At 33.5% G+C, this 144179-nt stretch overlaps 1 protein-coding gene across 2 annotated transcripts; it reads right to left on the bottom strand.

The window, feature by feature from the left end:
• Window positions 1–38379: 38379 nt before the first annotated feature.
• HGF (hepatocyte growth factor) lies at window positions 38380–113728 on the bottom strand. Of its 2 annotated transcripts, XM_081286481.1 has the most exons (19): window positions 113608–113728; window positions 113226–113387; window positions 106357–106522; window positions 102374–102486; window positions 100373–100487; window positions 95114–95256; window positions 88681–88801; window positions 87057–87175; window positions 70534–70708; window positions 67247–67374; window positions 59569–59671; window positions 54377–54510; window positions 49600–49638; window positions 48313–48409; window positions 44813–44887; window positions 43736–43882; window positions 43268–43374; window positions 43000–43145; window positions 38380–40307 (listed from the first exon to the last, which is right to left on the bottom strand). In XM_081286481.1, the coding sequence occupies exons 2-19, from the start codon at window positions 113311–113313 to the stop codon at window positions 40131–40133; spliced, it is 2193 nt and encodes a 730-aa protein (XP_081142607.1). In that variant the 5' UTR covers window positions 113314–113387; window positions 113608–113728; the 3' UTR covers window positions 38380–40130. The 2 variants fall into 2 exon arrangements, with proteins under 2 accessions (XP_081142607.1, XP_081142608.1); XM_081286482.1 differs by lacking the exon at window positions 113608–113728 and having other exon boundaries at window positions 95114–95241; window positions 113226–113441.
• Between the last annotated feature and the right edge of the window lie 30451 nt (window positions 113729–144179).

Genomic DNA, 144179 nt, shown 5'->3' with positions numbered 1-144179 from the left:
TAAAATCATAAAACCTCACTAGAAGGACACTGAGAAGGACATTGTTCATCTTTTTAAACTATTCCTCTTTTATTGGAACACAGAAATTTTGTTTCCAGAACTGGGAATCAAGAAAAGCTGTGTAATTTGTGGCACTGTAAACTGTGTAGCTACCTGTATTTTCTTCTTCAATTTGTTTATTAGAAGCTTTTAAAAAAAATAGCTGCCTCCATTTATCAAGCTAGTGTGATCTAAGGTACAGTTTTGGATGCTGGGCTCACCTTTGTTCACTTTTCTTTTCCTATTGTTGCTTTCCTTTGGTCATTTCTCTGCTATCCGTTTCTAATTGACATTCTTGTGTTGTTTCCGGGCCTCTCACACAAAACCTTTATCATCTTTACCTGCTCTGGGCTTCACAGGCTGTAGGTCCCCTCCAGGCTCATTTTCCAGCTCTAATCCACTGATTGTTTACAGGATTCAGCAGATAACAAACACTTTGAGGAGGCTAGAGTCCAGAGGATGGGAGAAACCAGAACACTTCTTCTCATGTCTACTCCTCTGCAGAGATGTCATCAGCAACTATACCTTTCTTCAGGTACTGATTCCTATCATATGGGCCTGTAGTAGTTCTGGCTTCTCCAGGGAGATGCCAGTCCTTCACTCCATTCTCACAGTTTTAGTGCCTTTTCTCTTAACCCAAAGGATGGCAGCTGCCTCCTGCTGTTGCTAATTTGTTCTATCTCAGTGTTTCTTATGTGCATTCTCCTCCAATCTATTGCCTATGTAAACAAAACAAAACAAAAAAGTTTTTTCCTAGAAAAGTCACTTTATTAAACATGGTTAATGCAGTTTCTGTTTTCCTGGATAGACCCTGAGAGTCACCTTGCTAAATATCATCTTATTTTCATAAAAAAATTCTTGAATCCTTTTAGAACACTGCAGGGAATCTGGATGGACAGGAAGAGAAGGAAGAGGAAGACAAAAAGAGAGAGACAAAGAACACAAAGGTTCTGTAACTATAACTTTATAAGGGTTATAAATAGATTTCTAAGGAATAATTGCCTTCAAAATTGCATTTCTCATACCATCCCTTTGCACTTCATTCAGGTTTTTAAACTCACTTTTGCTCTCTTCATGTTTTCATAAGATTGTTATGAAAGGATGTTAAGGAATCCAGTTTATGAAAAGAAACAATTTACTGGTTTTTGTATGTCAGTGAAAGTAGCAATAATCTTTTAATACTTTTCATGTCTCATTTGGATTTATTTCAAGCATTCTTCAGGCTTGCCTAAAATAACATTTCTTAGTTGCATATTCTTGTGCTTTAGTCAAATCAAAAATTATGTACAAAATCTGATATTTTTCAAAGAAAGACACACTTGTTTTCTTTCTAATGTTATTAATATTAATCACCCCTAGAAGGCCCTGATATTAACATGTGGGAAATATGATGGTGATATTATAAATCTGTTTAACCTGAGAGCAATGTAACAGCTGTCTTATTCCATATATGTCCAGATATTTTTCCAGAATCATTAAATGGTACAATTTTAATGTGTTTATTAGGAGTTTGTAGCTTTTAAATTAAAAAAAAAAAAACATTCCTTCCTGACATGCATATGTCAAGGAAAAGACCTGTGATATGTGAGCTATAGCTCTTTAGTAGCAGATGTATGTTCATGGGAGACTTTGTGGTTCCCTTTATTGAATATTAATGTCAAATTCATACCACAAATGAAATGTTCAGTAGGCAGTACTGATTTTTTCCTTTATACAAATCATTACTTAATAAAAATTTGGCAAAGGTATTTACTCTCCATTTTTCCAAATATTAATTAATAACATAAAAATCAGTAATTATTACTAACTATAAATTTAAACTTTCAAGGTAAAGATTCTCTTTTCCCTTAAAAGAAGGGCTAAAATTTCAAAGATTTGTAATTATTGTTACTGCTAATAATTATGGTTAATTGTGGTATGTATTACATTACAAACTTTCTTTTTCACAATTCATTAATTTTTTTTCATCTTATTTTCTCATTATTTATGATGTATACTCTAGTGTCTCCTCATAAGATTTTAGGTGAGGGCTGGAAATGTAGCTCAGTGGTAGAGTGTATACCAAGCACTGTAAGAAAAAAATAATTATAGATTTGGGGTGAAAGAAAATTAAATGAAATAAAAGGGGGAATTTTATGAAATCAAAAAATATATTTAGAATCAGCTATATGAAGTTTCCAAGCCCTAGATTAACTAATTATGTGTATTGAAGGATAAATATGCTTATACATTTCCTGAAAATTAAGACCAAATATAGAAAACAAATATTGCATCACTTGCAGAAAATACTAGGCTAATTCGAGTGTTGAGATCATTTTTTTCCTAAAGAAATTAACTGTGAATTTATTTTTCATGGCATTTCTAAATTATTATTTCATTGGTGAGTTATAATTATATACATAATAACAGGATACACGGTGGCATATTCATACATGCATATAACATAACTTGGTCAATTTTATTTCCCAGTAGCTCCCCTTTCCCTCCTCTTTTTCCTTCCCCTGGTCCTCTTTCTCTCTTCTGTTATCTTTTCTAATTTCATGAGATCATCCCTCATTTAATTTTTTTCTCTCAAGTTTCTGCATATGAGAGAAAAGTATGACCCTTGATTGTCTGAGTCTGAGTTATATTGTTTAACATAGTGCTCTCAAGTTCCATCCAGTTTTCTGCTGGCTACATTATTTTATTCTTTTGTGTAACTGAATAAAACTCCATAAAGGATGTGTGTGTATGTGTGTGTGTGTGTGTGTGTGTGTGTGTGTGTGTGTGTGTATGTGTCACATTTCCTTTATCATCTGTTGATGAACACTTAGGTTGATTCCATATCTTGTTTATTGTGAAACATGGATATGCATGTATCATTATAGTATGGTGACATTAATTCTTTTGAATAAACCCTGAGGAATGGAATAGCTGAGTCATGTGATTCTATTCTTTTGAGGAACCTCTATACTTATTTCCATTATGGTTATTCTGATTTACAATTCCACCAACATTGTATAAGTGTTCCTTTTTCTTCACATTCTTGCCAGCATTTATTATTATTTGTATTTTTCGTTATTGCCATTCTAGCTGGATGGAAATGAATCTCAGCATTTCCTTGATTGTGAGGCATGTTGAACATTTTTTTATAGATTTGTTGTCCATTTATGTTTTTGTTTTCATAAATATCTGTTTAGTTCATTTAACTATTTACTGATGGGGTTTATTTTGGTATTAAGCTTTTTGAGTTTTTTTGTATATTCTGAATGGTTAATCCTCTGTCAGAAGAGTAGCTGGCCGTTATGGTTTAGATGTGGTGTCCCCCAAAAACTCATGAATGAGACAATGCAAGAAGGTTTGGAGGAGAAATGATTGGGCCTTAGCCTAATCAGCAAAGTAATCCCTGATAGGATTAACTGGGTGGGAACTGACAGGCAGGTGGATGTGGCTGGAGGCAGTGGTTCATTGCAGGGCCAGGCTATAGGCTATATATTTGTATCTGGCAAGTGGAGATCTCTTTGTTTCCTAATCAATATGGGACCCCCTTTCCTCCAGCATACTCTTCTACCATGATTTTCAGCCTCACCTAAAGCCCTGAGGAATGGACCCTACTGTCTATGGATTGAGATGTCTGAAACCATGAGCCCATAAATAAACTTTTCCTTCTCTACAGTTGTTCTGGTTGGGTCTTTTAGTCAGAGCAGCAAAACAGCTGAATAAGCACTGGCAAAGATTTTCTCCCATTTTCTGGGCTCTCTGGGTTCTAGTTTCCTTTGCTATGCAGAAACTCTTGAATGTGATGTTTTTATTTCCTGAACTTTAGGAGTCATTGAGGAAGCCAAAGCCTGTGCGTGTATGTTAGACTGATGACTGTTTTCCTTCTAGCAGTCGAAGAACTTCTGGTCTAATTCTGAAGTCTTCAATCCACTTTGAGTTGACTTTCATGCAAGATGAGAGATGAAAATCTACTTTAATTCTTCTACATATGAATATCCAGTTTTCCCAGCACCATATGTAAAAAAAAAAAAAAAAAAAAAAAAAAAAAAAACCTGTCATTTTTCCAATGTATATTTGTTGATGTTTGGTTGGTTTTTGTTTTATTTTAAAACAACTTATGTAACATATGATTTAATACCTTTGTCAAGGATCAGATGGCTATATCTGTATGGGATTATGTCTGTGTCTTCTATTTGTACTATCTATGTGTCTGTTTTTATGCCAATACCATGCTCTTTTTGTTACTATAGCTGTGTAGTATAATTTGAAGTCAAGTATTTTGATGCCTCCAGAGTTGCTTTTTGGCTTAGAATTTATTTGGCTATTTGGGGTCTTCTAATTATTACAAATGTATTTTAGGGCACTTTTTTCTAGTTCTGTGAAGAATGTCATTGACCTATTAATAGGGATTGCATTGGATCTGTAAATTAGTTTTGGTAATACAGCCATTTTAACAATTATATTCTGTTTTCCCATGAACATGGGAGGACTTTTCATCTTCTAGTGATTTCTTCAATTTCTTTATTCAATATTGTATAATTTTTATTGTAGAGGTCTTTCACCTCTACACCTTGCATAGATTTATTTCTAGATCCTTTTTGTAGCCTGTTGTGAATGGAATTTTTTAATTTCTTAGTGTATTCACTTTCCATGACATTTAATAATAGAATTGTCATTATCCTTAACTATAAAAAAGGTATCTTAGGATGAATTTTAATTATTCTAATATGTTTAACTAAAATTTTTCAAAAGATATAATCACTATTTATGTGGTTAATTCTTAAAGAATCTTTCTATCAAGTAGACAATATGATATTAAATCAATATAGAAGACTAAGAAAAAGTACAGACATTTTTTTTATATTATTACTTAATATTTGAGTAGGACTTAGAAAAGTGGGTAGTAAAAATGACCATTAGAGTATCCTGAACTGTCTATGTCTTAAAAAAGTCTGGCAGATGCTGATTGATTGAATCCTCTGATAACTACATTTTACTCAGTCACAGTGCCCAAAAAGTAAAATACATGTACTCTGTATATCACAAGTAGGAAAGAGCAAATCTTTTTCATACTTTAAACTGTTAACTATTAGCCTTTCAGAGACAATTCAGATTTGATATAGGCATTAGACATTTGCAGTTAGATCTAGGTTTTTATTTAGAGAAGATTGTATCTTCTTAAAGTACTTTCGAAAAAATGTCAAGTATGAATTTTAAATAACAGGTATTATAACTGTGTTAAAAAATAGGTAATTATAGCTCTGTATAACTAAGAATATCTAAATTGAATAAAGTATGGTACCAGGCCATGGTGAATTAATCAATGCTGGAAGAAAGATTTGACATTCTTATTTAAATCTACTGATTTAAATGTTGAAGAGCACATGTGGAATGTTGTCATTTTTATTAATCAGAACTGATACTGAGATGCCTTTCAAGACACCAATCAGTCACCAAGACCATTCTCAACATAAACTTCACTACCCAAGTGTTCCAGGTATGAATGGCTATGCTTTGTTTTTACATCTTTATCCAATTCACCAGGATATTAAAAAGTGATTATAGAATAAATAGAAAAAAGATGTGAGGGAGTAGTCATTTGAAAATACTTAAGGTTGGAGTTACATTATGTAAAACTGAAACAGGAATGTACAGAATAAAGGATAGCTAGTAAGGATTAAAAATCAATGAAAATTTGTGCATAAAGAGAGAACAAGAAAATTAGAAACAATGTTGAAAGAATTGTCTTGATAAATTCTTTGTTGGTTAAGTAGAAGTCTAGTTCAAGTGATTTCAGGGTATTATAAGAAAGCAGAAAATAAAAACTAGTTTGTGATACTTCCACATAAAATTTTGGTTAAAACCAAGGCTTTACATGTTAACTACCAAAGGCACCTTACTTTATTAAACCCCCTTATTACTGGTTAAGAGATGAAAAAAGCAGATCAATCCATTTAGTTGAAAAAAAACTTCCTCTGAAAATGTATTTTCTTACTTACAATTTTACAAAATCTCTATATTGTGATGAAGTAATCTTTTTATTCTTAATACCTGTGGAAAATATAATGATTCAAAGAATGGAGAAGGAATCTTAAGAAGGTTTAGTCCTTTTTATTGGCACCATTTGAAAAGAAGAATTCCTTAAACAACTTCAGTTGTGGTGATAGTAAATCCTAAAGATTTTTGTTGGAGGAATGATTCTTGCTTTCTTTTTCTCACATAAATTTAATTCCCTTGCAGTCAACTTTCAGTTACTTCCACCCAATCCTATGAATCAGAAACACCCTACCCCCACACTGTTATCTGTTCTCATTAATTATTTTACTTAGAAAAATCACAAATATGAAATGTATGGTAATGCCAAGAAAAAATATTTTGAAATTTTTAAACTAGTAGTATTACTTAAATTTGTGGATTATGTATTTTTATTCTATACAAACTAGGACTGCAAATAAAAATCAATACAAAACACAAACTCTTCTTTAAATCTTTTAGTACCCCAAAGGAAAAGATTGGCAAAGAGATAGTATTAATCATGACATTAATGATTAAACTTAATAAATAAGAGACATTAAATTTACTCAAGAAAAACGTCACATTAAAATTAATTATTTACATGCACAGTTCAGAATCTTCACATTTCAAATACTTAATACAGTGTAGCTTTAGTTCTAAAGTAAACTTTGAAGGTAATTAAAGATAAAATGTGTGTCCTCAAGCCAATGTTGAAAGAGTTATAAAGTGCAACAGGAACTTGGAAGTCAAACTTGATGACTTCCTTTCTCTAAAGGGAATAAAAAATGATTCCTCAGTACTTAGATTCACAGAAGTGTATGTTCTAGTTTAAGGCAATTTAGGTTAAGTAAATATTTGATCTTATCATATGATTTGGTTAAAAAAATTTAAATTAGCTTCTATGTGAAGAAAAATAATTTTATTCAACTGGACAATCATGTTTCCTGCCTCACCAAACAAGAAAAAAGGAAGAAATTTTGAAAATTTAATCAAACAATTTAAAAATAAAATACATTTTATTGTATGTCAGCCTGATATTTTTAGAAGGAAAAAAGTTATTAAAACTTCCAAATGAAAAGTATTTAAAAAGAAAATTAGAGTCAATTTGTGTGTGTATTTCAACTAGGTAATTCAGGCAGTACACTAAGTGGAGCAAGGAGGGTTACATTGAGGTGACAGTTCAAATTTGAGTAAACTTCTACTCCTTATAATACAGAAAGATTCTTAGCTGACTTTCTCATTGCTTGTATTTATCTTTTCCCCTTCTTTCACTGATTTTTTTTCTTTTTCAGTCCCTTCTAGAAAAGAATGGTAACTCATATTGTGTTCCTCCAACAGGAACCTAGAATCCACCCTAAGAATTTTATGGGGAACTCCCAGTTGCTGGAACATAAGTTAAAATTTAGTAAATGAACTTATCAATTGAAAAAATATAACATTGATGTTTATAGGCTTAATATCCTGTAGTACAACATTAGTGCCACTTCCTTGATCATGCTAATGGAATAGACTAGACATTATTTCAATAACCACCTTAGTTCTAGTGCCAAGAGAACTTAACTTAAAAGGGCCTCATATTTATAACAGATAAGTGTGCACAACAGTTACATTTGCACTTGATTGAAAGTTACATTGGATTGTATGTCATTCTTTTGAGAGAATTTTACTTTTAGATTTATATTTTATTAAAAAAAATCAAAACAGCTGCTTTTAGTTTAAATCGTTTATTCTTGCTAAAAACCATGGCAGTCCAGAGACATTTTTCTATCAAGGTTTATCTCCACTTGTTAAAGTTTAGATAAGAGACTGCCAGTTTTTCTGCTTCAAAAGAGATAAGAACAAATGTAACCACAGACTGCTCATTTATCATTAACATGTACGATTTTACAGAACAAAGTAAAAATGCATCTATTTCTGCTTAGAGGACACATTTGAAATAGACAAAAGAGAAGACATCAGATATTTTATTTCAACAGGTAGTGATGCAGGTTTTCTAAAAAGAAGAGACGACTTCATAACTAATACAATAATGAAACTTTAAAAGATAATGTTTATAAATCAATTTTGAACTTCATTAGACTCTGGTACATTAAGGGTTTTTGGAGAAGATTGAATGTTTTTAATTGATCACTCATTGTTACTTTAATGCTTAGGATTGAAACTGTGATTTTTCTATTCAAGATTTGAAAACGATATTTTTGTAATTCTTTAAAAAATGTTTTAACCCATGCATAAAAATTGTACATATTTATAAAGAACCTCATGATGATTCAACACATCTATACATGTAATGTCCAAATCATCTCCTCAAACACTTATCATTTCTTTTTGGTGAAAACATTTATTCCATTTTCCAGCTTTATTTAATATATATATATATATATATATATATATATATATATATATATATATATATATATATATAAATGCTGGACATATCTAAACATCCTACTGTGCATTAGGACCCCAGAACTTCTTTCCTCTCTCCATCTGCAAGTTAGCCTGTGACAATCAACCTTTCTCCATCCCCTTCCCACCCCTTCACTCTATAGCCACTGGTAACCTGCATTCTGTTTATAAGACCACTGTTTTTAGGCTCAGCATATTAGTATAAAGTGGTACTTGTCTTCCTGTGCCTGGTTTATTACACCTAACCTAATGTCTTCCAGTTCTGCCCCTGTTGCCACAGATGACAAGATTTTAACCATTGTAATAACCACGTAGTATGCTCTTGTGGATATGTTTTTTTTTTTAAAAAAACACTTTTATCTACTTATCAGATAATGGACACTTAGGTTTGTTTCCATTTCTTCTCTTGTGGATAGTGCTATGATGAATATGGCAGTGTGAATGTCATATGATTCAGTTGACATATTGATTTCATTTTCTTCAGCTGTGTCCCTCAGATACCAAATAGTGGTATGAATCATATTGTTAGTTCTATTTTTAATATGTCTTAAGAACTTCCATTCTGTTTCCCATAATGGCTGGACTGATTCACATTCCCACCAACAGTGTATAAGCATTGCCTTTTCTCTATGTTCTTACCAGTACTTGTTATAATCTATCTCTCTGATAAGTAGTCATTCTAATTGGAATGAGGTGAGATCTCATTATAGTTGTGACTTGCAGTTACCTGATGATCAGTGATGCACATTTTTTCATATAACCTTTTGGCTATTTGTACGTTTTCCTTTGAGAAATGTCTATTTAGATCTATTGCCCTATTTATAATTGGATATTTGGTTGTTTTTTGGTTTGGTTTGTTTTGCTTTTCCTCTGTGGAATTGAGTGAGATATATGTAATATTCATCAGGAGTATAGCTTGTAGCCAGGTGTGGTAGCACATGCCTGTAATCCCAGCAACTCCAGAGGCTGAGGCAGGATGATCTCAAGTTCAAAGCCAGCCTCAGCAACCTAGCTAGGCCCGAAGCAACTTAGCAAGACCATGTCTCAAAAAAAAAAAAAAAATTAACATTGCTGGGAATGTGGGTCAGTGGTTAAGCAAGTGCCCCTGGGTTCCATCCCTCGTACCAAAAAAAAAAAAAAAAAAAAAAAAAAAAAAAAAAAAAAAAAAGTATAGTTTGTAAGTATTTTCTCCTATTCTGAAGATTGACTTTCACTTTGATGACTGGTGTTTTGGGGTTTGTTATAATCCCATTTTTCTATTTTCTATCTCTTTTCTCTGCCTTTGGGATCCTTATTTTTATTTGTTCTTATTAGTTAGACATGTTAGTAAAATGTATTTTGACATATTATACATATATGGAGTATAACCTCCCATTCTTCTGATTGTACATGATGTGGAATTAAATTGGTTGTTTTCATATATGAATACAGGAAAGTAATATCTTATTCACTCTACTATCTTTTCTATTCCCATTCCCCACTTCCCTTTATTACCCTTTGTCTAATCCAAAGTACTTCTATTTCTTCCCTATATCCACCCCCCTTATTGTGAGTTAGCAACCACATATCAAAGAGAATATTTGACCTTTGGTTTTGGGGGCTTGTTTCACATAGCATGACATTCTCCAGTTCCATCCATTTACTGGCAAATGCCATAATTTCATTCTTCTTTATTGCTGAGCAATATTCCATTGTGTGTGTCTATATATAATGGAATATTATGTGATATATATATATATATATATATATATATATATATATATATATATCACATTTTCTTTATGTATTAATCTGTTGAAGGCAACTAAGCTGTTTCCATAGTTTAGCTATTATGAATTAAGTTGCTATTAACATTGGTGTGGCTGCATCACTATAATATGGTGATGTTGAGTCCCTTGGGTATAAACCAAGGAGTGGGATAACTGGGTCAAATGGTGGTTCCATTCCAAGTTTTCTGAGGAAAATCCATACATATTTCCATAGTGGTTCCACTAATTTACAGTCTCACCAGCAAAGCCACATAAATACAGTTATCTCATATTAGACAAAGGCACCAAAACCATACATTGGAGAAAAGATAGCCTTTTCAATAAATGGTGCTGGGAAAACTGGAAATATTTGTATTGCAAAATGAGATTAAATCTCTATCTCTCACTCTGCACAAAACTCAACTCAAAGTGTATCAAGAACTTAGGCACTAGCACAGAGACCTTGCACCTACTAGAAGAAAAAGTAGGCCCAAATCTACAACATGTTGTCTTAGGAACCGACTTTGATAATAAGACTCCTAAAGTGAAAAAAGTAAAATCAAGAATCAACAAATGGGATGGAATCAAACTAATAAGCTTCCACAGCAAAGGACATGAGAATGTGAAGAGAGAGCCTATAGAATGAGAGAAAATCTTTGTCACCTGAACCTTATATACAGCATTAATCTCTAGGACATATAAAGAACTAAAAAAAAAAAAAAAAAAAAAAACTAACACCAAAAAATCCCCCAATAAATGAGCAAAGGAACTGAACACATATTTCACAGAATAAGAAATAAGAATGGCTCCAAAATATATGAAAAGATGTTCAAAATCTCTAGCAATTAGAGAAATGCAAATTTAACTGCACTGAGATTCCATCTCACTTCCGTTCAAAATAGCAATTATCAAGAATACAAGTAGCAATAAATGTTGATGAGGATTTGGGGCAAAGTCTACACTGATGCATTGTCTTTGAGATCTTATTCAAAAAATCCTTGCTTATGCCAATTCCCTGAAGCATTTTCCCTTTGTATTCTTCTAGTAATTTCATATGTTTAGGTCTTTAATATATTTTTAATTTGTTTTTGTAACTAGTGACAGGGGTCTAGTTCTTTCTTCTGCATGTGCATATCCAATTTTCTCAGCACCCTTTGTTGAAAAAACTCTTCTTTCTGCAAAATGTGTTCATAATACCTCTGTCAAAAATTAGTTGGCTCCTCAGCCCATTTATTGTTTGTTTGGGGGCAGTTAAGTTGGTGGAATGAGATGGATATCATTACCCTAGGCACATGGATGACTGCACATATGGTGCGACACTACGTTGTGTACAACCATAGAAATAAAAAGTTGTGTTGCAATTGTGTACAACAAATCTAACTGCATTCTGCTGTCATATACAGCTAATTTAAATTAATTAATTAATTTTAAAAATCAGTCGGATATAGATGTGTGGTTTAGTTTTAGGCTGTCTATTCTGTTCCATTGGTCTATGCATCTGTTTGTATGCCAGTATCATGATGCTTTATTTAGTATAGTTTTGCAGTATATTTTGAAGTCAGGTAGTGTAATGCCTCCTGCTTTGTTATTTTTACTCAAGATGCCTTTGGCTATTGGAAGATTTTTATGGTTCCATGCAAATTTATTTAAGACTATTTTTTCTATCTCTGCAAAGAATGTCATTTGTATTTTGATGGGGATTGCATTGAATTGGTACATCACTTTGGATTTTATGAAAATTTTCACAGTATGGATTCTTCCAATCCATGAGCACAGTAAATGTCTATACCCCAATATAGCATCCTTTTTTTTTATTTAGCCATTATTATTTTCATGCACTTACTGAAATATTGAGCAAAATAACTTTTGCAAAGTATTTTGTAGGTTATTTAGGTATGGCATGTGCAGAGGATTAAAAGACAAAAATAAACAAGAGTGAATTCCATAGGGGGGACAAATACAAAGATACTAGTAATTAAAATGCTGTATGATAGGGACTATGAGAGAAAAATGATGAAGTAACTCATGGACTAACAAGAGTCATCAAGAGAGAAATTAGAAGCTGGAACTTGAATATTCAGGATCATTCCACATAGAGAATGATAATGGGAGAACACATTGTATATAAGGGGCATAAGCAAAGATACTGAATCACAAAAGGATATTAGTAAAAGGAGATAGTATGACTTGGTCACACATCATCAGTTGTTTGAAAGGTCTGGTATGAAACACAAGAAATAGAGATTTGGGCCAGGTTCATAGAGGAAATTTAATTGAAGCATTCACAATATTGTATGGTATATTTATGTCATGGAAAATAGGTCCAAATCGCTAAAATACATATCTTTGGACAAGAAGAAAAAACAAAGAGAAAAAGATTGGAGAGATGTATATTTACCAAATTGAGACTAAGAGTCTTGTATATTGTGCTAAAATATTTCTGGTTTTACCTTTGGTCAGTGAGGGGCCACTAAAGGCAAATGGGAAATGGTGTTGTAAGTTGCATCATTTGAGATAACTGAAGTGATCCTGGGTTGTACAAGAATATAAAAGAACTCAATTATATAAAGACCAAGGGTTGTTTAATTTGCTTCCTAATCACCTTTCTTCCCTATTTTAATGAAAGCACGCTCTTTGCTTCCCTGTTCAGGGAACAAAGGGCATCATACCCTGGCTAGATTATTGCTATGATTTGGATGTGGTTTGTTCCCACTACAACTCATATTGAATTGGTGCTAACATAGCAATGTTGGGAGGTGTGGTCTTTGAAAGGAATTAATGTGTTTCTCAGGAGACTGGATTAGTTCTTGTGGCAATGGATTAGTTGTTTAAAGAATTGGTTGTTGTGAAATGTCTGGTCACCTTTATATCTTGGTCTCTTCAACATGTGCCCACTTGCTTTTCTGTTTTGACCACCATGTATGTTCATCCCTCCCCAGAAGCAAAACAGAGGCAGCTATACAATCTATATCTTTCAATCTCCACATAAATCTCTTTTCTTTATAAATTACCCAGTCTCATGTATTATTTTATAGCAACAGAAAATGGACCAAGGCAGTTATTTATATGTGTTAAATAGTAATATCATCTATTCCTATCTACAGGAAAATGACTGGAGTGGATATGTATAACTTACAGAGAAATTAACATTTATCCCAATATAATTTTTTTCAGATGCTGCTGCTAAAGAACCTTATTTTTACATAGAACTACTTGTAACTTTCAAGACAGTCTGGTAAGAATAACTGGCCTAAAAATTATAGATAAGAATTGAATAGAGGTAGAGAGATATTGATCTCTAATAGAATTTTATCTTCATATCCAATCTTCTCTAAGACCAGCTTCATCTTTTTTGTCATAAGAATAAAATCCAGCTAGCTCACTGGGAGTTAGGGACTATGTAGAGGAAAATTAACTCAGCCTAGGCGCATAGCAACTGATCTGCCATCGTACCTCAAAATACTTACCTACCCCAGTCAAGATTATCCCAAATCAGCCCCCATCTGCAGAATTATTCACCTAACCATAGATTTACAAAGCTAAGTACATTTTTATAGTGTTACATTCCACTAAGAATTTATGATATTTCTGATGCAGCATTATTATAACTGATATAATTAGACAACAAATTTCTCCCTTTTAAATAATTTAGCAGGAGTTGAGATTCTGACACACTAAATGAATTATCCTATAGCCCGTTAAGAAGTTATTTCAATGGTCTAGGTAAGATGATATGGACATAGCCTGAAATACCATGCTAGGCACAAGACTTTACCATTAAAAATAAATTTGAAATTAACACAGTGGCATAAGCCCATAATCCCAGCTACTCCAGAGCCTAAGGCAGAAGGATCACAATTTCTAGATCAGCCTACCCAATTTAGTTAGACCCTGTCTCAAAATAAAGAATAAAAAGGGCTGAGGATGTACCCTAGTGGTAGAGTTTAATCCCAGTATTGATTTTTTTAAATTAGAAACCTAAAACTATTTTTTAAAAATTCTACATGGATAATGCATATAATTTTTTATATAATTGGATGTACTTTGAGAATAAGGGGACATAATTAAAAACGATGCTAAGATTTCAATTTGCAAAACTGGCTGGCAACTAAAATGCATAATAAAGAAGCAGAACAAAAAACTTAGCATTTAATATTTCGAATGATTATAGAAAAGTCAAATAAAATGGAGTTTAAAATGAAGACTTTGGGTTTGATAATGAGTATGGCATGGTTGAATTTCCCAAAGCAATTTCAGTGAAAACATAAGAGATATTGAAATCTACTAAAAGTATTAACAATAATTATTACATTGTAAAATTCTGTTTAAAGGTACATATGTGCATATAATTTGAAATTCAGAATGCATATGCTTTTTCTCATTCCTGTGTTCAGCATTTATCTTATTGCATGCATTTGCCTCATTTATTACTTTGAATGAGGATACAGTCTCTGATCATATTCCATTGAAGGGAATATAGTGTGAACATATGCATGAAACACATCAAAAAAATATGAAGGAAAACACTTAAGAAAATATAACACCACATTATCATAGAAAGAGAAAGATTCAGCTCTGCCTTTCACAAGGTTTCCATATATATATTGGATTTTGAAGCATTAATTTAAACTCTCCATTTGAATAAGCAAATATATGACCATCTAGACAAAAGAAATAACTTGCTGGAATGAATGCATGGAGTTGCAAATTGTATGGAATGTGATCAAGGAAATATCAACAGGTTGATGGAGCACAAAGTGTGCTGGGACAGTTGCCATCTTTGGAGCTGGGACAAGGTTAGGGGCCAGATCATGAAGAGCTTTGTGTTTTCCTAAGTTTGGGATCTGTCCTATTAAGAAGCCTAAGAGCAAAAGATACTTAAGGTCAGGGTAACGCAGGATCAAATTTTTATTTAGAAAGATAACTCAGAGGATAGTTTGGACTGTGAAAAACAAAATAAGGATTGAGAAACTAGATGTCCAGATAACTTATTTTCCTAACATCAGTCATTCCCAGAAAAAAAAGACTTTTTGCATATAGATGTATTACTTATACATTTCTTCAATTATTGCTTTACTATATATTAGATTGCTTTAAAACTCAAACTACTCATTCAGAACAAAGAGTCACAATCTTAGAATAAATAATTTTATTTTTATGGTTTATCCTCATGGGGCATTTAATATAATCTTCTGTATACTGATGCCAAAAAATGACTTGAAAAACTGTGCCTCTGTCATCAGTGGTAATGAAAAAGAGAGGACAGACTGAGAGACACTAAGAGATATTCACCAATGCCTGATAACTGATTGGGCAGTGAAATTAAAAATAGCTGACTTTTTATTATGTGCTTTATATTATGTGCTTTATATTATGTGCTTTTCAGGTGCTGAACATTATTGTAAGCAATTTTTATGTGAGAATGGGGTGAATTCTTTCCATTTTATGGAACTACCCACATTTCATAGATGAGAAAGAGACATAGTCTGATAGGATGGTTCTGGTTTTTCATCCCAATAAATTTATCTAGAACCTTAGCTGTATAGACTAAAGGAAGATTCAATATCCTTATAAATAAAGAAACATTAATTGGATGCTGGGATTTTGATGGTGTTTTGTGATATTAAATCCAGGGTCAGATAAATAACCACATTCTCCTCTGCTAATCAAAACTAATTACTTTGTACCAAGACCACAAGAATTCCACTGTGGAATTATTCTTTAACATGGCAGAAAATTGAAGTTCTAGGAACAATTAAGAGCTGATTTCATATCCTCAAACAGAACTTTTGAAAAACTTGGGTTGGAATGTACTGTGTGGGAATTTCATCTTCTGCCCTTCTATCTGAATTTTTTCAGTTATTGATAAGTACACATTGGGTGCCTACTCTGTGACAAGTACTAGGGTTACAGGATTGAAATGCCAACTCTCCACCCTCATGAAGTTGATAGTCTAGTGGACAAAAGAAAAACAATTAGAAAATAAATTAGAAATTTAGAGTATTGGATGACTTGGAGTGTTTTAGTCAGCTCTTTTGCTGCTGTAACTAAAAACCTGACAAAAACAGTTTTATAGGAGGAAAAGTTTATTTGGAGGCTCACAGTTTCAGAGGCCTCAGTCCATAGAGAGCTGGCTTTATTCCTTGGGTCTTAGGGTGAGGAAGAACATCACAGCCAAAGAGTGTGGTGGAGGGCAGCAGCTCACATGATGATTAGGAAGGAGAGAGAGAGAGAGAGAGAGAGAGAGAGAGAGAGAGAGAGAGAGAGAGAGATCTCCACTTGTCAAATACAAATACATACTCAAAGCCAAGCTCCTACTGCCCCACCTCCTTCAGTGACACCCTACTGGCCTTCAGCTACCACTCAATTAATCCCCTGATAGAATTAACTAACTGATTGGGTTAAGGCTCTCATAACCCAATCATTTCTCCTCTGAAACTTCTTGAATTGTCTCATACATAAGCTTTTGTACATCTAAACCATAACATGGGGAAATAAATAAATCTGTGAAAAGTGACAGGGAGAGTCTGAAGCTTTGGGGTATGGTTTGTGATGGGGTGTACAAGAGAAGTTCTCCTTTAGAGCTTTGCATTTTTGATAATGATCTGAATTAAATAAGTCATGAAATAGCTGGAGAAAAATATTATGCAGAGGGAATGGAGATAGAAAAGCCCCAAGGTGTGGATAAGTATGGGCAATGTGTGTTCAGAAGGGTGAAGTGGAGAAAGAGAGCTAAAAGACTTTGCCAGGATCCATAATGAGGAAGCAAAAGAGAAATAACTGGCCAATGGTGATTGCAGTTTGAGTCATAGTGACTTTATTTGCAGTTTATTGTATTTTTGTAACATCCTTGAGCTCTGATCAAGCAGATAAGCAGCTACATCCTCCTTAAGGAAAAGCTAGGATGGTTTTAACAGAATGAGATACGGGATGAGAAAGTGTTTAAAACTGTTCTCCCCAACAGTTATTTTAATCATTGAGTAAATAGCTCATGCACACATCTGTAGTATTTCAAATCATTTTAAAAATAAAGCTCATATTATGCTTATATACAAATCTATTTTTTACTATGTTATGGAATATTTGAAAGCAGGAAGTTTATTTTTTAATTTAAGTTATTTAAAAAAAAAATTCTTAAAAGACAATGTTGCCCAGACTGGCCTTGAATGCACAATCCTCCTTCTGCAACCTCCTGAGTAGCAGGAATTACAGGCATACCCCACCATGTCCCTCTAAGACAGAAAGTTTAGATGCCATAATAATTAATAATAATTTTTATTTTTGGTCCCAATGATTAAACTCAGGGGCACTTAACCACTGGGTCACATCCCCAGCCCTATTTTGTATTTTATTTAGAGACAGAGTCTCACTGAGTTGCTTAGTACCTCGATTTTGCTAAGGCTGGCTTTGAACTCAAGATCCTCCTGCCTGCTGAGCTGCTAGGATTACAGGTGTGCACCACCACACCCAGTTTAATAATCACTTTGTTAGAGTTTTCTTACTTAAATGTAATTTTATTTCTAATGAAGTATTGAGTTTCAGTTTATAGAAATCAATACCTGATTTGAAAAGAATTTCACAACAGTATAAATATGCATACAACCAGTACAGTTGCTCATAAGAGGAAAACAAGTTCCAGATAGAGAATGTTATTCAAATGAGTTTCTTTTTTCTCCCACTAGAACGATTCTTTTCCTAAAATCATAAAACAGGGTGCTTATAAAAACCAGCCAAAAACAGTTCAAATGTCATCAAAAGGCACAAAAAGGGGGGGGGGGGGACTAAAATGACTTTCCAATGTTGGTTTTACAAGAACTAGAATATAAATGGAGAAAGTGTAGAAGTTACTTTCTCCATAGCTTTCAACCATAGCTGCCCATGACAGTTACAGAAGCCTCTGTTTCCTTAAGAGGAAACTAGAGAATATTCCCTAAGTTTTCTTGTACCCAACAATGTGCATGATTCAAACCTAAGAACTGAGGCTCAAACCCAGTGCCTCACATGTGCTAGGCAAGCACTCTACCACTGAGCTACAACCAAGCCCACCCATTTTCATATCAACTCCACAGTAACAATAAGCTACTGTAGTGGATAAGACTTGGGACATAACTGGCATTATCCGTAGGTTTAAAAAACTGCAACAAAAGATGCAGATTTGTTTAGATTAAAGTTGATCAGTATTCTGTTCTAGAGTTAATAATTTCTTATTCTGCCATCAGAATAGAAATCTAACCACTAGGCAAGTTATTCTAGTGTTTACTCAGTTCTCATTTCTTAAGCACTGAATACTTGTAGGCTAAGGGTCTAGGCTGTGTAAAAGCTAAATAGAAACCTTAAACACAAATTTTACTTTCCAAAAGTGTGTATTCTAGTGTAAATAGTAGTGTACTAGGATATTGATTTGTTCTATGTTAAGGCAAGTCTAAATTGCTCTAGCAATTCATGGAGGAAAATGATTGTTCTCTCTAAGGAAGTCTAGGAGGACTTCCTAGAGGTGTAAACAATTTAATTAGATGTAAAATATGAATATAAGTTTATCATGTGTAATAAGGAGATGGAGTAATATTTGAGAAAGCATATGCAGAGTTCTAAAACAATGTCATGGTCAGAAAATGAAAATTCCTTCTGAATGATGATGGTCTTGGGCAACAGAGGATGAAATTCTGAGTGGCTTTTAAGTATTTTTAAGGATTTAAGATTAGATGCTGTAGAGAATTGGAATCTATTGGAAGTTTGTAAATAGAATAATTAAATTTTATATTTTTAACGATAATTTCAAGTTATCTTTGTTTCAATATGAAACAAATGTTTATCATTCCAAACACTTTTAAAAAAGTAACTTTAAGTAGTTTAATGGAAAAATAAAGGCTATGCATACAAATGTATTCAAGTACTATCACAATCATTTTCTCACCTTTAGTGTTTTTGCTTTATCTTGTTTGTTTGTGCTAGGGATGGAATGTAGGACATCATGCATGGAGTGCTCAACTAATGATAGATCTTCCCAGCTCTATCATTTTGCTTTTTAACCTTTTGAAGCAAAAAAAAAAAAAAAAACCTTCTTTTATAAAAAATCATGTTATATCTAACTTATGTGATAGTGGAACAAAGTTCACACAACTTCAGACACATGGTAGATGTTCAATAAATATTTTTACCACCAATGAGTTTTGTTCAGAGAGTTGTTATGAAGATACAAAATAATTTATACATTTAAAATTGCTAGTATAAATTTTGGCATATTATCAACACAATGTTTCATTTCCTTTTACTTTTAACTATTATAAGTGAGCATTTGATGTTTTTAAAATGAGAAATGGCAAAAGATACTCATTTTGAAGTGAATTATGGAAATCTTGCAATTTAATACTGCCATTAATAAAAAAGAGGAGATGATAAAATTATGTGATATCAATTTAGACAAAAAAATAGATAATAGTTTTCAAATGGAATGTTGACCTTGATGTATACAACTAACATAGAGAGTGACTTCATATACAGGGGATGGAAATGATGTATATATGTAACCATAAAAGTTGTTCATGATTTACCATTGGGAGTGAAAAGCAAATTACAGAACAGTGTCTGTAGGCTGATCACATTTTAGTGAAGAAAGCTTATGTTGTTAAATAAATACAGTACTAGTTAAATGATCTATGCCAAACATCTCTCTGATGATGTGTTGTTTTCAATTTTACCTTAGATTGTTCTGTATATTTGGCATTTTCATAATTATAAGGAAGCATTTAAGTTTTATTATATATACAGAATAGACTTGTGCGTGCACATGCACGCGTGCACGCGCGCGCACACACACACACACACACACACACCTCTCGCCAAGCTATTTATCTATTTTATACTAAGGCAATATACAAGAGATAGTATAAAAGAACAGCAGTAACTACTGTTACACAGGACCCTCGCACACTAAAATGCAAAGGGGAAGTGGCAGTTTTGCCTTAATGAAGATGAAGCTGACGTTGAGGAAGTCCAGGGAAGGGTCACCAAGGAGACGGGCTCAGCTATGCCTGCACTTTGCTCACTGACTACCAGCAGTCCTAGCTGCTGTGTAAGTACAGCAGGGGCAATCTGTGAGGCTTAAATTTGAGTAAACAAACATAAATCTCCCCCTTTGTTCCACACAGAATTAGAAGTGAAAAGGGATCAAGGACGATGATGATAAATAACATCAAATTAAACTTAGCATATCACATCTACAGCAACACAGGATATAATTTCAGACTCCAGCTAAAATTAAGAAAGTTTGTGTCATTTCAAAATGATAAAGGTATTAGATTATGAAATGTGTTAATATGGAGTCATAAAGAGTCTCATCCTGGGTTGCACAAAGTAATGCTGGGATAGCAGGATACTGCTATTAATGGCATTTTTCGTGTACATGAGAGTTCAGATTTTTTAAACACTTTATGTACATTTTTATATTTATAAGCATTATGTTTTCTGCTTAGATGAATCTCACGACTGACAGGGAACATTTGGAAAAACACAAACTAAAATATCCTACTTATCCAATATGTTATGCTTAATTATTTTTCTTCCCTCAATTACATCTTGTTTTTTAAAGAGCATCCATAGAACCCTTCCCTCTAAATCCTATAGGCCTTATTTTATTTCTCTATTAAATGTGTGCATACATATATCAAAACGTGACAAAATTTAGTAAAAAGTATAGAGAATAATTTAAAATCACTCCTTTGCCTATAATGTAGATGTTATCATTTGGTTTCATGCCATCAGCAGTTTTCTTGTTCACTTTTATTTCAACTTTCTTATAGTAGACAAAAACATTAGAATTCCAGTTGTACCTGGAAGTCAAAGCTATAGAAAGTATCTTTTATGAAGACACTGTTTTTTTTATAAAGAAACCAAAACTCAATGAGCCAGAGAACAAGCCACTGATGATGCTTCAGTGACACTTAAATTCTCCTACTTTGTTAATGAAAAATTAAATTCATGAATCCCTCTTTTGAAGGCATATTGATTTTACATATAAAGAACTTCAGAAATCATCATCTCTTTATTTTAATTCAATGATTCTTTTTTTCTGGATCCGTTAATAAATAACAGGAGATTTCATCTTCCTTAATGCACCTCTTTTTGTTTCAATGAGATAGATTTGGGGGACAAAATTGGGAAAATGTATTTTAAATTGTATGATTTAAACTCTGTTATAAAGAGTATATAAAATATGTCCAGGGAGTCTAAAGCCCCCTCAATTTTTTAGACAGTTACTCTTAGAAACTGTGCTATGCCCAAATATTTGTGGAAGATTATATTGACTCTCACTGATGCAGGCTTGGCCATGTCACTCTCAATAATGAACTAGACAGGGAAGTGATGCTGATTGCCCCCAGGCAGCTGTTTTAGGTCCCCTCTGCAATGGAGACTTGTAGTGGTCCAACATGAGGCTTTTCCATCAAACTGAGTGAGCAGTTTCCTAACTTGTCTGACCTACAAAGCTCTCTATACATAAGTAGCCCCTGTCCATTTTCAACCCAACCTCTGGATATCTTCACCACTCCCAAATTCATCCAGACATGCAGACCTGTTGCTCTCAAATTCTCCAAGCATGTATCACTCAATCTCCTTTATCCTTCCCCTCCTTCCCCAGGGAGAATGGCTTTTTCCTCTTCCTGTTTTCTGTTTCTACTCAAATATGATCCTCATAAAGAAAAAGGAACTTCCCTAATCATAGATCTAATACCTCAGGCTCTTTCTCTGATTTATCTTCCTACTTTGGGGGGATCTAATTTCTAAAATAATTGTTTTTATTATTTTTTAAAATTTGTTTACATATCTTGCCTGAGTTACTCCCTGCTATATTCTTAATGCTTACGAAGTTACCTTACACATAACATATGTTCAATAAGTACATGCAAGCTAAATTAATGAATATTATAACTTATAACTGGGCTGAATTTCACATTTGTGAATAAATGGTTTCTTATTTTGCTGCAAGGAATTTCCATAAACATTAACAAGCAGAAAATGAACTAACTACCTAAAATAAATACTTGAAACCAAGGGGGCAGAAAACTCAGAGTCAGCAACATCATTAGCATATGTGTCAAAATAAAGGTTTTAGCTAATGCATTCCAATGTTATAAAAGAATGAAAATAAGTACAGGTCATAGTGTAGAAAGATATAAAATCTGTTGTAAAGAGAACAGATTGGATGTATATCACTGAATACATATCACGATGTCTGCTCCTTTTTGTTATCTTGTTGGTAAAATGAAAATATAAAGATTAGTTTAAGGATTAAATTTGAAATTTGTATTCACTACTTTGGATAGCACTTATCACATGGGAACCACTCAATAAATATTGGCTATTTAATATTAACTAAATATGCTTTGAATTTTGGATATTTTGCATATCATTATTTGGAAACAACCTACTTATAAATATGTTCCAAATAGGAAGTCTATTGAACAACAAAAAAGTAGACATTACATTAGTTACACACTTCAAGAATTTGACAACCATAAACTAAACTCTTTCCTACTGAATATATGGATCCCATAAAAGAAATTCCTATAGAACAATAGATATTAGTGGTAATTTTTAAATATTGCCTCTTTAAATCACAGGTATATAAATATGTTTAATTTAATTTGAAGCAGTTGCTAGGAAATGCATAAAAAGTATCATTCCAACTTTCTTTCCTGTATAAACTCTAACTCTCATAATTATCCAATACATCATCAAATCACATGAGTGTTACTTGAAGTACTCAGGACCAGATGTTAAGTATAGTTTTGTCTTCCTAATTTTAACAAAATATTGTTTAGTTTTTTTCTTGTTCTTTTTTGAAACACTGATTGATTGCACATTTTCTTCCCACAAAGTATACAAAGTTGGTTACAGAAAAGTACATACAATAAAAAATAGATTTGCATTAAAAAATGAAATTTTAGGACTACCATTAGATGAAAACAGTAGAAAAGGAAAACAAAGAGAAATTTGGGGATGTGAGGGGTTTTTTTTGGCAAATATTCCCACACTCACTTTGGATCACTGGGAATATTTACTTGAGTGTTTTCCAGATACCTACTTGTCCCTTTATATAACTTGACCCTGTTAATTAAATAAAGTGCTATTGTCCCTAGGTGAGTTAAATAATTGTTTAATTCACTGCTGAAGTATTATAATAACACCACTCTTTTTACCTTCACCATCTATGCCTTGCTACAAAAGGAAGACTGTGTGCTAGGTTTTCTCCTCAAAAATACGAACAATTCTAAATTGTTGAGAAGGAGAGAAGAGACAGTTTAAAGTTTTTCTGTGAGAAAGTAAATCTCTTTTATAACAAGAGTTTGCTGTGTTTCCCTTAAGTAGAGTCTTTGGGCACTTGGAGCCTGAATTGTAGTCAGTGGAGCATGAACAGAAGAGCCAGTCTTGGGCTCAGGGATGTGGCACTTCCTGCCTTATTTCCTCTTCTGGCTGCCTGAGTCACAGACTTGAAGGCAGGAACTCTCGAAGACATTTTAGACATAAAATGGAGCTGAGTGCTGACAACAATGCAATCACAAAACAGACTCCAAGTCTCTGCTGACCCCTGAAGTTACCATGCCAACTCTGGAATCCTATCTCCAGATTGCTTTTATGTGAAAAGAAATTATTGTTTTGAATTTTTACCAGTTGTAACCCAACCTGATTCTAATTGATATATCCATATCCATGGTATTTTCTTTTATATTTATAAACCAAGTAACATCTCACAAAGGTATCGATGGATTTCCTTAACATCTTGGAAGTGATGTTAGTAACTGGAGGGGAATTTAAAGTAAGTCAACTACCGCTAGAAACCTAAGATAAAACCAGGGGCAGTTATTTTTACAGGCATTTATATATACATTGTTTTAAACTCCATTTTATGGGAGGGAAGGCCAAGATATCAGAATCCATGGTCCAATGGTAAACACCTGTTTCCCTGCAGTTAGTGAGCACACTGAGTTAGTTCTGATGTAGAAGCGGAGCTCCAAAGCCAAGGGACCAGCTGTGAGAGCAACATTTCCAGTTTTATATGCAACAGTTTTCAAGCACTAAGTAGACTAAGCCCAATAAACAACTACATAGCTGAAATCCTTTTGCCTGGGGGAAAATGGGTTCTTTAAGGATACCCATGTAAAAACAGATGAAAGAGATCTAGAGCAATGTTTTTCTCCCAGACAATGGGGGTGGTAAGAACTGAACAAGAAAGGCAGGACCCAGCCAGCCAGCTGGTCAGGATAAAGGTCAAGAAAATAGCTATATCTCAACTGAAAATGCAAGTTGGATTTAGCAACAAATGAAAGAGAGGGTAGGCGAAACTATTTCAGTAAGACAGAACACCATGAAAGTTATTGAAGCAAAAAAGAAAAAAAGGGAAGAAAAAAATCAAAATATAGCAATATTCTCTGAAGGAACTATCAAGACATCTCTTTGCCCCAAGCAGAACTGACAAGGAGAAATAAGTGAGGGTGACTTCTAAGGTCACTCAAAAGTTTCATCTCGACCCTGGCAGATGGAGACTCATAGCATATAGAATGGGCTGTCTTTTTCAAATATGCTTTTTAAATGAATCCTGCTAAGGCTAATAGCAGAGACAAGGACAGATTAAGGGACAATCTATTTGAATTTAAACTTTTAGGACACCGAGGCAGTGGAGATAAATAATGAGGGTTTCAAACAGAGTGAAGGAGGCACAAAGGAGGAAGAAGGCATAATTCAAAAAATAATCAGAAGCACCAGGGCATCTGGGCTGTGGAGGAGTGGGAGAAGAATGAGATAAGCCAGAGCTTTTAAGGATTCAGGGGTCCAGTTTTGGTGATTACTACTACAATTGAAATAGAAAAGAGCACATATGAGGAACAACCCAGCATCAGGAGGGACACAAGTTGATCTGGGTTTGGGAGGTATTATTTGAAGTACCTATTAGACGTAGAGGTGGAGAGATTATGCAGGAGTTTGTCTTTCTGAGCACACCTTTTAAAAACATATTGGACTCCAAATACACCGAACCCCAGGCGTAACAGTGTAAGAAGGGTCCAAAACATTCAGCTAACCGAATGCAGGGCACTTTATTGTGATGTTAAAAAAAAAAAAAGATTTTTCCAGTTTGTCTTTGTTGTCACAGAAAAGAACACACAAGTCAAGATAATGCAGCTGTACATTACTGATGAACAGCTGAAGTGATAAAACTTGCACTGTTCACTATACTTTATTTCTTGACAGAAAGAGACTGCCCCATTTCCAGAGGGATCATTAGACTAAGTAGAGCATTTTTTTATGTTTGTAGACATGTGAACATCTTGAGAATACTCCTGATGTTCTTTGATACCTGGAGACAAAGTTTGAAGATTTAAACTGAAGAATTAAGGTGGCCAAGGAATACATAAATCATGTTCATAACATTGGGAACTCAAAGTACTATTTAGGAAGCCTTAATCCTAACATATAACCATGTATTGGGGGAACTCCAAGCTAGAGTTTCAAACTCATCTATTCAGAACTCACCTTCTCTGAGGTGACACGACCACACTATACCCTGGCTGCATATGAGTAAGTGAAAGAAATCTGTACACAAAGCCATTTTCTAAAGCTGTTTTGACAAACAAATTGCCTCAGCAGGTCAGGAGCTCTTGCAGATTCTGCATTGGTTGGCCCAGGCAGAGTTATTTTTCCCGGGAGCTATAAGGACAGCCTTGTACTCGTTACTCTGTTTTATACTAATGCATGTTAGCTTGTGCTATTCATTGCTTATTCTTTGCTCTGCATTTCAACTCCATTTCTACCAACAAATCATCTCTCCAGGTTCCCTCTATGAGGGCTCTTTCCAAGTCAGGAAGGAAATCAGATCACAAATGGAGTTAGGGAAGGAAGCCAAATGAAGATCTACCTTGGCTTGCTGCTTGTGTAGGAGTTTGCTAGAACTGCACCTGGATTGGCTGTCTGTCCAGGACTGAGTCCAGAAATGTTTAGGTTGGTTAGTCCATTTTGTGCTCCTATAATGGAATGCCTGAAACTGGGTGATTTATAACCAACAGGAATTTATTGATTTATAATTCCAACAGTGTGGAAGTTTAAGATCGATATACCACATCTGGTGAAGGCCTTTTTGTTGTGTCATAACATGGCAGAAGGTGAGAGAGGGAGAGAGAGAAGGACATCACTCCATTAATCCATTAATCACAAAGGCAAAGCCCTTGTGACCTGATCATGTCTTAAAAGTCCCACTTCTTAACACAGTTGCATTAAGGATTAAGTTTCCAACACAACAACTTTGGGGGATACATTCAAAATATATCAAACTGTAAGGTAAGGTAGATTGGATCTCTGCCTTTTCTCAGGCAGTATGACAAATTGTTTTAGTCATTCTTTTCAAAAAATTTTTGAAGTACTGCAATTATTTCAATATTCTATTTAATAATTTAGTATTATATATTTTATTTATATGATCTCTGTTTTAAAATAAGTGAATAATAAAACCAAGGTTTTGAATTTAAAAAGTTATAGGTGATGTTTCCAAGAATCTCTCTAGCTGTGTGACCCTGGATGAGTCATTATAATTTTTGGATCTCTCTTTGTTCTTTGTAAAACAAAGAGGTGATTTTTAACAACTATCAAAGTCTATGATTCTATGTAACAATTTGAAAAGTGACCCCAAATAATTCTGATTTCCTTTGAAGGTGTGTCTCTCTTGCAAAAAACACTCTTATTATATGAGATCCCCTCTGGGATCTTCAATAAAGGCAGGAAATATTACTGCTTTTCTTTGTTTCAGAATAAATTATGAGCTTTGTTATCCATTGGAGCCCCTAATATTTTGAGCATTACAAGTTTCTTCACAGTTCTTAGTATTTCTATCTCACAAGTTTTGTGGCTTTTCTTTGTCAAAAGCCATATGCCTCATCCCCCATCAAAGATAAAGGAAACTCCCCTGCTAAACTGGCCCTAACCTGCTTTTACCTCCAAAGGAAGGGAGCAGCTTGTGTTTCTATCCTTCATATTTGATGACCAGGAAGTCAGGCTCTTGCAACTGATGTATCACAGAGCTTTGAGCTAGGCCTGCTTGAAAAGCAGTATGACCTCTGAGTAGCTTCTTGCTCATATCCTGTCTAAATGATGGCAGCGTTTTCTTGTTTAAATGGGTTTTCCCCTCTTCCTACTATTCTAGAAAAGAAACAAATCAAATTTTCAGTGGACAGGATAGAACAAAGGGGTCAAATAATTAATATTGAAAATCCACCCCTAAATGTGCTCCTATTACCAGTTATTTGAACACTTCCTTTTCTTTCATGTGGATATAGTCATAGAACCTGCCTGTGTGAGGTTGAAAGGATGATTAAAAGATATAAAACAGAACCTGGCAAATAGTAAATGCTGAATAAGTATTGCATTATCAGATCATTTTCAAATATAATTAAAAACTTAAGACTACAACAAAATATTTGTCAGTCTCATACCAGGAAAAGAAAGTTTTACTTAATTTCATATCTAAAATTGATTATGTTCTATCAGAGAAATTACCTTATTCCCTTGATAATAAATGCATAAATCTTCTGACTCTACTAAATGAGTGAGAAGATTTAGGGAACTGTAAGAAAGGAGCAGTAAGATTTAAAAGCTTAGAATCTGGAAAACTCTAAGAAAGGAGAAGATTAAAGAAAAGGAACTCTTAGCTAAATAACTAGTAACATGATGGAAATATTCATAAAATGAAAAAAGAGAATATTTGAATTTTCAGGATTTAAGATTATATTAATCTTCAAAGCTTAAGAGATAATGAGTCAAAAAAAAAACATGATAAAATGATGCTATGTGCTTCAGAAACTGTTTTCATTTTTCAGTTAACACTCTGATTCCTGTTTCATACCTTTCTTCCAGACTTGTCTGTATTTACCAAAAGGGTCAGAGTCAAGTTTTAATTCCTATTGTATTCCCAGTACCTAGCACTCTCATAGTAAGTGCTCAATAAATTCATACGTATTTAAAGCAGAAATATATGAGAGAAGCTAGTAGAGTATTACCTCCCCAGTATTACCACCAAAGGAACTTGTGGATATTGAAGAGTTAACAGAAGGCAGGAATTATAATATAGTTGTATTTTAAAACTGAAAAAAAAACCTGAAAGCATAGTTACTTATACAATCTATTTTTAAATGAGTGTAGACTGGGATCCTAATTAGAATAAGATATAATCCATGTTTGTATAAATATGTCTAAATAGACTCTACTTGTCATGTACAACTAAAAAGAACAAATTAAAAATATTCATGTGTGATAGCATTCCTAACCAGTATTGAGAAATAAATATTTGCAAATGTAGCCATAGCCCTTTTCTCATGGAGCTTACAATTTTATTTAACTAGGAGAGACAATATTATATATATAAATTATATATAATTATACATGCACATACATATACATATATGTGCAGATGACAATTCAATGAACTGAGTAAGCATGCTGAAATAGAAGGGCATCGTCTTTGGAATGTGTAACCGGGTCAGAAGGGTGGGATAAGGATAATTGGTGTCTTTTAAACTGAAAGATGAACTAGGTATTAGTCAGGCAAAACCTGTAGGTGGGGGAATAATTCTAGGCAAAAAAAAAAAAAAAATAGCAGATGTGAAGGTTTTAGGGAAAGAAAGAACTTATCCTGTTCTCAGAACTGAAAGTTTCCAAAGAAGCTGGGACATAGTGGGCAAAAGGAAGAGGTGAACAGTCAGAGGCAATTCATATGGATGTTGGGCAATGGAAAAATACTGAAGGATTTTAAATGGGAAAATCACATAGAGTTACATTTTAAAAAAGCATAATCTAAAAAATGGATAAAAGATGGAGTATATGTAGAGAAACAAAATTTGATATTATTGTAGTTAATGAAGGTGAATGAACATCATGGCTTGGGTGTAGGTGGAGCCACTAGAGGGGGAGGCACATGATTCAAGATATATTCAGGAGGTACAATTGATGCCTTGGTGATGGTTTGGATGTTGAAAGGTAAACACAAATAAATAGAAAGCGATTTTCTGAATTCTGGTTTGAGAAACCAGGGATGTTTTATTGTGAAGGTGAAGGCGGCAAGGAGTACTTGAGGTTGAGTTTGGGGTATGATAAGTTTAGAATCTGAGATTACGTCCAGCATGGATGTCAAGTGGACAGTTGAACATTTGCCTTTGTCTGTGCCAGGAGCGTCAGTTCTTTCCTACTGAGCTGCCTTTTTTCAGTTCAGCCAACTTCACCTCTAAGTGGCCATGGAAAGAGGATGTAGTCTTTCAAGTTAAGAAAGGTGGTATAATATCTTAGAGAGCAACTTTAACATAGAGAAAGCTTGGCTTTTACTATTATTGGTCAATGAGTACAAACCTTGTTATAAGATGAATAAGTACCGAAGACAGCATGAAGACTGTAATTAATAACAACGTTTTGTAGACCTGAAATTTGTGTTGAGCAGAGGTCATGTGTTCTTACTCTATTCCCATTAAAAAAAAAAATAGTGATGAGGTGAGGTGATGGATATGTTAAATACTAGGAATACGGTAATCATTTCACAATGTAAAATATAGCAAACATCATGTTTTATGCCCTAAATGTAGACAATTATCGTTATACAATTCTACCTCAAAAAAAAAAAAAAAACTGGGAAAAGAAGGTATCACTGAGGAAGATAACAGGGACAGAAGGAGCAATGGAGCCGAAAGGGTAAAAATGGATCATTTGAACATGGAAGAACTTAGCTCATTCACTGTGCTTGTTAACTTCATTATGACTCATTTTGTTTATAGGTGGATTTGGGAAGTACAGATTATTGGGATAAAGAAGGGAAGTGGCTAGTACAGGAGGATAGTGCTTTAGACCTTTCATTAATTTTACTTTTAGGAATATGGACATGCCTCTAGAAAACTTTCCTCATTCATATCCCTTCCATTTTTTTGAAAATTTTTCTTTCTTTTCCTCTACAGTTTTTACTTTTCTTTATCCTAGTTCAATACTTTCAAAGGTGGACCTTTCAAAAGATAATGGAATTTTGTGAAGACCATATGTTAATAAACTTTTTGTCACTTTGATCTCTATAGATCAGTTTGTGTAAAGCTGACCAAACTCATGGAAGTAATACTTTCTACTTTAGGAAATGTCCATGGTTAGAGGGTCTATGAGTTTTTTTTTCATTTATGTATTTCACAGCCTTCAAAATTGAGAAGTACTACCTAGTACCTAAACTCTCTGAATGAAATGTCAATCTTATTTTCCTAAAATCGAACACTCTCAACCAAAAGGACTTGAGCATTTGTTCTCAGAATGATTCTTTGGGCTACCAAAGAAAGATATATAATCATACTCTCTAACTTCCTCTTGTCCAGTCTTAGAGATCTGTAATCATTTATCATTTCATAAAGACAAATTTGTATTTTTTTAAATCACTCATTATTTTTCTTTTATAGGTTATAAATTCTTTATTTTGGAATAAATCATATATTCTAAACTATCACTGCATTTAGATTATGAATCATCTGAAAAGTCGGAGGTTAGAAAATGTTACCATATCTTTGTAAAACTTCAAGAATGCTTGGAGAAATTTATTTGAAAATCCTGCCATTTATTCACCTAATTTAATCGCTGCAGGTTACCTATGCTGATTTCTCTCAGTTAAGATGATTCATAAAATGAAAATCTTTTACTAATTAACATTGTTGATGTTGTGAAACTTTATAATGCAGAGCAGACGAAAACCTTGCATATAAGTAATGAGTAGACTATTGTTGATTCAGGAGTTTTTGAAATAATTGATGTGATCCTTTTTCCCCTCAATCCTATGACATCAACCCTTCATGGAAAAACCCAGATGGGAAAATGTTCATCAACATAATATAAACTGTATTAGTTTGACAAAGTAAACACCTTTGTCCATTAGCAAGCTAAAATCTAATTTTCCATTTTTATTATTTAAAGCCACATTTACAAATGTAAATATGTAAACTTTCTAAAAATAATAATTATTCTCATTTTGGTGGGAATTCTTCCAAATTCATTTATGAGTTTGGAAGAATTCCAAACAATGACACAAACAGAAAGAACATAGGACAGCATCCCTGATGAACATAGATGCAAAAATCTTCAATAAAATAATAGTAAACCAAATCTAGCAACACATTAAAAACATTATTCACCATAATCAAGAGGAATGAAGGACTAGTTCAACATACACAAATCATTAAATGTTAGACACCATGTCAAGAAAATGATAAACTAAAATCATATGATCATTGTTAGAAGTAGAAAAAAAATATTTAATAAACTTTTAACATCCCTTCATTATAAAAACTCTTAACAAATTAAATATAGAAAGCATGTACCTCATGATAGAAGCCATATATAACAAGCCAACGATGAACATCAGACTGATTGGGAAAACACTGAAAGCTTTCTAACTACACCAAGACAAGGAAGCCTACATCACCACTTTGACTCAACATAGAGTTAAAAGTCATAGATAGAGGAGTCAGGCAGGAAAAGCAAGAAAGGAGATCCAAATTTTAAAGGAGGAAGTCAAATGATCACTGTTTGAAGATGGTGTGATCTCATATATAAAATCAGAAAGACTTTAAAAGATTATTAGAACTGGAGCTTGGAATATAGCTTAGTCAGTAGGGTGCTTGCCTCGCATGCACAAGGTTCTGGGTTCAATCCCAAGCACCACACACACACACACACAAAAAAAGATTATTAGAACTCAAAGATATTTGCATTAGTAAAACCTTAGTCCTGTGTATTTTCCCTATTAACTTTTATATAGATGTAAAAGTGAGTTGATTTTATTAACTTCAGAAAACCCATTGTCATGCTTATTCATAAAACTATGGTGATTCTTTGAAAATATTTCTTGTGGTCTCAATTTTTTATGACAACAATAAAATGTTCCTCAGGAAAAAAAAATAACTAATAAATTTAGTAAAATTTCAGAGTACAATATCAATATACAAAAATCAGTCATACAAACTATTTAAGAAAAGAAAATTCAAAAAGCAACACCATTTATATTAACTACAAATATAGAAAACACCCAGAAATAAATTTAGAAATATGGAAAAACTCCACAATGAAAATATTGATGAGAGAAATTGAAAGGAACACACACATCCTCACACAAATGGAAAGACATCATGTATTTAAATTAATGTTAAATTGTTAATTAATTATAAATAAATGTTAAAGTGTTCTTACCACTCAAAGTGATCTATAGATCCCAAGCACTTCCTATCAAAATACCAATGTCATTCTTCACAAAACTAAAACAAATAATGCTAAAATTTATATAGAACCACACACACACACAACTTTAAATAGGCAAAACCCTCTTAAGCAAAAAGTACAAATCAGGAGGCATCACACTATCTGTTTTGAAGACATATCACAAAGCTATTGCAATTTAAACAGTATGATATTCACATAAAAAAGAAACAGATTTTTAGTATACAACAGAGATCCTGAAGTAAACCCTCAAATCTAAGGCCAACTGATCTTCACCAAAGGGACTAAGAACACGCATTGGTGAAAGGAAGATCTCTTCAATAAATGATGCCTGAAAAATTGGATATTCACATGCTAAAGAATAAAACTAGAACTATAGTTCTCTCATGTTACAAAAATAAACTAAAAGTGGATGTAAAACTTAAGCGTAAGACTAGAAACTATGAAATTGCTAGAAGAAAACTTAAAGGAAACACTTCAGGACATTGGAATGGGCATTTTTTTTTTTTTGGCTTAGACCTAAATGCATAGTAAACAAGCAAATATAGAAAAATTGGACTGTAACAAACTGAAAAGCTGGTTCACAAAGAAAGCAAAAATTGAAGGGAAAAATAATTTACAGAATTGGACAAAATATGTACAAACTATATATCTGACAAAGGGTTAATACCTAAAATACGTAAGGAATTCAAACAACTCTATAGCTAAAAAACCAAATAACTCAATTTGAAAATGGGCAATAAATAAGACATTCCAGAGAAGACATGCAAATGGCCATCATATGTATATGTGTGTGTATATGTGTATAAACATATATATATATATATTTACATATATCTAAAGATCAGCCTCACTAGTCATCAGGGAAATGTCAAAGTCTCAATGAATATCATTTTATCCCAATCAGAATGGGTATTATCCCCAACCTCACAAAAATAACAAATGTTGCTGAGGATGTTATAGGCAGGGAACCCTTATACACTGGTGATAGGAATGTGGAATTAGTTCAGTCATTATGGAAAACAGTATGGAAGTTTTTCAAATATTAAAAAAAAGAACTATCATATGATTCAGCACTCTCACTACTGAGTATGTATCCAAAGGAAATTGTATCAGTTATGCCAAAGAGATATCTGCACTCCCATTTTCATTGTAGCACTTTTCACAGTAACCAAGCAAAGAAAACAGCATAAGTCCATCAACTAATGAATGTATAAAGAAAATGTGGTAAATATACACCATAGAATACTATTTAACCAAAAAAGAAAAGAGAGAGAAAGGAAGGAAGGAAGGAAGGAAGGAAGGAAGGAAGGAAGGAAGGAAGGAAGGAAGGAAGGAAGGAAGGAAGGAAGGAGGAAATTATTTGAGACAACATGGAAGGCACTGGACATCACATCATTTCTGTTAAGTGGAGTTGTCCAGCCACAAAAAGACAAATGCCACATGATAAAAACATTGCCCTCGTAGACATTGAGAGAAGCATGGTGGTTAGCAGGGGGTAGGAATTTAGATGGAGCAGGATGCAGAAAAGTGGTCAGCAGGTACCAAACTGCAGTTAGATGGGAGTAAGAAGTCCTGGTGTGCTGCCTGCCCAATAGGGAGACTACAAATAGTGAATATGTACTGTGTATTTCATAAAATTACAGTGTTTTACCACGAAGAAATGCTAAATGTTCAAGGAAGTAGATATGCTTACCCTTATTTTAACATTACAACATATTTGTGAATCAAAACATCATATGGTTTCCATACATGGATGAATTTTATTTATTAATTTAAAATATAGAAAAATAATCTTTTGCCATATATATCCTAATATAGGAGATAAATCATTGAGCCACAGGTACTAATTCAAGTTAAAATAATGCAATTAATTATAATCCTGTAAAACTCGTAATCTTGAGAGTTGTACAATTTTTACTCAAAAATCTCCTTTAATATTAAGCCCTCAAAAATAATTATATAATATTAATTATAAAGTATATTTGTTACCATTATACCATGAAATACTGTGCAAAATAAAAGAATGTACAAATATTAATACCAAGACAATGCTGATATCTCCAAGAAGCACAAACTGAGTGGAATTCACTATACATTAAAAAGTAAAATAAGACAAAACATACCCAAAGCAATTACAGGCAGTCTAGTGTGACAAGTGTAAAGGAAGCTCAAGCAAGCTCTTCAGAGGCTAATGAAGTGGCGACCTCTGTAGGGATAGAAGGGTGCAGCCTCAGAGGAAATGAAGAGACAGGTAAGGCTTCTAACATGTTGAGGCAATGCTCATGAATACTGGCATGAATACTTAGACAGGAAGACACACTCAAAACAGTACAAACAAAGTGATGAGCATTGAAGAGTACTGCAGAGTGATAAAGGTTCAAAGTTAGTCTGCGCTTAGACTATTTTTCAGATTCATAATTTATGTTGTCTAATTTTTAAAGCATAAACACACACATAGTCCAAAACTTCTTTTGAATTATATAAAGTAAAAGTGTTTCTTTCTCTTGTCAGTTTTTTCTGTCTTGTTAGATGTTCTTTAGGCAATAATATTCTTCATAATACCACAATCTCTGCCCCAATTACTACAATATTCCTTTTATCTTAAGTTAGCTTTAAGTCTCAACTTTCATAAATAACACATGCAATTGAGACATTTATAAATGTAAAGGACAAAAGAAACTATAGGCTGTTTACAGGAAAACTTCTAATGTTTCTTTTAGATGACAGGCTGGTAACTTGGTAAAAGGGATGCAACAATGTCCTGAAGAACTGTGCCAATAAAGAATGGTTCCTACATAGGAGACTGATAAATAGCATAGGAATACAACTCCTAGACTCAAACACAAAGGGAATGCAGACCAAGGAATGCACACCAAGGTGACTCAGGACAGTCACAAAGAGTGACTAATTAGAACATCATAATCTAAAACAATAAATAAATAAACTGTATTAGAAAACTAATAGCAATATTTTCCAAGTATTTTTAATCTGACCCCATATATTTACAAAACTTGCTGTCACTCTTCATTAATAAGTGTCCAAATGTCAGTCTTAAAGAGGTTTTCCTGACCTATTTTTTTTTTTTGAGGGAGTAGGAGTAACAGAGATTGAACTCAGGGGCACTTAACATTGACCCACACCCCTGACACCCTTTTTTCTATTTTCCTTAAAGCTGCTTAGGGCCTCCTTAAGTTGCTGAGGCTGGCTTTGAATTTGGGATCCTCCTGCCTCAGCCTCTTGAGGTGCTGGGATTACAGGTGTGCCACCATCACACCTGGCCTGACTATTCTACTTAAAAGAGCAGAATATGTGTTTAGAATGTGATGAAATTCTTCTATAAAAGAATAAAATACAAATTTAGCAAAATCAACAGATATATATTTTAAATATTATTACTGATATCACAAACAAGTAAGTATCTTCTGCTTTAGTTACAATCATTTATAGGGTCAGATATTTACTATGGGCTATAGAATTAGATATATTAATCATCACTTGAGATCAGGATCTATGCCAGAATAATTAGTAGAGCTACCATTTTGGTGGAGAGAAAATATAATTTGGAATAATCAGTTATAGAGCTCTGGTTGGTTAGATCATTGATGATTAGTCAATCCAGTTTGTAGTAAATGAATCTATTTGATTCATATTTATTCTAAATTTAATAAGCATTTTGAAAGATATCCTCAAATGATTAACTAAATAATTTTAAATCACTTTTGAAATATTGAGTTATATTGGGAATGAAATTAAGTAATCATTCATTATAATATTTTGTATATAGTACCAAAGCACCACTCTAGCAAATATAAAAAATAAAGAATTATATTTTACAATTGGAGACACCAAAATGCACCAAGACTGTTTACTGAAGACTATTGATATCACTATGGATAGAGTTGGAATAAAATAGATCTCTTGTCTTAGTTCTATAAACAAGTTATGCATTTCTTCCAACAAAGTATATGTAATTATTGTCAAATAAATGTTATTGCTTTTTTCTGCATTAAAGTTTTAGGACAGACACAAATATATATGCATATAATTATAAAAGAGAAGGAAAGCATTTTGATAAAATATTTTATTATTATTAAGAATAATAATATAATCATGGTTATAAAAATAACGACTTTATTAACTACAGAAACTTTATAATACAAGTCATAACCACAGTGTTCCCTTTTTTGGGTAAGCATCCAGCTATACCACTCAATAGGCAGCTTATCAGTTTCCTATTTACACACAAGACAATCATAATATCCACAGTATTCCATTTTCAGTTTCCTAAAGATAGAAACTTTCTGTGCAAATGGAAATGAACCTACTTAAAAGTTACAATGTCAAGAGTTACAGGGTCCAAAAAATTGTAACTTTTTTTTTAATTAGTAAATTCTTGATTCTAAACTCAGTTGAATATTGAAGATAAATTTTTGGACTTAGTTATGAAAAGTTTCTATTCAAAATTTATTTTACAAAGATAAATATGTCTGTTGATACAAATAAATTTTATTTTTCAAATTTGTTTTTCTATGAGACCCAATAATTAAATGCAGTCGTTTTTGAACCTTTGTAAATCAATCTGTTTTTTATTATGAGATCTTATTAAAACTTTTTACCTGATCATTTCTATGTTGCAAAAGCTAATATTTCTTTCTAAAGAAAAATATTTGGAAAGAAGAAAATGCCTGACAGCAATTTCCTACTTCTTGACAGTGTTCTTTTCAAGAGAATGCCATGGCTATAACATTCACTTTGTACAGTACCATTGGTACCAACAAGATATATTCACAGGAATAAGTGAAATACAATTTTGCTATCACATGCCATTATTGTTGTTTTTCTTGCCTTCCAGTGTCTCACCATCCCCATAGTTTGAGACACTAAGATGGCAAGCAAGAGCCTGTTAATACTACAGATTGACTCAATATAAACCATTTTACTGAGGACCTGCCTACAGCAAAGAGGTAAAAGTCATTATATATTTTACAATAAAATTAAAGAAGTATACAAAAGGCTTATAATCCCTTCTGCACGGCAGAGGCATTATGACAAATATTTTAATTTTACATTTCTATTCCTGGTAGACATAAGAAAATGTCTACAAATATAACAGCATATAACCATTACTCAAACAGCCAAAACAAAAATAGCATTGAAAACTTTTAATTTAAAAGGCCCTTTTGTCCATGACACAAAATAAAATGGATTCTGGATAAGCTGAATTTTATCATTCTCTTTTGTATTTATTCAGAGAAAAACACACAGTAAATAGTATCTTTCACCAGAGAATAATGACATGGTTATCCCCTGTTCTACCACCTAAAATAACATAGATCTTATTCACCTAATTTTCATTGTCAATGCCATCCATTTCCTTCTAGCCAAAGGAAACTTCCAAAGAGAAAATTGCTTTGTATACCATGTTTAATGACTCATTAATGTTATTTTAACCCTTTAATCAAGTGGAAAACACTGAGTACAAAATCTCTAAAAATGTTAGCTGCATCTTGTATCTAGATAATTTCTACCTCTCTTTCCCTGGAAAATTATAGGAAAGACATTTAAAAAATAGTTTAAAATGTGAGTATTTTAAGTTATTGCAATTGTTTTAAAGTTTTACCAGTATGATTAATATTTGACAATAATTTAGCCAGTTCAGCAAGAAGAAACTATAATAAGTAACTTAATATTTTGACAATATGCCTTGAAATTTCTATGTGTCTTTATTACAGTGGTATATTATATAATGGAAAAATACACTTAAGATAGTGTGGACTGGTATCTAGTTGGATCTCTCTTTGCTTTTGCTGTTTCTTAATATCAGCACTTATCCTCTCTATATATCCTTTATATATATATATATATATATATATATATATATATATATATATATATAGTTTTCCAATTTTTATAAGCATTTTTTTATTTACTGCCCTGTATTCTGTGGACTAAGCTCTCCAGTAAATTTAAAACCATTTTCCTTCAGATTGAAGAATAAACTCGAAAATTTTGGGGGCATTGTTTCAATCCTTGGCATTAATAAAAATGATTTAAGAGAACCAAATTAGAGAAATGGGAATACTGGATTCAAACATTCAAATAATTATTTTTATTATTCTTGTTTAAATACAGGGAGACTTTGTAAAAATTCAGAGCCTATTCTATGGCATTGTTATCCCATTTCTTGGCAAATTCAAGATTGCTAGCTAGTCATGGAAATAGAATATTAAATATGATAATTTGGCTTTTATCATACAGAATACAAAATTTAAATGAGTATTTCCCATGTCATTAGGAAAAGGCCATGTAAAATGAAATAAGATAAATTGAAGATCTCTGGATACATTATCTGATTCAGCAGATTCAACTCTAATTGTTAAATATTGTTGAATATAAAAGTTTAGAAAACAAGTTCCTTTCCTTTCTTTTTATATATTGTTTTCCTTTACCTGAATAAAGATTTAGTAGGCTAAAAAGTTACCAGGTTGAGAAAAGTATTTCTCTGTTTTCCTCAAATATACACTTAATTGCATGATTTAATTAAGAGCTGTAAAGAAAACTTAGGAGACATATGGAAGTTTTTCTCTTAAATAATTTTTAAATATTTAAAGAGAGTGAGTTAGAATCCAGTTGGCAGTGGCAATTATTGGAATTAACCTATTTAAATACAATTTTAATGACCAAACCACTTTTAAATTTCTTCAATTAGATATGAACTTGAGAAACTAGGAAATGTTTTAGGAAAATAAGCCTACAAATATCTTACATAAATAAGTGAACCAAAATTTGGAGCAAAGAAATATACAAATATACCTATTACTCTCTCTCCTTTAAGAGTTAGAAACTACATGAAATTACTAGGATAATAAATATATGTAAACATCTAGATTAAGAATTTTGTAACTCTGTGGGTCCTGATCTCACTTTAAATGCCTGTCAGTAGAGGTCATCTGTAAATTATGTACAGAGGATAGTCACTTCTATCTTGTACCTTGCCTTAAAATGTCTACTGATCTTTAGAAATGTCTGCATTATTAGAAATCATGGATACATATTTCCAAAATATTTAGGGATTATACTAGATACACCACTATTTAAACTGTAGTGCATAGCACATGTTTACTCCAACATGTGTAATGGGTATGTGTTTTTATAAAAGTATGTTTTATCCTACCAATATTGTAGGATACACAGTGAGGAGAAATGAATGAACTCTGATATATGGTATATGAAAGGTAATATGATTTTACATAAAGTTACAATTTAACAACACAAGGTATAAATTGTTAGGATGAGGTTAAGATAATTTTTAACTTATGGTTTATTTATCATTAAGAAACTAACCTTGGAAAGCAGCGTAGAGAGATTAATTGATCTTTCCTATTAAATCCTTTATCATCCAGCAATTAAACCTTTGCACTTGTAATCCATTCAAGTATCTTCAGGAGGATATGTTACTGCACTTGCATGTACCTTAATTCACTTCAACATTTACAAAGTAACACTGACAAACAGAACAACAGAAAATACCCATATATATTAATGAGCATCTTAACAAACATGACACTCAAGTAGTTGTTTTAGGATTATTTTAGGGAACATTTTCATTCCACGTTCTCTGAAATCTTCTTGTAAAATCATCACATATTGATGGACTCTTCAGACATACTTCAGCTATGACTGTGTTACCTTATATGTTAAAATTATTTTGTGTATCCACTTTGCATAATATGCTACGCGGACAAATATACCAGGACGATTTGGGATGGCACATCCACGGCCAGGAACAATGACACCAAGAACCATTCTCATCTTGTGTTGTTCACAAACAAGTGGGCCACCATAATCCCCCTAGAAAGAAGACATGTAACAACAGCAAAGTATTATTTTAGAAATTAAATTAATATATATAATTCATTTATATAATCCTCTGCTCATTTGCAATTCTAGGCCACATACACACATAAAAGGAAATAACTGAAACTGGAATGGAATTACATAAAAATTGGTCTGTTATATAACTGATTGTCTTTCTGTTGAATTAACCATGTAAAACTGATTAAGTATAAAGTTCCAATTATTCTGTCACATGCTGTAATCACATAAGCATGAATTGCTCAGGCTGGGTACAGTTCAGTGACAGAGAGTTTACTTGGCATATGTGAAGTCCTGAGTACCATCCCGAGCACAGCAACACACACACACACACACACACACACACACACACAAATGAATGACTTGATTTGCTTTTTTTCCAAAATATTCATTCATTCCTTAAAGTTCTCTTTTCCTTTGTTGAATGCCGAAAAACCAAATTCCCATTTATTTAATAAGATCAATTTTATATTTATTTTGATCTTGTGATAAATCAAATCTTTCAACATAGAAAATTTGAAAAATGTATAAAAATACTAGCACAAGTGAAACCTGTTGTAATCATGTGATTTTAATGCTCAAACTATATCGATATTTTTCTTACTTCTATCATTTTCTTTCTTCTCTCAACTTGTCTCCAGACAATCATAGCAAATTCAATAAAAAGCTCAAAGTTGATGAAATAATTATATTTATTTTTTGGAAGTTGCCTTTCTAGGCAAGTAGTATTCCTCCACTTATATGGCAATACTAGTGCATCATCAGAGATAGATGAGAGATGAATATAGAAGGATAGATTGATATGGGTGTATGATATATTCATGTATAGGTATGCAATACACAGTCATATGTATATCTATGTTTATATAGCTACATATATTCTTACATATATACATTGCAACTGTGCTCCATCATTTTTCATTTACCATGCAGTCTCCCAAGAATGCACTGACTGAGCATCCTTATATAGAAAAAAGTGTTCAGTACTATCTTAATTTGAAATGTGATATGGTGAGATAAAACTAAATCAATGCAAAATGTAATTGTGTAATGAGGGTTAAAAGAAGAGAGCCATCAGTATTCTGTGATGAAGAAAATTGGAGAAATAAAACATCAAATAGTAAAGAAAAGGCTTATTCTAATAGACTTTCTATAAGTTGTGTCTTTGAGACATTAAAACTGATTTTTAAACAAATGCACCGATGAATCCTAATATGAACTCTTGAAAACAATTCACTTTGAAGACACTGTTGATGCAAAGCTATTGATAACACAACATTTTAGAGAGTCTTTGTTCAAAGTTCTTTTGGTGGTTAAATTACCTTGTTTTAAATTTCAATTATAAATATATTCATTTGTTCATATATATGCATATATACATACACCAACATTCTGGAGGATAAATATGGTTTTAAGAAGTAACGAAAAACTAAAACTAAAATCAAGTCTTAGGGATAAAGATAAAAATAGCACATATGAAATAAAGGCTCAATGTCAAAATAAGGAAATGAAGACTGTATAGATAACAAATTAAATTTAAGGCTACCTCTGAAGAGCAGATGTCAAGTCATTGTTGGAAATGGCAATAGGCTGTGATAAAATACATGCCTTTCTAGGTGTATCCAAAATTATACCTAGTTGAAAACTTTAGAGCTCATAGGACTATTAAAGCTTTTTAAAAAAACTGTATTTATTTTTCTCCTCCTAGATGTTCCCTTTTACAATTTTTCCTTGTTATTGCAAAATACTCATTTGCTGGAAAGATACAAACTTTGAAATTGTTTATAAGAACATAGTTTGTTGCTACCCATATCACTTCAAAGCAGTTCTAAAAATCTCTTTAACTTAGTAAACATTTATTTTTAGGAATAAAAATCTTAGAGGAAATCATAAAATACATGAATTTCAATACATGTTTATATGCCAAAGTTATACATTTTTAAAAATATATCCACCTGCATTTCACTACCACTGAATTCATTCTGTGCTCTAGTACACAGAGTATTCCACAGTGCCACAGCTCTGAGGTAGAAGAACATGAATCTCACATTCAAAATACATCTAAAATAACAGTTTAACAGCTTGTCTATGTAAAACTGGGATAGGAATCCTGCCAAGTTAAAAGAACAGTTGCCTAACAAATGAAAATGTCCAAGCTCTTAAACTCACAAACTTTGACCTTTAGGTTTTTTTTTTTTTAAAGAATTTGTTTACACACACACACACACACACACACACACACACCCCACAGTCTACCCAAAAACATATTTAAAAGTTTAAACCAGGAGTGTATTTCTTAATATTAATGGGGTTCATTTAGGGAGAATTTGGGAGGACCAACTAAATTGAGAAACATGACAAAAATGTAAGCCATCGTATCAAACAGATTTGGATACTTTTACTTTGCAGTTTTTCCTGAGACTTCTGGCTCTATTCATTTATTTTGAGAGGCAAATGTCATCAATTTGCTATGAATGAAGCATTGGCTGTCTTACTGTTTAATTAACAGAAATGTGTAAAAATAAGACATGGTTATCTTTTGCACTTTCCTACTTCTGAAACAGGTTGGTATATAATTATTTTCCTTTGCAAAAAGTAAATAATCATAAAACCTGCGAGAAGCTATGCTATCAACCATATATTCTCTACTAAAGAACTTTCATTTTACCTCACATGGTCCTGATCCAATCTTTTCAGCCCCAGCACATATTTCGGACTCATTCAGAGTTACCTTCCCTTGGTGATGCTGACTGCATTTCTCATTCCCCATAATATAGAGATGGGCTACCCGTAACAGACCATCAGAGTTGATCACTGGAATGGTGCAAAAATATACAGGTAATGAGCACAGGGTAAAGGAGAAATGAAGAAGTAAATACAAAATTTTATATGTAAAATAAATATGATATTGCCTCATCTTTTAAAAAGTAGCTTACATCCAGTGTAGCCCCAGCCATAAACACTGCAAGTGGTCTTTTCAGGAATCGTGCATCCATAATTCGGTAAATCAATTGTACTAACAAAATCATCCAAGGCAGCAGGCCTAAAGAAAGAAAATATAATGGTAAGTACTATCTACTGGATTCAACACATTAGCATTTAAAATGTAGTGTTCATATGATGTAATATTTAGGCGGAGGCTTAGGGAATTAAATATTGTTTATTTAAAAACAGAAAAGAAGAATATCTATAAAGAAAAAAATTGTAGTAGATAGATTCATGTTTGAAAATTCTGCAAGTAGTCACACATATATACATACACGTATCTACATATATATGATACATGGCATATAGGAAATAATAAATGTCTACTTAAGAGAGAAAGTGCAGCCACACAGCTGGAGGAAAATGTTTCAACAATTCTAGTCTCAGTTAAAAATACAGAATCTTCCAAAGGAACTAACCTAGCAAGCTTCAATAAAACCAGGTCTGATCCTTCAGGTCCATATACTAGCTGGGAAATATTTAGAACCTGTTTCCGTTTCTCATCTCCTCTTCCATGGACATCATGAATTCCAAGCCAAGCTTCATAATCCTTCAAGTCTTTATTTCTAAATAAAAACATAAAATATAATTCATATAAAATATAATTCCAAATTGTGAAATATTATATATAATATATAAATCATGTGTATGTGTACACGTGTGTGTGTGTGTGTGTGTGTGTGTGTGTTTGTGTGTGTATGTAGCTTATAAGGGCAGATAAACAACTTAAATTTAAAATGTGATTCAAAGTATAATAAAAAACAATATTTATTATGGAAGATTCTGAATATTTAAAGCATGTGTAAGTAGGACTTAAATTGCTGAAATTCTAAAAGGCTTTTTGAAAAAATATTTTATATACTTAATAGAGTAAGTAACTTTTTAAAAATTCTCAGATAAAGTTCTTTACATGAATTATAATTTTACTGAAAATATTTGCTTTATCTGAAGTGTGTATGCATTTGGTTTATTTATAAGGATTGAAGTTTTAAACAAACAAAATCAAATTGACCTTGATATGAATTGGGAAAAATTATAAATACTATTTCCTTATCTTTTTTTTTAAATTCCTTATCTTTTCTTTAGGCTAATTTTCATTGAAATTATTCCCAGGATGATTCTGAGTCTGGCTGTCTATATGAGAGGAAGTGAGAACTGAGAAAGGTTTGTTGATAATTTAGAAAAAGAATTTCCATCTAGAAATTCCAACTACAGTTGGGAGGTTAGAATAGTACTGATTTACATAATTCAGGAAAATATTTTCTCAAGTGAGAGTAACGTTAATCATAAAAGATGTAAACTGAAAGTAGCAGGGCATACAAAAATATCAGTGAAGTCAAAGTTTTTTAGGCTAAATTAAAAAAGAATGAATATATATGTTTACCCCATGTTGTAGCATCTCTGTAAAATAGACAGACTCTAAACTTAAAAGCTAAGCAGAAAGCATACATATTTTTAAATTCTCAGAACATATACTGATACAAAATAAACTTTACCTAGCAGGGAAACATTGTCGTGCAGTAAGAACCCAACTTTCCTTTATCAATGATCCTCCGCAGATATGTTTATTTCTGTGAGAAAGAGGAAAGAGAAACAAGTAATATCTATGCAGAAAGAATGCCTACCAGTTAATGTAAAACCTGTTGCTTTATTTGTTAAAAATAAATGCAAAAAAATAGACATTAACCCAACTGGATTATAATGAGTAGCAGTTCTTTTATCTAAAGGATGATATTTGGGGATTGCAGCATCAACAATTTTATTTTCATAATGTAATTACAATGTCATTAAATCATTTTTATGGTTTAAAGAACCAACACATACATCTATGTGTGTGTGTGTATATATATATATATATATATATATATATATATATATATATATATATATATCCTTGTGAGAGAAATTATGTGCTGCATATAGAATGGTTATAATGAAAAAATGTGGAGCTGTTTTAAATTCAGAATTTGATTATGAAAAATGCAAACTGGAGGTTTTCTTAAAACCCTGAAGAAAACATCCAGTGATAGTAATATTTGTGATTTTTATACTATTTCATTCCCTACCATTATTTAGTTTTGATAGGTTAAAATATTGCAGGGTTTGAATAAATTGTTTACTAAAAGACCATCAATATAATATTTAATTTGTAAGAGGAAGTTAATTTTGCAAACCAAGTCCTCTAGGAAACTGCAAAATATTTGTAAAGAAAAAGCATGAGGATGTTTGTTTGCTGATATCCAAAATCTTTAAATCCATATTTTTTTTGGCAGAAACATGGGAAAAGTACAACTTTTCACAACTCACATTTCGAAAGAGTACAGATGTTCAGTGCTTCAGAGGGTAATACTAAAAGATTCCCAGACTAAGACCACAGTAATTTATGGCCTTTACCACACAGGAGGATAAGAGTATATATTGAGTTTGAATTTCTACCTTCTCAGTATATATTTTGGAAGAATAACTTAACATCTATAGTTACTAAGAATTTGGACTGTAAGAGAAAAAAAATTTAAAAATTGATGTTTCTCTGAATTAAAACAGTTCCACTTGCAGCCCTAAGAGAAGTATACTAGAAGAGTATCCTTATATATTCTCCAGTTGATAAAAATAATTCAGAAGTATGTATATTTTTTCCTCCTGGGGTTATGAGTTAACAAAGAATCACTAATCTAATTAAGATATTTGGAATCTTATAACATTTTTTATGATACAGAAAATTAAATTTGTATTAAATGTTCTATAGAACATTTTTCTATAAAAAAGAAAATTAAACACTTCAAAAATTTCGGTGCTTATAAAATCGTCAGAATGCTCAATCACCTTTCTATTCTAGTTAGCTTCATAATTATATTTCAGTACTGCATGCATAGGACAGCTACATCATAATTACTGTCATTAACATTAAGTCTGATGAGTTAGTCCTTGAGAGGATATACTGAAAAAGGTCTTTAGGCCATCTCCCACAATGTTGTGGTGACCTAAAGTCAAAGGGTCTAAACCCCATGCTTGACAAGAATTGATTTTTTCATAGATGGACTTTAGTTTGAGGTTGTGTTTATTCTATATCCCTACTATAGTAAGAGATAGATATACTCGCTCTACTCTAGGAGGCTAGGGGTGAAGGCGAGTGTCCATGAAAGAGGAGATATTCAAGTTGGGATCTGAAAAATGAGAAGGAATTTTTAGAAGAAAAAAGGCCACAGCATGCAGTAGGAACAAGTGCATAGAAGCTTGGAGGGAGAAACATGATGGGTCTCAAGCACCGAGGAAAAGTGTAGCTGGGATTCAGGTACATTTTGGGTGAGTTGCATGATGAAGTTCTGATGGAGATAGATATCTTAGCATTCTAAGAAACACATAGACTAATGTATATAGGACATAGAAAGTTATAAGATGAGATTTTAAGTTAATTCATATTTTCAACATTTAATTCTTGTGGCATAATTCCTAAGCTTAATTTTCTATTATGATATAACTTGCAAAATGATTCTATGTAGAACATGTCATTGGTTCTTAAGAGCACTGAGAACTGAGAATATTTAAAATTCTTAGCCATTTTTGTTGGTGGGGCTGCAAAATGGTGCAGCCAATTTGGAAAGCAGTATGGAGATTTCTTGGAAAGCTGGGAATGGAACCACCATTTGACCCAGCTATTCCCCTTCTCGGTCTATTCCCTAAAGACCTAACAAGAGCATGCTACAGGGACACTGCTATATCGATGTTCATAGCAGCACAATTCACGATAGCAAGATTGTGGAACCAACCTAGAAGCCCTTCAATAGATGAATGGATTAAAAAAATGTGGCATTTATACACAATGGAGTATTACTCTGCAATAAGAAATGACAAAATCATAGAATTTGGAGGGAAATGGATGGCATTAGAGCAGATTATGCTAAGTGAAGCTAGCCAATCCTTAAAAAACAAATGTCAAATGTCTTCTTTGATATAAGGGGAGTAACCAAGGACAGGGTAGAGACGAAGAGCTGGAGAAGAAGAATAACATTAAACAGGGATGATAGGCAGGAGGGAAAGTGAGAGTTAAGGGAAATTGCATGGAATTGGAAGGTGAGCCTCAGGGTTATACACAATTACATATAAGAGGAAAGGAGGAATAGGAGAAAAATATATAAGTGGAAGAAACGATTTATAGTAGAGGGGATGGAGAGAGAGAAGGGGAGGGGAGGGGAGGGGAGGGGAGGGGGGACAGTTGAGAATGGGATAGACAGCAGAATTCATCAGTCACTAGAAAGGCAATTTGTAAATCAATGGAAATGTAACTGATGTGACACAGCAATCTGTATACAGGGTAAAAATGGGAGTTCATAACCCACTTGAATCAATCTGTGAAATATGGTATATTAAGAACTATGTAATGTTTTGAACAACCAACAATAAAATAATTAAAAAAAAAATTCTTAGCCATGCCAATTGTTAGAAAATCAAGACTATTCAACTATTTAAAAGAGTTTATCTTTCTCATAATAACATAATCTCAAATTCTAAATATATCACTTTTCATTTCAATAACTAAATAAAAAAATCAAAACAAATATTTCTGATGTTTATATGTAGACATATTAGGAAATAAAATTATAATACCCAAGAGTAGAAAATTAAAGAGATAAATAATTACTATGTTGATATTAAGGTATAAGAAGTTCTTGTGGTTGTCTCTTATTAATCAAAACTAAAGTGTTACTTGGAATCAGGAATAATGGCTGCATATATGGAAATTCTGTGAACAAATTTATGAAGACTATCTATGATTTTAAATAATTAAAATTAAAAATAAATAAATAAATAAAATGAAGTAAAATTGCAAAATCCAGTGCTTATAGTTTGGTAAGAATATGATCAGACCCCTCATTGACCTCCCTGGCTGAGTGCCCTGTGGAGGGTACAATCTTTATGACCACATGTGACCATACAGCTGGGAATCTGGCTTTGCAAATAGATTGAATATATATGATTTGTATCTATTAGTAATTACCTGTATTTCAAACTAACCATCCATCCTACATTTGTTCGTGTTGGAATCCCATTTACAACTCTCAATTGTTTTGTTTTGGCACAAGATATTACAGGATCTGAAAACAGGGCAAATATAACATTTTAAGATAATATTTTTCCAATAATCAACACCTGTTAGTTTTCATAAGTGCAATAATACCTAGAAAAAATGTAACTACTGTAATTGTATCAAGACATTTTGGGAAAAGAGTATTAAAAGACCAAAGTTCAGAATCAAGTCCCTAATATTTGCCATCCTCATCTTTTTTGTTGAGTGACTTAGAAAAACTAATGAACTCAAGGCAGACAAGACTGTCATCATAGTGACAGTGGCCCCAACACAAATGTATTCCCTATACCAACCTTAATATAAAATGAATTAAAAAATGTTATTTGCAATGGTTATTTCTAAATAGCAATCAATAGCCTAATTGAAAACAAAACAAAACCATATTTGGTAATGAATTGGTACAGTAAGAATGTAGAGCTATTTTGAACATGTTACCAACATTATAGTTATTGAAATTATATCCAAATGGTGTTCTTATATCCAAATCATTATGTACAAGTGACATAATTCAGAATTCTTTGGAGTAAACGTTTGCCTAACCCTCCTCTATGTTCCTTGTCTTATCCTTTGTATTCTGTCCATGGTCTAGAATAGATTTTCATTGGCTTCCTTTCTTGGGGCACAGCAGGGTGGTCTTTTAAAACAAAACACTTGAGTAACTTGTTTCAGTTCAAAAAATATTTGAAAATCTAAGGCAAGTAGCTTCCACAGATTCTCATTTTGAGGAGTAACTGAACTTTTTAGATGGTGTCCCCTTTTTACCTAATAGACTCTAGGGCCTGCAAAATGCTTTAAAGAGAATATAACAGAGGCACTGACTAACCATCTCGTCCCTGACTTCATATTTTCTGAATTCAGCACCCTGACTTCATTTGGAAGGTGAGGTTTATAAAAGTGACCCATTAGACACATTGTGCCCCAAAATTGAAAGTAGATATAAGTCTTCTTTTCAAAGTCAAATGGAATATCTTGGAAATTTTCTGAGTTGAATTTCATATTTAGAATGCAGTTGCCTTTGACTATCTTCCACCCACATATAGGAAAATACATATTTAAAAATAAAACAAACAGATTGACTTATTTTTATGATGGAAGTTGTTATAGTAATAAGATTTTTTTTCTATAAAGGAAATAATGACATCATTTGTTTCACACAGAGACTCAGATATATAGTTTATATTTTGAAAGAATACTTACGGTCTAAATTGACTATTGTAGGTGTGGTATCCCCTTCACCTGTAAATATAAATATTTAGAAACATATGATTCATACATATTTCTGTATGTAAAACCAAAGCTACATATTAAAATCAAGTTTTGATGAACTGGGGAATTTATCAAAATCCTTGGCATTTTATTAAAAGATAAAATGTAATATTATTTTATTGAGCAATTTTGTATCACTTTTACTGGACAATTTTGTGTGCATGTGACTACTGACACTCATTAATATGAGAAAAGTCTTATTTTATGATTGCAGATACCATCAGGTGTGTAGTTGGATGACCTTTGGCAAATTGAATTATACTGCTAACTTCAAAGAGCTGCTGTCTCATTCCATTAAGATGCTCAATGTTGTACACAATGGACTTTCATTGATAGGATTACTTCTCATTACTGTTCGTGAGCCTTTCAGATAGATAGGACATTTAGTTTTTACTGTAATTTTAAGCTATTTAATTTTTTTTCCTCAAAACTGCTTTCAGAAAAAAGTTGAAGGTTGAGAATTATTGAAACTATACATGTTATCCATGTTTCAGAAGTCTCTGCAAAAAAAAAAAAAATCTAGAAGAAATCAATGTCACTCTTAGAAAGAGAAGTAAAATCTGCTTTGTTGTTAGCATATTCCAAAGATTGTTTTTCCCAGATGTTATTTTTTAAAAAAAGTATGGAAAGAAAGAAAAACAATGGAAACTAGACATTATTAACTCTACCTAAATCTTCATAATTTTCTTCTTCATGACCTCTACCGGGTTTTAATTGCTGCAAAAAGAAAAGCTTAGAAGATGCTAGAATTTTGGAAATAGTTGTGAATAATGAATGAAACACAAGACATTTCCTAAAACTTAATGTCTAACTGTTCAGAATTGATGGCTTAGAGTTCAGTCAGGCACCATCTACATCCAGCTGGTTCTTAATTCATGCAAATGCCCTGGACTCAAATAAACCTGCAACAAAACAATAATGGAACATAAATTCCTTTGGAAGAGATGGAAATTGATTGTTATGTATTAGGATACTCAAGGGAATTAATTCATGCTAAACAGTTTTTTATTTATGTTAATTTTTCAGATCTAAGCATTTTAAATGAATAAAGGTAAAGGCAAACATAAATTTCTTTCCTTTCCTTTCCTTTTCCTTATCCTGGGGAAATGTTGTGGTAGAGTCAGCTGAGGTCAGGGTTTCAGGTCACAGTATAAAGCAGGATTGAGGCAGTGTATATTAGAGTATCAAGTATGTTGGCTTTTTCACTCAAGACAATTAGTTGAATTTTTAAATAACTAGATATTTATTCGTAATGAAAAAAATTAAACTATTCATTCTATCCTTTATTGCCTATGAAGTCTTCTACTTTTAAGGATTGAGGTTAATATGTCAGCAAAGTGATCAGTTCATGATTGTATCTTCCTAAAATATTTAAAATTTTAAACTTTTGTAGATATTACAAATTTGGCGTTTAAAAATTAATAGTTCTATAATAATAATGAATAAAACTAATAATAATAAAATTATTAATAATTCAATATTTCTCACACTTTAGAATAAATTGAAATGCCATTTAAAACCAGATTTCTGGAGATTCTGGGCTTCTGAGGTTTTAAGGAGCACCACAGTTTCTTCTGGCATACACATGGGACAAAACTTTGTGATGCTGATCTCCAGGCTTTCTTCATTTCACTTCCAAATATTATCCTCACTCCACCTTATTTACTTCCCCCACTTGTCTCTACCACATTACTCATGTAAGAAAAACACATGTGATATAAATCTTATTTTTATCAGTTCAACTAAAATTTGATTAAAAAACATATCTATGATAAGAGTTTTACCTATGGAAGAGCAGTTTTGTGTGTGTGTGTGTGTGTGTGTGTGTATGAATCTTTATGCCTCAGAACTAAATTTGCACACTTTTAGAAAACATAAAGCTTTCTTTCAGTATATTTTCAAACTTTTAACTCTCATTCAAAACTTGATGAAGATTACATATTTCTCCAGCAAACAACAAAGTTCATTCTTATTTTATATATCAATATATATTTACTACGTGATTATATGGCTTTGCAATTGTTTATATAACTGTTTCTTCTCTATGCTATAAAGCATTTGAGATTAAGAAACTGTGTGTATATGTTTTTGTATGCATAACATATTTTATAGGGCTTTGTATACAATAGTAGTTCATTTTAAATTATGAACAAATGAACAAATAAAAACAGAAATCAAGTTTTTAAGTCCTTACTATGCAATAGATGTTATATGCAATAGCCCAATAAGATAGGTGCATTTATTGCACATTTTTACAAATACAGAATGAGTCATAAGTAGGCTAAGTAATTTGCCCAAGACTGGGACTCTTACTCAGGTAATCTGAATTGAAACTCTTAACCACTACATTCTCTCCCATAAATGCTTAAGATTTTGCCAAGATATTCTAAAGTGTGTGTGTGTGTGTGTGTGTATGTGTGTGTGTGTAAACAAACATAAAGCATTTCTACATTTTATTTTGCACATTTCATAAGCTTAAAATATGTTAAACATTATTTTGTAATATTTTGTAAGTATTTTTGAAGAAAATGAATAAAAACCTTTACATGTTTTGGGAGAGAAATGTACAGTGTGAAAATGATTAATACAGTCTCTGAAGTTAAATAAATAATAAGAACTCAAATCTTCTAAAGATAAATTTCATTAGCCTTTCACCAGAGAGAAAAATGTAAATAAATCCTAGCTATAAATATTACTTGAATCACTGACAGTGCAAAAATATTTATTGAAATTAATGTTCAGTATACTTTGAAATAAAAATGAGTTATCTGCAATAGCATTTAATCAAATACAACACCCTGAAGTCTTTCAACAGCACATTAGTGCCTTTTATTTTGAAAATGCTGTTTAAAAAGTTTTTTGAACCTTCAAAATTATTAGAATGCTGTTTCCCTTAGTTAAGTTTATAAACTAGTCCCAGGGCTCTGAGATCCTACCAGAGCCTTTTACACCTGACAATAGATATGTGCTGTGATTTTTATAATTAGAAATTCAGTTAGGACAGCAATATAACCTGTTTTAGAAGGTGGATCATTTTTTTCATTCTTCCTCAATCACTCTATATTCTGTGTGACTCCATTGTTCCTAGTCATGGAGACATCACAAAAGGTACAATGAGGTAAAACTAGAATTTAGCTGAGCTGGGATGTTGCTCAGAAATAGAGTATTTGCCTATCATGCTGATAGGCATTGGATTTGATCCCTAGGACCCTAATAATAATAATAATAATAATAATAATAATAATAATAACAATAATAATCCTTTAATCATACATTATATGGTATTCTCTGGAGAGGTAGACTTGTTTCTTCATTTGTTTGTCTGTTTTAGTGTTAGAACTTGGAAGACATCTTCCCCAGAAGAATATTTTGAATATCTATGTAAGCCTTTCACATGTGAACAGAGGCAGAACATTAGGAAAACACTATAATTTGAAGGATTCTGGTTTTAGTTGATGAAATAAAATATAACAGGAAATACCATTTATTTGCAAATATATAAGGTGTTTCATTATTTATTATTGTGAAGAATACATGTTAATAAAATCAGTGTAGTTCAATGGGTAATTTTGCCTGCCCCCTGGAGGGGTGGGATGATTGGCAATGTCTAGAGATATTTTTATTGTTATGATGGGTAGTGGAGTAGAGGGAGGGGAGGATGTTGCTACTGGCATCCAATGGGCAAAAGCTAGGGCACTATTGAACTTCCTACAGTGCACAAAAGAGACTTGTAGGATAAAGAATTATCCAAACCCAGATGTTAGTAGTGCAAAAGTAGAAAATTCCTGGTTAACATCTATATTATTACTTTTAATACAACCTTCCAAATTACTTCCATACAGGATTTTCAATATTCTCAAAGTAGCATAGTATTGAGAAAGTGTGACTACCCAAGCTTCCATTAATGTTAACAATCATTTTATTATTTGACAATCTGATAAGCAGAAATCATTTCCCATGCTCTTTAAATTTTGTTTTTCCTTTACTAGTTTTAACATCTTTTCATTTGTTCATTAGCTATATTTATTCTTAAAGATTCATTTTCTGCATTATTTTCTCTCACATCTTTTTCTTGATGTTATATAAGAGCTATTTATGTGAAATATATGACTTCAAATTTTATATGATCAAACATGTATTAAATATCTTACACCTACCTTTTACTTCATGCACTAATACCCTTTTAACAAAACCATGTTGGACTAAGAGAAGTGGGTAGAAAGTGCTATACTTTTCAATTTTGGGTTAAAAAACTGATTAAGAGATGGAAGTACTACCTCAGGTCTGCTCTTGAGACTTTTAGTGGGCTAGGGATTTCCTGAGAGCTCTGCTATATTCAGAGACTGAACTGGTACTATGGCATCTCTGACTGGATGGGTCTTTCCGTACTGTCATGTTAGACTCATAACCATTTTCTGCTTCTGGATTCCAAGTGGGGATTTTCTCAAAAAAAAAAGAAAAATTTTAAATTTTAGCAAATTTCTTCTTGAATAGAAGAAAAGTGTGTGTGTGTGTGTGTGTGTGTGTGTGAGAGAGAGAGAGAGAGAGAGAGCGCGCGCATCTGTGTGGTGTGTGTGTCTATGTGTGCTTCTCTGTTGCTCTCTGATAAGCTGATTCCTATATTATTTACATCTCTGATTGGGAAATTAGTGGATGTGCAGTACGTTTAAAGTATTTCAATTGAGAAAAGAACAATAAATGTACTTACAACGGGAAATAGGGCAATAATCCCAAGGGATGAGAGGATTCCCCGTGTAACACCAGGGTCCATGGGCATCATCATCAGGATTCCTGCAGTAATTCTTATTCAGCTTACTAGCATCTGGCTCCCAGAAGATGTGACTGGGTAAACAAAAAGCTGAACATCAGTACAGGCTTATTCCATCCAAAAGAAACAAAATATATCATCCTAGTATATCACTGATTGTACATAAAATAAGCTTCTACTTGGTGTGAATTTTAGTTGTTTTGTTGGAGATTTACTTCCTTGCTGTTCTTACAGTTAGTAAGCATACATTCGAACTTAAGAATGTGGTGAAGTGCTCCATAATTTGCCTGTATAAAATGATGAGGGGTTTTGTGATTTCACTTCTATCTAATAATCGTAGTGTCAAAGTAACAAATACCTCCATGTATAGAAATAGAAAAATATCATCTAAAAGCAAACAGATCCAAAGATCAAAAGTATCAAATACCTAGGAGGTATAAGCTATTCTGAAAGTTTTTCATGTTTCAATTGTATATGAATTACCATTAGCAATATCACAACCCCAAAGAACAGGGAACTATAGTAAAAATTAATAAAGTGCCAATGAAATGAGTGAATTAGAAGATTTTACTGGCCATATGGTTATAAAATATGATTTTCTAACAGGCAATTAACATATCAACCTTTGAAATTTATGTGTGAAAATTCATTACAAAGGAAAAGAAAAAATTCTGTGTTATTTTATAAGACCATGTCCAAATATGTTAGTGTATATTTACATTCACTTCAGTAACACTAATGAGGTGAAATTCTACCTGCCATCTCTGACCAAGTCATGAAAATTATAACGTAATTCGTTTTGTGTTATTAATGACTACTATTCTTGAATATAACTAATGTGGGATTTGAAATTAAATTAGAAAGAGATTTAATATGGAAACTTGAACTATTTTTCCAGAACCAGTTTCATTTTTTGGCCAATAGCTGTAGCAAATACATATAGGCTTTCCTGTGTGCCAGATTATGCTATAAGTTATTTACAGATATAAACTTAGACCAATCTTGCAAAATGTGATTTAAGACTATATCTATTTCATTTGAGGAAATTGACAAGCAGAGAGGACAAGTAATTATTCTAAGGTTACATGGATAGTAAATAATAGAGCTAGGATTGAAACTTATGACTCTTTCCAGAGTCAATGCTCAAAATCACCATGCTCTACCTCCTCCTTGCATAATTTATTCTTAAAACAAAAATGGTACCATAAAGCTTGATCATTCATAAATTTCCTACAAACTGTTTTCAAATAACTTTTAACTACTTCAAATATTAAGCCTAAACTCAGTGATTTAATAGTTATTAGCATTAAGGTCCCAAAATTAATATGTCACATATTTCTAGCAACATGCAGTAAACATTTAACAAGTAGTCCCCTAAGATATGTGTATACTGGGAAGGGAGAGACCTTATTTATAGGCCTTGTTGATTTCTGTGGCATAAATACTTCCACCATGAAAAATTCAACCTTCCAATATAAAATCACTGAAGACAGTGTTGGGAAGAGACAGAAACTATCATCTTTCAAAAGTTCGTAAAATCTGATGTGGTGTCACGTGCCTGCAATCCCAGCAGCTCAGGAGGTTGAGGCAAGAGGATCCCAAGTTCAGAGCCAGCTTTAGCAACCAAAGGAGGCCCTAAGGAACTTGGTGAGACCCTGTCTCAAAATAAAACCTAAAAAGGGCTGGAGATGTTTCTCAGTGGTGGTTAAGCACCCCTGTGTTCAATCCTTGGTCCAAAAAAAAAAAAAAATCCATAAGTGCTAGATCTAATCCAACCACCACTGGCCATTACCATTACTAAAAATACTTTAAAATATCTATGAATAAATCTAACCAAGGAGGTAAAACATATTTGTAATGAAATTTATATAGCAATGAAGAAAGATTATATGAATGTATCTTGTTAAAATGGACATAGTATCAAAAGCAGTCTACAGATCCAATACAATCCCCATCAAAATACCAATAACATGCTTCACAGAATTAGAAAAAAAATATGAAAGAAAAAAGACCCAGAATAATCATAGCAATTCTTAGTAAAAAGAGCAATGTTGGAGGCATCATAATACCTAATTTTAAATTATACTACAGAGCTATTGTAACAAAAAAAAGCATGGTGCTGGCATAAAACCAGACACATAGAAAAACAGAATACAAGATACAAGACAAATCCACACAGATGCAATCATTTGATCCTTACAAAGGTGCCAAAAACATACATTGGAGAAAAGATAGACTTTTAAACAAAGTGGATATCCATATGTAGAAGAATGAAACTAGATTCCTATCTCTCACCTTGCATAAAAGTCAACTTAAAGTAGATCAAAGACCTCAGAATTAGATCAGAAGCTCTGCTACTGCTGAAGAAAACATAGGGTCAATACTCCAACATATATGCACAGGCACTGACATCCTCAATAAGACTCCTAAAGCTCAGGAAATCAATCAAGGATAAACAAATGGGATAGCATCCAATTTAAAAGCTTCTATACAGCAAAGGAAGCAGACCAGAGTATGAAGTGATATGTCATAGAATGGGAGAAACTATTTGCTAGCTATTCTTTGGACAGAAGATTTATATCCAGAATACATAAAGAACTCAAAAGACTTAACACTAGGAAAAATAATAATAATAATACAATCAATAAATAGAAAGATGAACTAAACAGATATTGCTAAACAGAAGACCTACAAATGTCCAAAATGTTCAACATCTTTAACAATCAGGGAATGCAAATCAAAACTACATTGACATTTCATCTCACCTCAGTTAGAATATCAATAATCAAGAATATAATAATAATAAATGTTGATGAGGATACAGAGAGTTCTTTATACATTGTTGAGACTTCAAATTAGTATAATAACTATGGAAATTAATATGAAGATTTCTCAAAAAACTAGGAATGGAATGACCATATGACCCAGCTATACTATTGCTTAGTATTTATTCAAAAGAACTAAAGCGGGCATACTATAGTGATACATGTTTATAGCAGTACAATTTGCAATAGCCCAGGCATGAAACCAGTCTAGGTGTCCATCAACAGATGAATAGATGAAGAAAATGTGTGTGTTTTTTCAATCATAATGGACAATATAGTTTTTTGCAGTTTAAAAGAATAAAATTATGCCATTTACTTAAAAATGAATGGAACTAGAGAACATCATGCTTAAGTGGAGGTAATAGGAAAATAAATCAACCAAATTATGTTCTGCGCATATGCAAATGTATCAAAATAAATCCCATTTTTATGTATAATTATAATGAATCGATAAAAATAGCATTGTCAAAATCAGCATTTAATTTAAATCATGTTAATTTTGCTTAAACATCTTTAATGAACTCTTTTAATGCGTAGGATAAAGATCAAACTTCTTCACTCATCTTACGTGTTTCTTCATATGGTATTGCTGCTGGAGAATTATTTCCCTGTGGACATTGACCAAATTACACTCTCAGTCCTACCAACATTATTTCCTGTTTTCAAATGCTTTCACCTTTGAGACTTTGCACAAGCTATTCTTGCTGTGTGATGAGTTCTTCCTACTGCATTTCCCTTGGCCAACTCTTACTCATGATGGATACTCCAGTTAATGTCTTTCTCTTTGGAATGCTTCCTGACAGTTTTCAGTCTGGATCAGCATTTCCCCCAAATTCCCACAGCATAAAATGTGCTCATTCATTATTTTTTATAATACGGTACCAACAGTTCCTGTTTTCTTACATCCTCTATTAGAGCATGAAATCTATGGGGATAGAACGCTGATCATCTTTAAAGTCCTAGAACTACAGTGTCCAATATGGTAGCTATTAGTCACATATCACTGAGAAACTGATATATGCTAGCTTAAATATAGAGGTGCTATATGTGTAAAATATATATCAAATTTTGAACATATAGTATGAAAATGAATCTCAAGATCTCATTAATAATTTTCATATAGGAAACATTGAAATGAACTTCATATATAAATAAAATACATTAATATTATTTTTTGATGATTTTTGCTTCTTTAAAAGTGGCTATCAGGAAATTTACATGTTATGTATGTGACATATTTGTGAGTTGCATTATATTAATATTCACAATGCTTTAGAACTGTCGATATTTATTTGTGAAGTAAATTAACTAAAATAATGTCACCCACTACTCAATACATTCTGGAAGAGAATAAAATTCTTTAAAATTAAAGTAAAACTGAATCAAAGGTTCTCTGATGCTTTGAGTTCTTATTCACATTTAGAAAAATCTTCTGTATAGTAATATGGTGGCCAAATGACATAACAGTTCACATAAAGCAGCAGTGATCTGGGTACTTGATTAAATGACCCTAACTTAATTTTTTTATTTTTCTTCTATTCTAGTGCACATATTCTAGAATGTTTACTAAAAAAATTTATTTAGGTTTCAACTATGTATCATACTTCTTTTACAATTTAATAAACATTAGCACTATTTCTAGGCATGAGTGAATACTACCCTCTTTGTGAATAATGCCCACAAAAAGTATATGATTCTCTCAAATATAGAGATCTTTAAAAATTACATACACATTTCTGTAACTATGCAAACTTTTATATGTTAAAGCAAGAAATTTTGTTTCTATAAATTTTTAGTACTTAAGTAGTTATTTGAGGTAAATATGTATATGACAATGATCACATGACTTTTGAAAAACTGCTATTGATTTGCACTATTTGAAACACCAAATATGCCTCTTAATTATACACTATCTTTTAAGCTGGTTTTTACATGTGACCATATCCTCCTTGAAGCTTAGAACCAAATGTTTTATTCACTTTTTGTTGGTGTTCCCATAGTATCAATTATATGGCATAAAATATAGTGAATGCTCAATGAATATATCCAGGATTAAACTGCCTATTTAAAAGTTTGCTTCATGCAGAGACAATGTAATGAGTTGTACAGAAAAATCAATCTAATATTTTTATTAACTTACTGTGATAAAAGAATAAAAAGAAATAATACTGTGTATTTCTGAAAATATATGTGTGTGTGTATACACATGCGCGCGCGTGCGCGCGCGCGCACACACACACACACACACACACACACATATGCTGTTATCTCTGCATGAGGTATACTGAAAGAAAGAAATTTACACACCGATGTAAGTCTTCCATGTTCTTCTCCCACATTGAACACGTGAGTCCAAATCTTGTTTTGGATAAATTGCCCATGTAGTTTTTTCCATTGCCACGATAACAATCTAGACATAAAACATACAAAATGAAAGTTAATGACTATTATGGAGAATAAAACAACGACATTTTACCACCACATAAAATCGTGAAAATCAAAATATTAAGACTATGCAACTTGAAGTCTGCACAAATTAAAGAGACTTAACTACCTTAGATTAAAATGTTTCTATTTTCAGCCCAATTTCTACTTCCTTCAAATGAGTGCGTCTGTAATTTCAAATTTTCCAAATAATAATAAGCCAAAAATAGATTAAGTTATCCTTTTAGAACACCAAATAAATTAGAATTTCTAGATTGAAATATTTCTTCCCAGAATTTTCTTCTGAAAAAATTAGATTTCATAGAAAATTTACAAGAATAATGAGGTGAGAATCTTACCAATCACTTCACTTATGTTTTGATTTTTGCTTTTCATGACATGACATCCTCAATCACCCAAGACACCTGTTCCATAAATGCTTTGCAATTTCAATCTTTCTGCTCATTTTTGTAAGAGTGAAAACAAGTGAATGATATTTGACAGGAAGATTACATAGGCGACGGTTGGTCCTTCTCAGAACATTACAGGCGTGTGTGACACAGGATGCTTGTTTGGTCCATCACTGGATGCAGTGCTCATTTTGATTATTTTGTTATAAAGGAAAATCTTTCTCTTCATATTAAAAACAACAAAAACTCTGTTGGGGCTTTTGCAACTGAATGACATCCTATTACCAAACAGATATTCACAAAAAGGCCGAGGCATATTTGAACACATTTTTTTGTGAATCAGTTACTACTTTGCTCTTTGTAAAAATGATTTTTTTCTACTTCTATTTCTTTACATTTATTATATTGTCATTTTTTTGAAAATAAGATTATCTCTTCCCCTTTCCTTTAGAGATTAGTAATATAACTTTAACTATTTTAATGGAAATAGTAATATAAATGTGGATTTGTGGATTCTCTTTTTATTCAATGTTATAAATAACCCATTCCTGTTATCAGTTTTTGATTCTTGAAATGTTCATTTGGCCAGTGGAAGCCACTGAACTAACTTCTGTGTCTCTTACCATGTCATAAGAGGTTTTCTTTTTCTTTTTTTTTTTTCATTGAGCAATTTGTATCCTATAAAACATTGATGGAAGTGTCCATATTCTTAACAACAACAACAAAAAATCAAGTTCCTCTGAAAACGTTTTTCTATTTTTAAAAATAACACTATTCCATGTATTATTTTATTTCAATGTTAGGGTTAATTCTCTCTGATTCATCTTCATTTTCAAAGTATTCCTTATTATACTTACATAATAGTTTGTTGAGAAAGCTAGAATAAATTAATTTAATTATCAGAAAAATTACTCGTATTACATTAAATGTATACTTCAGTTGATGTAGGAATTATATATTTAAGATGTTGAACTTATATCAAGAACAAGGTTTATTTTTCCACATGTTGAACCTTTTAATGGTTTTTTTTCAGAAATGACTTAAAATTTTTATCACATATATTTTGTATATTTTTTTCTAAACTTATTATTAAATTTTCATTATTTTTGTTCCTAGCATAGTTATCTCCTTAAATCTGCAAGCTCATATATATAAGTGATAGTGATATTTACATGTTAACTATATATCTTTTTACCTTAGTGAATTTTTTACTGTTTGAATTCCATTTACCAGTTACAGCAGTATAACATAATTCACAGAGATATTTTACTTTGTCCTTTCTAATCAATATGTTTCTTGTCTAATTGCTCAGAATAACATCTGCAATGCAGTGTTAAAGAGAGAAACAATGTCAAATTATATTTGCAATGTTAAATAGTAATAGATTTTAGAAATACTTCTTTTCTTTTTAATATTGGTAGGAAAGCTAATTCCTTATTAAGTGATGACATATGGAAGTATATATGTGGTATGTATATCTGTATATGTGTATAATAAAACATGAATATGTATTTTAAGGAAGTCTCTAGGTATAAATAAATACATTCATGGTTATACATATATATTTGTACATACACACACATATACACACATATATACATCTTATAAAACCCAAAAATTCGGACTTAATTGTATACTTGTATGAGAAATAGGATAACTTTATCATTGGAATTTTAGAAAATATTGACATTTATGATATGATTGTTTTTCTTCATCTAAGATGAATTAATCATTTCTAATATGGAACCCCTTTTGTATTCTTGAATTCTATTCAATCATTATGTATTATTTTCCTAATTCCTTTACTGGACTACTCATTCAAATTTGACTTAAAATTTTTATATTAAAATCTGCAAATAAGATAGGTTTATAATTGTTTTTATTCCATGTTATCTTTATCATGTTTAGATATCAAAATTACACTGCACCATAAAAATAATTTGGAACTTTTATTACATTTTGCATGATTTAGGGGCATGTATAGCATTGGGATCATCTGAGTATTTCTTTTCATGGTGTATTTCTGACACAATAGCTCTTTTTAAAATTTATTTTTTCTAAAGGTATGAATTTACTTATGCTTTTTTTCTGTACCAGGGTTAAATCATTTGATTTTTCCTAGAAAAGAACCCATTTTTAAAAAGATTTTGTATCAAGTAGTATAAAGTAGACTTTATGCTTTCTAATTTTCTTATTTGCTGTTATTTATCCTTAAATAATTATTATTTTATATAGTTTGGTTTTTCTCTCTCCCTTTCTTCTCCCTTTCTTCTCTCTCTCCCTCCCTCCCTCCCCCTCTCTCCCTCCCCCCGCCCCCTGCTCTCTCTCTCTCTCTTTTGGTTCCAGGGATTGAATCCAAAGGCTGAGAGCTAAACTCCCACCCCTATTTTATTTTATTTTACTTTATTTTGAGACAAGGTCTCACTGAATTGCTTTGGGCCTTGCTAAGTTGTTGAGGATGGCTTTGAACTCATAGTACTCCTGCCTCAGCCTACCAAACTGCTGGCATTACAGGCATGAAGCCTGACACATGGCTTTCTCTTTCTTGAGTCACTTAGCTATTGGTTGTCTATTTTGTTAATTTTTTAAAAAAAAATCATCCTTTTAAACTATTTATTTGTTCCATCCTTTGTCTTTTCTCACCTTTGTTAATCCCTTATTTTATGTTTTTCCTTAGATATACATGAAAGTAGGGTGTATTTTGACATATTATACATACATGGGGTGCAACCCATTACAATTTTGATCACGTTCTTGTGGTTGAACATGATGTGGAGTTACACTGGTTGTGTATTCTTATATGAGCATAGTAAAGTTATGTCTGATATTCATTCTACTGTTTTTCCTATTCCCATCCTCCCTCCCTTCCCTTAATTCCATTTGTCTAATCCAATGAACATCTATACTTTCCCTACCTACCTTCCCTTTTTATGGGTTAGCATCCACGTATCAGAGAGAACATTCAACCTTTGTTTATTTGGGATTGGCTTATTTCATTTATCATGATATTCTCCAGCTCCATCCACTTACCAGCAAATGCCATAATTTCATTCTTCATAGCTGAGTAATATTCTATTATGTATATATACCATATTTTCTTTATCCATTCATCTGTTGAAGGGCACCTATTTTCGTTCCAAAGCTTGGCTATTGTGAATTGAGCTTCTATAAATATTTATGTGACTGCATCACTATAGTATGCTGATTTTAAGTCCTTTGTATATAAGCCAAGGAGTGGGATAACTGGGTCAAATGGTGGTTCCATTCTAAGTTTTCTATGGAATCTCCATATTGCTTTCCACCAGCAATGTATGAGTGAACGTTTTCCCTCACATCCTCCCCAGCATTTATTGTTACTTGTATTCTTGATAATTACCATTCTGACTGCAGTGAGATGAAATCTGAGTGTAATTTTAATTTACATTTCTCTAATTGCTAGAGATCTTGAACATTTTTTCATGTATTTTTGACCGTTTGTTTTTCTTTTTTCTGTGCAATTCATGTTCAGTTCCTTTGCCCATTCATTGATTGGGTTGTTCGTTTTTTTGTGTTAAGATTTTTGAGTTCTTTGTATATCCTAGAGATTAATGTTCTGAGATACAGGTGGTAAAGATTTTCTCCCATTATGTAGACTCTCTGTTCATGTTCTTGATTGTTTCCTTTGCTGTGAAGAAGTTTTTTAGTTCGATGCCATCCCATTTATTGATTCTTGATTTTACTTCTTGTGCTTTAGGACTCTTGTCGAGGAAGTCTGTTCCTGAGCCAATATGATAGAGAGTTTTTCTTCTAGTATGCACAGGGTCTCTCGTCTAAAGCCAAAGTCATTGATCCACTTTGAGTTGAGTTTTGTTCAGGGTTAGATATAGGGTTTCAATTTCAATCTATTACATATGGATTTCCAGTTTTCATAGCATTTCTTTTTTCCAATGTATGTTTTTGGTTCCTTTGTCTAGTATGAGATAACTATATTTATATGGGTTCTTCTCTTTGTCTTCTATTCTGTACCTTTGATCTGCATGTCTGCTTTAGTGCTAATACTATGCCATCTTTTTTTTCTAGTATTTTGAGAATGAATGGATGATGAATTTTGTCAAATGCTTTTTCTGCATCTATTGAGTTAATCATGTGGTTCTTGTCTTTAAATCTGTTGATAATTATGTTGACCCACCTTGTATCCCTGGAATGAACCCCACATTGATCATGGTGCACTATCTTTCAAATATGTTTTTGTATGCGATTTGCCAGGAGTTTATTAAGAATTTTTGCATCTATGTTCATGAGGCATCTTGGTTTTAATTTTTCCTTCCTTGATGTTTCTTTGTCTGGTTTGGTATGAGGTTGATAGCTTCATAGAACAAGTTTAGAAGAGTTCCCTGATTTTCTATTTCATGGAATAATTTGAGGAGTTTTGGTGTAAGTTCTTCTTTGAAGGTCTGGTAGAACTTGGCTGAGACTACATCTGGTCCTGGGCCTCTCTTTTTTTGGTAGGCTTTTGATGGCGTCTTCAATTTCATTGCTTGAAACTGTTCTGTTTAAATTTTATTTTTCTTCCTGGTTCAGTTTGTGTAGGTCAAATATATCTAGAAATTTATTGATGTCATCATGATTCTCTATTTTGTTGGAGTATAGATTTTCAAAATAATTTCTGATTATTATCTGTATTTCAGTAGTGTCTATGGTGATATTTCCTTTTTCAATCGCTATTTCTTGTTTCTCTTAGTTTACTTTTGCCTCAGCTCTTTTAGTTAGAAATTCACTTAATTTCATTATTATATGATATTGATAAAAATACTTAAAGCTATGATTTTTCTTTTGAAATATTTTTTGAGTTATAGATAGACACAATGCTTTTATTTTATTTGTTTATTTTTATATGGTCCTGAGGTTAGAACCCAGTGCCTCACGTGTGCTAGACAAACACTCTACCACTGAGCCACAAACCCAGCCCCTACAATTTTTCTTTTACTTATTTAAGTGTGTATTATATAATCTAACATGTAACAAGTATAGTTTTATCAACATTTTAAAAATTCTACAATTTCAATTTTTTGTTCTCTTTTAATAGTTATCTAATATCCAATTGGAAAGGCAATTTGTATACATTCTAATCCAGATGTTGTAAAATTTGAAAATAGGTTTCCAACTCATTAAACTCTATGTGAAATTTGTATTTCCTGTTCCTCAGAGAGGTATAAGAGCAATATCATTTTATATATGTATATGCTGGATCAATTCCTGTATACAGAGAGAAGAAAATATATATGATGGATACATGGATAGTAATGCTAACGTTAGCTTGATAGTGTACCATACAATGGTATAACAGTCAGTTAAAATTTCACAGCTGAATGTCTAACAGTTTCCTAAGTCACAGGTGTGTATGTTCTCCACAGAGTGTACCCTACAGAGTCTAGCACATTTGTATTGATCAGGTATACTGTTAAAAAAATGAATGAAAGGGAGAATACAGAGAATAATAAGAAGAAGACATTATAAGGAGAGTCAGATTCAATACCAGCTGTGCCAGTGTGAAATCTGGGAAAATTATTTGAATTTCATAAAACTAATTTTAATCTGTTATTGAATAGATTTACTAGATAAACAAAAACATCTGCCCAACATCCAAAATACAGAATTACTATATTCTATTACCTGATCCATTTGTAAGTGACATATATGTATATAAAAACATTTTAATACACACCAGACGCTTATAAAAATATTCTAATTTTTTTCAGTCACTCACAAATTATCGATAATTGCTCATGTGAAAGAGACAAGGAGGCTCAGCTGGTACCAAATGTTCTTTAATTACTGGTTTCCACATTATTTCCAAATGACCTTTAAAGTCTGCCAAAGAATAGTGAAATTGACTGAAAAGGGACTTATCCCCTCTTGTCTCTACAACTCTATTTTCAGAATTGGTCAAGAACAATGGTATTGGAGGATAACTTAAAGGATAGAAGATGTATGCATGAAATGGAGTATATGTTATGCTCAGGTTCTTTTAGGATGATTTAGGACCTGACCAAGACCATAAGCATCATTTTTAAATTTTGTGAAATAGAGTATGATCACTTAAAAATCGTGATTTTCAACTTATATACCAACAAATTTCAAGTGTTCAGCATTAGTAATCATTAACAGATTATTTCTTTTTAAACCAATTTCAAAATGACTTTTCAATTGTTCCCTGAAACAGTTTTCTTCAGAGCACCTATGTTTTCAATTACAATGGTCATTTATCCCAAATCCCACTACTACACATCATCTCTACTGCTAATACTCAGGACCAAGTCACTTTCATCTATGGAAACACCTAATTCTTTTGTTCTCTTGTTTTAACCCTTGTCAAGGATTCTGGCTATTTTATAATAGACAGAATGATCCAGATAAAACTTAAGTCGGATGGCGTGACCTTTCAGAGCACTCCAACACAGTCCCCTTCCTTTTGGAATAAAAATGCAAATCCTTCCAAGTTCTACAAGACCAATGGAATTTTAACGCAACAGCCTTTACAACTTCATCTCTCCCTGCTCTCTTTCTCATTCTGTGCCAGCCATAGTGATGTGCTTATTGTATTTCCTTTAACTTTTCAAGCACTCCCTCATCTCATACCATTTGCAGTTATGGTTTCCTTTCCTAGAATGGTCTCTACGTATATTTACACAGACATATGCTGCTTCCTCACTTCCTTCTGCCCTTCTTAAAGGTCATCTTAATAACTGACATCTTCCTGACCATTAAAATATAAAAATCACCTCCCTTTTCTAACTCTAGGCTGAAGATCCTTCTATCACTTACCTGACACTTAGGAAAGCAATCCCACACCTTTTTTGGGGGGAGGAGGGCACATGTTTTCTGTCTGTTGGGAAGTAGTTCTTTGGGGTCAGATAATTTAGTTTATTTACTGCTACATCTCCAGGGTCTAGTATTGTGCCCAACTCTCACATAAATAAGTAAATAAATAAGCAAATAAAGGATGAGTCAATGAATATATAAAATAGATCCAACTTCAGACTTGGTGATCCTCTTGGCTAACCAGCAAGAACAATGCAAAAAGAACAGGATCTTCTGCTATAAAATGTACTCTCCCTTAGGCATGTCCTCTGAATTTAATCATGCCCACACTGCAAATTGTCAGTTATTACCTTGTCCACTTGACACGTCACATTTTGGAATTTGGGAGCAGTAGCCAACTCGGATGTTTGGATCAGTGGTAAAACACCAGGGTGACTCAGCCCCATCTGGATTTCGGCAATAATTTTCTCGTAGGTCCCTATTAAGAATAAGCATGGTAATATAAATTGTCTGAGTTCTTACATCAATAACCTTAATGCTATTACATTTCTACAGGCCCAGAACGTATGCATGTTTACAAATAGAATTCTAAGTTTATGGACTTGGGATAATCGTGGCATTTTGAATTCAGCATACACAACTGACAATGCCTGAATTACTGAAATAAGTGCTGTCAGATGTCAGTTGTTCTTTCCCCTACACGCCTGGAGTTCCACAAAAACATTACTGCTTCAAGAAAGAGAAGAGCAGCCCCTCTATATTCCTGTTACTCATCCTCAGGGTTTGGACTCTTTACTGGTACCATTTCAAAACACTGGTCTCTTGTTTATTACATTTCCATGGAGCATATGTAATATAGAAACAAAATGTATCTCTCTCTACTGAAGGAAAGTTATTAATAGTTATTAACTACTCTTCTTTAAAATGGAAGTGCAAACTATAACATTTGACACAAAAAATCTGATAGCTGTTTCCTTTAATTCTGTATTTTCTTGATATTTTTTAATTTGCTGAATAGATACAGTTTAATTACAAAATAGTTCTTTCTTGATTTAGAGATTACCAAAATATTTATAAACATTTTGAGAAAGTTAAGCTCTAGTTACAGTTCAGAAAACTAACAATACAGCAAGTAATCAGTATAGTACATGTGCATCTTGTATCAGTATTTAGAGTTACTTGTAAAAAAAATTCATGCTAATATTCTCAATACTAAAAAGGATTTTAGTGGCTTTCTCTCTTAATATAAAGTTTACATTAAACAAAATGTAGAATTTATTATTTGTTTTCCTGAAATATACTATTTTTAAACAAGAATATATTTTCTTTTATCAATTCCTGGAAAATTATTTTAACTAAATCAATATTAAAGCTATTAGTATTTATATTTCATAGGTCCAATTCAAAGTACTACAGTTTAATTAATACTCAAATTTACCAACAGAAACTAAAAAAGTTCTAAGGAAGGAACTTCCATTTGCTTATAAAATCAATAAACAATATTCTATCTTGTCAAAGTAGGTCTTGACAAAAACTGTTGTTAAAGGGTTGAAAATAATGTTTGACAATAGTTAAAGCTATTATATAGGAAATGTTTACATGATAACCCATATTCAAATCTTTAGACTTTTAAAGAAATTATTAACTAATATCAAGAAACCCTTTATTTTCTTCAAACCATTGTGTACTTATATTTTTAAAAATTATGTTTGTATGAAATATACACATTAAAATTTACATAAAATTTGTTCCAATTTGCAATATTATATAAAGAATTACTCAGCTAAATTATTTTATATTTTTAATTTAAGGCAAGATAATTAAGTTAATATTGACAGTCATCAAAATTCTTAATTTGGGACCACTTATAGAATCTATATTTGGAAGTACTTTATTAGCCTAGACTAAGGAAAGATGAAAGTAAAGGTTTGTCCCAATATTTTCCCCAAGACTTTTAATTTCACTTGAAGAAAGAATTATTTACAATAAATAAAGTGAATTCAAATCTATGAGATTCATTACAGGCAGTATTATTTAGCTATGGTTATAAATGTAGTTATAGTTCTTCAAAATTGTCATTCGTATGGAATTTCAGTATTAGGACAGACAGTGTTTAATAGAAATGGAGACACCTGATTAGCATTCCCCTTTATGCTAGGTCACAGATAATAAAATTATTCTGAGCAAAATGTTGAGTTTCATTTTTACAGTAGAATAACACATCTCATACTTTGTTTTTTGATGTTTATGTTTATTCTAGCCAAATACCTGAATTAATAAAGAATGATTTAAATTACAGTAAGACATAACAGTTATACTTTTGAGAATTAGTTTTTAATTGGGAAGTCTACTAATTCAGTTCCTAGAATCATTCTTTTTTTCTTAAGATAAAATTCATTGGGTACTTGTACATATACAACTTCTTCTTTGGGTATTGCCAGTGATTAAATGTTAACTAGTGTGAATGGCTCCAACACTGCCGCCTTTTGTGCCTGTTAGCTAATCTTTTATCATTTCCTTTGCTTTCTTTACTTTGATATTTATTTCTGAGTAGTAAAACACATGGGTCAGAAATAAAATATGAATTGCTCTGAAGGAAATGAGGGAAATAAAATCAGAATGACAACTATAAATTTTGTTATTATAAAATAACTCAAAAAATTGCAACACATGGATATTCACTATCTGAACAAATTGCTGAATAAGTTAACACATACACACACACACACAAAAAAAAAAAACACGTACACATACATAAATATTTTTCTCTCCAGTGGATGAACCATTAATTCTCAAAGTTCTTCATCCTGCAATGTTTGGCTATCTTATTAAAAGTCAATTACATAAAGTTAATATATGTTATTTATAGGTGCTCTTTCAGCAAAGCCATCATGAGTTACATGTGTGATATAAATTCCAAAAGCAATCATTTTACATTCCTCATAACAAGGTGCACAATTTAAAAACAGATGGCATGTGGCTGTGTCTGTCCAACAAAAACTGAGTGGTGGAACCAAAAGCACCATAGAGAATGCACTTAACAACTACATAACTGATGTCCTAGGCCAGTTTCTTTGCTTAATTCGTCTTAACTCTTGTTTCACTTCACTTTTCACAAGTCCAGAAATAACTGATAACCTTCATTTAAGCTATTAAAAATACTTTCCATAGATCTTTATGATATAAACTTTAACATTTGAAGTGCTGACCTAAATCAAGGTGTGCCTCTCTTGTAAGAGAAAAACATATGTAATGCCCATCCCTTAAGCTGATATAAAACTTTAAGAAGGCACTAGTTTGAAACATGCATGGTTATCATTACCACTAATTAATTTATTAAATAGAACTTCAAGAGCAAAACTGTGATTTGAAAAAACCTAGAGATGTGTGTGTAAACATAGTCCTTCAACATTCTGAATCAGTATTACCTTTTTTAAATGATTATGTGAGGTCAAGTTTCAGACTAAAGAAATTAAAAACTCTGAATAGCAGGCTAATCTCCTATTTTACTACTGATTATACTTGGGCACAATACCGTTAGAGGATTGCTGACCCAGAAATGAGTAAAAAGTAATTATTCTGCCTTATTGCCCCTCAGAGTCTGCTAAAATTTATAACATTTGTCTAATTTACTTACTTGCACTTGAAATTTTCAGGAGTTATGTCATGCTGGTGAGGATACTGAGAATCCCAACGCTGACATGGAATTCCATTCCAAATGGTATTGATGGTTCCCCTATAACCTTCTCCTTGACCTTGAATGCATTCAGTTGTTTCCATAGGGACATCAGTGTCATTCATAGTACTGTGAGCTATTGGTAGTAAGAAATATAAATTTATAAAATATTTCAAGGTGTCATCCACCTCTTAAAGTTCATTTGCATTTGCATTACTAGAATTTTTTATTCACTTATGTTTTTATAATAACTGGAATAGAAACTTAACTTAAACTTATTACTATCTCCATTCCAATTTTCCTCTCATTGCAACCCTTAATTAGTTTATTATTGAATATTTCTTTAAAACATTTTACATAACACTATAACTTATACATACTCAATATTGTGGTATTTCTGAAGTGACTGTGTTATCCCTAAAATCCAGTTGCTTAAATACATACAAAGTCAGTAATGCAGTTAACCATGTGTTTTCTCTTATATTATGAATATCTTTGAAGTGAATATATAAAATTTTTCTCTTAAATCAACTTGTTGGTCTTAAAAAACAAATCAGTTGTTCCTGGGAAGACCTATTTCCTGCTTTTTTCCCTAGTCTAATTGCAATGATTACCATTCTTCGTGAAGATTTAATTTAAAAAAATTTTAATTTAAAAAAAATCAGAAAATAAATTTTTTGGTGCTGTTCTTGATTTTTTTCTATTTTTTATTCATGCATTATAACTGCACATATGAGGGCTGGAGATGTGGCTCAAGCGGTAGCGCGCTCGCCTGGCATGCGTGCGGCCCGGGTTCGATCCTCAGCACCACATACCAACAAAGATGTTGTGTCCCCCGAGAACTAAAAAATAAATATTAAAAAAATTCTCTCTCTCTCTCTCTCTCTCTCTCTCTCTCTCTCTCTCTCTCTCTCAAAAAAAAATAACTGCACATATGGTGGGATTCCTTTCATATTTATACATGCATTCTATATAACAATTTAAATTGAATACTATCATTTCCCAGTATATATCATTTCCCTTCCCTCCTCCCTCTCTCTGACCTCTTTCATTCACTCTAATGATCTCCCTTCAGTTTTCATGATAGCCTACCCACCTGCCATCACCAAGTTTCTTTTCTTTTTTTTTTTTTTCTCAAGTGTCTATATGAGAGAAAATATATAATCCTTGATTTTCAGAGTTTGGCTAAAAAGGTTAACATAATGTTCTCAAGTTCCATTCATTTTCCTGCAGATGATAGAAATAATTTCATTCTTCTTTATGGTGAATAAAACCCCATTGTGTATGTATATAATATTTTCTTTATCCAGTCATTCAATGACAGCACCTAGGCTGGTTCATAGTCCAGCTATTGTAAATTATGCTGTGTCAAAATGGGTATGCATATACTGCTTCAGTATGCTGACTTTAATTCTTTAGGAATTAATACTGAGGCATGGTATAGCTAATAGTTCCATGCCTAGTCTTTTGAGGAACCTTATACTGATTTCTATAGTGGTTGTACTAATTTACGATTCCACTGAGAGTAGAAAAATGTTTCTTTTTCTACACATTTGCTCCAGTATTTATTATTGTTGGTATTCTTGATAGTTGCCATTCTAACTGGAGTGATATGAAATCTTCAAGCAGTTTTGATTTAAATTTCCCTAATTACTAACAAGGTTGAACAATTTTTCATGTATTTTTTGGTCATTTTTATTTCTTCTATTTTTATTGTTATTGTTTTGGTGTTAAGTTTAAAAGTTCTTTATATATTCTGGATATTAATCCTCTGTCAGGAGAGTAGCTAGCAAAGATTTTCTATCATTCTCTAGTTTCTCTGTTCACATTCTTAATTGTTTCCTTTGCTGTCCAGAACCTTTTTAATTTGGTGCCATCCCATTTATCAAGTCCTGACATTATTTCCTGATGTTTTAGATATCCTGTTAAGAAAGTTGTTGCCTGTATCTATATGCTGGAGTGCTGACCCTATGTTTTCTTCAAGGAGCTGCATAGTTCCTGGCTTAATTCTTAGATCTTTGATCCATTTTGAGTTGACTTCTGTGTGAGGTGAGGGATAAGGAATTAGCCTCATCCTTCTATATATACATAACCAGTTTTCCCAGTATACTTTGTTTAAAAAGATTTTCTTTTCTCCAATGTCTGTTTTTGGCACCTTTGTCAAGGATCTGATGACTATGTGTGGGTTTGTCTTTGTGTTTTCTATTCTGCACCATTTGTCTATGTATCTGTTTCATGCCAGCATGATATTTTTGTACTACAGCTCTGTAGTATAATTTGAAGTCAGGTATTGCGATATCTCTAGCATTGCTTTTCTGGTTTATAATTACTTTGGTTATTTTGGGTTACTTATTCTTTCAAATTAATTTTAAGACTTTTTTCTAGTTCTGTGAAGACTTTCATTGGTATTTTGATGAGTACTCCATTAAATCTGTATATTGCTCAAAATTAAATTGGTCTCTCTCTCTCTCTCCCTCTCTCTCGACTGGGAATTGAATCCACAGGCACTGTACCACTAAAACACATCCCTAGCCCTTTCACCCTTTTTTTATTTTTATTGTTATTAAGACAGGGTCTTGCTAAGTTGCTTAGGACCTCACTAAGTTGCTGAGGCTGCCACCGATCTTGTAATCTTCCGGCCTCAGCCTCCAGAGTCACAGGGATTATGGACATGTGCCATCATGCCTGTCTGGATTCTTTCTTTCTGTGTTTCACATTCACTCAATGAAAATGTAACTCACACTATTCTACAGCAATTAAAATACATCTATTTTCTCAAAGAGAATATGATTTCATAGAGAAAAGTCAATATAAACTTCCTAGTTACTTTATAATCTAAATGAACATAAAAGATGTTTCTAGATAGAATTCAAGTTTTTAATCCATCTAAAACAGTTTAAGATTTAAATTAAATTTCCTTCATTCATTCTGTAGTAGAATCAGATGCACCTCCTTTACTAAGAAGAAACCAGAATTAGACATGCCTTCAGAGATTAGAAAATTTTCTATATTTAACAGTACAAATTTATTTAAATGACACTTAAATTTCATTTAAATTTATTTCTGTCATACAAATGATTACTACATTATGTGGCTGAATCTTTCATTAAGTTTCATAAACTATGCTTAAGCAAACTAAGTAAAACCTTAGTTTAAGGTTATTCTATGAAATTTTGTGAGTAAAAAACATGGGAGAAGATTACATTAATAACCACCCAACCACTGTGTACATAATTTTCCACTAATTCCTTCTAAATGACTTTATTTCAACTCATTTTAAAATGTTTAATTTTTTTTTTACTTCAGAGGATAGAAATAAGATTAAGAAACATTCTAAGTTAAAAATAAATTCAAGTAGAGAGAAAAATATCCAGAAATTGAGCTATACAAGGCTAATTGAGAGGTGATAATCCAGAAAATGGAAATATAATGGTATTGTAGTTATTGACTCAGGAAGACCAAATTGTCAGAGTAGGAAAGATTACTTGCATAGAAAAAGTTAGTACTAGTTACCCAGCCAGGTCATTCATGGGTTTAATTATCACCTCAAAGTCTTTGGTAAAATACAAAATCAGATGGATTTCTTAGATCCTGAGGAATTGTATCTCATCAAAATAAATGTTATTCAGTTATGATATTTCTGATGATTTGAGTGATTAATGATTTGAAGAGTCTGAATATGTGGGGGAAGTTTTTGAATAGTGACAACTCTAAAATGGGTCAAGATTGCCAATATGTATTTCACCTCTAGTTATAAAACTATGACAGAAAAGAAGAGAGAATAAAATCATTCACTGGATATTAAAAGAAAAGTTTTGATTCCCCCTGATGCTTTAGTTCAAATATGGCTTATTTCCTTTGAAATTCATGATGAAATTTTTTATTTGTTCTAATTAGTTATACATGACAATAGAATGCAGTTTGATACATCCTACATAAATGGAGTATAACTTCTCATTCTTCTGGTTGTACATGATAGAGGATTATATCAGTTGTGAAATCATATATGCACATAGGGTAATAATGTCTTATTCATTCTATTATACTTCCTACCTTCATAACCCCTTTCCTCCCTTCACTCCCCTCTGTCTAATTGATTGCCATCATTCTGGTACTGGGGGGTAGGGGTTTAAGAAGTGATTAGTTCAGTAAGAGGAATCAATGCCTTTTTGGCAGGGGTGGGCTCATTCTCTTAAGAATGGGTGGTTTAAAAGTATGGCTTCCCTTATGCTTTGTCTCCTGTCCCTGTGCCCAGTTGCTTTTGAGCTCTTCTGTTGTGTTTTGTTGTAGTGTGAAGCTTTGCTAGATGCTGGCTCTCAATCTTGGACTTTCAGCCTCTAAAACCATGAGCCAAAATAAACCTCTTATTTTCCATAAACTTCCCAGACTATGATATTCTGTTATAGCAACAGAAAAGAGACTAAGACACATACCTCTTGGGCACAAGCTCTTGACCAAAAAAACTTATTACCTCTGTCAATACTTAAAAGTCCTGACAAGGGAAGGAAGTTCATAGCTATGGACAGCTAATATTAAAGACTCCCATGAATCTTTTCACAGACTTCATTGCATGCCTCAAACAACTCAATTCTCTTATTTCCATGTTTAATTGTATATGGTATGTTTTGTGTATTTATTACTGAACCCTTCTTCTTAAGTATTAACCTAGTGTGTGTACCTAGAATCCACAGAACCAAACTCAGTGAGCCCAGATGTCAGTCAAGGCTGCCATTGGCTATATATGGACACTCACACCTCTGAAAACCTAATTCAAGACCAAGCCTATCAGAAAATAACATACTTTGTTTCTTGGACCTTGATATGACTTTCTGGATAATAATCAAGACAATAAAACAAAAAAAGGAATAAAATATTCAGACATGATTGGAGATTTGGTCATTATGTGATGAATATCTACACAGGGAAACATGTTTAGATGGCTATTTCTTCTACTATGTGAAGGTGTGGGGGAAAGGAGCAAACAGTCTACCTACAGTGTTAATATCAGGTTAAGTATCAAATATCATTTCTGGAATTTCTTATCTGACAAGAGTGACTAGAATTTCAAAGTGATTTTTTCATAGATAACTTTTTAAAGCAATATATAGAGCCTTAAGTTCAAAAACAAATTTAAATACACTTCATAAAAAGGGAGATTATTACAATAAATAAATTATCATAATTCATTAGGAAATCAAGACCTGGCCTATGCAGTGAGTAACTTAAGCAACCACATGAGCAACAGAAAAATATGAAGAGGTCATAAAATTTAAAGACAAACAGAAGATACATATTTTCCTTATTATAAGGTATTTTTTTTAATTTTAGAGGTGTCTTTGATAAGATAGATCTACACTGAAAAGTTCTATCTCAAAGAAAAGACCTCATTTGTTTAAAAAAAATGAGAAATATTTTATGTCTAATATAGCCACTAAAATTTCAATGTCAAGTTCAGAGACCTGTGCTGTTGGTGTTAATTCTGTATCTCAACTGCAGAAGTTTTCAGCCAAATTTAATTAGAAATTTTCAATTTTATAAAGAGTAACTATAAAAAATCTTCATCACTTGAGACATTATGCTGACTTTTTTTCTAAGCTTTCATTAACATATTTTAAAGCCTTTAACATAAAGACTCACCACATATTCCCTAAAAAGAACAAAGTATGTAAACAAGGTTAAATACAAAGATGCATTTTCTATTCAGATGAAAGAATTCTAATTATTTGACATATTCTAATTTGGAAGTAGAAAATAAATTTTTTTGGAATTTCCAAAATTACACAATACTAAGGATTACTGCATATGAATTGCAAGACAATATTATACCAAGTAAAATAAATTTCCATTAACTCTCATCAAGATGTAAGAAAACTTCATCAAGATGTAATAAAGTCTAACAGTATTATTTTTCATCTTATTTTAAAAGTATTTGATACCTTTATATGCACATGTAATATATATGTATTATACACACACATGTATTATTATTATTTTTTATACTGGGGATTAAACCTAGGGGCGCCAAACCACTGAGCAACATGCCCAGCCCTTTTTTATTTTTATTTTTATTTTGAGATAGGGTCTCACTAAGTTGCTTAGGGCCTCACTAAGTTGCTGAGGCGGGCTTTGAACTTGCTATTCTCAAGCCTCAGACTCCAAGCCTCTGGGATTACAGGTATGTGCCACCTAGCCCAGCTAACTTCTATTTTTTTTCTTGTGTTTTAATTCATTGAAAATATTTTCTCATGATTTTGACCACGAACTTGTATTATTCAGTCAGTATTTATAAGAACAAAGTACCTGCTGGAATCAATGTTTTCTATATTCATCTCATTTGAACATTTAGCTGTTAGAAACAACTTCATAAAGAAAAATTCCATAAGTCTAGTGACAATGTGTAGGATAAATAATATAGGTGAATAAAGATATATTAGTATAATTACAAGTACAATATTAGTTTATATAGTTTACTAAATCTTTGATAAATAAAAGTTATGATGAGACTTCATGAAGCTATTTAATAAATACTATCTAATGAGGACCATGGTGAATGATTTCTCCATAGACCATTTAACCATGATATAAATGTTTGATCTTTGCTGCTCACATACTTACTATCCAAATAAAATGAATTATTCCTTAACTGCAGTGAAATAGATTCCTTCTGCTATCCTACTGTATAAATATCAAAACGTGGTGCAAAAGCAAAACAAATATTTCAGGATAATTGATTTGGTGAGGGCTGTTAAATATTGGGAAAGGCATTCCTTTGCACTTAATCTTTTAACATGAGACATGAACAAGGGAGGGTTTTAAAGAGTCTCTAGTGGCCAAACTAAGTGTTAAAGAAGTACAGAAACTTCTCCAAACATCAGATGAAGTTAATCAAGTTGAGATGAAGCAACATGTTTTCAAATGCAGCATCCCCATATTCACAAATATTTTTCCAAGTATTTCTATCAAGTTCACACTGAAAATATCAGGAACTCTTCTGAGAGTTCCTCACAGATAAAATATTATGCCAGGGGTGTCAGTGGTGGCCATGCTTTGGAAGCAGATGTGAAGATATTTATATGATCCTCCATGGCCCATGAGTGAAGAAATGTTTTCCTTTGATGATTGACATGAAGTTTTCTGTCTGGAAATATTTTAAGGAAAACAACATTTGCTATTGAAATTTTTCACTGTCCTGTTAGTAAATGAACAAATACAATGGTTGCCTCTTAGAATACTTTGCTTTGCTGATATGAATGTTATATTATTTGATTACTATCATATTTGAAGGGATTTTAAAAGTTTGAATATGTATATAAAGTAGATAAAGAGCCTTAACTATTATCTAATTCTTGGGACACGCGCTACCCTGCAGAGACAGAAATCAGTAGAAAGATCACAAACAATAAATCTAATCAGTTTTCTCTGTGAAGGACTGGCCAAGGCCTCGCAAAGAGGCCATGTGGCCCTGATGGCATCTGTGAATGGCAGCTTGAGAGAACAAGTGCACATGTATGTTACAAAGAGCCTCACCCAGGGTTCAATAAGTTTTATAAGGGATATAAGTAAATCCTTACTCTTACAGTCCTTCCCCACATCCCAACTCTGATAAAAGAAAATTCAGATTTCCCAAATGGAGATAAGCTGCTGCTATTCTTTTTTCTATAGCTAAGAGCAAGTTACTTCACAGTCCAGTGAACAAATACCTGACTATCTCTTATCTCTTGGAGGTGTTCAATCCAAGTCACTGCTTCTTACTCCCAGCTACTGAAAAGTACAGGATTTGCTTTGTGATAGTCCCTGGAGAGCAAGTAAAGGATATATAAGCCACTCTCCCATCAACAGTTCTTGTGCTCTTTGGGCCACAAAGGGCAGGATCAGGCTAAGAGTAAATTTAAAGAGCTTTTTTGTTTTAAAATTGACATGGGAAAGTAGTAAAGACCTCCAATATACAAACCTCAAATTGCTTGCACGTTTGCTTTCCATGTGAAGCCGGGATTCATATCTGAAACTTTTCCCTGGACTGTGTCCAAGTCTTTTCTGCTATAAAATGCTCAGGAGACAGACTTTCATGAAAGGTCTTCAATTCTATAATCTTATTCCTTAGAAGATGACTTGGAAAAGACATCCAAGTAAAAGATTTTTCCCTTGAGAAAGGGTGTTGATAGTATTATTTCTTCCTGACTCAGAGGCTATATGATTTTCTACAAATCTCTATTCTGACCTTGGATTAATTAATAAAACTCAATGAAATAATCAGCTTTCTCTAAGAAGGAAAGTAGTTTGTTATAATTATTTAGCTAATATACATAAACACTGAATTTTGAAAGATAACAATATTCTCTTTAAATGAGGCTGAAATTCATTCTTACTAAGAGAAATTTTCTTATTTATTAACAATGGCAACAAACCTAGAGGAATGTGCTCATGCTGCCATGGCAAAGTACCACAGGCTTGGTAGTTCAGGCAACAGTTATCTATTTTCTCACGTTTTTGGAGACGGGGAAGTCTAACACCAAGGTGCTAGTCAACTGGATCCTCGTTTTCAGCTCTATTTCTGTCTTTCCTTGTCCTTACATGATGAAGAATCAGAGAAATATCTTTTCCTTCAGTATAAGGCCATATAAATCCTACCAAGTTAGGGCCCATCCTTATAATTATATTTAACACTAATTTCCTCTTAACATTCCAATATCAAAATATAATCACATTAGGACTAGGCTCAATATTTCAACTTCAGAGAAATACAAATCAGCCAATGGCTGATACAAATCAGCAATGCCTCCAATAAAAACCTTTGCTATAAAAGTTCTGCCTAGGACATACCTCTAAAATTGCTCTGGATACCTAAGTGTCTGAAACATTTAAAAAAAAAAAAAGGAAGGAGAAGAAACAAAGAGAGGTAAAATAAGACTTGTCTATTTTTGGTGGTTAAAAATAAAAGTTCATCAAGACAACAAGTAGCAAATGAATAACTAGCCCAGGAAAGCATAAAACCTAAGATGAGTTAAGGCAAGGGGAGAAAAGTTTGAAGCAAATCTTCCTTTCATTTTTCTGTAAGAAAATCAAGAATTTCAAAAGAAATACCATAAAATTTTTAAAAATGAAAAACCTCCAGGAAAGTAGCATTCATTCATTCAATAAATATTTATTGAACTCCCGTGATGCCTGAGGCAATTTGATACACACCAGAAGACCAAAAAAAAAAGAAAAAAAAATGGACACACTTGTTCTCTGTTGCAGCTTAAAATTTTTGGTGGTGAGGTCTGTTAGCCAAAAAAAAAAAAAAAAAAAAAAAATCTAAAAAAGATAAAATAAAAATAAATTTAAAATCAAGGCTCTGAGCAGTAAATGGGAGAGGTTTATATTATTATGAATATAAAACAATGGGTTTGACCAAGTCAGGTAGTTGAATTAAAAATTCCAATAATGGGGCTGGGATTGTAGCTCAGTGATAGAGTGCTTGCCTAGTATGTGTGAGGCACTGGGTTCAATTCTTAGCACTGCATATAAATAAGTAAAAATAAAGGTCTTTTGACAAATAAAACATAAAATCCAATAATGGAAGAAATGATAGGTAAGGTAAACTTTAAATAATAAGTAGCTGTATAGTAGGTGAGGAAGGGAGACAAAATTTTTCAAGGCAGAAGGGATAGCAAGGGTAAAGAAACTATAATGAGATCATGAAAAATATAAGTTATTGGAATAAAACCATTGTGGCTAGAAACAAAGCAAGAGAGCACAGAGAGAAAGGTGATGGTACATGAGGCCATCTGTAGATTAGAGATGTGGGAGAGCCATCAAAGTTTTGTCTTTTACCTGGAATCAAAGGAAATCACTGAAGTGTCTTTCGTAGTCATGTATGTTTGTGCGGTGTGTGCTAAGAATGAGGAATACTAGCATCAGATTTTTAAAATATCACTCTCTTTTCAGTGTGGAGAAGGGATGGGAGGGGAAAACAGAAGATATAGAGATAAGTCAACTCAGACGACTGTTCAAATATCCACAATGAAAACTAATACTCTCCTGCATAAAGGAGACAGTAATGACCTGAAATAGCCATTTTTGCAGGGTACTTACATAAAAGAAGAAATTGGCAGCTCTTGGTGATGGATTGAAGGTGAAAGAGCTACATCTAGTATTATTCTAGGCTTTTGGTTTTTAAGCAAGATAAATGGTGGTACCAATCATGCCAAAGAGAGTTTAAACAGCAGAGAAGACCTACTTTAGGATTATTGAATAAAATCAGAGAAGAAGGTAATGACAAAAGTTTCCAACCTGACAATTGCTGATAAGGGGAGATGGTGAAGAATTGAAGCAGTCAACAGGTGTTTCCTGATTTGTGTGCTCTAAGGGGACCATAGTAGCATTACTAGGTCTCATACCTAGCATAAAGCTGTTCCCAGAGAGTTTAGGGACACTTGAGCTTCCCAAATCCTTTCAGGGGCCTAAGAGATCAAAACTATCTCTATAATAATGTTAAGAAGTCATTTGTCCTTTATACAGTAGAGTTTCCAGGTATCATGTGATTTGTGCTATCCCAAAAGACTGAAAGACTGAAGGCAAAAGCAAATGTTAAGATACCCAGGAGTCTTCAATTAAAGATGACATTAAGAAATTTACAAAGATTCTGGATTTGCAAAAAACTTACAATGTCACGGTTAATAAATTAATATTTTTTGTTTCCATTTCAACTTCTAACATATTAACTATTGAGTCATATAATCAATTTGGGTTCCCAATAATGTTAAACAGTATACAGGTAACTTCAATCGAAGAAGTGTCTGAAATAATTTTTTTAAATAAATGAAATTTTCTAAGAGACATCAATCACAAGGGAGCTCTTCAATTGCCAGCGACCTATTATAGTTCACTTCAGAAAAACATAATTATTCTCCACAAATACTATTTCTCCCTTAAAAGTTGTCAACAAACAGCTATTTGGAATATGTACTAATTAGAGGGGAAAACCATAAGAAAATCAGTATTCCAAGAACCATAGAGGAGTTTAAATTTGTTGTGTTTGCAATATCTTAAAATTTCATCTTCTCAGAACCCTGTTAAAAGTTTTATATAGCTGAAATATTTGTGGCCTGCTGAAATTTGGGTCGATATCCCCTTTTCAGGAATCTAGCAAGAAGGAAAACTAAGAAGCCTGTGGCAATGCACCTTGGGACACACATGCAGACAATGAGCAACATTCATCCTTCAGTGGTTGTAAGATAGCAATTTCAGGGGCTGGGGTTGTGGCTCAACAGTAGAGCACTTGCCTCGCATGTGCGAGACCCTGGGTTCGATCCTCAGAACCACATAAAAAAATAATCAAGTGAAATAAAGGTGTTGTGTCCAACTACAACTAAAAAATAAATATCTTTTAAAAAGATAGCAATTTCAGTGATTATAAGAAGCTCAGAAGCAAAGTGATGGGAACAAATTTGTTGTTCAGTCTGCAGAAAAGCAATCAAGAGCAATATTCAAACTTGGATTATGAAAGGTATGACTATCTCATTATCAAGATTGTGTCAGCTTTTCTTTACTAGTTCTTGTTAAAGTTCTGAAATTCCAATTTTCTTATAGCCCTTGGTCCCTTTTGTACATTTCTATATCCCAAAGGTCTAGAAAATTGTTTGATCTGTAATGACTGCTCAGCAAATACTGATTGAATGGGTGCTCTGCAGAAAGGGACAAACCACCCTCTCCATGTTCTTTATGTTCTTGCGAGGGTCCCCTGCACAAGGTTCTTGCTGTCACTGTTTACTTTTCACATTCTATAACCTCACAGAGAAAAGTGAATCTCGATGTTCTATGTACACAGATGCCAAGCACCCCATCTCAATATAAGCACAATTAAACATTACATTTCCCCTCAAAACAATGTCTCTAATACATGCATCTATCCAATAACTTGGAAAATATTTTAAATTATTCTCCTTCCTTATTCATTTCCCATTATATCTAATTTGCCATTATATCTTCTACATTCTACCTCTTTAGTACTGTTCATATCCTTCCTCTTCTCATTTTTCTTACTGCTGACTGCCTTAATTTGTACTCTATTTCTTATTGACCTTTATTTTGTGTATTTTATGCTAGAGAGTCTTTCATTCCTCTCTTCATCTTAGTGCTCTGAAAGATTTTCATATATTGCAAGTAAACTTTAGAATTTCCTTTGACCACACATTTCTAAGAGATAAATGCATGCCTATGCATACACACACACACACACACACACACACACACACACACCACAAAAGCACATATGTGCATATTTGTAGATTCAAGTGGATAGAGTTATACAACTATTAGTGATTCATAATGACAAACAGCACAAATATATATTTAATGTATTTTCAAAGATATCTGTTTTAGTCCCTAATATTTTTATAACCCAGGGCAATGTACTATAGTAGAATTTGAGAGGAATGAGAACTCTCGCTTTATCCAGTAAAGCAGGAAAGCGCAATATGGATGGGAAAACAGGTGTTGAACTTTCAAAACTTCTGAGGAGCACATGCATCTCATGCTGAGGACTTTGGGAAATAATTCATATGTAGATGAAAAAGCTACATCATAGGTCCACACCACAAACCCTTGGAAGAGTCTTTTGTTCCCTGGGTTTCACATACATCAATTTGAGGACCACAATTCTACACCATAAGTCAGATGTGACCACTCCTCCTACTTATTCTCAGTGTTTCTCATGGCAACTTTTTGGCTACTCTTGGATCCTGCCCTGTCAATTTAGATTTTCTAATCATCTTCCAGTTTCTGTTGTTACCCTACAACCTACCCAACCTACCAATTATTTAAGATAGTTGCCATATCTTAAATACCATGAGGCAAAAAATTCTACCTATTCTTTACTATTCACAACCATTTTGTAGAATCAAAATAAGAATTACTGACACTCAATGTGAAGCACCCTTTTTGTAAATAAAATCACCTTATTTTTAAAATAAATGGTAACAAATTATGAGTCAAAAGTTTTAAAACCCCTCTTCAACTTTCAAGAGAAAAAGTGAAATAATTAGCAACTCTATTATTTTCTTCAAACATATTGAAAACCCAGAATGAGTTTAGCTAGTCCAGACTAAGTGACAACCTGAATGTTGTTTCAAGAATTTAATAATACAAAATAATCAGTTGCAATCAGATAACCAATTGTCTGTTACAATTGGTCCCCAAGATCCCCACCCACTGGCATGTGTGTTCTGTGTAATCACCTCCCCTTGAGTGTGGATGATATTTGTGAATACCAAAAGACTAAATACAAGGAGACTCATCATTAGATTTATTTACACCAACACAGGTGAAGAAATTTTGCATGTATAATTATAGTTGCTATAAATTGATTTTTACATTAATCAAAAGGGATACTAAACTATGTGAGCCTAACCTAATCAGGTGAGCTTTTTGGGGGAAAAAGAGTTTATAGAGGTCAGAAGCCCAAGGCACTGGAGATAATATCCTTTTTGCCTTGAAGAAGTAAACTGACATATTGCAGAAAGGGTCACGTGTCAGGGAATGTTGGGAAGTTTCTAGAGAGTACAGGCTTTGTGCATCCTTACATCCACAAGAGGCTGAATTGTGCCAAAAATCAGTGAACTTGAAATGAGATGCTGAGTCTTAGATGGGCTCACATGTCCAGTAAACACCTTGATTTTGACCTTGCAAGACCTGAACAGAGAATCCACTTGAGTTGTCACTGAATGCCAGACCCATAAATGCAATATTATAATAAAGCTAAGTTGTTTTAAGACTCTTAAGCTTTTGGTAATTTATCACTACATAAATCTAACACATGATTGAAACCACCACCAAATTTCTCAGTTTTGTACTAGAGGATTTATTACATATGCAAGCCAAAACATTTGAAAAACTATTCATAAAATGTTCTCTCTCCTACTTAAAAAAAACAAGAATGGAACCACCATATGACTCATTTATCCCACCCCTCAATATTCATCCAAAAGAACTAAAATCAGCATGCTATAATGATACAGCCACTACAATGTTTATAGTAGCACAATTCACAGTAGCCAAATTATAGAATCAACTCAGATGCCCATCAGTAGATGAGCAGATCAAGTAAATATGGCATGTATACACACACACACACACACACATGTACACACACACACACACACAATGGAGTTTTACACAGGCATAAAGAAGAATGAAATATTTGCATTTGCTGATAAATGGATGGATGGAAATGGAGAAAATCATACTAAGTATAATAAGCCAAACTCAGAAAATCAAGCGTCAAATGTTTTCTTGCTTTTGTGGAAGCCAGAGCACAGTAGGGAAAGAACAAAAGGGGAGGAAATTGAACATCCTAAAGTTAGAGGGAAGATCAGTGGAGTAGAAGTGGGAGAACAAGAGGGAGGGAGGATGGATGGGAAAGGGAAAGAAACAATGGAACAAATTTAACAAAATCATGTTATATGTATATATAAATGTATCAAAGGTAATTTCACCTTTATGTATATGTAGAAATTATGAAGCAAAATAAATCAATAAAGGAGTGAAAGGAAGATCAGTAGAAGAGAGCAAATAATGGGAAGGAGGAGAAGCAGAAATGGGGAGAATGAGTATTATGATCAAATGTATAATTTAGCAAAATGAACCCCCAAACTATGTGTAATTATAATACTTTTAAAAAACTTATCTCTCAGAATTTCTAGAATGTCAAGTTTATTTTAATATTTTAATAATAGCCTTTCCAATCTCTAAATGAGCCATCAAATAATTCTTAAACTAAAAGTTGTCCTTCAATAAATAAATCTTTAAACATTTTCAAAGCTCAGAATATTACTTTAATTTGGAAGACATAGGTTTGGCTCACAAATCCTAATATTATTTTATTAGAAGTAACATCCTAAAAGCACCACACTCTACTTAACACAGCCATCAGAATTATTACATGTTACTTACATAATTCACCAATTCCCCTTTAGACAGAAAAGAAACTTATTTAATATTTAGGAAGTGTCAGATTCATTTTCTTTTTTTATTTCCCAATTTCTTTTAAAAAATATCTGAAGGATTCATTGAGAACCAAAGAGAAGGGCAATATGGACATCTTTGTTAATACAATCATGCTATAGGGTGAACATGCATGTGAACATGTGTGTGTATTCTTATCTTATTATATACAAGAGTTATAAGAGTACCAAACACATACACACACACACACACACACACATACACACACACACAGAGAGAGAGAGGTGGGGGGGGACAGCTGGTTTATTGAACCTAACTGACTCAGAATGACAGAAAAACTAATATGATTAAACAAGTCAATGAGTGGAATGAACTCGATCTATACAGAGCAACACTGTCACCAAGTCATCTTTTTTTTTTTTTTTTTTTAAGGACAAAACAGATGATTCGGTTTCCCTGGAACATTTTGTTTCATTCTGAGAGGTTTTCAGATTCTGCAGCTATTTCACATATGCCATGCACATCGCCTTTCTGTGGTCTTTATGAGTTGCCCAAAACATTTCCATTTATTAGTAGTGCTAAAGAGAGATTCACCTTGACAGCACAATAGCGCGAATGATATTGAGTTACGTTTCTTCAGAATACTAACCACATCAGGCTGCTACAGGGAAATATGCAAATATCTGTCCATGTTCTCATAACTGTGTTACTTATGGTCCCTGACCTTGTGTTGCTGATATTTATCTCTCTATATGATGCCTATATGCAATGTTATCATGCCAACTTAAGCATTATCACATCTTAATACATTTATACAGCTCTATTGATCTTAAAGCTTTTAGGTTCTAGTTGAAAAGATAAGAGCTCTATTCGTGAAAACAAACAAACAAAAAATAAGTCTATATCTAATTAGTCTCCAGTATAATTTCAAAGATCAAAAACATGGGAGTTAGCCATGAAAGAGAGGACTACATATCTAAAGTTAAAGGGACAGGAAGGCTAGGAAAACTAAGTTTTGGGCATAAATTCAGGAGAGCTGGATAAATTTCTGCAGTTAAACTCAGCTTTCCTCATTGCCACCTTTGTCATTCACCAAAAGGATCACAGCCAGTGGACAACTAATGTTCCTGTCTCTGGGGAGAAAAGGGAGGGAAAGGATCCAGGATCCAGGACTAGAAGGTAAGAATCAAAGTTCCAACTTTTAGTATCCCAGTGACTTTACAATGTTCTGCATATTCCCTGGTCTTTTTCTCCACTATTTTTGTTGTTGTTGTTGTTTTCTTGATAACATTAGAATGTTTACATTTTTACCATATGTACAAATACTTTTTTTTAAATATATGTGTGCATTTATGTATGAACCCCTTCCAAAATAACAACTCTTTGAAAATTCAAAAGATTGGGTAGGAGTATATAACACATTCTTAAAATATTAAAACCTGCATCAAGTCAAATACTTGTTAACCTGTCTCACTAATAATCGCCTGCTTAGATCCAGTCTGTGAGAGGAAAAGGAAGCAATAAATTTGACCCTAACTTACCACACATTTTAATTGCACAGTACTCCCAAGGGGTGTCAGGGTCAAGAGTATAGCACCACGGCCTCGGCTTGCCATCAGGGTTGCGGCAATAATTATCATCAAAGCCCTTGTCGGGGTATCTGCAAACCACACCGAGAAAAGTGTCACGTAAATCTGCCTGGGAACACACCTAGCCTTCAGCTCACAAGATAACTTTCTACTTAGTTTGGATAATACTAGCTAGGGAAAGTTCCAGTTTTTCATCTTTTGCTTTATAGGGACTGCTGATCATTAACAATTGAATCTACCTGCATATTCCACTAAGAATAGAGTATCATCCTCTGTGCTAATAAGTTAGATCCATTTGGTATACCTGTCCACCAATTCGGATTCCAACTGAATCCCTTTCTCATACAGCCCAATTAAGAAACAGACTGCAAAAAACATGACCGCATATAGAATGCTCATTAAGAAAACAGGTCCTCCTCTAGGGCTTAAAGTTCAATTGGAAGTTTGGTTTCAATTGCTCTGTTACTAATGATAGCTCAGTTTTAAAATGGAGCTGTTCTAGGTCATGCCCTCAACTCCACCAGGGCAAGAGACAAACTCCATCACACCACTTTCTCCACATCCCACCTCCCTTTAAATTAACAGAGTCCTGAATTGGTAACCTGATTTTAATTGCTACCACATCCCTTCTGCTCTAACTTAAAAGAAAAGACATGCATTTAAAAAAAAAATCAAGAGTTTTAATTTCATTTAAAAGAACGAGGCAAAAACTAACAACAATCACTACAAAAAAAAAAAAAATAGAAGAAGAGAGTAAAAATACCTTGTAACAATTTCCAAAGGAAGGTAGGGATGCTTTTTCTTTGCAATATTTATATATTTATTCTTTCTAGTAAAAATAAAGAATTTATTTTTCTTTTCTTTTGTTTTTTCCACTTCATTTCATGTGAAATGAACTAGCAAAAGACATAATCTGTTGTTGTTTTCAACTATAAGTTCAAAACCTTCTCCTGGAAAAAGCTGGCCCTGTCCGCCATTTTTAAATACATCAGGATAAAACAGCTAATGCATTATTGGCACTAGTTTTCATTCACTTTTTAGAGACATCTCCTAAGTTCAGGTGTCACTCATATGACCCACAGAATGTAAGTCTCTGAAGATGCAGCTCTGGAAGGATATTTGCTTGCATTTAGGAGTAATTAGTGCTTTCATGGTTTGCGCCTATCAAAGTGGTCATCACTGAAGTGGCTCTGTCTTTTGTCTTTCTTTTTTCTTTTTTTCTTTCTTTTTGCTAAAGAAAGCTCTGTTATTGCTTCTACTTTGTACCTGACTATATAGTCTTGTGTCCAAAACCTTCTTGATTTTAGAGACTCAACTAGTCAGTCAAGACCAATAAAAAGCATACCTAATATTCTCATATACCTCATCATAAATCCTTTTTCCCCAAAAGACACCTCTCCCAAATATTCAGCTTCAACAACACTTTCAGAAAAAGACCATATGTTCAGGGAGTTCTGAAGTATGTTCAAGCCCCATCATTAAAACATCATACAAAGAGTTTTCATGGAATCTTATCATGAAACAAATAACAGTTTATACAGAGATTCGTGGGAAGCAAGATTCATTGGTATTTTACCTTTCGGGCAAGAATTTGTGTCGGTGTGGTGTCTGATGATCCCAGCGCTGACAAATCTTGCCTGATTCTGTATGATCCATGGGACCTCGATAGCTTTCCCCATTGCAGGTCATGCATTCAACTAATAAAATTAAAGTATGGCATGTTAATTGTTTCTGACAGCAAACTCAAGAACACCACTGTTTCATTTAAAGAACAGCAAATCAATTTCTCAGCAAACAAATTTTTAGACAACCCTACAAACCACCCTAATTTTAAATTAGGGACTAATGTCCATAAATAGTGGCATAAAATACATGCTATGGAACTCATTATATAGTTTAAGTATGTTAGTCTCATACAGATTCACCTGAGGGCCAGGATGCTAACTGTAAAATTTTTCAGTAACTGTCCAATTGTATGTCAATACAAAGAGACCAAAAATATAAGATGGACAATTGGAAATTTTTCTCTTTTTTGGTCTAAAATGCAAGGATCTTGGTGTCTCTATTTTTAGCACAATAGTGTTCCTCTCTCAACTCACCCTTCAAATACACATATAGTAATTGCACCATTCAAAATGAGTACATGGTATTTTCTTATGGTTAATTCAATAATCAGGAACCAATGTATTTAAGGAACCAGTTGCAGACAGAAATTGGGTGCAATTCAAAGGACACAGATTAGAAAGAACAAAGAAAGAGAAAGAAAGAAAGAAAGAAAGAAGTCACAGATCTTTTCTGTTAGTGAACATCCATGTTATGTTGGCTGGGCAAGCTCACATTCTTATCCAGCACAGGATAGAAAATGACCTGCTATTGAACTCCTTGTACCCACTCTTTTTAAAATGTATAAGCTGATCTAATTATGCAGGATCTTACTGATGATTTTGTGAGGTTAATTAATTGTTCTCTTCTGGCTGGTCTCTTAGGTCACAATGAAAACTCTGAATCACATCAACTAGCTGAAAATGAGACTTCACAAACAGAAGGTTGATTTGTAGCAAGGCACGCATCCTGCAAAATAAATCATTGCTTGGCTCTCCTACGAATCCGGCAAATTTCCCCAGACACATCATTTGTATCTTGTGATTACTGATCATCTAACTTTAGTTGAAGTGGGGAAAGATATCAATGTTTAGTTTTATCCACTGGAATCTAGCCTAATGGATATTGGTAGTAATTTGGAATATAATATTAGAACCATCACTTTTGAACCTCTCATTTTTACAACATAGAAGGACATTAACTATTAACTTTCTGAAACACATGATCTATCTATTGACTTGATCCATTTACTTCTTTTCATGCAGGTTAATTCACAAACTAAGACAAGGGATCTATTCAGCTTCCCCTCATTTGATACTGTGATTCCCCAGAATACACTCAATAAGTAAATCAAAGGGGTTCAAGAGCATATTGACAAGGATGCTCAGGTTAGCCAAAGTCAATTCCTCATTGAAATGCTCAGAATAGGTTATACATCATCACATTTCAGCTTTTCATTTGAATGGACTGTAGATTTATTTGGTGCCCCTTAAAAAAAAGAATTCATGATTTGATATCTTCAATGAAAAGGATGAAGCATTTATCATAGTTGTTTGCTCCTTTGTACTGAATTAAAAAGTAGGATAGCTATGGTCATTCATAAAGGTAAGCATCCAAATGTCTAATTTCTACTCTTCAATAACACTCAAGAATCAGAATATATCTATTATATTTCCTTCAGCAACTGCATTTTGTAATAGTATATATCCTTCTAATGAGAGACAATAGAGTTATTTTCTGGGAAGCAATACTATGAACATTATTATAAAACACTCTTCTCAGACTTGTTGAATTTTATTGGTCTTAGGAAAAGGTAGCTACACAAATTAAACAGATGATTCCATAAGATGACTATTTTCTAGAATGAGTGTGGTAGGTCAATTCTTCTCCAAACATTAATGTGCATAAAAATATCCTTCAAATATTGTTAAAAAGGAAACTCTAACTCAGTGATTCTGGATTGGGCATTAATAATAAGCTATCAGGGGATGCTAATGCTGCTGGTACTTGGGCCCTCATTTTAAGTAGCAATTTTGTAGATACTGTGATCTCTTCTAAAGTTCTAAGTCTTCGGTGGCATTGGATTTTTAAGAGAGACTGAATTTTACTTGGATCTTGAAAGATAGATGAGAGCTGGATAAGGAATAAAGGAAAAATTGCAATAAAATGGTATGAAAACATGAACTAGTATGTTCTGTTTGTAATAAAGTGAACAGAGAGTTATGGCTGTGGTTATTGGCCCAATGAGATAAAAAATAATAAATACAAGTTAGCAAAAATAATTAGATTTTGGAAGGCAATGAAAGTTGTAAGAGTAGCAATTAAATGTGTCCTATGATAGAACTGAGATGCTAAAATATGCATCATTTTGATTACTTATTATATACTGCTAACATGTAAGATATCCTTTGATTGCTACAATGAAGAAAATACAACTCAAATTTTAAGAGACTTACCTAAAATATAAAATGTCAACCCTGTGTCTGGAACACAGGTCTTCTGACCCACACAGTCTACAGTTCTTTCCATTGTCCCAATTTTCCTTTTGTTCTATATACTTTTACACGTTTCTGAAAAAGTCTAACTGGCCATATTTTAAGATAAACTGATAATTTAGGAAGTCAATATTCTTCCCTTATTCAAAATTATCTCCATTAGCTTCTGCCTTATTCTTTAGAAGAGTAGGTTACCCTCCTGTTGAATTCTCACCTATTGGAGGATAGAGAAAAAAGGCCATGGGAGAGCAACTAGATTGGTCAACTTATACTAGGTAAGTAACCAGAAAATTTGCCTTTTTTTACTATTGAATTAAACTCTCAGGTTAATAAAAAAAAATTACTCAAGAAGGCCAAAATTCTGAACTTAGTTTTCAACCTTTGCAAATTCTAAGAATCTTATAAGTTTTCACAGCTCACAATCAAAACAGTATAGGTGGAAACCAAGTCCACATACCCAAGCAAACAGGTGAAAGTATGAATTATGCAATGGTGCAAGGGGGTTGAGGATTGTCCTTGGACCCTGTCTGTCACTGCCAGTTCATTATTTAATCATTCCAGAAAGTTCTTCCCCTTAAAAAATAAAGATAAAAGCAAAGTACTATCCTAGATCACATAAACTATTCTTCAGTTCAATAGTCTAAGAATGGTTCTGACCTAAATAATAGTAGAAAACTATAAAAACTACACATAAATTGTAATATAATCAGGATTAATTTAACATCTTTATCATCATACCAACCCAAGAAAAATTGTGTACTGTTTTCCTTAATCATAAAACCTCATGTGTTGTGAGTTTTTAGAGTAAAACAATTATTCAAAGTATCTGGATCTATTTTGAGTCACTGTTTATTTTATTCCAGTAAATGTACTCCCTCAGAAAAATCCATACATGCAATTTCTTCAGCAAAACTGAATGATTAAAATATGAATAGTTTCACAAATTCACACTTACAGAAAATTGTTTTATTTAAGTCTATTTCTTAAGGTTTTTTCCACATGGGATATGAAATTATACACATAAAGTTATTTTAGTGTTGTTTGGGATTTTAAAGTATTTTAAAAATAATGATTAAGATTTATTTAAAATATATTTAATTGAGTACATGACAATCACTAAATATGACATTTGTTCCAGTGACTGATGAGCATTTTAAATCCCAAATACTAAAACAATAAATGGAATTTTATGTACCTCAACCTTCTATACTTTTAAATTATGCATTTATTGGTAGTATTTTCTTTACATAATTGTGTAATGTTTTTTCTTATGTTGGCATATAAAATTATATATATATATATATACACATATATATATATATATTATCACTTATGATGTTTTAAAGCATGTATACATTGTAGATGGACTAAAAGCAATTAATTAACATATGTTTTAGCTCAGTTATTGCTTTTGTGCTAAGAACATTTAAAACTCAATCTTCGTTTTTCAAGAATATAACACATTATTATTAACCCTAGTAACCATGTTATACAATAGATTCTTTGAACTTACTCCTTCTTTGTGAGAGATGCTAAATGTGAAAAAGAAGTTATTTTTGAGTGATTAATATATTTCAGCTTTAAACTGTATGAAAATAATATCAAACAAGATATCATATAATTATTTTATGAACCAAAATTCTAGCCAAATTTCAGACAATCACTCAATCAAGAGTTTAATATAATTACAAAAAATCTAAATATACATACTCTTCTATATATTTTTAATAGTCCAAAAGTTTACCATTTTTTCCTCTGTAATTTTAAATATACAAAATGAGGATTACTACCTAATTCATAATCTTTAATACTTGCCAGTTAATATCCATAGATAGAAATGGACCACCCATTATACTATTTAAGCATTTCAGATTGTGAGATTTCTCCATCATATATGTATTTAGTAGACATTTACATCACATCTGCATTCTTTTTTCTATTTTTTTACCCATTTTATAAATAGCTCTTTTTCTCTTTGAATGTATTGACAATGCTGCTTATTTTGAATCCTCTTCATTAAAATCCTACTAACACATTGCTTAATTTAAGCTTGAATTTTATATATGATTCAGTTCACATTCCCTGAAATATGTTTAGCCTACAGGGCAGGTGTCGATTCATTTCCCCTGAAAGAAGGCTATTCCATTGTCAGACCTCTAATTGTTTCCAGAAAGAGCATATCTGCAACCGTTAGTGAGGGGGTGACTGAAAACGTGATGGACCTTTAATACAAAAGAGCAATGCCCTTTTCTGGGGAGGTTGGATGACCTCAAATTATTAAAGGATATTACAGAATTACATTCTAATAAGGGTAACTGAAAATAGGAGTTTAAAAATTACTTATTTTATAACACTTTTATTCTCCATCACCTCTTCATCAAGATCTACATCAGTGTATTCTGATAAAGGTTTTTCTTATCAACCAGGGGTTGAAAATCTCATTCCCACAGGACTAGGCAGGTAATATACATGCTAAACTGTATAAAGTTTGATCAAATGACCTACCTTTGAAAACACTTTAACAGGTCAAAAAAATTTTAGATAAATAAACAAAACTCCTTGCCAATGATTTTTCAATCTCTGTGACAGTGGAGATTCCCCTAAAATAGGATTTTTTTTCTTCCATGTGCAAATTTAAGACAAATATTAATTACAACTTATTCATACAAAACAGACTTGTTCACAATGTTATCACAGATAAGTTTATTATTTTTAAAAGAAAAGAAAACAATGAAGAAGTTATATAGAACAGATTATGACATGGAATAAAAAGTAAGAATTTACAAACAGATGAAACTGGCTCCACCACATGAAGTCAAGGATTATAAATTAACTAATAACAAAAAACACATTTGCCTTCTCTGTGACAATTAGCTAACAATGTCCTTTACTTGTTATTTGATATATATAAACCTAATATAAAAGGATGCTCATGGAGGATATATTTTCAAAAAAATATTTGGTTAATAAACAGGTAAAATATCTTATTATAAAAATTGGTCAGTATTCCAGCAGTCCCTTCCCCTCCCCCAAGGACTTCAAAATCCTAATGAACTTTTAAAATAATTTATCCATATCTCATTTGGATTTGGAGAATTATAGATTTTTGACAGAGTTGAAAAACCCAGCTATTTGGTAGCCAAATGACTAAGAAAACTGAAACCACATACAATACTGAAATGGTTATTATTCCATCTTGTCAGTCACTCAAGTTTCCACTGAAATTGTAAAAATAGTACTCTTTATGCTGTGAGAATTTGGTTAAAAAAAAAAACAACAATATAGACATGGGTTTAGGGTACCTGACTTCAAGAAAATTTGGGGCCCACTGCTTCCATCTCTTCAGATACTATTCTGAGTGGCACTCAGTCCCAGTCTGTGTCCAATTTGGTTCTAGTCACATTTTCATTAAATGAAATGTACACAAGGGTTTCAAACTTTCATTCCACTGAGCCCCTGTTATATTCTCCTCTGGGTACGCAGACCTTGGACATACCACATCAGAGCAGCTTTGACCAAATCTAGACAGAAGCAATGCTGGATGAACAAACCTACCATTACTGCTAAAGAGCTAATTTCATTCAGCTCCTTTCAGGTGATCCATGAAAGCAGAGTTGGAGGTAGGTGAGCTTAAGACAGCAGGTAAGTAAGCCCACTTTTAACTTTTTCCCCAAAGGGATATCTCAGGCTGACATTTAAATTCAAATGGATAGCTTGCTCCATTATTGTGCAGTAATCTGGTAATCATCAGATTGTAAAACATTGTGTAAGAATGCTCAAATAATTATCTATGGTTGCATTTGAACGAACAAGATGTTTATTTGTAATTGATTTGCTCCTATTAAGCTTTAATGTGAGTTACAGTTCTACACAGGGGAATAGAGTTCCCACACGGCATTCAGGTTCATTTACCTTCTGAACACTGAGGAATGTCACAGACTTCGTAGCGTACCTCTGGATTGCTTGTGAAACACCATGGTCCCCCTTCTTCCCCTCGAGGATTTCGACAGTAGTTTTCCTGTAGGTCTTTACCCCGATAGCTCGAAGGCAAAAAGCTAGTTTTAAAATGATAATCATTACAGTATAAGAGCATGCAACTTTATGTTTGGCCTATTAATTTTATGAATTAATAGTAAGCTTTTTCTGAAAGTAAAGAAACCCTTAAGTCTCTTATGTATACTTTCATATATCTTAAATTCTGTCATTTCCATATATTCATAAAATACTTGAATTTTATTAAAGTTTTCCTTACTGAACTTCCATATTCAACATCAAGAATTATTAGTATCTGGATTTTCTAAGCTGCAAATACTCAAGCATGTAATTGGTGTATCATAAAAATACAATTCCGAAGCTCCACTGGAAGACAGCAAGTGCTTGGGCAAGGCCACCAAAGAGAGAACTGAGAAATCACTGCAATCATCTTCGACATCTCACCATTACCCTGCTTATGCAAGGTCCTTAGCTGTCTGATCACTGCTTTTCTTTTGAGGACTAGCGCCCCCTTCTATACAATTGAGAAACAGATTGATGAAATAACATGAAAAAAGAATACAAAACTGAATCAAATCTGGGCTCTAATGTCAGCTCTTTCTCTTACTAACTGTGACACTCAGCAAGAAAGGCAACCTCTCCCAGCCTGTTAGTTTTACTATGTACACACTGAGTACAAACATAACCTATAACTTTATGTGGTTGTTTTAAGATGTTCAAAGGATGATGGAGTAATTGATAGTTGAGAAATGCAGCCTATGATTAAGCACATTCAACCTTGTAGTCACTATGATGTCATAATAAAGAACACAATTGCTTATTCTCTTCAAAAATTTTATAGTATTGATTATAACTGGGACTTGTTGTTCCCAGATATAACTTCTAATAGTAAGCTATTGGGTGCTGTAACTTCAGTACATTACCTTCACCTAAAATTTCTAGTGCCTTTGTGATAGTTTTGTTACCAGAATAAAGTATTCCAACACATCAGAACAGGCCAAAGCCTATATATTCTTTTTGTATTGCTCATGGAATTGGACTCAATGATGATACATTTGTCTGCTAGGCTGCACAGAAAAATCATTAATAAAGGAATATACATCTGTAGATTATACCAGTAAAAAGTTTTTTTTTTGAAAATCATCTCTCATTTTCACCTTTATATTGTGTATTTGCTAAAAAAAATTATTTCTGCTTTGCTGATCTCAGAATCTCAGAATTCCACATGTACTTAAAGTCCAAGGATTTCAATCTCTCAATAAATAAGATTCAAATGTGTTCCCTACTCAGTGAAAGTTCTAATTATGAAATGGATATGCTAATTACCTTTGGCTGGTCATTAGCCAATATATACATGCATCATCATGTTTCATCCCATAAACACACAGACATTATGTGTCAATCAAAAAGAAAAAAAATCATTTTTTAATGTTATGACACAGAATGTATGCAGGCCTAGGTCAGGTACCAAGCGATGTTTTGCAATAAAATTATTTTATTTAGACATGAATGTACATACACCAGAGTCAAGTCCTCTGAAAATATAAATTAGTGCTCAAAAAGAAATAGCCTATTCTAAAGGACTTATCATTGAGTCAACATTTTCAATGAACCAAATTAAATATTATAAACACTATGCAACTCCAAAGTGTCTTTAGATAGTTTATAGCCTTACTTCACTAACATTAGATGTGTGCAGAAATAAAAATAAAACATTAGGTCGTAATTAAAGCTCATCATAATTTCACAGTGGTTTCTAACAGTTATTAATTTAAAAAAAACTTTTTTTATTGTCTTAGCTCCATCATTCCAGAATATTTTTTTAGTCTATCTTTTCTTGTTTGTGACACCCTGAAATTATTTTCTTTCATTTTTTGGCCTATCCTCAAATTGTTATAGAAAATTTATATAATACTCATTTTTTTTGACAATCAAAACTGACTTTTGCTTTCTTATATTCATGAAGTCAAACTTACTTACGAAAATTCTACCAAAACTCTATAATATATAAAAAGTAGAGTGGTAAGAATAAGTAGTTATTATCACAAAACCATATTGTTGCCTCATATATTTCACCTGACTAGTGTATGACATGGTCCTTAAATAATTTATCTATTGTTTTAATTTCTTCATTTAAAGGATAAATGGGACGAGCAAAACTACTATATGTTGCATTTCTGTCCTTTTTAAATTAAGTTTAGTGGCTTTAGCACACATTCAATACACACATATTCAATATCCACAGTTTAAAGAGAATTTTTAAATCCATGCATGCACACACACACAGAGAGAGAGAGAGAGAGAGAGAGAGAGAGAGAGAGAAATACATATGCATCTTTCTAGTGGATTTGCAAAGTCAAAGAGAAGTTATTAAGTAGTGAATGTGTCAATCAATAATTTAATGGAGAAAAAAAACAAGAAGAAAGGAAGAGAGATAGATAAAGTAGAAATTAAAACAAGATATGGTCAAAATTTGAATAAATTTTTCCGAAAGACTTCATAAAGTGAAAAGTTGGGCTTCTTGCCACAATTCTGAATCAATCCATATCAGATGCCTCTTTAGAACATTGAGGTTAAAAGACAGTGTGGGGCATCTCTTTTCTTCATTCTTTGGTATATTTGACCTTTTACCCAAACTGGTTTTCTTTTGTGTCCCAAGACGGTTAGCCTGACTTTCCTCAGCATCCCATAATTGGTCAAGGGATGAAGGCTGGCCCTGCCTTTTCACCTGTGAGTGTTCTTGTGACACATATTTACAAAAGCCTATTTCACACAAGGTCTGTGCCGGTCTGTAGGCTCTGTAATAAGCTTTTGGTCACACACGTACTATTTTTAGTACTCTGTCCTTGCTGTTAGCAAGGCTTTAGGAGAGAAGAAATATTTGAAATTGGGTTATATCCAAATATATTTTGAAATATATACTAGGTCTTCTGGATGCTATCCTCCCTTTCTTTTCTTCTAATATAAACTATGCTCAGAGGAAACTTGATGTATTCCATCATCTGCTTCCTTAATGAATGCTGGATGGTTAATGAAGGATATAGATGTAGATATCAGGTCACCTGATTTTCTGGTTAAGCTTCTATACTAATTTCATCATCTATCATCATCTTTTCATTAAGCCACTTGTAAAATATTTCAATTTAGGGAGTCAACAGTAAATCACTCCTTCAGACACAAACATAGTTCTTTTTCTATTTCCCACAAAATTGGTGTTTAGTTAACACTTAAAAGCATTAAGCTATCAAGCAGATATTCCATAAGCTGCTAATTGATTAAAATTAAATGTTGCTCCCATTGGATACAAAAAATAATTTGATTAATATTACAATATCCCCTCAGCCATAAACTTCTATACCACAAGGAAATGTTCTTTGATAAATAGCTGATTAGACTTGAAGTCATTTCCCAGAGAGATATATTTCGCATTTACTCCTCTAGCAAAGAATCACAATCATAGAGAATCTGGATTGAAATAAGACCTCTGCTATGTCAGTTCAATGCACTCTCTTGGACTAAGGTACGATTGATTTCAAATGCTATTTCTGTGTTTGTGAAACACTTTGATCTACCTATTTAAATAAAATGTCTTCTTCATTATGCAGATCCTTAAGAAAAAGTCAATTATACTGCTCATTTTGTAACATAAAGATAGTTTCCAAGATATTTCTATGTAACTGTTACAAACTAACTTGAAAAAATAGTTTTATATTAATGGGGCTGGGAATATAGCTCAGTTGGTAGAGTGCTTGCCTTGCATGCCCAAGGCCCTGGGTTCAATCACCAGCACCAAAAAATAAAATAAAATTGTATTTGGATGTTCTATTATTAAAATACTGTCAACCGGTTCAGCTTGGACACTGAACTAGGTGGTGTAAACTAGGGAAGATCAGGGTTTGGTCCTATTGAGAAAGAACTCTTTCTTTCTATGTGGGACAAATAACTAATCTCTGTTTACTAAAGCAAAATCAACCATATCACAAACGTATGCTAATAAAAAGCAGAATAAAATCAAAAGTGTATCCATCAAGGCCAAGTCATCATTAGTATTGCAACAATGTGTCACAGACTGTGTCCTACTGATAAGCCAAGTATTTTGTGCCCTAGAGTTGTTACAAGCACAGGTTACATAGTGATCCTGATTGGGCTTATCACTATACTATTTACTATTTACAGAAATACACTAGGTTCTTTATGCTATAGTGTCACCATGTATATAAAATAGAACTAAAACCCACTACAATGTTTGCATGACTGTGTGAGATACACCAGTAAACTGCTCAGCAAGGCACTTGCCATTGGAAACTGAATCATCCAATGTATTTACTAACCAGAGGAGAGTTGTTTTAAAACAACTTCATTTCCTGTTAAAATTATTTGTGAAATAAATTTGCAAAACCATGGCTATATTTAGTTCTCTGGTAGGTATTAGATACATATATTTTTCCTCCACAATGATTAAATCTCTTAATTTAATGAGCCTATGAATACTATGTTTACCAGTCTTTAAGTAGTACTCATCAGTTATAATAAACACAATTCTCTTCAGTGTGGACATTTAATTTCCAATTTTCTTTATCCTTTTTTAGACAATAGTGAAGGGAGTAATTCTGAGGCATGAGCTATTAGGTGTGCTTCTCAGCTTTGGTTGTGCTTTGGAATCATCTGGGGAGCTGCCAAAAACACACTGGTATCCCATTCCCCCCAGGGATTGATTTAACTGCTATGTTTCTCCACATGGTAAGATTCTTCAAGGGCTTGCAATAGGTGATTTTAATGTGCAAAGTTGGAATCCACCAAGGTTAAAGTACCCTTAGCCTCCATAAAGTCAGAGTCTGATACACTTTGATTTATCACTATCAACCCTTTAGCTATATAGTGTTTTCTCAAAGGCAAAAAGAGGAAAAATCTTTTTTCCTCATAACATATATGTTCACTATTTGTTCACAAACATCAAGATTAATAAATTTAAGCATTAAAGTAAGAAAATTCAGGCCACATTTTAATATAACTTTGTTATTCTTTTGGTAAATATCAGTCATAAGTCTTGATTTCATACAATTCAGCAATGTTGACCAAGTTTTCATAGAACTGTAAAATCATTCACATGGACTAATGTGAGATTGTTAATAGGCAAAAGATAGAGGCCACATCCTCTTTTCTTCATGCTGTTCTTACCTGTGTTCGTGGGGTATCATGGAATTCCAGGGCTGGCACTTGATGCCACTCTTGGTGATAGACACTGTTCCCTTGTAGCTGCCTCCTTTACCAATGATGCAGTTCCTAATGTAGTCTATTGAAAAAGCAAAAGAAAATGTTGTAAAAATGTGTCTTTTTTTAACCTTATTAAAATTGTGTGGGTTTTTGTATGCTGTATTTATTGAAGAAAAAAATAAAATTCCATTTAAATCTGTAAGAAATTAACTCTGGTAAACTATTTCAAATAACATAGATATGTCTTTCCTAAAGCTTCTACTGTTTTCAAAATAACATATTTCAGAATAATCTAAAACAAATAGGAAGACTATTAAGAAGCTTTAATTTTGTGAGTGTATTAAACATAGATAACCACAGAGATCAATCTCTATACTTAACACAGAATAGTAGTCTATATTCTCAAGTAGCCAGGCCATTGTGATTTGCTCACATGCATAGTCTTAAGAAAATATTAAAAATAAAAATTGATTCTTAAACTCTGTTTTAAATTCAGAAGTTTAAGATAACAAAATTAATTTCTTTTTTTAACTAGGTAAAATTGTGTGATATACATGTATATATATGATAATTATATTAGTTTTATTACTATTTTCCATATTTTCTCTAATATTTAAGCTGCTAAATTACAAGAAAGCTGAATTTTAAGAAGCTATATATTTCTATCAAATAATAGTACTATAGCTGTTAACAAACTGAAAGAAAGAATGAATTCGAATGCTCTTAGGTTAGATTATGAGTTGTTTATGGATTTGCAGAATTATTAGAATATGTAGAAAGATTACCTTATTTTCTACCATCAATTTCCTTTTAATTTTATTTAAACATTAACCCATCAACATGAAAAATCTATATATAGTATCAAATAACCAAATTTAACAGGACACATCATGTTTTTTTGAAAACACTAATTTTAAAATAAAAGTTATTTTCATGTGCATAATACATAATTATTGTTTTCTATGATGGGAGATTTGATTTGTAAATTGATATTTATTTAATATTTTATTATTTAATTTACATAATTCTGCTTTTGAACAATGTAAATGTATCATGAGTACAATATCAGACCACCAGAAGAGAGAAATTAAGAAATAATACAGTCTAAATCCCTTTTTAAAAATGTTTTAAACGAGGCTGGGATTGTGGCTCATTGGCAGAGCCCTTGCCTCAGAATTATGAGGCACTGGGTTCAATCCTCAGCACCATATCTAAATAAATAAAATAAAGATATTGTATCCATCTACAACTTAAAAAAATATAAAAATACTTTAAACCATTTTTTATTTGTACAAATTAATTATACCTTCTTTTTTTTTTTTAAAGATAGAGTGAGAGGAGAGAGAGAGAGAGAGAGAGAGAATTTTTTTTTTAATATTTATTTTTTAGTTCTCGGCGGACACAACATCTTTGTTGGTATGTGGTGCTGAGGATCGAACCCGGGCCGCACGCATGCCAGGCGAGCGCGCTACCACTTGAGCCACATCCCCAGCCCAATTATACCTTCTTTTAAAAATTTTTTAAACTATATGATTAGGTATAGATCCAATTTATTTGTCCAGAATCTCCATATTTTATTTTTTATCAATGATTATCACTATAATAGATTAGATATCCAAAGTTCCTAAAATTAAAAGTCTATAAGCTAAAAATTCAACACAACACAGGGTACTTAATCTAATAAGATAAGGAGTTACTTCCTAAAATAGGAGAATAGGAAGAATGCCAGTTTTAAGGGATGCCCCTTCAAAAACACCAAAGAGGAAGGAGGACATCTAGTTTATAGAAAACTGGGGAAATATTCTAAAAATAGGGTACTCCTTTCATCAGGCTTAATGGATGAATTAACTGCAATAACATCATATAATGGAAACATCAGTGGGGAAAAGCAGGGAGGCAGGAAGTGACAGATGTGTTATTTCATATTTTATTTTGTTATGAAATATTTAGGAAAATGTCAGTTACCTTTGTTTTCATAGAGGTCAAACTCATGGCCGAACTCTTTTTTTACTCCACTTGACATGCTATTGAAAGGCAACCAGAGGCATCGTTTCCTTGTTTTATCGAAAACAAAAGCCCTGAAAAAAAAATATCTGAATGAAAAGAAGGAATACTACTATTTATATAATTTTGAAAGAACAGCATATGGTTTACCAAGGAGGATAATATATAAAAACAAGGGCATTACTGTATACTCATAATAAAATCATAAGTAATTTTGAACTGACCATTTTGATGCCAGATGAGGGAAAAAAAAGTTTTGTAGGTGTGGATTTCATATCAAATCAAATGCTATTTCCAATGTTCTCATGTTATTCCAAATTACTTGTAGAAAAATAAGAGCTTCAACCAGCAATGTCAATATGTAACACAACTACCTGGTTATCTGTGAAGACTTTTTATTAAATACCCACCAAGTTAGATTTTATTTGCAGTTCCATACAAATTATTATATTTGAGAAATCGGAATGAGGTTCCAAAGTTTGTAATTGTACTAAATAGATTTTTTAAATGTATTTCCTAAGGTGCATTAGACAAATTACCACTTCTGGAGATTCTCCTAGGAAAGAATGTCTGAAATCAAATGTTTAAAGATTTTCACATATAATATCCCTTGTTGGTGAGTCATGATATACTACAGATTATTGAAGGCTATAAAAATCTTGCTGTGAAGATAATTTTGTTTGCTCAAATCAATATTTCCTAAATAAGTTTTCTTGCATTTTAATAAAAAATGTAAGTATTAGAGAATATGCTTTTGATGTATCATCTTAAAGAAAATTGCTAAAACGTGTCACTCCTACATAACCATAGCTAAGAATCATACTAGATTTTGCTGTTCTGGTTCATAAAAGTTTTATCTAAAACAAAATGATAAATACCCCCAAACTGCTAAAAAAAGTATTTTTTATTAGAAAAGTGGGTAAATGCTGGGATTCTAATTAGAATAAGTTATACTCTATGTATGTATAATATGTCAAAATACACTCTACACTCATATATATTTAAAAGGAACCAAAAATGAAAGAAAGAAAGAAAGAAAGAAAGAAAGAAAGAAAGAAAGAAAGAAAAGTATTGATACAGAGTTCAGAGTTTTCAGTTGCTAATCTCATTAAACTTTTCTCTCATTCCATTATAACAATATATTCTCTAAGAAAAACATTTTAAAACGTTATTTTACACATCCATATGGAGTGTTTGAGACTGTCAATTACATGGTTTTATTTTATTTCAAATATGACTTTAAGAGTTTTTTATCTGAGCTTTATTTAGATTACCATATTGTTTTAAAAAATTACTTTTTTCTATTTTCTATTTTCTAGTCGTTTTACGTCTGGAAGGCAACTTCATTACCAGGCAGTCATGGCTAGAAGAAAAAAGACTCCTATTTTCTTAAGTCAGTTCATGAATTTGGAGAGCCATTTTCTGGAGAGCTTAGAACCAGGCATTCTGTCATCTTTCTACCTAGCAAAGAGGAACGCAGTTCCTATAACATCAACACTGTTGATTCCTGCTCAAGAGGTTTGAGAATGTTCTATACCTCTGCCTCACTTTACACAACTTTCTTGATGTTTTCCAAGGAATGTAGTGTGGTTTTCATCACTTTTTAGTCCTATGACAACTCTGGAAACAGGGTTTTTTTGATTCATTAAGAACCAATGGGCTGGGGTTGTGGCTCAGTGGTAGAGTGCTTGCCTAGCATGTGTGAGGCCCTAGGTTCGATCCTCAGCACCACATAAAAATAAATAAATAAAGATATTGTGTCCAACTAAAGAATAAATTTAAAAGAGAACCAAATTTCAATATCCTTTCAATTCTAAATAACTGCTATATTTAGTGACATGTGAAAATTTTACCATTAATGGGCAGAAGAACCTTGTCTGTACATATACAATATTACATGTGGTTTTCTGCATAGGTCAACATATATTTGAATATAAAATACAACTCAACAAGAATTTGATAAGAAAATCTCAAACTTAATATAAGTGAGATATTAGAGTATTTATTAATAAGGCCACATGACATTTTCAAAGCAGCAAAATCATCTTAGCCTCTACTAAATAAAACAAAGTAAGAATGATGAATGTGAATATTCAGTGTTAGTGATACTTTTCTTACTTTTAGACCAAGGAGAATATGTTTTCAGATTTATAGTTAAAAATCAACCATGAAATACAGTTATCCCTTTCAAACCCTGAGGAAGAAAATACAATGCCAACCTATTCAATTGCCAAAAGAAAATCTAGATAAATCTACAGAGCTGAGATGTTGACTGAAAGTAATTTTTCCTAATTTATTTCTAACAGTCTCAAGGCTTTATACAAGTCGGGGAATGAAACAGAATTAACATAATTGTGTTAATTGTAGCAAAATAATCAGACATGCAAAGTCAATTCTCACTGCCCTTACCAGGAAATATTTCCCTGAAAGTAATAGCTTGGCTATAGAAAAAGAAAAGAGATAGTCCTTCTTCTGTCTAAACCTGTTGAAGACTTTCTTTGGCCATGTTTTGGTTTAGATATGAGGCCTCCTCCTGAAGATCATGTGTGAGACAATGCAAGAAGGGAGATTAATCCACTGATCTGGATTAACTGGGCTATAACTCTAGGCAAGTAATGTATGGCTGGAAGAGATAGGTCATTTAGATTATGCCCTTGGGTTTATATTTTGCCCCTGGTAAGCAGAGAGCTCCCTCCCACATCCTCCTCCCCACTGTTTCCTTCCTTGTTGCCATGTCTTGAACTGCTTTTCTCCACCATGCTCTTCCCCCAATATGTTTTGCCTCACCTCGGGTCCAGAGTTATGGAGTTGGCCAACCATGGACTGATCAACTCTGAAACCATGAGCCAAAATAAACTTTCCCTCCTCTCTGTTGTTCTTGACACTTTTTTTTTTTTTTTTTTTTTTTTTTTTTTTTTTTTTTTTGGTCACAGTAATGAAAAAGCAATGCCCTATGCCTCAAGGTCTATAATGTTCATTCCTCGAAGACTGACAAGATAAAAGTAGTACTTCTTGTCATGACATATTGCTAAACCCTGTGTTCACACATTCGGTGTCACTATTCAAATGTAATAAGCTAGGGTTAAAAATTTCAGAATTTTACACACAATCCTGTTTTTAAAAGGAGATAAAATTGGGAATGAAAGAAGAGAAATAAATGAAAAGAGAGAATTTTTACAAAGAAGAATAAGGAAATACACCTCCTCCTGGCAGTTTGGAAGACTATTGAGATGAAATCATCACCATTCTGGCCCCAAGCTATGTCTTATCCACTGGGATCACTGGCAAAGCAGTAAGGAATTCTTCCCTATGAGGTCACATGGAGACTGGTAAAAGATAAGAAACTGTCTAGTTCAGTCCCCTTCAACCTCCTTGAAATGCTCAATCATTTTTCATGTGAGACTTCGTCATCACTATCCCCTAACTTCTTTTAAACAGGCTCTGCTGCTGACACCAATCCCTTTAGTTTTTTATCTAATTCGCTCAACACCTTTTATTTAAATCCCTGAAGACAACTGTATAAGTTGCAGTAAATTTTGGCTGTTGCCCAATTTTCTTCACTTCTTTTGCAAGGGAAAAGAAATGGTTTATTCTTAATAGAATATTTTTAAAATGTTGGAGAGATAAAAGTCAATTTAATTTGATTTTAGTTCGATTGTGTATAAGATGAGAAAAAAAAGAAAAAAGTCAAAAATCAAAGACACTGGATTTTAGAAGGTGGTTTTTGTACTCTTTCACTCAAGCCATACCTCCCTCAACTGAAAGATACATCTTCTATTGTAATGAGGTAAATCTAGAATTCAATTTAGTTTAATGGGCAAAGTACATATTTTGAATACAAAAAAAAGAGAGAGAGAAAAAGTAAAACACAGTTACAATGTATATACATTTATGTGTACACAATATTTGGGGAAGTATCTTAAGAAGGAAATTCAAAAACTTACTTGCAAGTGAATGGAAGTCCTTTATTCCTAATACATCTATTGGCACATTGGTCTGGAGTATTCATTTTTTTGGTTTTAATCTTCAGTAATGGGTCTTCTTTGATTAGAGTTGTCTTAGCTGACTTTTTGAATTCATGGAGTGTATTTCTTCTTTTCTTCTGTCCCTCTATTAATGCAAAAAATAAAAAATAAATATAGGAGAAATCCTTGTAAGGCTTATATAGAAAAACAAGTGCTTAAAGATTACCTACAGCAATTTTATTCAGTAACATATGAGGTCTCCAGGACTGGGGGGGTGGAGTGAGTTAGGGAATAGTTAAGAGCAAGAGAAGACTACTTGTCATATGGATCTACATTCTTTCTTTCAAGTGAAGGATGCTTTTCAAAATAAGAATACAGTTCATGCTAAAAAAATAAATAAATAACCCTATGGAAACAGTTGTTAAGTAATTAGGATGGAGTTCACCCTAAAGAAGTTATATTCTCCAACCAGCATGCAAGCAAGCATCTGTGCAAAGACTATACCATGCCATGCTTCATAAATAAATTTTCCATTTTCTTTCTAAAATTGGTTCTTCTGTGAGTTGAGTGTTAATCAGTAAGACAATTCAAAGTGAGAAACTTTTCACTAAAAAACACAGTGGACAAATTCTTCTGATCTGCTTTTGAAATTGTTTCATACTTTTCATATTTTATCCCTCTCTTCTCATTTACAACATAAATGTTTTCTGTGCTTCAGGACATTATCTCTTACTATCACTGAACTGTTTGTCTTGAGATCAAGCCAAATGCTGTAAATCAAATGTATGTAAAACTTCATCCTTTAATGTAGCAATATCATTTTTCTTCATGAAAATATAAGACCCTAAGATAACATGAACCCTCCTACTAAAAACCTGAAAAACAGAACCAAAACATCCTCTAGTCTTAATCTTATGGATAACTTAATAGTTCAAAAACGTATTGCTTTATTCTTGGTTTTCCCAAGTCTAATAATGATCATCATCTTTATAATATGGATCAAAATTATAGATTACAGCTGTCATATAACAGGTATGAACATGATTGGACCCCTTTGCCTGTCAATCTCTTGAACACCCTTATAACAAAGGCAGTAATGATGCCTTCATTTTCAAAGCAAAGAAACCAACAACCAAGGAAAAATTAATTGACCCACTTAGAAGATCTCAGATAGAAAATCCAGCTGCCCGCCTTCAGAATTACCACTCTGAACTACTCGCCATGCCATCTTTATCTAAGAATTGTCAAGAATGTCTGCGGAAATATGATTTGTAAACATTGAAGATTCGGTTCACAGCTATCAATTCAGAAGAAACTTGGATGGTAGAACAGGACATGCATTCCTGATCTTTATGTGATACAAATGTGTCAAGGAAAAAATGGTGAAATACTCTGTGCAGAAAATTTGGAAATCTGGCTAGCAGAGTGAGGTACCAAGAATGGCATCACATCCTGAGTTTGCCAGAAACAACTGGATCTAGTTGGTTTACTAAACATGCAGATGCTATTTATTAAAGTCTCTCTTAACCTGAAGTCCACAATAAATAGAGAAAGCATAAGGTATTTTAAATTTTTGGTTCTCTGTAAAACTTTAAAACAATCTCCTAAACACTGGTGCTTTCATTTTTCTTTTTCTTCTTCCTTTTATTTTTATTTTTTGCTTTTCTTTGCCCTATAAGATAGAATGGCTATGGGGCTATGGTACAATAGATACAGGTTAAAAGATATTTTAACATAAAAATTCAATCAACCAAATGATCTATCAATGCTATTTAATGAAAATGGGGCCAAATACCTTGTATAACATTGGCAGAGAGATGATAATTCTGGCCAAATGATTTAACTACCTGAACCATTAATGTACCAATTATTTTACAAAATGAAAAATACATTAATAGTGAATGACAATGAATTATTTAAGCTATACTCATTAAATAAGTATTTGGAAATAAATTTATAAATTTGATAAAAACCATGTGCATATGCAAATTTTTAGTTTTGTTTTGAAGTCCCTAGCATCAAAAAAGAAAAAAGTAAAGAAATTTTATCCTTTAATTTCTGACATCAGAAAATAAACGACTATTCTGTCAAACAAAGAAGACATAATTCTTTTGCAAAGTTTGGTTTCTGTCACAGACCATGTTAATCAGAGATAAGTTTTTCCATTTAGACTCTTCACTTCCTTTGATCTTACATCACTATTTCTTTGGTGATCTGAAATAGTTCATAGCATAATAATTCGATTTCTTTTGCAAGGTTGAATATTTCCCAGAAATAAATACTAGTTGGTTGATGGAGAAAAATCTACTAAAAACACTGTTCACCAAGATGGAAAATCGATATGTATTTCTCAAATGAATTCCATTGACTAAATTTTTACTGATGTACAATGTATTTATAATGTATTTATTAAACATGTCAAAGTGTAAGAGAAGAGCTTAAAAATACATTTAAAAAGTCTAAGACAAAATGAAATTCCTAATACAGTTTAGTAATTATCATAAAATTGAACTCCCAATCAAGGGTCTGGTTTGCTTTCTTAATACCATGCAATATGAACATAAGACATGAGGACTATTTTGAAAAAAAGGGGTCACTGTGAATTTCTTGGTTTTATTCAATTCTACAGATCCTCAGCTGCCCTATTGAAAGGTCTTACTGCTGAACCACATAAAATACTCTATTCTTGCTTACCGGTCAGTTTTCCATGGCTAAAGATCAAAAAGTATTCTGAAAAACAAACCAATCTCTAATTTTCATTTATTAGATCATAAATAGAAGTAAAAAGCTGATCTGGGGCTATAAAGCTCAGCAGGGACAGTCAGAACCAGATATCAAGCCTCCCTCCTCACTACTGACTCCTCCTGGCATATAAACTTTGCCTTATAAGTCATTTACTCTAGGTCAGTAACTAAGTACCAAAAATATAAAGTTCAAGCTAGTTGTATATCAGACACCCACGTATCTATAAAATCAATCACTCATTCAATAAGAGAAAATTCAAAGCATAAGTCATTGGAAAACATCATCTGAAAATAAAATTTCTTTGCTGAAAATAGTTGCAACTTTGCCTTCCATATGTATTAACAACTGATGCTTGTTTTACCGAAAACAGTTAAAAACCAAGCTTCATTTGGGAAGCAACTCAAAAATATCTTTGGATCAGATTTTTTCCTATTATTTTTGTGTGTGACTGTTAGTTGAAGTTTATAAACAAAATATTGAATTGAAATCAAAGGGTAAGAGATCACTGCAAATTTGTCATGCTTTCCTGTATTTTAAATCATAACTCTTTTTTTAAAAAAACTTCTCCCAGTATGGGAAAATATTCTGTAAGCTATATTTCCTGAAGAACCTAAAGTCCCTATTTTAGATTTGAAATCATTAGGATGCTAGTGAAAACCTACAAACAGAAAGCGGGGTCAAAAGTATCAAGGTGCTTGAAGAAAGACACATTTCTCCCTCTGGTCCCAGGGTTTCACACTCATTTCTCTCAGTACCTCATATATTTTCCTCTATATGGACTAACCATTGACTTCAAAGGAAAATTGTGCAAGGAAAGGATTTGCAGGGTGTGAAGAGAAGCAGGAATTTGGCTCCACATATTCTGAGAAACCTACCTCCATGATTAGTGATTAACAATTTGAAGTGGCAAGATGTTAAGATGAAAGTATAATGAGAATTAATGGAAAGAAAGGATTGTGGCTGGAGATGAGAATCACAAATAAAAGTTCCCATCTCCACTGTTAGAATCAGAGCTCAGAAGTCACCAATCAACAATCATCTCCCCTTCTTTAGAAAAGGTAACCGAATCACAAATAAGGATGACAAAAGGAGATTGGTCAGATTTAAACCAAATGTAGCTTTTTGAGAAGCAGTATTATATATAATCTCTTCCATGGAGATTTATAAAGTGAAGTGATCGGTGGGGCTTGACACGCCTCCTTGATATTTCTCTCCATCTCCTTCCTTGTTCAGGGTTTCGTTGTTATAGAAACCCCATCCTAGTCTCTGATGTCACTGTCCACTTCTGCCTTCAACTCTGTCCACATAGCAACTGAAGTAACCACACTGAAGTAGGACTTCAGTCAAGCATCTTGTCAAAAACAAGCATCTTGTCAAAAAGCTTTCACCTGCTGCCCACAATATTCACTATAGAGACCACATGTTGTAGCCTGTAGGCTTTTCATTCTATCTCATCTCACTGTTCCAGTCACAGGCCAGATTCCCCCTCAGATTCCCAAATGCCTACTGTGACTTCCCATGTGGTGGTCTTTCTGGGGCAATGGCGATACTTTCTCACCTCTACACTTTTAGCCACTTTTGTCCTCCTAGCATAGGTACTAACCAGGGTACCACTCATTTTTCATACTTTTGGATACCATATACCTCCTAACCCTGCTTTGATTCACTAAGCTAGGAATGAACTCTCAATGATAGTATAATAGCATTTCTAAACAGAGGATTTTTTTTTTAACCTATCTTAGCCAAACGATATTTCAGAAGTACATTTCTTTTGATTTTACTGCTTCTGGCTTCAATATAAGTAAAAGAAAAATAATTACACATTTCATTCACATAGACTTGGTGGAATCTGATCTCTGTCTCTTAACTAACAAAGATATTAAGACAATTAAGGTCTTTAAACTTCAATTTTTCCATGTAAAATAAATCCAATAATGCCAATCTTATTAGAACTAAATAAAATATACTTTAGAACTTGTTCCATAACAGTTGCTTAAAAAAATATAGGTCCCTTCCCCATTTGTTTATCTTTATATTACCCAAAGACTCTTAGACATTAGGTACACATTTAATGCTTCTTTTGTTACAGAAGATTGGATGTTTGTTTCCAGTGTAAGTAGAAATGAAGAGAAGGTCATTCAATCTCCAATGACTCCAATAAGGACCACTTGGATCAACCACATTAAATATTTCCTAAGAAACTTTTCAAGAAAGCATCTCCATGATGCATTCTGTTCATCATTGCTGTGAACTTACAGTACCCACTTCTTTTCTAACAGTGTGCTAATTTGATATAATACATGAAAAAGTACAATGAAAACAAAAATAAGTAACAACAACTCTACATGTTCAATTTTAAAATACGTAAAGAAAGAACAAGCTTTATACGCTGCAAGAAGGCTACCCAGTTTTCATTGTGGAAGTCATTTTTTTTAACTATCAAATTAAATTTGCCACCCCAAAATGGCGGGCCTCTTTTGAGTATAATTTTAGCATTATCCACTTCAGGAATTATTCATAACATATATCTGTAATTCTCAACTGGCCTCTCCTTGCCTGCCAGCATACACTTGGGCTGCTTTCTCCCTATAGTCAGAAAACGCAGTCATTTCAACATTAGCCAAAGTGAAATATAATTACAAATGTATATCTCCTGCCAAAACTTCGTAATGCATGCCAAAAACAAATAGACATTGTCTATGGTTAATCTACTGTTTGGGTTTTCCACACTGTGCTCTCCTTGCATTAACACAGATGATTTCAGGTAACTTTTATTCTACTTCAGCACAACAAATTATAATCTTTTAAAGGGAAAGCTATCAAAAACACTAGCCATTATTTCAACTTTTGCTCAACATCCCCTAAACTAGCAATGACTTATATGAATGCATTTTAACATGACACATCTCAAGAATGATAAACTGCTTGATGTGCATGAATTTCTTTCTCACCTCCTCACAAATCTTACCTACATGACTATAAATTGACCTGCTCCAAACAGTTTCATTTTCCAAAAGGGCCACTTCCCCAAATAGAAGAAAGCCAGGTAGGCTAAATAATTTTTCTTATCACTTAGCAAATTCTTGAAGTTTTCAACCATTGTATTATCTCAGAAACTAGATCAGAAGTCTGATAAATTTCATACTTTACTTATCTCAAGAGATTCAGCCAGTTCTGTTTTGCATTGTACAAAGCCATGTCTGCCATCTGGGCATGTGTTCCAGTCTTTTATTCCCCTGTGCCTACCCTGGATGTTCACTGCCTTCTACTGTTGGCACCCCAGTCACCACAATGATAATACAACCAAATACAGATGTTTCCTCTTGTCCTGATAACAAGAGAAAACTTCCCACACCATAAAATGAGATCTCTAAACTTCCAGGCACTCTGAATGCCCAAGCAACTCCTGAGCAACCTGCAAATCCAAGGAAGAAAGTAGGAGCCTGAAAGGAGCAATACTGCATCTTTGATCTAAGTCACACACAGTTTTTGCCTCCCAGGCACTGCAGTTTCAGGGGGCAGGCATTCCATGCCCAGAAAGAATGACAACTTAGAAGAGAGGCTTTCTCTTTCATTTTTATAAATGCATATAATCTGAGTTTAATTTGTCTGCTCTAAAGGAAAACCTGTATAACGTCATAATTTGGCTCTGTATCTTGACTAGATGATGTGGGGTAGTGAATTGTCTTGGAAAATTGTCCTCTGGAAAAAGCTGAGTCTCTGTTGGACTGACCATTCCTCTCCCCTCTTAGGACCAGACTCTTCAGCTTTTTTAATTTGTCCAAACCAACAAAGTTCCAGCCAGTCTCTGTACTTCGTTCTTATCCCATAATTCACAACTGTTAGGCTAAATGAGATGAAGCTGGGTTGGTGGGGGTAGGGGGAAGAAGGGGTGTTCTGGGGATGTTAATTATCATTTTAAATGCTTTTCAAACAGAAAAAGAATGTCAAAAGAAAGCATAATGAGAGGTTTGGAAAACCCATACCACACACTGAGTTAAGCCAGGATGCTGGGAATAGAGAGAGAGTGTGTTAGAAGGAAAGGGGAAGGCTAGCAAGACAAAGTTAAAATAATAATTATAATAAGAAAAAAAAAAACTAACCTGCATAGGGGATGGCGATGGGAAGCAGAAGGAGATGTAGGAGGACATGCTGCAGCAGCAGGACTGGCAGAAGTTTGGTCACCCACATGGTGCTGCGGGACGCGCTGGTGGGTCCCACTGGAGGAGATGCCCCGGTGAAAGAATCCTGTTCGCAGTCAGTGCCTAAAAGAGCCAGTCGGCTCTGAGCTGCTTTTTATTGCGATGAGCTAAGTTTGTTGTGTGATTAACTGGAAAGATCTAGGTCTGAACTCCCTCTTACGGTAAGAAACTGTTTAACAACAGCCCTTTACTCTCTTCCAGCCCCTCCCTTCCTCACTCCCCCCACCACAACACCCAACAGATCCCACCCCCCACCACTCCCCCCGTTAAGAAAGAAACTTACAAAGAAAAGGTCACCTGGCCTGAGGCCAGCTCCAATTTGGAAGCTCAGGCTCCAGATCCTAGTGGCTCCTATCCGAGTAGGGAAGGGAGGAGCAAGACTCAGCCCAATAGTTAAATCAAGGCACAGGCAGAGGACCAATTCGCTCAATTTAAACAGGAAAATACATGTGTTTACATATCTATTTGGGAAAAGAGGAAGGGGAAGCAGCATAAGAAGAAAGCAAAGAGCTGCTTTTCTGCCAAATGTGCCCCAGCTCCTAATCTGTCTAGTTTCACTGCTGGAGCAATCTAGGGATTCAAATCACAGACTGGTTCAAATCACATCGGTTCCCTGGGGTTTTAAAGACAGGGAGAGAGGTGGGAGGGAGGGGAAGGAGCAGAACCCTGGCACTTTCAGCCTAGGTAGAGAGGGGTTAGGTAAGAAAAGGGTGTGGTTTTGTGAGACAAAAATAAATAAAAAAGAACAACTGAAACTCTCAGATTGTCTAGTGTGAGAATCACCTTGTCTGATGGGCTCAGGGCAGGCAATCCTTTTCAGACATTGTGCCAGACTCCCAAATCACCACAAATATACCCAAAATAACTTGTCTGATTTACTTGTGATGGTTCCTATTAAAATGTCTAAGAGACAGTCATTGTCAATTGCTTATCTCTGACAGGTAAATAAATATTCCATTGGCAATATGTCCTTGTATATATGTACATCCATATAATTTATATATAAAATATATACACACACACACATACCAATATGCATGCACTTTCTAAAAATAACTTTAACTAGAAATTTCTCAATCTATTTTAATTCCTGAATAATAAATGTATTTTATATTTCTTTTCTCTAGCTCTGTTCTGCACACACCCACCAGCTTCCTAAAGTTGAGGTACAAGCTTGCATGGGGGTGGAGGGGATTCATAAGTATCACATTTTGATGAGATCATTGTCTGGACTTCTCATTTTATTCTGAAGATTATTTTTTCTTTACAATTTGAGGGGGGATGCTCTGATTACATTAGGTAACAACTTCTCTATCTCTAATGGATTTTGAGGAGTCGTTGCCTCTGTGTATCTCCGAGATGGATACCCATAAGAACCAGCACCACTGTAAGACAGGAAGGGAAAGTGAAGAAAAATGTGGGAATGACTCCAGAGCCCAGCGCAGCTGTACAGAAGTCACAGTAGGCAAAATCAATGTCAGTCACAGAACAGCCTTTCTCCCCTCCACATGCAGCTTCCCCACCCCCACTTCCAGAGAAAGCAAAAGAGTGAGAAGCAGGAAGGAAGGAAGAGAGGGAAGAAGAAAGAGAGGAAAGAAAGAGAGTAAAAAGCAGAGTAAAATAAAGAATGAAAAAATGAAAGAGAAAGAAAGAAAGGGAAAGAAAAAGAAAAAGACCGGCCTGATACTTGCATACATTTCTGCGATGGGATATTTAGGGAAGGGAAGGAATAAGAGAATTCCTTTTGAGGAGTCCATTTTATACTACCTTTTCCTAGTGCTCACCTATTTCTTTGATCATTTTTGCCTTAATCCTAATCCATGTATGTACCATTTTGTCAAAAATGAACCCAACTACTATGTATGACTATAATACTCTAATAAAATGGTTTTTAAAAAGACTATGTCAAATTGTTTCATGGCTGGACGCCTGCCAGGCTAAGCCAGGGTAACCACCATAGTCCTTGGGTAATGGTTCTTGTGATTCTACTGAAAAGAATTCAAGCAAAACACAGAGTTGTAAGCAAAATTTTAATAGAGTGAGAAGTGAAGGTAACATACAGCATGGGGTCTGCACAGACCACCTCCAAGAAAGGACAGTGTGCACACAGGGTTGGAGTTTTTAAGGAAACTGAGTCTCTTGTTCTTGCCTCAGTTTCCCTGTTCCCCTTAATGGATTTATTACCCTTTGGATGGCCCTCAGCAAACTTGCTTCATGAGGGTCTCAATATGCTGATTATTGGGGTGATTGGGTAGTTGTGACATAGTTTTATCATAAGGGAAGTTTCTAGGAACTTGGTCACAAGAGAGGATGGAGACACTGTTCCGGAAACAGGTTGTGAGGGAGATCTTGATATACCAGACCCCACTTCTCTGATGCTTATATGTTTCAGTTAGAGTCTCTGGGATTTAAGTAATACTTTCTTCAAGGGGTTATAATTCTCCACAAATTGGGGAAAGTTGGGCATTCAGCTCTCATTCCCAAATGTTTTCTTGTTTAGATAATGTTCCCTGCTGTTTCAGTTTTATGGATCTTGGATTTTTCTTGATGCATGGGCTTAATATCTCCCTCTACCTAAATGCTCATGGCTAACTAATCTACCTAACATTTCCCTCTCGAGGACAAGAACCCCTAAACTCTTTAAGATTAATTGACTGTGACTAATTCTGGCTGATTCCTGATGAAAGGTGCAGCATTTAGGGAAAGGAAACCCCAAATCCTTGCTTTCTTCCAGGTGAGTGAGGATGGTCCAAGGGTCCGTAGTAGAAGGAGGAGTCATCTATTGATCAGTGTGCTATCTTCCTTATAGGAGCTGGGGAATAACAATTATCAAGTAGTACTGGGGGACAATGGGCAAGGCAACATATGAAATACTAACTAGAATGATTTAAAAACAAGTCATGAGGAGGCCCTTCCACCATCTCTAAGAGATGCCAAATAAATGATTCCAATAGTCTAGAAAATACAGGGTTGAGTCCTCCATCTGTGATAATTAAGTTTTACCAACCTGGGCAATACCAGAAATATTGCCAGGATTGCCAGAAATGTATACACAACACTTAGTTTTTTTGTTTTTTTTTTTTTGTTGTTGTTGTTTGTTTTTTTTTGTTTGTTTTTTTTTAAGAGAGAGTGAGAGAGGAGAGAGAGAGAGAGAGAGAGAGAGAGAGAGAGAGAGAGAGAATTTTTAATATTTATTTTTTAGTTCTCGGCGGACACAACATCTTTGTTGGTATGTGGTGCTGAGGATCGAACCCGGGCCACACGCATGCCAGGTGAGCGCGCTACCGCTTGAGCCACATCCCCAGCCCACAACACTTAGTTTTAACGATAGCACGTTCCTCCTTGAGCTGCAGTTAAAACATCAAGAGTCATCTGATTTTGGAGTACAGCCTATCTCATCTTTGTGATTTCTGACTTTAACAATTCTATTCTTTGAGCTGTGTCATTGAGAGTCCTTGTGTGTACTTAGGATTCTACAGGACAAATTACCTCTTCAACTCTTAATGAAAGAATAAATATAGAGGCCAGGTGATCACACCAATGGAAGGCTCGTCTTGTCCATTGGTGTTTTAAATTTGCAATGTTAGCAGGATTGGTTAGAGAGGCTGCCCATTGCCCCTGCAGCTCCCAGAAGTATTTCATTTGTCTGTTCAAAAGTAGCTCCCTCAGTGAAGCATCAGCCACATCCTGGAGGGGAAACATCCTCAATGTCATTGAGATATATTCCACCAATTCCTGAATTTATAGCATCCATCTGTAGCCCAATATTCTTCTAGGATATATCTTTGTAGGGCTAGCCACTCTTGTACTTACAAAGAGGAATCCCACCAGGACAGCCCTGAGGTGCTACAAGGAGGCATTAATTCACAGATCTGGCAATTAGTCTAATTAACTTCTTGGGCATGGTGTTGGGCTCAACTTATAAAAGAGTTAGCACCTTTAGTTTAACTAAAGCTTGACAGGAGGAGGAAAAAGTTCAGACTATTCATTTTATAGTCAATGATATATAGTATAATACCTACTGTAAATCCTAATACATTCAAAATTCTAAGAATAGGAGGGCACTGATGTTGAGGAAGAGGGTAAAAGGAAATTTGTGGGTCCCAAGTAGAACTCATATATTTCGGTTAAGTTTTAGTAAAAAGGAGTCATAGATCTTTTATCAGGGTGAAGGTTAGTTGGTGTGTGTGTGTGTGGGGGGGTTCTCTAGGTACCTGTTGGGATCGTCTTTTGTAGTCCACAGCTTACTCAGTAGTGATGGATCCACTTGGAGATTCCTGGAACCTTGATAGCTATTGGAGTAAATAATATTACAGGGAAAGGCCCCCTCCAGATAGAGTTTAACTGGGGCTTGGACTGATGATCTTTAGGACACTTAATTAGAATCTGGATCCCAGGAGGGAATGAAGGTTGAGAAGCTGCATTAGAGGAAAGAGGAAGTTGTTCCCTAAATTCCTTTAGTGTCTGCTGAAATTGTCCTAACTCTGTCACAAATTTTATTGATTGAGTTTGTTCTTCCTCTATGGCAATGTCATTTATTATTCATGGTAGATGTCACTGGATGGGCTGATTACTTTAGTGACCCTCTCAGTTCTTTTTAGGAGAAAACTTCAACCCATCCAGTGAAGTTATCTATCATGACTAACACATACTTAAATCCCCGACAGGGAGGCATTTGGGAAGAATCTAATTGCCAATCTTCTCCTGGTAATGATTATTTCTTTGAGCTGGTGAGACTAAAGCAGGAGTTCTCATGCTTGTGGATTATTGAGGGCACATATCTCACATGCCTGAATTACTTATTCTGTGGTCTTAGTCTCTGCTCACCGAATAATTATTTGCATAGAGTTATCATCTTGGCTTTGCCAGAATTTCAGGAATCATGTAACTCTCTAAGGACCTTCCACTGAATATGGGAAAGGTGTATACTTTACCTACATATAGCCATCTTTCTGTGTCTTGAGTGTTGCTATAACTTAAGGCCCATTCTTTTTCCTCTAATGTATAAATGGGAGTATAAGATTCTATTGCTGAGGTGGGAATTAGTGCAGCTACTGTCTCTGTGTTGAAAGCACCTGCTTTATCTGCTTTATCAGCTAAGTTACTGCCTTGGGCAACCTCTCTCCTTTCTGGGATCCCTCACAATGAATGACAGCTACCTTTCTGGAAAAGTAGAAAACTTCTAATGATTCTAAAATCTGTAGTCCATATTTTATAATACTATTTTTACAATTTACAATTTGCATGTAGAACTAAGAATGCATATTTGGAGTCAGTTATATTGTAGCATATTTATCTTTACTAAGAATTAGTGTTCATGTTAAAGATATTAACTCAGCCAATTGAACCAAGTTTTCTGCTGGCGAAGATTTTGCCTCTATAAAATCTGTTAAGGACACTACAGAGTAACCTGCTTTGCAGATTCACTACTGAACTTCCACCTGCAAACTAGATGTCATCTGCTGTTATGGTTTAGACATTCTATGTCTCCCAAAAGCTCATGTGTGAGAAAATGCAAGAAAGTCCAAAGGTGAAATGATTGAGTATTGAGAGCCTTAACCTAATCAGGAAATTAATTTTCAGTTAGGGACTAACTGGGCAGAAGGTAGGTAGAGGGTGGCTGGAGGATATAGGTTACTGTGGGTGTGCCTTTGGGGCCTGTGTTTTGTCTCCGGTGAGTAAGAGCCCTTTCTGCTTCCTGATTGTCATGTCCTTAGCTGCTTTCTTCCACCACACCCTCCCACAATGGTGTTCTACATCACATGGGGCCCAGAGCAATGAAGTTGATGATCTATGAACTGAGAACTCTGAACCTGTGAGCCCAAATAAGCTTTTATTCCTCTAAAATTGTTCTTGTCAGGCCTTTTTGTCACAACAGTAAAACAACTAACACATCTGCATTGAGTTGGCAGTGTGGAGATTACTTTCTGAATCTATTCTACTAGCATAACAGAGATTTATAACATGCATCTGAAGATTTCTTAGGTGTAGGGAGAAGAGCAGATAAGTTAACAACATTACATCTGTGTAAGGAGATTCCTGGATTTTCAAAAAGCAGTACTTGATATTTGAGCAATCAGCTATTGGTGAGCCAAAAAGCTCCTTCGATCTCCAGTAAAGAACTATTTGGTGATGGGTATAGACTGTGAAAAGGGCCCTTAAAGTTATTTTGAAGTTCTCTACCACTATGGTATTTGCTGCAATTGCCTATAAGCAACTTGGCCCCCCTGAACAACACGTTTTAGATTCTTTTTTTAAATTTATTTTTTAAATTTTGTTCTTTGTAGATATACATTTCAGTATATTTTGACATATTTATATAAAGATGGTGTATATCTTATTCTAATTAGTATCCCAGTCTTGTGGTTGTACATTATGTGGAGATTCATTGTGTACATGAGATTCATATATGTACATGGAAAAGCTGTGTCCGATTCATTCCACTGTCTTTCTTATCCCCATCCCCCCTTCCTTCTCTTCTTTTCCCTTTGTTAATCTACTGCACTTCTATTCTTCCCTCTCCTCTTGTTGTGTGTTAACATCGCATATCAGAGAGAATATTTGACCTTTGTTTTTTTGGGGACTGGCTTATTTCACATAGCATGACAGTATCCAGATCCATCCATTTACTGGCAAATGCCATAATTCCATTCTTGTTTATGGCTGAGAAATAGTCCATTGTGTATATATACCACATTTTCTTTACCCACTTATCTGTTAAAGGGCACCTAGGTTGGTTCCATAGCTTACGGTGAATTGAACTGCTACAAATACTGATGTGGCTGCGTCACTGTAGTATGCTGATTTTAAGTCCTTTGGATATAAACCAAGGAGTGAGGTAACTAGGTCAAATGGTGGTTCTATTCCTAATTTTCTGAGGAATCTCCATACTGCTTTCCAGATCAGTTGCACCAATTTGCAGTCCCACCAGCAATGTATGAGTGTACCTTTTCCCCATATCCTCCCGAACATTTATTATTACTTATATTCTTGATTGTTGCCATGCTGACAACAAGTGCCTGTTCAGTTGCTTTGCCTATTTATTGATTGGGTTATTTGGTTTTTCGGTGTTTTGTTCTTTATGTATCCTGGAGATTAATGCTCTAACTGAGTGCAGATTGCAAAGATTTTCTCCCATTCTATAGGCTGTCTCTTCACATTTTTTTTTTTGTCTCTTCACATTTTGATTGTTTCCTTTGCTGTCAAGAAGAATTTTAGTTTGATGCCCTCACATTTATCGGTTTATTGATTTTACTTCTGGAGTTTTAGGAGTCTTGTTGAGGAGTTCGGTTCCTAAGCTGACATCATGGAGTATTGGGTCTACGTTTTCTTCCAGTAGGTGCAGGGTTTCTGATCTAATGCTTAGGTTTTTGATCCACTTTGAGTTGAGTTTTGTGCAAGGTGAGAGATAGGGGTTAAATTTCATTCTTCTAAAAGATATCCCACAGGCCTAGAAACCAGTCCTATCTTTTGAGTAAGAATGCCTAAGGCTGTTGCCTTTGTTTTAATTACAGAGTTGAAAAGGCTTGTCTGCCTTGGACAGTTCTAGAACAGGGGCAGACAAGACAGCCTTTTGAAGTGTTTAAAGGCAGTTGTCTTGAGTTTCTGTTGCTATCATTTTGTTCGTTGCTCCCCCTTTTAATGACTTGCAAAGGGGTTGTACTATATCTCCATAACCTAAAATCCATATTCCACAATATCTAGTGAAGCCTAGAAAAGTGTACCATTTTCTTCAGAGTGTGGGGATAAGTAGCTGTTAAATAACCCGAATTCGTTCTGGAGAAAGAATCGTTTCCCTTAACAAAATAACTTCTAAATATGTTACTTCTCATTTGATTAACTGGGCCTTTTTTTGATACCCAGTGTCCTCGATCTACCAAAAATTTTAGCTTCTTGTGTGTGATTTTTTTGCAGCCTCATGGACTAGGGAACAATATAGAAGATTATCTATATTTTGTAAAACTGTCCCACTAAATTAATGTCTCTTAAATTCTTAGCTGATGCTTTCCCAAATAGAAAGGGACTGTCCCTGAATACCCGAGTCAGTAGTGTCCAAGTTATTTGTTGGGCTTCTCTGTCAGGTTCTATTCAATCAAATGCAAACAGATATTGAGAGTCTGGATGTGTGGGGATGCAGAAAAGGTATCTTTTATATGTAATACTGAGAACTAAACTGTATCTGGAGGTATCCTACTTCTGCATACACAGGGGTTAGGCACTGTAGGGTGAATGGGAATGACTGCTTCATTAACCATTCTTAAGTCCTAAACCAGAAGATAGCCCCTTTTACCCTCTTTAACAGATAGAATTGGGGTGTTACAAGGAGAGTTACATGCACTAGGAGTCCATGTTTTAAGAACTTAGTAATTTATGGCTGAATGCTGACAAAAGCCTCAGGTTTTAAAGGATACTATCTACTTTTAGGTAAATTGGTGGGGTTTTTAAATTTTAATCTTCACTATTAAGGCTTTTGGTGCTCTCCCTGGGATCCCAGTGCCCCATACTTTAGGATTTACATTTAAATATACAGGCATTGTGGGAACACCATCTAGGGTTTATGCTAAAGCATGGAATTCCATAGGTGGTTCCTGAGGATTTTCAAAAACAATTTGGGCTGTCCTCTTTTATAATATATCTTGTCCTAACAGAGAGGTTGGATAGTCAGGCATTACTAGGAAAGAATGAGTAAACGTCCACTTGCCCCATATGCAAAATACCAGTTTGGTGAAGCATTGGGTCTGAGCCTTTCCAGCAATTTCTGTTACCAAGCAAGAGTCAGTAATGAGAGCAAAGAGCACCTGTATCGAGTAGAAAATTTTACGTGCAATACCCAGCAATATCCTCAGCTCTGCCCTATGAATGGCGATAGAATTGCCATGGGCCAATCCTCACTGTGTAGGCACTAGGACATCAGCAGTGTTGGTTGTCCAGAAGTCCTTTCATTCCACAGGGCAATCAGGATTCCAGTGTCCCCTTTGTCCATCATGGACGTGACTTGGAAGGAATACCCTTGTTGGGGAAGTTATAACTCAGTGGCCATGTTCTTGGCAAAAATGGCACACCCCTGGCTGAGAGGTCTTTTGAGGCAACTGAAAAATGGATTTGTCTTGCACTGGGATCAAGAAACCAGCTTCCCGTTTAACTGCCTTAGGATTTCTTCAGGATACTATTTCCCCCTGTTCCTGGTTATAACATGGAGAGGTGGTGATATTTACAGGTTTTCACTGGGAGTCCCAGGACCCAAGGCTAATGTCAACTGAATGATAAACTTATCTTTTTAAAATCAACAGTTGTTCTAGAGAGTCTGGATTTAGAGGAGTATATTTAATAAGTGTTGACTTAAGTCATTCTATAAATACAGCAGGACTTTATTTTCTTGCTCTATTGTTAGCAATTTTGCATAGTTTTAGCTCAATCTGCACTTCATTTAAGCAGACAAGGTAATGGTTGGACATTTTTCTGTCCTCCTCCTCATCATAATTTCATTTAGGGTCAGTGGTAGGAATTGCAATAATTCCTTCAAGATAACTCTGATCCGCAATATGTAGCTGATCTCCAAATGTTTGGGCTACCTCTGTCACTGTCTTTTTGTAATGGTTAAAGTCTGTCCAAATATTACATTTGTATCCTACCAAGGTAAGTAAAAAATGAATTAAGTATTGAAAGTGCTCAATGTATTGGTCTGGGTCTTCCACAAATTTGCTTAAATCTTTCTTAATCTGTTTTAGATTCTTTACTGAAAATGGGACATGTACCCACGTAATGCCATTCTCCAATTGCCTCTTGTAACAAAACGGCATCATTTTTAATTAGCAGTTGGACCAGGTATGCTTTGCTAGACTCTACAGTAAGAAGGTCTGGGCATAGAGAAACTTTGAGTTTTTATCATTATGATTCTCCTTAGATTTAGGAGGAGGGAGTCCTCTTCTAACTCTTTCAATTTTGGGGTGAGGGATTTTTTAAGGATTGGGTACTCTGGAAGGATTCCTTTCAACATTGAAGTCCTGGATGATCCCTAAGAAAAAAGACAGCTTACATATACTCAAATTTTCCCTGCTTCCTGCAGAATGAATCTAACTGAAAAAGAGCATTATAGTTTAGAATGCCATTTTGTGGCCAAATTTCTCCATCACTTAGTGTGTATTTAGGCCATGCAGTAAGTATTTCATAAAACGTTCTACATTTTAGAAGCCTGCAATTGAATTTGTCCCAGTTATTCAAAAGCATCTAATCGACATCCAATTTCCCATATGTATAGAGAAGAAAAATCTGTAGGAAGTGGGTATTCCCTGTCATTCCTGGGTCCTAAGTCTCCTTTCTTATGGAGCTGACTATCTGCATTTGGGGATAATGTGTGCCCTGTGTTGTCCCCAAGGCAGAATAGAGACTTTTTAAATCATCCATTTAAAAAATCTAGAAACATAGCATAGTAGACCTTTCCTGATCACTTCCCTCTGTTTCTCCTCCTTTCTCTGCAGCATAGCATCTTGAACAATTTAGGGACCATGGAAAGAATGTGGAGAGAGAGAGAGAGAGAGAGAGAGAGAGAGAGAGGTGAGTTCCCACCAATTTGGAGCCTTGAATGTAGTTCCACTACGAGGTTCTGCTGATCCTTAGAAAAGACGAAAGAGCAAGAGAAAGAGGTCTCTTTACAGGTGCTGTGTTCCAAACATCCCATGTTCTCTGGCCTTCGTTTTCTAGAAGGGAGTTGCCCTTGCTGAGAGCCTTTCAAAAGTTGCCAGTGGGCAAGCTTTGTCTCCACAAAACACTGGGGTTGAAAGCCTCAACTCTTACCCTTAAGGGCTGCGTTGTCCAAGTTCCAATCAAGAGATCTTCAGGTTTTTACTAGAGTGTGATCTAGCCAAAAAAGAACAAACAAAACAAAACAAAACCCTGTCAATTATCTCAAGACATTTTTTCTCCAGCCATCAAGAATCTGAGGTACAGAAAAGGGAGAATTCATCCTGCTCTTCCTCCCTGCTGTGTTAATAGTTGCTCTCATTATATCAAAGAAGACATTTGGTATTTGTTTTTTAGGGATTGGCTAGCTTCACTAAGCATAATCTGCTCTAATGCCATCCATTTCCCTGCAAATTCTATGATTTTGTCATTTTTTATTGCTGCATAGTACTCCATTGTGTATAGATGCCACATTTTTTTTATCCATTCATCTATTGAAGGGCATCTGGGTTGATTCCACAGTCTAACTATTGTGAATTGTGCTGCTATGAACATCGATGTGGCAATATCCCTGTAGCATGCTCTTTTAAGGTCTTCAGGGAATAGTCCGAGAAGGGCAATAGCAGGGTCAAATGGTGGTTCCATTCCCATCTTTCCCAGGAATCTCCAGACTGCTTTCCAAATTGGCCGCACCAATTTGCAGTCCCACCAGCAATGTACAAGTGTACCCTTTTCTCCACATCCTCGCCAGCACTTGTTGTTGTTTGACTTCATAGTGGCTGCCAATCTTACTGGAGTGAGATGGTATCTTAGGGTGGTTTTGATTTGCATTTCTCTGACTGCTAGAGATGGTGATTAACATTAAACAGAGACATGAGATGGGAGGGAAAGGGAGAGAAAAGGGAAATTGCATGGAAATGAAGGGAGACCCTCATTGCTATACAAAATTACATATAAGAGGTTGTGAGGGGAATGGGAAAATAAACAAGGAGAGAAATGAATTACAGTAGATGGGGTAGAGAGAGAAGATGGGAGGGGAGGGGAGGGGGGATAGTAGGGGATAGGAAAGGTAGCAGAATACAACAATTACTAATAGGGCATTATGTAAAATTGTGGATGTGTAACCGACGTGATTCTGCAATCTGCATTTGGGGTAAAATTGGGGGTTCATAACCCACTTCAATCTAATGTATGAAATATGATATGTCAAGAGCTTTGTAATGTTGTGAACAACCAATAAAAAAAAGAAAAAAAAAAAGAAAGCCAGGAAAAAAAAATTTCAATATAGGAGATATAAAAGCGTAGCACTCTTGTTCCACTCTCCAGACTTAAGGTTGTTATTAAGCTGCTGATAATGTTTTGTCAACTTTGCTCTTGAGTTTTGGAAAGAAAATAAACAAAGTGATTAGAAAAAAAGAAAAGAAAAGAAAAGGGAGAATTCAGAACAAGCAAGTTGAAACAGGCAGAAACACCAAATATTACATGGCTGGGGGCCTGCTAGGCTGAACCAGCGTCATCACCATAGTCCTTGAGTAATGGTTCTTGTGACTCTACTGAAAAGAATTCAAGCAAAACACAGAGTTGTAAGCGAAAGTTTAATAGAATGAGAAGTGAAGGTAACATATAGCATGGGGTCTGCATAGACCACCTCCAAGAAAGGACGGTGTGCACACAGGGTTGGAGGTTTTTTTTTTTTTTTTAAGAGAGAGTGAGAGAGGGGAGAGAGAGAGAGAGAGAGAGAGAGAGAGAGAGAGAGAGAGAGAGAGAGAGAGAGAGAGAGAATTTTTAATATTTATTTTTTAGTTCTCGGCGGACACAACATCTTTGTTGGTATGTGGTGCTGAGGATCGAACCCTGGCCGCACGCATGCCAGGCGAGCGTGCTACTGCTTGAGCCACACCTCCAGCCCCAGGGTTGGAGTTTTTAAGGAACCTGAGTCCCTTGTTCTTGCCTCAGTTTCCCTGTTCCCCTTAATGGATTTATTACCCTTTGGATGGCCCTCAGCAAACTTGCTTCATGAGGGTATCAATATGTTGATTGTTGGGGTGATTGGGTAGTTGTGACATAGTTTTATCATAAGGGAGGTTTCCAGGAACTTGGTTGCAAGAGAGGATGGTGACATTTTTCTGGAAACAGGTTGTGAGGGAGATCTTGATATACCAGACCCCACTTTTCTGATGCTTATATGTTTCAGTTAGCATCCCCAGAATTTCAAGTAATACTTTCTTCAAGAGGTTATAATTCTCCACATCTTGGGGAAGGTTGAGCATTCAGCTTTCATTCCCAAATGCTTTCCTGTTTAGATAATGTTCCTTGCTGTTTCAGTTTTATGGCTCTTGGATTTTTCTTGATGAATAGGCTTAATATCTGTCCTATACTGTCTTTTCCCTCTACTCACCTGTTCATGTCTAATTAACCTACCTTAAAATCATAGCTTTAATCATCATGTTATCTAAAATAAGATAGACCAATAAAATTGCATATTATATGATTATTTAAAATTATCTCACATTAAATAATTCAAAAAACCAAAAGAAAACTTAAAATTCATTTGTCAGCCTCTTTCCAGTATTCTAATTGTCCACTTCACTTTCTTTTTACTCTGTTACATATTAAAGAAAATCTCAATTGTAGTGTATCACTGACCATGACCCTGAATTATACCACAGCATCTCTTGTGCACTGTTAGATATTAAAGGAGCTTCTTAAAAAGCTAGATTTTTCTGTACATAAACTCTTTTTGAAGGAAACCAGATTTTGTGTTTACTTTTTTTGCCTGAGAGAAAAGTAGTCAGCGTTGAAAGCATAGTAGCAATTATTATTATAAGTTTAGGGCAAAATGAATCTGGGTAGAGGATACAGAGAAACATAAAAGAATATTGTATCAATTTACATATTCATTCACATATTTTCAAAGTTTTAATGACATTAAACATAGTAAACACAAATTAAACCTATTTCAAAGTAAATGTTCACATTTCTTTCTAACAGAATATATTTGGCTTCTCTTCAGTTAAATCATAGCTAGTATGTACCGAGCTTTTAAACTAAGTGCTCTCAGAATTGTCTTTAATTTTTATAATAAACTTAAGAAAGAGTTACTATAATTCTCATTTTATAGTTAGGAAACTTAAGTAAATTATTTTATTTCTTAAAAAAATGCCTAATATCCCAAAAGATAAATATTCAGGTGTGACTTTCAAATAGATTGGTCGTACCCCATAGGATGGGATAAATTTCTTTAAGCCCCAGGAAGAGAAAGACTAATGTGTTTAAGATTCTAAATGCCACAATTAGTCTAAGATTGAACATATAAGATACTCAATAATATTTTTTCAAAATAAAAAGGATATATTGTCATGTTCTTGTAACTCCATGCTTAGGAGGTTGAGGCAGGAAGATTGTGAATTTAAGGCCAGCCTGGGCAAGGTAGCATGACTTCACCAGAAAAAAAAATACAAATAAACCAATATATAAATAATTTCAAATCTTGCAAAACTATAATGGAATATATAAGAACAAAAATAAAATAAATTATTCATTATAATCTTTCTTAGGTTACTGTTTTACTGTGTTGATAACACATTCTCTTTGCTCTTTCTAAATTATAACAGTGGCATCTTCATCCCCTTATAATTGTACCCCTTAACTGTTACAATCTTTATATGAATCTCCAAAGTACATGTCTGCAAAGGTTTTGACAAAATGGAAAATTTGTAAAGAGAATATTTAAGATGCCACAATTTATGTTATTCCTTACACACAAGATAGATTCTCTTTGCCATATAATATCATTTGAAAATTGTCCTTAGATCTAGATCTGTCATATTTTTAAAGACTGTAGTTGGTTAAATACACACACACACACACACACACACACACACACACAATCTTGAAAAGTTCTCTTTTTTTTTTTTCTCATCCACAGTGATTTCTTTTTAAGAGGTACACTACAAAAAAAGCTGATATAATGCCATGGTCTGCAGACCACTGATAAGTTCTGTGCTCTTGTACTAATCATTTAATTTCTTAAGTGCCTGGCACATGCCAGATTCTATTCTGTTTGCTGTTACTTCTCCCTGAGATTCAGTTGAATCGTGTCTGCTTTCAAATCCATGTGAATCATTATCAGGTAAAGATAATTTGTCTCATACTTCAGTTTGCCTACCACCCAAATGAGACACTGTGATCCAGGTAGTATACTGGACACTTCCTAAGTATTACTTCTCTTATCCATCCCTTTTCCCATGGGGGAATTAAAAAAATAAAAAAGAATGTATACATATCTAAAAGGCATAAATTATTATTGTAATTGACTTTTAGATAAAGAATTAGAGATTTAGTTATGGCAATGAATTTCATTTAGGTTAAACTATTAATAAACTGATTGTAAGGAACCAGACTGTCCAGGATCAAGTTTTATTCTACTGTGCAAGAGATCCCTATTAAGAGATTTCCACCATTGCTCCCAGCTTTACAATATGATTATTCTACTTATCTGAATTCTTATGTGATTACCCTACATCTATATACTTTTTACTTTCTACATCAAAGAAAGAACATCAGTGTAATCTTTGGTGTTGCTTATTTTTCCCAGGTAACCCTAGATTCTCATTCTTTCCTGTTTGATTTTGCCCTCTAAGTTGTCTTTTTACTTCTATGTCGCCCCACTAAATAATTTATGTCAATTGTACTTAATATGGAAAATAATTGCAAAATTCATTACAATTTGTAATCAGGAAGAAAATATTTTTAAACCAGTGACACAGGAGCAAAGCATAATAAATATAAAAAGTCATGATGACATATTTATTTTCAAAATTATTGAAGAGTGAACACCAATCTCTATCGTATCCACAAGCCATTTGTGGCTACATAAATTCAAAGTTAGATAACAAAAATTAAGTAAAACTAAACTTTCTCTATTGTGTCAGTGGCCACATGTGTTGTTGGTAGCTCTCCACAATGGGCAATGTTAGGTATATAATACTTCCATCACTATAGAAAGTTCTATTAGAGGATGCAAATCTACTCTAAGATGATGGGTTTCATTATCATATAAATGTGAATATGGACCCAACCAAAAAGGCAAAACAGGACAATGACAATGATATAAAAAGATACAGATACTAAAAGTTATTTGTATGTTGGTATCATTTTAATTTGAAACCTTCTTTTTATGCAGAATATTAAGAACAACTTTGTGTCTTACTGATCATGTGATAATAATGACAGAAGACAGCTCATTTTTTGGAGGGTATGTTGAGTTCACAATTCAGGTCCAAGCGAAATGACAAAGGGAAAATGGTCATGAGAAAACAGGGTTTTTTTTTGCCTTTAAATAGTTTTCTTTTTGAACAGAACACATATTTACTATGGAATGTGATGTGATCTCTTCTGTCAAATCTCTGAGTATGTGGCAAGTCTTTGTCTTTTACCTAGAAAACATGTCCTAACTGAAAGCAAGTAGAAAGACTTTAGGACACATTACAGACAAAGCAAAGTTGTTTTTCTAATTAATTCATTATTGATTAATCACTGAAAGGACCCCAGTGGTTACTTCATCAAATCATAGGCAAGGCCACTCACCCATGACTTTTGCCACACTCCCAGGAAATCTGTTGCAGAACTTGTGGTGAGACCACAAGGCAACATCCAGGAACATGACAGTAAGAGTTAAAGTGTATCATCACGGAGTCGGAATTGGCATGTACATAAAAATAGCAGGGTTATTTTTTTCTCTAGAAGTATGCGAGATTTACTAAGGCAGAAATAACTTTTTCACTAGTGTCTATAAAACAACAATACCATAGTATATACTAGAAGAAATTCTTCTCACACTAAAAGGACCATCATGACTGGAGCTGAGCTTTGCCTTTGGGAATTAAAAGAAGATAGGCGTTGAGATCACCAGGAAATCTGAGCTAAAACTAAACTCTGATGCTGCATTTTCAGTTTTATTTTCTGAGCCCAGAGGGACCACTCTTTGAATCCAGGGGGCCTAGTCAGCTGACACTCATCACCTTGTGCTTAGAGGACAGCTTTTATGTGTTTCCAGGTGTTGGCTGCTTTGTTAAATCTGGGGTGCCCTGCACTTATAAAGCTTGAGCACTCCACACCTGGCATGTGGGACACCAGCACATTCGTGAAATGCATGAACTTGGGGAATCTACTCCTTTTCTCTGAGTTTAGAATCCAATGATGATAAAATCATTAGTGTAAGAAAACTGAAATCTTCACAGTGAGGTACTTACCAAAGCGACTGTTGAATCCATTCATTTTGGATCTTAAAAGCCACATAATAAAATAGAAGTTTCCTTTTTACTATATGTACATGTTGCATATTTATTGTGGTCTTGGGGATATCTGAGGGCAACTCAGATATCCAATTTACCAGATGGCACTCAGCTCCAGGAATTACATTTCAAACTAGGGAGAAAAAAGGCTCTGCCTGGTAGAGCACTGCTGAGGGTGGGGGCAGTGGTTGTTTTTTCTTTGTAACTCAGGTCATCCAGTGTATTGGCTCTGATCACGAGTTACTTATAAACCTATTTAACTAATGCTAAGTGGTCCCATATAACACATTAATCTGATAAATTTTCAAACTACCTTATTTGTATCCAGTTTATGATTAATAAAGCAGTACTGTTGAGGTATTTTAAGAAGATTATACTTAGGCTCATTATCTATGAGCCTAGGAATCCTCTTTCTAAGTAGCAGGTCCTGGGCAGACTTCTTACCTCTCAAGTTTAGGGGTGTTTGCACTCACTGGACTCCCAGGGACCTCATAGTAGAACCAAAGAACTACCAAATGCATTGCTTTCCTCTAGCCATGGAGTCGTGTATGTGAAGAGGAAATTTCTCTTTCTTTGTTTTTTTTTTTTTTTTTTTGGTGGCGCTGGGGATTGAACCCAGGGCCTTGTGCATGCGAGGCAAGCTCTCTACTAAAAGGAAATCAAGGAACTGGGAGATGGGCAAGTGAGAAAGGAAAGACAAAGACCAGGCAGAAACACAAACAAGAGTTTATTTGTCATCCCTGACAAATAAAGGCACATATCTCCATAGACAGAGAGAGGCAAAACAGGCTTGGGGTTTAGGACTTTTATAGGATAGTCTCAGGGATTAGAGCTGGGCGGGTCCAAATACAGGTGGTTAAGAGTGGGGTTGGTATGAAGGAGTGGTGATATGACCTTGGGCGGGAAAGAATGAGGTAATGAAGAGTTGGGTTGGTATGTGGGAGTGGTGAGCCTTTCTCAGAAATGTCCTTGGGCAAGAAAGTAAAATTTTTCTTAAAATGGGGGCTGTCACTTAGGATGGCCGTCCAGATGCTAAGCAAGGACCGTACAACTACCATATCTCCAATCCTGAAGAGAAAAATTCTGATTCCTGAAACTATCCACAGTCTTTGATTACTTAATTTTGCTATATTCATATGGTTTTACAATTCATAATGATGTTAGCGGAAATGCAACAAATTACAGAAAATGCCAAGTATAAAGGATAAATGAAGTATGTTGCTCAATGCTTTAATCTAATCCAGAAAGAAGGGAGAAAAAATAACTCTAGAATGAGCCAAATGTTCTCAAGCTGCAACTCTAAAACTGAATTATGCCTCATATATTAAATAGGTGATGACACTAAGCAGAACACCCACTATGGAGAACAACAGATTATAGTTTCTTTTTTACAAAAATTTTTTGGGGCATGCAATTCAATGATAGAGTGCCTGCCTGCCATGTGATCCCCAGCACCACAAAAACAATAAACTAAAATAATTTTTCTTTTAAAAAAGCTTTTTTATGCTTTGCCTGGATTAAAAAAAATGTTTTATACTGTGCTAAATCTCTTTTGCATGGTTGATTAATTATTTTGTTATTTTTTTTATATAACTAAGAGTGGTTACAGTCTTCTCTTTTAAGAGTAAAGTAAGTAAAATATCTTTTTCAACTATCTCTGTCAAGCTCCCAAACCATTTATTTATCCTAGCATTTCTTACATTTAAAGATGTACTAATATTTTTTCCATGGGTACTTCCTTCCCCAACTTTCTTCTTGGAGACATCTTAACTCTTCAAATTACTGTTATATTTTACAATACAGAATTTTCCTAAGTGTTACTTACTAGAATAAAACTTTGTATTTTGCTTAAGTTTTAATTCAGGATACCTATATAATATGTAGATTTAATACCTGATTATTATTTATTTTTTTCCTAATGTACAAACTAAGACAGTGAAAAGTCAAAACCAGCTTGTTCAAGTCTTAATTATACCTCTTAGTACTTGGGAAAGCCTGTACAAATGTAGTCACTGTATTCATCTGAAAAATGATTATGATAAGGATTGTGACATTGTACTTATTATATAATCTTTAATTATAGTAATGATTGGAGAAAAAGGCATATAAAATACAAGGGTCATAGGGAGAAATGATGCAATTTTAGTTATTCTACTTCATAATGAAGCACTGAAGATATTCTTTTGGTCATTTGACATCTCAAACAGAAAACACAAATTAAAATGTGGAGTGAAGACACGATCTGGGCATAGTCAGTTTAGGAAACCACTTAGTGTTTAACAGTTATTTAATCCAAACTTTCTGTCTATATCTTATAGTGAACTTTAAGTGAAACCAAATATGAATTTCACTTTTCCACATGTATCTGTGTATTAACTAATGCAGAGAAGCAGAAAAAGCCACAGAAGAATCTCATTTTACAAAATATTGCTAGTGAAAAAAAATTGTGTATGACTAGAATAATTAAAAAATATAAAACTTGAGAGCATGTTCAACTTTGCATTGGCATCTTTCCTGAATAAATGTGATCAATGGTCTTGAAGTTACTTAAGAAAAATATAGCATTCAAAACCTAATAGCATTTATTCTGTTCCATTCAATAAGCAAAAAAAAAAAAAAAAAAATAGAATAGACACCAATGTGATGTGTCCAAAACATTCCTACTGACTCAATTTATCAATGTTAAAAATTTTAACTCTATTTTTCTATCAAGTCAGCCACTCATTGCAGTCAAGTATATAGAGTATAGATTCTGAATAGATATTGGTAACCTAATAAGTTGGGGTATATAGTTGGCATAACTTAATAACTACCAATAGCTATTTAGATGCAGAGTAGATTTTCTTCATTTTCACCTAATATGTTAAAAACATTTGATATTTGTCTTCAAGCAATATTATTCACCATTTAGTTTTAGTCACACAGATACATATATAGTTGCATATGTATATACATGCATACAAATGCACACACTTACCTATGTAAAACCTATTCATCAAAACCACCATAAACTACTTGAAGGAAAGCCAGCTTAACATATAGAAGTCTTGAGCTGGGGATGTGGCTCAAGTGGTAGCGTGCTAGTCTAGCATGCATGCAGCCCGGGTTCGATCCTCAGCACCACATACAAACAAAGATGTTGTGTCCTCCAAAAACTAAACAATAAATATTAAAAAATTCTCTCTCTCTCTCTCTTAAAAAAAAACATATAGAAGTCTTCTTATTTTTTAAGTAATCCAAGACCTGTCAATTTATAAAAGAAGAAATTGAAACTGAGCAGGGTTCTGCTTTTCCAAAACTCTTGGGGAATCCTCATTCTCTGATACACAGATCTTTACTTATTGATTTAAGACAAACCCAAGATCCACATCCACTGATGCTATATTGAGATTGAGTTTGTCTCTAATAAATACCATTGTAAACACTATATGACTTATAATAGCAAAATGTATGAGTCATTAACATACATTAAAGTTAGAATTCATTTTTCTAATTTTAAAATTTAATAATATATTTATAAGCATATACTTTTAAATTCCAATTGAAATCTTTGATTTTTTTTTCTTGTACTGGGATTGAACCCAGAATTATTTAATCCCTGACCCACACTCAAGCCTCTTTTATTTTTTATTTTGAGACAAGGCCTCATTAAGTAGCTAGGGCTTCAATAAGTTGTTGAGGCTAGTCTTGAACTTGCAAACTTCCTGCCTCAGCCTCCTGAGTTGCTGGGATTACAAGTGTTGCGCCACCACTCCTGGATGTATCTTTTGATGTGAATTTTATATATATATATATATCAAAAGCCATAGCCAAAACATACAGGTTTGTGTATAGTTGATATCTATTTTCATAAACCTAAATATACTTTCCCTGTAATTTCATTGTTTTTATATCTTTTTATTCCTTCAGTGACTAAAAATATTTATGGAGCACTCAGATAAGTACTCCAGATACCACAGTCATTTTATATGCTGTGGGAGGTAGACAATGGATCCCAAAACTATATATTCCCTAATTTCTGGAATTAGTGATTATGATACCCTAAATATAATATATATATATATATATATATATATATATATATATGAATGATTTGGATAGGTTTTGTATGGAATATCATCCTGATGTATTAGTATGTATTAATCAGTTTTCTAATCCTATAACCAAAACACCTCAGATGATTAAATTAGAATAAGAAAATGTTTATTTTCACTAATAGTTTTGGAGGAGGTTCCAGTTCATAAATGGGTTTGGCCCCATTTCTTTGGGCCTGTGGTAAGGTAGCACATCATTGTGGGAGCAAGTGGCAGAACAAAAAGCTAACCTCACAGCCAGGAAGCTAAAGAGAGTGAAGAAGCATTCAGGGATACACAATCCCCTTCAAGGGCATACCCCCAATGACCAAAAGAATTCCCACTGGCCCCACCTCTTGAAGATTCCACCATCTATCCATCATGCCACTCTGGGCACCATGCCTTTAACCCATGGGTCATTGGGGGAACATTCACAATCCATACCAAAGCTTCTTGGTTACCCAGGTAGGCCCATCCTATGAGTCCTCCAAATCAGAGAAATCTCTAGTTACTAAAGAAGCCTTAGAGGAATACAAAATTGCTAGTTTTGAAGATGGAGGAAGGAGGGCACAAGCTAAGAAACATGGGCCTTTGGATGCTGAAAAGGGAAGGTAACAGTCTCCTTTAGAGCATCAGAAATAAACACTGCCATTCTGATTTTATCCCAGTTAGACCAATGTCAGATTTCAGACCTATAACAAAGATAATACAGTTATGTTGCGTTAAGTCACCAAGTTTATGGCAATTTTTTATAACATCAATGAAAGCCTGATACATATTTTGTAAACTCTTTACACGCAGGAATTAAGTCATGTATTTCATGGTATCTTTCCAAATCATGCATTTCTATCCTTCACACTTAGTATTAAAGGAGGTCATGACTGAATGATTGATACCTAAGAAAGCTTTTTTGTTTTTGTTTTTGTTTTCAAAGAAACTTTGTGCTGATTGTGTTATGTTGATGACTTTAAACTCATAATAGTTTCTGCTTTGCCCTGTGCAATGGTGTGTTAACTGCTCTCCTAGAGAAACATTTTGAAATGTGCTGTTTATTCAAGTAATCAGGAGAAAGCTAAAAAATTACAATTGACATTGCAGGAAGATTAGCAAACAATAGTGCTATTTTGAAAGACAGAGATCTGTATCTTTGAAAAGGGAAGTTGCAAAACTAACTTTTCCTTTATCTATTCATATTCCTTAGAAAGGAGGATCTTAAAACTAGTATTATCCTTGCTGGAGATGCTTTTATATGCTTGGCACTGCTCCAGTCCAAGCTGATCTGGTACCCTAAGGCTTCCCAGAGCCTCCTCTGGGATATAGATCCAAAGTTCCTGTGCAAAATGTAACTGAAAAATTGATGTAGCAGAGGGGGAAAAGGTAAATAATTTATTTTAAAGGAGCAGAAAAATGGACAATGGATGTGGCAAGGATTTTTAGCAAGACCCATTTGTGTCTGTCAAACACAAATGGGTCTTGCTAAAAATCCTTGCCACATCCTCTAGACCTGTGGGTGTAAAGTGGGTAATTGAAAGTATTTTTATTCTCCTCTGTACCTTATTGGCCCATTTACTCTGGCTTGGATGACTGTTGTATTTACACATCTTATTGCAAACATAAATCATAGTTAGAACCTACTCCAATTTTTGCACCTGCCAGGAAATGACATTAATAATCATTGAGTACCCAATGTACTAATAGATATGAGGTCATTCAAAGAAATAGGAGACATATTTCCTATTGAAAGAAGGAATTATCTTCTACTATAAGCCCAATAACCAGAGTAGAACCACTAGAGATTACATTATCACATATAAATACATGTTAAAGTTTAAATATATATTTAAAGTTTAAAGTATTTTTATGTTTAATTTTGTGATTAAAAAAACTGTTGAGTAAGTAGAGCTCAGTTTATTTCTTTTCTTTTCTTTCTCAATTACCCTGCTATTTATGTATTACCATGGCTAGTCATTATACCATTTTTTTCTCCTCCTCCTCCTTCTCTTCCCACCCCGTCTCCTCCTCCTTCACCCTCTTCTTCTTTTTCAGTTGTGGGGATTGAATACAGGGGCACTCTATCATTGACCTATATCCTCAGCCTTTTTTGTTTCTTTTTAAAATTTTGAGACAAGGTTTCACTAGGTTGCTCATGCTGGTCTCAAACTTGTAATCCTCCTGCCTCAGCCTCCTGGAGCCATGCCAACACACTCAGAAATACTGTTTTTATTAATTTAAGAAATGTGCAAGGGAATTCCTTAGGTGAGCTCCCATGTTGATTTTCTGCAAACAATTTAATAAATTAGCTCTAGACCAAAAATAATGATAGATATTTATTGAAATTACTATTCAAGAACATTTTATATCTTGCACTTTTAAAGTGTTTTTAATTTTTTTTCATTACAAACAAATGAATAGGTGCTATTTTTATCTCCATTTAACAGACAAGGTGCTAAGCTTAAGTACAAACAGACAGTATAAGATTGGAACCCAAACCTTCTGCTTCTGAAGTCTCTGGTATGAATCCTTAGAAGAAAGGGAATAAACATTTGCATAACAATGTAGGAATGGAAGATTAAAGTTTTCTTCTAATTTGAATTGGAGTAACTGTGGAAAATGGGTCAGAATCCCTCCATTAATAATGAAATGGATTTTTCTTTATCTGGTAGGTGGCAGCCAGATAGTCAATTGGTAGGTAAGTCAACTGTCTCAATCTCTACTCAAGCCTGTTCTATCCCCAAATACTTGTAGACTTCTTTCCATTTTTTTTTCTAAATCCTATCAGTAGCTAAAAATTTCGTAGATATTAAAATAAATCATTGATTCTAGAATCCTAGTTTACCCATTGCTAACAGCAACATGTTCACCCTATAGTCTTTCACTTTATCTATTTTTCAAAGACAGGAATTCTACCATCACTTTAAGCAGTTCTTTCTGTTGTTGAGCATTCATACATTAGAAAATTTTTCTTCATATTGATCTGCAGTCCATTGCCCTATAACTCTAATGCTTTTGGTTGTGATTCTGCTTCCCAGAGCCAAAAAAAATTAAAAAATAAAAATAAACCTACTACCTTCTACATGCATCATGATGTGTACTGCTTCATATGATGCACCCCACTCCAGTCCATTCAACTAAAGTTTCTCAACTTTTGCCAAGGTTCAAATAAATGCCCTCTTAAACCACCAAATCCAGAGAATAGCAGCATACCATAAACATGAGCCAATTCACCAAGAATGAAACTCTGACTATATTTGTGAACTGAAAAATGAAGAGATGTCAAAGAGATTCTATGCTTATCATGCAGAACCTGCCATCTATTGACAGGTTATTAAATATCCAGGACTGGGAAAGAACTTTATATAACACCATATCATTTAATCCTATAACAAGCCCCTGAGGTGGGTATTGTAGAGAGCAAAGCATACTATTTCTATCCAGATGCAAATTTTCTTTCTCCACAGTCTGTACACTGTGGTCTCTCGGTGCCCACTCAGTATCACTTCTTCAGGCAGTCCTGTGAATTTTTTTTTTACATACTTTGTGGTTATTTAAGAGCAATAAAATATAAAATGTACATAAATATATTTTATAGCAGTATTAAAATGATGTAGTAAAACCATTCCCACATAATAAATCCTCATAAATGCAATAATTTTAAAGTGTTGTTTTCCCATGTAATCTTTTCTTTAACTCATGATTATAAGGTGATGTCAACTCATATATTTACATATAATTTTATTATTTAATATTAACAGATAAACCTTTAGTGATAGAACTTTTAGCTGTTTTTCCAAACTTAAATCTATAATAATTCAGAAAAAAATATCATTAAGAGCAAGTTGTTTGAAACATAAAAGACACAAAGTTGTTAGGAAAATAAAGACAACTACATAAATGTACCCACAAATCACAAAGGAAAAGCTTTGAAGCATTTACCTAAATTTAAAACCAGAGATCCATGTTTTTCAACTGGAATAAAATTTAATTATAGTACCATTAAAGTCAAGAATAACTGTCCAATAATGTGTTTTAAATTAGCAAAATCACACCTTACACTCTTTTCATATCTACTCCAGGAACTCTGATCTTCACAGTTCACAAAAATATAAATAGACTTGTCAGCCCTTACTAAATTTATTAAGATTTGGCAAAATGTCTGTGCAAAAATTTTATACATATATAAATATATATATAATATTATATATATAATAATATATAAATTATTTATATATATAAATTATATATATAAAGATTTACTATAGTTTTTTAACTCGTAATTTATTTTTGAATAAGAATAAAAGACTAAAAAATATATATTTTAGAAATATATATATTAGAAGGAAGTTTAAAATGAGTAAGAAAAATAACCTCTTGAAGTCAACCAGCAGAGCAAGGCAGTTTATAGTCACCAGAGAAATAGTAAGTTTCTTTATTATCTATCTGTTATACACTTAATCATTCCCTTCTTTAAAAAGCAAAGTTCTAAAATGGATTAGTTGCAACATGAGTTCTATTCATTGGGGCAGATAAATTCAAAACCTCACTGGGATAAATCTCTGCCATTAAAATGACGGAGAAAGATGAAAGGCATATTATAAGAGAATACTGCCACCTACACAGATGCCTTAAGTTTGTTTTCACCTGCACCTTGAATGTACATAGTACTTAGGAAATCCTCCTTGTTTTAACTTGGTTAAGCTAACTTTAGATATAAAATATTGGACCAATGCTACTTCAAAAAAAAATAACAAAATGATAGTTAAAAATTCTTTCATAATATTTATAGAGATAAATTATCTTAAATTACCATTCTTAAATTTCCAAATTCTGTGTAAAGTGTTTTGCATTTTGTTTATCCATAGGAAATTAAAAAAAATTGATGAAAAATTTATATATATATATATACATACATACATGTACTTTCACATATTTGAGATGAGTGCAAAACAGTTACGCATAAAAATTGACAAACATTCTTTAAATAATTGACAATTTAGTGTTTTTAGTTTTAAGGGTTCATCTCCCGTGTGTTTGCTTTTATTTACAGAGATTTTTGTCAGGGTAATATTTTTCAAAGACAAATTCCTTAAAACTTAATGATACACTGTATTTAAGGATGAAAAAAATATTATTTTTCAATAAAACACAAATTACTCCAAAGTTCTATTAATATGGTTCATTAGCTATGTTTATGATTAACCTGATCTTCTGTGTTTAAAAATGTCTGTAGCATCTAGCCCTGAAAATAGAGGATATGAATTTTCTACATGTGTATATTGTTTAAATAGACTGTTGCTAGTGACAGAAGTGAAAATTACTTCTGAAAACAACAGTGACCCTTTATAAATTCCTAATTTTATTATAATTCTTGCAACCAAAATAAAAAGAAGTCATTTTGCCTTCCAACAAATGGATCATAATATTCTTGATACAAGTCAAAATGCAAAGTAATTTAGACTAAGCAATTAAATGCATAATTACACATTGTTCTACTAAATTCAAATTGAAGTGGTAATAATTAAAATGTAATTTTTTTTCCTGCCAAGAGAAATGTTTTCATTCTTGCTAATCTTTTCTAGGGGTTGGACAACTATTAACGTTACCTTAATTTCTAAACAGGGCCAGTGAATCCAGAGAAAAATTAATATACATAGTGGTCCAAATATTGTGCTCTAAGGTAGGAAAGAATAAGCCTACTTACTAGTTCATATGTAGCTCATATTATGATACTTTTTCCTGTCATTCTGTATTTATTATGCTATATAAATATGCATTTGAAACCCTCACAATGTAAACATTTCAAGGATAGGACCAAAACCAAGAAAGCTTTACTGTAGTTTTTTAACTTGTAATTTATTTTTGAATAAGAATAAAAGACTAAAACCAGATTTAATAAGTTATCATCTAAATAGAACCCACATATTTTTATTTTGTCTGAACTTAATCAATAAATGGTATTTTAAAATTCTACACCACTAATATTCAGTATGGTTCAGTTGATTCCCATAATATTATACCATCATAATTTCACCATGTGCTTTTATTTTTAGTATTCTTTGAATCAGTTTCATTCCATTCACCCTATCTTGGATCATTCTCTAGAAATTAGTCTTTTATTTTATTCTTATGCCTAAACACATTTCCTCAGAAGACTGTTTCTTTGTCAAGGCATAGCTTCTGAATGACTAGTCACATATTTCATTAAATTGTGAATAATCCTCCGCATTTAATTAGAGGTCCATATGTATTTCAGCTGTGTTATATACATTCATTCCTCCTTCCTTTTCCTTTTTTTCTTCAAGAATCGAATGAATGCATATCATAGTGTAAGGCTCTGAAGATACACTGGTGAACAGACGGAAAAAGGCCCCTTATTACCTGAAAATGCTATTTTAGTGTGATGAGACAGCAAAGAAGTAAATAAATAATAACTAAGATTATTTCAGATAATAATAAGTGCTATAACAAATATAAAATACAGTTATATGTCAGAGCAGCAGAGTCCAACACATTACATGCTAATGTGCTAATGCTGATAGGATGAAAAATTTAGATTGAACTAGGGAAGATTAAGAGAGAAAGGTAACAGAAAGTTATGACCAGAATGTCAGAAAGAAATGATTTTGGAAAATCTGAAATCAGGAATTCCAGGCAAAGGGACCAGCAAGTACATCTGAAAGCTATACTTCCAGAATGAGCCTGTTACCTGACCTGCCCTCTCAATTATCTTCAGTCTCTTCTGATCATTTCAATAAATAGTTGATGTTCATACTGAGTCAGTTCAACAGGTACTAATTTCCTTTTAACTTGCTAACCTTTTCAACTTCGTAACATTTTTGGTGACATTATCATAATTTCAAATAAGCCGGTGCAGAATCTTTTTTTTTTTTTTTTTTTTTTTTTAAAGAGAGAGTGAGAGAGGAGAGAGAGTGAGAGAGAGAGAGAAATTTTAATATTTATTTTTTAGTTCTCGGCGGACACAACATCTTTGTTGGTATGTGGTGCTGAGGATCGAACCAGGGCCGCACGCATGCCAGGCGAGCGCGCTACCGCTTGAGCCACATCCCCAGCCCCAGAATCTTGAATTAACTAAGATCCACATCTTTCTTGTGTGTGCCACATGCGTGCACACACACACACACACAAACACACAAACACACAATCAGTGAGTATTCTTTTGAGATGCTATCCTATCTCATTCTTTTTAGTTTTCTATATATATCAATCTAGGCCAATTACAAGACTTCCTTAATAGTATGCCATCTGAAAAACACAAGCAATTCTCCTGAAAACATACTTCTAGAGGAAATAATATGGGTTTTAGAAACAGGCAAACAGATTTAAAATCGGCCTAACCTCTTATTTGCTAAGGCCTTGGGAATGTGGCAAGTTATTTCAATCATACTTTCTTTGACTTGTAAGAAGGGAATCCATAATATAAAAATTATGCACTTGTTTCATAAGACTTTGGGAAAATAAGGAAGATATCATACAATAATAATCTAACGTTAAGTATTTAATGACTGTAATAACCCCCCTGTCCCTTTTGATTAGAAAACTAAAGGACTTAATACAAAGAACGGCACTTTACAGATGATATAAAATATTTTTTCCAGCATTTTTTTCTATTTTTCTTCTCCTTATGTTCTTAATATCACCAACTAATTCAAATCTTCATCTCTTCCTGGTTGAATTTCTCTATGATTCTTGAAGGAAGCCATATGGTCTGATTTTGTGTTCTCAAAATTTGCATGTCAAAACTGTAACCCCAAATCAATTCTATGAGGAAGAAATGCTTTGCTAAGTTGATTAAATCATGAGGGTGACACTTCCCTAAGTAGGTAGTGCCCTATAAAATAGACCCCAGAGAGATTCCTCTCCCTTTCACCTGTGGGCACATAGCAGGAAGACATCCTCCCTCTGTGAACCAGGAAGCTAGCTAGTTTCAATGGACACCAAAGGCCCAATTTTGCTCTTGGAGTTGCCAGTGTCCTGAGCTGTGAGAACTAAATTTCTGTTGTTTGTAAGCCACTCTATTAAAAGTGTTTTTACGATAGCAGTACAAATGGACAAAGATCCTAAATGTAGACTTCAGAGTCCTCTGGCCTTTAGTTCTCTCATATTAAGCACAATGGAACTAAAAACTCAGAAATGGAGCCTGGAGCTTTTGCCTAGGATATGTTTAAAAAGACAAATCTGTCACTGAGAACACTATTTTGCGTGTTCAAATCTTGATTCTTACCCTACCATAAATAATTCCTTGAGAATGGATGCCTAAATCCAGTGTTAGAAGGAGTATTGCAGTCACCCTATATTAGATGGAGAACCTTCTCCACTAAACTGAGATCTCCTGGAAGTGAAAGCCAGGTCTCATTTAACTCAGTATCAGCAGTGTCTAGCACAGTTCCTGGAACATGGTAGGTGCTTAATGAATGAATGTGCTCATTTCCACCTGATACCGATATAGTCTTGAGTAAATTCCCAAATTAAAGAGGACTATCACTGGATTTGAAACCATTAAAACCTCATTACATTGCCCATGATAGAGTTTCTAGGAGCTCACAAGTCCACACAGAACAATCTGTGACCCTTGGCATCGTGTTGCTTCAAGGACTGGCTATTCTGAAAGAACTGCCATGGCTGAGCCAATTGGGAGAAGAATCCTGAGTCCTGTAAACCCCACACCACCCATGATTGTGAACCTGGCAGCTTCTCTTGCAGACTTTGCCAACTGAGTGCCCAAAATATCATAGAGAGGTCAGAGTTCTCAGAGACCAAGAGATGATCTTTTTTTGAAGTTATTATTCTCTGCGCTGGAAACTCCATCAAAGAGGGGATTTTGATGTGGTTGCTTTATTTGCTTTGGGGCATTTTCTCATTTTTGTTTTGTTTTGTCTTGTTGTTTTTGCTTTTTGTGTTGTTTTGTTTTTAACTAAGTTTAAGGCCAAAGAAGTGTATCACCCATAAAGTAACCCCAGGACTTCATGCCAGAGGAATTTCTGACAAAATGAATGGTTTCAAATGCAGCAGCTTGCTGACAAAGTTCCCAGCTTGCAATCTCCCTGGAATCCACAGTCATGGATTAAACCTTTACATAAAAAGCTTCTTATTCTGATGCCTCTGTCTTCTCTATTGTCTACTCCAACCCTAAGAACCCTCTAGGCAGGGTAAGCTAATTTGGACAATTGGATGTGGGGTCACACTTAAAAAACTATTCTGTTTTATTCCTTCCAAATACATACTTAAAGAATATAAGGAGAAAGTATCAAAGTCTTTCTGAAAACTCAAATTCAAAACACAGCGGAAGGAACACAGGAAGTTTTACTGAGTAATTGAAGTGATTACATGCACAGCGCTTTCCCATAATCAGTGATTTTCAAAGGAGGGTAAAGGGTGATTGACAGTGTTGGCCACCCTTGAAACTACCTCCTGATTGGAGGGAATAATTACAAGCAGGGAGAAAGAGACCCAGTGCTCTACATCCCTTTTATTTTCAGATTTAATCTGGGAGAAGAAAGATCATAGTAGAAAATAAAGTTTGGAAAGCTTGGAAATCTCCTTGGGGAAGGAGAGGACAGCAGTCCTTGCTGTACTGACCACCCCAGGTTTTCCTCTGTTTTTTTTTTTTTTTTTTTTTTTTTTTTCTATTATTAATTTACTGAGCACCTTGTTTTTGCTCCAGATCATGGGAAGAATCAAAGGATGTGATGTTATGAAAACCCAATTATGTGAACCATAAATCAACACACAGATATAAGCTGTATTTAGTAATACTGTGGATACTAACTTTTCCAGAAAAGTAATTAAGG

Source organism: Spermophilus citellus (genome assembly GCF_964194105.1).
Source record: "Spermophilus citellus genome assembly, chromosome: 3".
Lineage (NCBI taxonomy): Eukaryota > Metazoa > Chordata > Mammalia > Rodentia > Sciuridae > Spermophilus > Spermophilus citellus.
This window is presented reverse-complemented; position numbering and strand designations above follow the sequence as displayed.

Excerpts from the sequence above, each read along its gene's own strand:
- HGF (XM_081286481.1), bottom strand. The coding sequence starts at position 113,313 with ATGTGGGTGACCAAACTTCTGCCAGTCCTGCTGCTGCAGCATGTCCTC. Across the intron at positions 67,375-70,533 it reads CCTGAAAATTTCAAGTGCAA|GGACCTACGAGAAAATTATT; the intron begins GTAAGTAAATTA and ends TATTCTTAATAG. Across the intron at positions 54,511-59,568 it reads AACATGGAAGACTTACATCG|TCACATCTTCTGGGAGCCAG; the intron begins GTGTGTAAATTT and ends TTGTTTACCCAG.